Source organism: Semicossyphus pulcher, unplaced genomic scaffold (genome assembly GCF_022749685.1).
Source record: "Semicossyphus pulcher isolate SPU_LCO1_2020_fin unplaced genomic scaffold, fSemPul1.0.p SCAF_11, whole genome shotgun sequence".
NCBI classification, from domain to species: Eukaryota; Metazoa; Chordata; class Actinopteri; order Labriformes; family Labridae; genus Semicossyphus; species Semicossyphus pulcher.
In genome coordinates, this window is record NW_027211615.1 from 5,443,768 (window position 1) to 5,583,551 (window position 139,784).

The window sequence follows — 139,784 nt, forward strand, 5'->3', positions numbered from 1 at the left end:
ATTACTCTTTCAAGCCCCAATCCAAAATGGCATCCCTGTTAGCTTAATCAGTAGTTGAAGCTAATATTAGGCTAGCTACTGTTCCACTAGCTAGTACTCTCTCATTAAGGAGTACAGTGTTTAAGAGAAACGTTTCCCCATTGACAAATGAGTATCTACTGCAGTAAACTTGCCATTGAAAATACAAAACCTTAGTGATTTACAAAAATGCGACAGCATCCTGAAGTTTCACAAACCAAAAAAACGAATTGCTCCATGTTCCGTGAAGCTAAACCAAAACACGTTGTAGCTGTTGGTTTCTCTCCTGTAGATGATACATACCAACACTTTTCTTTAACGTGTAATATTTAATCCGTAATCTCTCTCGTCTAAAAAATATTGTTTAGCATTTTCATCCTTGACACATGCTACCCTGCTAGCTAGAAACAACAAAGCTAACGTTTGACAAAGATCTTCCTTTGTTGAAGCTTTTGGCCACAGAGACCTTTAGTCTGTAACATCACACAGCTTTTTTGAGCAAAACTGATGAATTCATTCTTTTCTATAGAGGTTTCTGCTATCATAAACCACTTCAAGTTTTCATAAAAGAGAAAAAGCCATGAGGAAGTAAAGATAAAGTAGTCACTGTTTGGTGTTACAAATGAAGCATTAGCTACCGTTGTAACACGGCTAAAAAACAGCACCAGACAAGTAGTTTAATATAATAATAATATACTTATATTTCCATCAAGCATGTTTTTTATGTTAAATTCATACAAATGATAGGATCAGATAATGTAATAACTATATGAAAACAATTGCCGCATCTGACCCTAACCAGCTAACTAGCATGAATGACGTGGAAACAACGCTAACGGAAGATGAACTCACAATTAAAGATAATCATGTGGATTTAAGTTCCCCGATATACAAACACAACTTAGTTTATGATAAATCTGCTAAACTGGTTTCCTGTTTATATTTCTCAGGGATGTTCAGAACTTAATCGACTTCAATCAACCCCACACACACACACACTTATAGAGTAGCCTACTGTGTGGTTAATTAACACGACTTATTTAAAGTAGTAATCTGGAAGATTTTCATTGAAATAAATGTCTGTTAAGTTATTATCTTTCACCGAATTAGATAACACAAAGGAAATTGAGCCTATGGCCCACTGATGAAAGCCTTTGCATTTGCAGTATTACAGACTGGGTGTCTGTGGCGACTTTCACAGAAAAAATCACAAGCGTCGCCCAGTTAGTGATGCGTTTTCCATCAGCCAGCAGTGGTTGGTCTGCCAGAGAGGGTAGGCGGAGCTAAGCGGCTGCTTTTCCGGTCTCTGCAAGTGTTGCGAGTAAACAGTAATCTACTATGGCTGAACAAACAAAGAAAAGATGGATGACTACAGATACAACTTGAGTGAGAATCTAAAGAAAAAGAAACAAATTGGAAGCTCAGATGAAGCAAACAGTCTGAAAAGGAAAGCGACCGTCAGCCAGGAAAAATCAAGAGTTACAACCGGAGCCAACCGTGGACGTCTGGTTAAATTGGGAAGTGTCCTCCCGCAATTACTTTATATCGCCATAAGGTGGCGCCCAAGAGAACAAAACTGAAATCTTCGAGATTGTCGGTTTAAAATCACAAAAGGTTTTGAAATTTAATAGGAAGTGCTGTAGTGAATACTTAATATGCTTAATAATGGATAATTAACCCTCTTCTAGCAATATACAGAAAATCAAACTGTGGTCCGAGTAAGCTAGTCAATTTGTCACTCCCCATAACAAAACTTATTTCTACCCGGTCATTTCTTAATGCGGTCAGCCTCACACATAGCCTTTCTCCTTCAAGATTATTTTGAAGTAACAAAAATGTATTTCCTAAAAAAATATTTTGAGTATTTTTTGCCAAATAAATCAGGGATTGGGGCTTTAAAGTTTCGATGAAATGTTTTGAAGTCCTCCCCCCCGGACTTTAACTGATGTAAATTTTAGATGTAGTTAAAAATAAGATCTCCATGTGAGACTGTTTCTGTTTTACAGCCAAACAGAATTAAGTGTATTTTATAAATCTGTCTTTAAATTGTTAAAAGACTTGTCCCTACTTTGTAGAGAACATAGACCCCGCACACGCACAAACACATGCACATGCACACATACACAAACAGCACACACACAGCACACATGTGGTGGCACAGCCTGAGTGCAGAGCAGTAATGATGGTTCAGCCCTATTTTCTATTTGTGCTCTTTTCATGCTTGTATGCATACTTACTGAAGCTAAACAGTATTTACTCATGTGGAGATTCTACCAAGCCACAAAACTCAAGTAGAAGCATCTCTAGTACAGAAGCTTCATTTCTGCAAACATTATGCAACTCATTTTTTGTTAATGTACTTTTTCATTTGCTTGATCTTAAATGGAGGAAGCCTGGTGTTACATCAGAGAGCACCAACTCTGATTGATGTTTGGTTTTTTTTGTCTGGAGAAAATGAATTCATGAAGTTTGTGTTGTAGCAGCACTATTGTAACAACGGCTCCTGGGTGTCTCCTCTGATGTCCTCACAATTTGAAATGATCACACTCTTTTTTTTTGCGTAGATTCGTTTCTGTTAGACCAATTTAATTTTAATATTTCAATTTATTGAAGCCAACCCTCCAGTCAGAAAGCTTTTTGTCCAGACCTCTAAGCTCTTTGAGTCTCGCTGCATGCAAGTTCATTAAAGGCTTCATTAGCTTCAATGAAGAGATGTAATGTCAGCCTCTATTTCCACCGCTGGCAAAGAGGTCACTTCACTCAAAATACAAAAAATAATGAAATAACTATTTAATTGTCACTGATCTTTAGAGTACAGGAGAGTAGTAGGGTCTAAAATTCAACTCAGAATGTTCTAAGAAAAGTTGGAATTCCAAAGTTACAGTTGGAGTTCTGATATGAACGTCAGAATAAAGACGGATTTCTAATCTCGAATAAAGTCCAAATTCGAGTTCAGAAAATGAAGTTTCAAATCAAAATTCTTGGAATAAAGTCGGAATTCTGTGTTTAGAGTTTGATGCTTAGTTTGAACTCAGATACATTTTCCACATGTGTATCTTCTTGAGGCGTCTAATCATGCAGATAGTTTTGGATTTATTTGTCCAAATACTTTGGGATATTTTGTCTCATGAGATTTCCCTGTTACTCTGGATAATCACATTTTCATTGACAGTATTTTTTTGTGGTTTCCAATGAAAACCTAAATTAAATCAAATGTCCTTTGACCTCTGGCCTATTGGGATGGTGGCAGAAACATAAGACCAAAACTATTTGCATGTCTTGATACCTGTGGAGATCAAATATATGTTTTGACATTTGAGTGAAGCGAACCTTTAGTGTCTCAGGTTGCCAAGCATTTAAACTTGCTCTCTATCTCACTCTGAAGCAAACTCTTTTCTTTTCTTTATTTTTTGACTTGCTTTTCTTAAGAGTCACATAAAACATCCCTTAAAATATCTTTAATAAAACCTTAAAGCTGCAGTAATTGATCTGTTTTGGCCACTTGGGGGCAGCAGAGTCAGCTGTAAACACAGAATTGACATATTACCAACTTTTAACGTTTATAATGGCTAACAAATCCACACAGTTGCCTCCTTGTACATCGAGTAAAGAGCAACATTAGCATTTATTTAGTGTTGTGTTAATGATGAATGTACGTCCATTATTCACTTTTCTTTTAGCTCCGTTTTTGGACTTAAACACCTCCAGTATTTTCACCAGCAAGTAGCTAACTTTGTATCTCTGCTGTTTGGTGCTGGTTAGGTAGCATGCCATTACTGCAAAATATGTTGGTTGTAAAAGCAAAACCAACATATTTTTCTGCTGGTCACTACAGGCGACACACACGCAGTCATCTGGTCCATGTTCATGGATAAATCCATTAGTGCAGCTTTAAAATGATGTGGCTAATAATTCTATGCAGACACCTAAAATGAATTTAATAATTTGATGCTTAGATTTGAGGAATCCTCCAGGTCACTCTGTGCAGGCCAAACACATCTTTGGTTGATTCCATCACAGCAGATTGAAGTGAACCCTTTGCTGTAACCCTGTAACTGAAAGCTTGTACCTTTTTGCTGTGGATTTGTCTTGTTTAGTTTTTTTTTTTTTGTTGCTGCTTCTCTGAAACAAACACTGGCTTTTTCAAGGTTGTTCTATAGAAGAGTATGAACAAAAACATGCCTTTCTCACAGATTGAAACTTTATTGAAAAAAAAAATTTCTGGTATCCTGGTTGAACGCGCAGGCTGAGATCATTAAGTAAACTGAAAATGGAAAATGTTTACAAATAGGTGTCATGTCATGTTTGATAAATGTTTGCCATGTAAAATCGATGGTCGTTCAATCGGACTGGTTCTTGGTGTTGTGTAAAGAGACAAAGAATGAGTTTCCTCACCTTGTCTTTAATCCAACTTTTGGGATGGGTCAGCATGGATACAAGTGCACCTCCGATATTTGCCTTAGAACTTGCAGAGGCCATAGTTCACATTCAAATGAAGTGAGTGTATGCAGGGGCCCCGGCCCCCATCCCTGAGTCACCAGTGCGGACTTTCTCACACTTATCTACCTGTGAAATCCTTCATACCTCTCATAACTGGTCAATGACTGTATCAGCAAACTGCATCAGGTGTTTTTTCTACATGCTTTTTACACAGATTATATGGATTATTGTATTCGTAGATTTTGGTGCATCATTTTTAATGTAATAGCTCTTAAGCTTGTAGTTCAAGTTGTTGTTTTTTTCTTTCATTTTTCTAGATGACTGTTTTGTGTTAATATTGTCAATTTGAAATAGTTGTCATTTGCTTATTCTCTACTAAGAGTTCTTACCTTTATAATTTTTAAATGCTACATGACCCTAATTAATTAAAATGACTTAATAACCATTGTAAATACGGTATTGTGCAAACCCCATTTTCATTCATTTCAATTGCTAGTGTTCTATAAATGACTTTTTTTGTCTAGACACCATTTCTCTTTATGAAATAAAGAAACATGCATATCATATTTTGCATTTTGTGATCTTTTGTGCAAAAACATGAAGAACTGTTTGTCAAATTTAAAGCTGCATGTATTGATCTTTTTGACCACTTAGGGGCAGCACTGAAAAAAAAACAATGCATTTCTTTTTAGTAGATTTTGAGTCCAAAAACTGTTGCCTAACCCACCAAACAGACGGCAGAATCAGCAGCTTTCATTTGGAGTTGTGTTACTGGTAAATATACATGCTCTGTTAAGCTCTTTGGTCTCCACCACCCCTGAGAGAAATATCTTGCTTTTTAGTTGCTAAATGCTTCACGAAGTTTTAGGAGATTTAGGAGATTTAGTTGAAAAACATGGGACTAAACCAAAACCATAAAGCTTTCACATTTCACAGTCATTAAAGCCCTAAACAAATAAAAATATAATTCAAATAAAGGACAGTTCTGGTGCTTTTTAAACATGTCAGAATATTTTAGAGTCAAAAAGTACTACAAGTGTTGGAATTGCTCCAGTAAATGTCATCAGGCCACCAGCAGTGAAACAGGCTGTAATGGCTGCAACGTAAAAGAAGATGATTTTTTAACCAGAAACAGACGTTGCATCGCTCTCTTCAAAGACACCAGACTCCATTGACAATAACTTAATTTTTCTTTGTAGAACTTGGGAGTTGCTTGACCCCTAATGCCTCTATCATTGAGGTTTTAGTTATTTTTTATGTTACACAAATATTGTATTCAGTGCAATCTAAGCATTTGATACACCAAAGTCACACTATATAAATATTCAGTCAACGTACTTCTCATTTTCCCTCAAAGATAAAATTGCAGCCATAACAGCCTGTTTCACAGCTGCAGGCTTAACAAATTTACTGGAGCAATTCCAAACGTTTTAGTAACTATGAGTGATATAGTTAAAAAATAGCACACACTCAGTGGGGTATAAATCCAACAGTGATTTCTTCCCTTTTTATGCCTCTGCGCTGTCGACAGCCGTGGCCGGAGGCATTATGTTTTCAGGTTGTCCGTCCTTCCTCCGTCCCATTCTTGTGAACACAATATCTCATAAGTGCCTTTTAGGGAATGTGCAGTGGTAAGCGCTGTTGCCTCACAGCTAGAAGGTCACTGGTTCAAACCCTGGTTTGGGTAAGGTGGGCCTTTCTGTGTGGAGTTTGCATGTTTTCCTCGTGCATGCGTGGGTTCCCTCCGGGTCTCCGGCTTCCTCCCACAGTCCAAAGACTCAAGGTTCATAGGTGACTCTAAATTGCCCATAGGTGTGGGTGTGACCGCGAAAGGTTGTCTGTCTCTGTGACAGCGCTGTGATTGACAGCCGACCAGTCCAGGGTGTACCCCGCCCTTCGCCCAATGGCAGCTGGGATAGGCTCCAGCCCCCAGCAACCCTGAACGGGATAAGCATTATAGATAATGGATGGATGGATGTCCCCTTGGACTCATGGATGAACTGATTAGATCTTGGTGGTCAAAGGTCAAAGGTCAAGGTCACTGTGATCTCATGTCCATCCTATTCTTGTAAATGCAATATTTTCAGAAACTCCTGGAGGGAATTTCAACAAATTTTGGCACAAACTTCTATTTGGACTCAAGGATGAACTGAGTAGATTGATGTGGTCAAAGGTCAAAGTTACCTCACAAAACACATTTGTGGCCAAAACTCAAGAATTCATAACTAATTAATGCGCTAATTATGACAAAATTTCACACAAATTTCTAATAATTTAAAATGATGAAGTGATGACATTTTATACCCAAAAGATGAAAGGTCAACTTCACTGTGACAGCGTCATGCTTCATGTTGTCACTCCAATCCAATTCTTATTGCTTTAGACCCCAAGGTACATGTATGAATCATCACTTCCTCAACTTGACTAGTTGGCGGAGGCATACAACCACAAGGCGGTAATTCTAGATTCCCCATATGTAATTTATATATGAAGTAAAGATTTGAACAAAGATGAACATGACTGTTAGGTTTGTGTTTTTGTTGGACTCTGTTTTTGGTTTTTGTCTGCTCTGCTCTCCCTCCCCCCTTTTCTCTTCTCCTCTCCTGCAGTGCTGGTGTGTGACAGGGGGCGTGGCTGGCTTCACCTGCAGCAGGCAGATTAGGCACACCTGATCCCTAGCAACTCATCAGACCTCCCTCTACTTAAGCTTGGCTTCAACTTCTCTTTGACGCCAGATAATTCCAGTTCCTTTGGTAGAGCTGACAATTTTGGTGTAGTATATTCTCTTTCTATTTTTGATTGTGCTTTCCGTACCCGTGTTTTTCTGTGTTCGCAGGTCTGGTGAGTTGCCTGCCTGCCTGCCTGCCTGCCTGCCTGCCTGCCTGCCTGCCTGCCTTTTTTGCATGCTTCTGTGCCTGAGCATTTCCATGTGTATGGTCCTCGTGGTGTTTCCTCTGACGGGGGGTCACTGCAAGCCAGCCAACCTCCTGTCGCCACAGCTTGTTCTGAACATTCTCTTGTGTTAATCCGTAATAAAGCTTTTTGTACTTTTTATCGGAGTCTCGTCTCTGCTTTGGGGTCCAAACGATACCCGGCCGTAACAACGACACAAGGTCATGTTTTGACCAAAATTGAAGCAGAAACCTTTTAACTTATGTGCATATTAATGTCTTAAAAATGTTAATGTATTAGTAGACTTTTTTACCCGGGGTACAGGCTACAACGTTTAAACAATCAGACAGGTTTATGCTCAGTGGACCAGAAATATCCACAGAAAATCAATAGCTGCTGAGTGGACAAAGTTTTGGACAGAGGCCGGCCTGCTGGCTGACATTACCATCCTCTAGCTGCAGCTTTAGCACACTGTTAGCTCCATTAGAGAGATTTTAGATTTGAAAAACAAACAGCCAGACAAACAGTTCAGTCCTGCTGAAGAGGGGGAAGAGTTTAATAGAAAAAAACAAGGACAACAAAGCATTCAAAATAAAAGTTTTCATTTGTCGGATATATTCATAAACAATATCAGGCTTTACTCTCAGTCAAATATTAAAACTTCAGAGCCCTTTTTTTCTCCAGCTCGATCTGTTTGATAAATCACACAGAGTTTTTTTGTGGTTTCCAAATCCACAATATTTAATAACAATCTTTAGTCAAATATCATTGAAACTGGCTTTTTGTTATCTCATTTTATGAGCAATCACATGTGCTTTCAGCCAAACATCATTTTGATTTATATCTGATTTGCAGTAAAAAATACCCTCAAATCTAATAAGCAAGAAGCTATCAGTATAATGCAATATCAAAGTTATGAAAGCTGGAGATATAATCTTTTTTTCTATGTAAATTCATGTTAACATTGCAACTGAAGTTATTGTTCATGCACAATACATACTGTATAAACATAAATACAGTATGTATAAAAACATAAAGTTAAAGTTGAGAGACAGAATGAGAACCGCTTTGTGATCAGGATCCAAAAGTAACTTTACTTTTTCATGATGGAAGACAGCTCCAGAATCATGCTCTGAAAGAAAAACAAGTTGGACAATACATGGTTATTCAAATAAAAATATTATAATATAAAAATATTGATTTCTAAAACAATATTATGGTTCGTGTAGACTTTAAGCTAACATGGTACAACCAAACATCTACACAGCTTTAGTATCAACTCGGGCTGGGCAATATGACAATATGTATCGTTAAAACAATATGAAAATGTGTTTTTCTATATCGTCTCTATCGTGATGTCACAAAACCAGCAGCTGAACCGCTTTACCGCAATAACGTCATTTTGATAACGCTTTACGTTCTAATCCTTGCATGTGGAAGTGAGCCCGGAGCATTTATTAACATGGACGTGTTAATGTGCAGAAAAGGACTCAGGCTCAGGCCAAGTGAAAATGGAAACTCTGTACTTTTTCTAGTAGTATTTAATTCACACAGGATTATCCAAAAATAGGCTTTACCATGTGGTTATTTCATATAGACTAATTATTTTTTGAATTACCAGAAAACATGATATTTTGTGATATATATTGTTATCAAGAATCTGATATAGGATTTTGGCCATATCACCCAGCCCTAGTATCAACCTGGTTTTAACTTCTGGTTTAATGTGAACATTAAGAAAATGTTGGTGGCAGACAATGACAAACATGCTGCTGAGGCCCAAAAGACATAAGGAGAACTGGTTATTATGCAATATGGGTAATATGCAATACATGTGATTGTGATTTGTATGTGCCTCTCTGTTTACATGTTGACTGTTGTTTGTTCTTACAGTTTTTTTTCCATTAAAGCTACTGTTTAAATCTATAAAGCTACTGTTTAAATCTATTAAAGCTACTGTGCAGGCAGCTAAATATATGCAGTATATTTTTTACCATTTTAATGGTAATGGTAATTTTTAGGCTGCAGAGGGTGATCTTTTAATTTTGTTGCAGTGATGGTGAAGTGTACCCTAGGGTGTTTCAGTACCATGTGACATCACGGGTGGATGTGGTCACAACTTTTTTGCGAGGAATTTTTCAGGTGTTTCTTTGTGTCCACATTTATTTTGTTATTCTTTTCAGCCTTATTTTAAGTCACATCTGAAATGGACTGTACTGCTTCAATTGTATATTCATTTATACTCTTCTGATGACTTAGTAATGACATCTGTTTCTTTAGAGGCTACAAATAAAAAATGATGATTTTCTGTTCTTACCATGGACATCCTCCTCCCGCTGGCAGGCGGTGGTGTCACCATCGGACTCTCTCCCTGGTTGAGGTGCTGGGCCTCGACATCTGTCCCACTCTGGGAATCTGTGCTGTCGGATGGAGAAGCCAGCTTGCCCTCCGACAGTCCCCTGGACATGAAGCTGCACTTCCTGGCTGTGGGGTAGTGGTCGCTCTCTGGAGAATCACTCAGATCACTGAACTCCTTACAACCACTCACTCTGCTCTGCTTCCTCTGAGGGATCCTCAGGGAGGCCGGGATCTCCATGTGGCCCCCCATGAGTGTGGGTCGAGGTCCTGCGTACTGCAGCTGCACTGATCTGTGAGGTCCGTTTGAGTCGTCGCTGCTGCAGGAAGGCTTCCTGTTGTCCAGCGTTAAGCGCCGCTCCACAGACCCAAGCTGCTGGAGACCCTGGATGTCACCTTGGCTCTGCTGCTGGTTGAAGCTGCTGGACCCCTCCTGATTCTGAGGAGCCAAATGAGACATATCGGGCACAACAGAGAAGGTCCTCTGAGTGAGCTGCATCAACCTCTGGGGTGAGGAGTTAGTGAGCACACAGACCGGCTGCACCGATGAGTTTTTCTTTGACCTGTACACGCTTTCATCATCTCCATATTTATATCCGTACAAGCTTTGTTTGATCTTCTTCACCCCCAGGTGGAAAATCTCCAGGAGATTGAGGAATAGAGAAACTCCAGCAATAACCAGCATGAAAACCATGAAAATGTTCTTCTCTGTTGGCCGGGACACAAAACAATCAACACTGTTGGGACAAGGCAACCGCTCACATTTGTACAGAGGAGACAGTCCAATCCCATACAGAGCACACTGACCTATGATGAAGCCCACCTCCACCACTGATCTCGTTAGGATATGGAAAACATATGTGCGCAGTAAGGAGCCTCTTAGGGGAGCTTTCCTTACTTTCTTTTGTTCATCTAGTTTCCTGAGTTCTCGCTCGATTCTCTTATGGTCCTCCTGGACGGGGTCTGTCCCCTCCAGCTCAGCTTTCAGACAGGCTTTCTTTCTGTGCCTCTCCTTCTCGAGGGTCCTCAAACGGTACAACGCGTGCCCCATGTAGACCAGAGACGGAGAGGATACGAAGATGATCTGCAGGACCCAGTAGCGGATGAGGGAGATGGGGAACGCCTGGTCGTAGCAGACGTTCTTGCAGCCGGGTTGCTCAGTGTTGCAAACAAACTCGCTCTGCTCATCGTCCCAGACATCCTCCGCTGCAACACCGAGGACAAGCATCCGGAAAATGAAGAGGATGGTGAGCCAGATCTTCCCCACTATGGTGGAATGAATGTGGACCTCTTCTAGTATGCTGCCTAATAAGTTCCAGTCACCCATCTTCTTTCACATTGTTATCATCTGTCAACGAATAAAATAAGTAGTTTTCAGAAGTTTCATCAAATGGAAAGTCAAGAAAGCAATACAATGGTCTTACTTACATGTTTTCCAGTGTCCTTGTCTCATGTGCTTCAGTAATATAAAAGAGCAGATTAATTCGTGGAGGCATCGGAGCTCATTAGTCTCTCTGTGGAGACTGATAAACCCTACTGTGCCGTGTAGCTGACACTATTTTGATGCTGTTGCAAACTAGGACTCCAGTTTGAAGCCATTGATCCACCACAGTCCCTATAGTGCCCTGAGGTCACTTTCATCCTGCCACTTTTAAGAGGACAGTACACTGGAAATAGCACCAACTGAGATGTCAATACACAGACACGTACAATGTGTTCAACCTTCTTCCTTATGGTAGACTAGTTTCCAATAGTGAGCCCTCAACTTTGTGTCAAATGTTTGTCCGTTTCCTGTTTCACCATGCAAAAGAAAATGCCCATTAAGAAATGTTTTCCCAGTTTGATTTGGAAGCTGGCTGGCCTGCATGGAGCCCTGACCTCAATCCCATCAACACATTTGTGATGAACTTGAACGTCAACTGTGAGTCAGACCTTATCATCGCACATTATTCCTGGACCACGATTGATGCTCTAGTGCAGGCCTATTCAACTGGCGGCCTGCAAGGAGCTACCTATACATCCAGCTGGTGTCTGCAATATGATACATATTTCAAAGGTGATCCATCCAGTGTTTACAACGCAGTCTTTACCTAGATAGTCTACCCAGGTATATTAACAGCTGCCAAGTATTTTTGATTGTTGGACCTGATGTCATTTGGTAACACTACCACCTTGGTTCCGCTCGTTTCAATATGTCAGGTAATTATCAACAAGCAACTTCATGAAACGTAGATCTGAAAGAAACAGAGAGAGGCGGGGCAAGCCGATGTGTGTGTATGAAGATAGGAGAGGTGTGTGTGGTGGTGGTGGTGTTGGGGTGTATTGAAATAACATGATCACATTCAACTATCAAACATGGGTAAATTCAGTGGTGGAATTTAATCGACGTGCATTAACTCTAAGTAATAATATAGGAAACATTCAATGAATGTTGACTGTTATGCAGATGATACTCAATTATCCTTATCAATGAAGCAAGATGAAACCAATCAGTATACTAAACTTAAAGCATTCCTTAAGGCACATGAAGACCTGGATGGCCAGCAGCTCTGTACTGCTTAACCCAGACAAAAGTAAAGTTATTGTGCTTTGCCTCAAACACCTAAGAGATAGTTTCTAATAACTGCCCTTGATGGAATCTGCCTGGCATCCAGCACCACTGTTAGGCCCTTAGTCATGCTGCTTTTAGACTGCTAGGGGAACCAGACACACATGTATGTTATGTGTATGCATGTATGTTACATTATTGCTTGTTACTAACGTTATATCTTCCTGGGAGTTTTTGAGCTCCAGTGTCTCGAGGGTTGCTGTGGATCTTTATTGTGGATCACCTTCTGCCGGGGACCTGCTCGACTTCCACTCCATACTTCTTTTATTATCATAGTTAATACGATTACTAGGAAGATTTTCCTTGCCATGGTGGCTAATTGCTTATTAATGCTGGAATTTAGTTGGGTCTATAAATGTATAGACTATGGTCGTACAGAGCATAGAGTACGCTCTATTTGTCAAATCTCATGAGATAGCACTTGCTGTGGCATCACATTTCTAAAAATTGATTGGTAGAAGAATATATGGGGCTACACGGGGGTGCAGTGGTCAGTGCTGTTGTCTTGCAACTAGAGGGTCCCTTGTATGAATCATGGTTCGGACGTCTGGGGCATTACTGAGTGGAATTTGCATATTTTTCCGCATGCATGCGTGGTTCCCTTCAGGTACTCCGGCTTTCTCCCACAATCCAAAGAGTGGGTGTGAATGTGAGCGTGACTGATGTGTGTCTCTATTTGTCAGCCCTGTGATTGACCGGCGACCGGTACAGGTGTACCCCGCTTCTCGCCCAATGACAGCTTGAATAGGCTCCAGCCTGGAGCAAATAAATAAAAAACAAGGTGATGACAGCGAATGCCAAGTTAGAGGCTTCCAAACAGTATTAGTAGTTTTACTGCAGAACCAATACTTGGACTAATGATGCCCTAGGTAAATTTTGGCAGGAGGAATTTGAATGTTGAGCTTTTACTTTAGTTGCATACTTTAACTGAACATAAAAGTATACTTAAGTAAAGGAACCAATAGGAAAATGTTTAGCTTACCATATATTACTATTAAAAACAGGTTTTTCAACAATATACACCGATCTGCCTAATATTGTCTAGGTCCTCTTTTTGCCGCCAAAACACCCCTGACCTGTCGAGGCATGGACTCCACTAGACCTCTGAAGGTGTGCTGAGGTATCTGGCAACAAGACGTGAGCAGCAGATCCTTTAGGTCCTGTACGATGCAAGTTGGGGCCTCCACGGATCCGACTTTGTCGAGCACATCCCACAGATGCTCGATTGAGATCTGGGGATTCTGGAGGCCAAGTCAACACCTTGAACTCGTCGTGTTCCTTAAACCATTCCTGAACCATATCTGCAGTGTGGCAGGGCGCATTATGCTGCTGAGAGAGACCAATGCCATTAGGGAATACTGTTCCCAAGAAGGGGGGTACTTGGTCTGCAACAATGTTTAGGTAGGTGGTACGTGTCAAAGTAACATCCACATGAATGGCAGCACCTAAGGTTTCCCAGCAGAACATTGCCCCAAGCATCACACTGCCTGTGCCGGCTCGCCCTTTTCCCATAGTGCAATCTGGTGCCATGTCTTCCCCAGACCATCCACATGATGTAAAAGAAAATGTGTTTCATCAGACCAGGCTACCTTCTTCTTTCTTTCTTTGCTCCGTGGTCCAGTTCTGATGCTCTCGTGACCATTGTAGGCACTTTCGTTGGTGGACAGGGGTCAGCATGAGCACCCTGACCGGTCTGCCACACAACCCCGTACACAACAAACTGTGGTGCTCTGTGTGTTCTGACACCTGTCTATCAGAACCAGCTTTAAGTTTTTTAGCAGTTTGAGCTACAGTAGGCTGGTCCAGTTGGATTGGACCACACGGACCAGCCTTTGCAACCCAGGCCCATCAATGAGCCTTGGCTGCCCATGACCCTGTCGCCTGATCACTTCTGGTCGCTCCTGACCACTGCAGACCGGGAACACCCCACAAGAGCTGCAGTTCTGGAGATGCTCTGACCCAGTCGTCTAGCCATCACAATTTGGCCCTTGTCAAAGTCGCTCACATCCTTACACTTGCCCATTTTTCTGCTTCCAACACATCAACTTCGAGGACAAAATGTTCACTTGCTGCCTAGCATATCCCACCCACTGACAGCGGCCAGTGTAATGAGATAATCAATGTTATTCACTTTGGTGTATATTTCAAGTTAGTTCATTGTCTATCAGTAACTGCTTTACATTAAAACGTGTTATATGTATGTACTCAGTGTGACTGAAAAACAAGAAATGTAAGGTAAAATAAATTATAGCATCAGATTAGCTTCTGTCCTCTACTTCATGTCACTATCTGCTCTGCTGAGTTACAAACGGCCCCGGGGCACTGGCCTGGATTTCAATACTTTGTGTCCCGCTTCATGAATATTTGTGTCATGGTGATACACTATCTGGTGCTACCTTAGACATTATCCTCCACTGGTACAGATCTTTTATTCCTCCAATTAGCAAATATTTTTTAACACAGATGGCAGGATTTTGTTAATATTCTTGTAAAAAAACAAAGAATAAAAAAAGAACCCAGAATAAATAAATAAAACTTTATTTGCACAATATTCACATTATTTGTGTTCCATGCTATTTTTAAGCAATGGGAAGAGTCACACAAAAGGCCATGCTGGCCAACAGATAAAATGCTTCATTTGTATTAACAGAGATAAAGATACCGTCTTGTACATGAATTTGACATGTAAACATTATAACCTTCAAACTTATTAAGCAGCACTGCCCCCAAACACCAATACATCCATTAAAATAATATCCAAAATAGTCATAGAAATTTACACTAAAATCACCCAATTTATCAGACACATAGCTTAACCGTTGCGATGTCTGAAGTAGTTTCCTCTGAGCATCCAATTATTTTTGAAGGTAACATTTTGAAAACATTTGCACTTGAACCTGGATTTATCCTAGTCTGAAGGCAGTTTCCCCCAACGGTTTAGGACCAAAATGATCTTGAGGGTTTGATAAGAAATGTTTTATAATGAATCAAGGCTGCAAAGGCAAAGAAAGGAAGCTGTACAAGTTGTATGTGCTGCATGAAGACAATGCTTTAGTGAGGACCAGACATCAGCAAGTATCCTGCCCCGATATTGAAGTAGTGAGTGCAGTATGGATTGTAAAAAACTAAAAGTGCGTCAAAAACAATCACACTGATGTGTTTTACTGTGCAGATGATCCATATTGTCAGTTTTGTTGAGGAGTTGTCGTCGTTGTTAAATCTTATTTTTCACACTTTAAATTATTTTCAAACAGTGTATTATCCAAACAGTGACTGGCTTTATGACATTCTTTTGAATAACATAGCTCTGCCAAAACTGCAGTCTATTTCTACTCAGCTGATAGTGGGAGTTTGCAGGCCTCCAGATCTTAAAAGGAAGAGTAGTCTTTATCGGATCAATTCTTCGACCCTGTGTTCACGTCTTCCAGCACCACAAAAACAGCATATCCATACCTGTGTTGGTGCCCCTGTATGTGGGGAAATGTTCTAACACAAGAACTATTTTCATTAAACACAGCAGAACAGTCTGAGCGATCAAGTGTCCATCTTCTCCTGCTTCTTGAAAAGCTTCATGAGCTGGTGAAATCTATGCGCAATCTGAGGAAAGAAAAGTAGGTAACAGTTATTGTATGCAGTTTTATTAAAGCCTCTACAGTCATACAACAAAAGTACAAACAAAAAGAAAAGAGAGGAACTTACATGCTCTGATGGTTTATTCAGTTTCTCTGACAAAGCAGAGAACGTCTCTCGTGAAGCTCCTTTTGTCTTCAGCTCGACCAGGATAGCTCGATCCTCATCCCTGGAAAAAGCAGAACACAGGTAAAAAACATGAAATTTAAAATGTTATCAAGGACTATCAGTGGGGATATGTGTGGAATAAACTGGGATATTTCTATAACAATATGCCTACACAGCTAATTACAGCTGGGTTGAGTGGTTATCTGGGGACAACTTTAAAGACAATGAGCTTTAATACTTTGGTTAGAAGTTGTATTTTAATTTTGGACAGGGGCAGGCTAACTGTTTCATCCTGCTGCAGGACTTAATGCTAAGCTAGGCTAACCATTTCCTGAATCCAGTTCCCTACTTAACACACAAACATGAGATTCAAGATCCTTTCATGTCAGTCTTGGAAAGAGTACAAACATACACATTACACAAAAAGTTACTTTTGAGACTTTTGAGATTTTGAAAATTGTTACATTTGATTAAAAGTCCATTTTAACTTGTTAATGACTAGAAAATACAGGTAAGGCACTTGGATATGACTTTGCTTTGGATTTTGAATTGATGAATTGTCCACAAAAATGCACCAAAAAGGAGCATAAGTGAGTGTACTTGTTCTGCAGAATCTCTTCTCAAAGCTGCTTTTACACTGTATGTCACATTCACCCATTTACACACTGATGGCAGAGGCTGCTCCCTAAAGTGCCCAACTGTCAATCAGTCATCACATTCATACACTGATGGCTATGCCACCGGGAACAATTTGGGGGTTTTTCTCCTCTAATGTTATTATCCTATCTGTTCCATATCAATGAGCTTAACAGCATTGCACTTAAATACAACAGATTTACTTAGTTCCTTTATATGACAATATACTTATGATTAGGCTAATACTACAAATTTGCCATTTGATATTGCAAGAACTGGACAAAATAGCGAGGCTATACCAATTATGAGGATGCTTAAAATGTATTTAATCGCCATAACTCTTGAAGGGGAAGTGGAAAAAATACAGAACCAACTACTGACCTGGTCCAAGACATCACCACCTCGCCCTTCTTCCTGATGACGTTCTTGGCATACAGACTGTTGGGGGACAAGGATCCTTGGGAGGATCTAGATTCACCATCGTCCATCTTGCAGTTGGAGGCCAACTCATCCGTACTCTCCTCTTCCTCCCTTCTGGCCCGCTTGGCTTTTGATTTCTCTTGGTGTTTCTTCCGTTTTGCAGCTTTATCACAATCCCTTTTGCGTTTCTCCGGTGTGCTGCTCGAGTCCTCTGCAACTGTGAGACTCCTCTCTGACTCTGACACCTCAATTTCACCTCTTTCTGAGTCAGAAACATGTGACGCCAATGAGTTATTGCTTTGCTTTGTTTCAGAGTCTTTAGCCAGATGATGGGGACTGTTATCTGATAAAGAAGCTTTTGAGGGACTTCGTTGAGTTGCCACAACTTCCTCTCTGTGGCATGTTTGACTTGCACTTTGATCAGCAGTGACTGTGATACCCTTTTTGCTGATCTGCCCAAAGACTTGATCAGAGCTTTCATCAACATTGTGCAAACTGTTGTCTGAGGGAGGCTGGGTTTTTAGAGGTTCAGTCAGTTTTTGTGAATCCTCAGAAGGACAGACTTTTGAGGTATTTTGTTGAATTGATGCATCGTCTTTTTTGGGGGATGGTTCTTTTGTCGGTGTTAAGCTCTCTTGACTTAGACTGACATCTTCTCCAGTGGCTGCCTGAGAAATCCCAGAGCTTTCAGGAAGGTTAGCAGGGTTGATATCTGATGGTTCAGCATTCAAAGGAGTACCTTTCTGAGATTTGTCTGGCAACCCATCTTCAGTCGCCATGCCATCTTCTCTATGTTGCTGATCTTCTTCTGTTAGTGTTTGACTTAAGGTGTCATCAGCAGTGAGCATGACATCGGCCACTGCTGCTGCCTGACGTATCTTCAAAATGAAATGATCATTGGACCTCTCCATCACTAGCGCCTGCACTGGGAGGTCGGGCTTGAACACAAAAGGTGTGGCGAGGGGCTCTGAGGCCATGCTGCTGCTGGAGCATATGCTGGAGTTGTCACTGTCGAGGGCCAGGTGTATCTCCTGTTCGCTAGCATCTTCCCCGTCCATCAGAGCATCCTCGCTTATGTGAGCGCTGATGACACTGTCTGGAGTGGACATGAGGTGCATTCTCGGCGGCTGAAGGAAGCTCAGATGGCTGTCGGACTTAAGAGGTGACGGGATGGTGAGGGAGACTGCCAGATCTTCAGTGAAAATGGAATATGACCTTGAGGAATGCTGAATTGCTCTATTTGCTGATGGCACTTCTAACAAGCAGCTCTCATCAAATAAAGCTGGATTCAGCTGGATCTGATCTTTGGATCGCGGAGACAGTACCTTGCGAGGTGAAATGCCAGACCATGTTGAGATAAGTTTGGAGGGGGAATCAAACTTGAGCGGGGAAAGCAGTTTGGATGGAGACTCAAATTTAGTTGGAGTGGCGATGCTGATGAGTCTCTCTCCGTCCTTCCTCGGTGTACTCAGAGACCAGGTTGTGTTGTCTCCAGTAATGCCACTGTTTTCTAGTAAGTCAGATCCCTGCAGGAGACACTTAAAGATTTCTCCCATTTGAGAGTCTCTCACCAGGTTGAATGTTAAACTGGAGGCTTGCTGTTCTGTGAGTAGCTCAAAGTCAGTTTTGTCCAGCAACGAGCCATTTTGAGAGACAACCAAAGACGAGATGTTAGTTTTCTGTGGAGTTGAAGGGACATTTTTAGGAGGAAGGAAGTTAACCACAGTTTGTGTGCTTGGGCAGTTTATTGAATGCGAGTCTGCATTCTTGTCTTTTTCCTCATGTGTGATTCTGATATCTTTGCCTCTGCTTCCAAGGCCTGTTTTATAAGGCGCCAAAGCACAAGGCTTGATTTGATTCAGGCTGGTCGGAGGACCCTGTGCTTCCTTTTCCAAGTGTTGCTTCTTCACAGGGTGTTTTATAGATACTTTCTCATTTCCACTAGGCTTTTTCTCCTCATCCTGAGCTCTAGTTTGTTTGCAAAGGCTCTTCATTGTTGTGCAAATTTCCTTGAACAAGTAGTCCACTTGACCATCTACAAAGTCCCACAACTTCTGCTTCAGATTAACCGCTTGCTGTTCAAAGATGCGTTTCACAATACCATTATCTGATACCTTGCTAAACACAGATTTGATCTGTTTCTTTAGTTCAGATTTTAATTCCCTTTCCTGGCTGCATACCTTACTGAAATTAGCACCATCCACAAATTCTAAAAAAGACTCCTGGAAATTGTCCATCACGCCATAGAAGCTCTTCTTGGGAAACGTTTTATGAAGCTTCATGTACTTTTTTCGGATCTCGAAACGGACGAGCTTGAATGTCCCCATAACTTCCTCAATCGTGGAAAAAGAAGTTTTGGATGCTGCAGGACAGACCGTTTTAAATCGACTCTTTGGACTTCTTGTTGATACACCAGCTGTTTCATGGATTTCTTTTGACAGCCTTTCTTCAGACGTCCTCTTAAAGACAGCTTTAGGACTTGGTTTATTTCTGAATGGTCGAGCCAACTTCACCCTCTTGTTTGCAGGAGCGGTAGATCCTGTAGATGTCTCATCACTTTCACTTAAAATTTCCCCTTCCTCCAGTTCAGTGTCAGAGAGGCTTGAAGGCAGGTCAGACCCCCCCTTGTCCACCGAGTTTTGCGTGTCATGGTTTGCAGGAGAACCTGGATATTTGTTTTCTTTGTTGACATCCAACTTCTTTGAGTCGGCATCAACAGGTGTGCTGGAGAACTCTGCACAGGAGAGAGCAAGAAAAAGTATAATGAGACGCTGTCATTGTTCCTAGAAAACAGCTACATTTAATGATTATAATACCTCATTATTACCAGGTCCCTATTTCCTAAATGAGCTGTAACTTACATTAGAATTACATAATCAACATCTTTGGTTTGAGCCAATGGGATGTACTGATGGCTAGGGCTGCACCCTACTCAGAGTTTTGTCAGTCGAAATGGAATTGGCTGTCTAATACAAGGATTTCACTATTTCCTTTTTTTTTTAGGCCCACACCAAACTTCACCAAACTATATCAGCCTAAATGAGTCTCATCTTTAACCTGCAAGACGCACATTCAACAGGGTTTCCCCACAAGCACTTAGTGTTTCAACTCACAACATTGTTTTCAACTGTAGAAGTTAACATTTTAAGCTGTCAGCTTGCGACATCCGACTCTAGAAGCTCCACCAGAAAGAGGCAGGGAAAAACATCTTTAATGTGAAACTGCTACTCTCAGTGTATTTTTACTACTTTCAATCGGGTCCGTTTGTTTTCAAGAGGAGAAGACCGCTGGGACAATCCGGCTTGATCAATGAAAGTTTAATTCTGAAGGGTCATTTTAAGAATAACAGCCTTGCTCTGTGTACAATGAAGCAGCTAAAAGGGCAAAGATTTGAATGCCAATATGGGAGTTGACTTGTGGTCTTCTGGGTGTAGTGATTCTAATAGTGATCTTTGACCTCCTCCTCCTTTTGAATTTTGTTCTGAGGGCTGGATCGGCAGGTAAAGATTTAATTAAGCTATTATCATGTAAGAAACATCTTGGAAATAAATATAAGCCCTACAAGACCAAACATTTCTGCCTAACAAATAACGAGTCACTTAAATCTTCAGAATGCATGTGTGAAAACTAGTAACAGGACTTTATTATCTTTACCTTTCTGGAGGCTCTTGACATGACCTGGCTTGCCATGAACATGGAGAAGACTTCTCTTGGTTATCCGTATGGGGCTCCTCAGAGGGCTGATGGCATCAGGGATCCTCTTCAGATTACTCAGTGTGCGCATCATGGAGTCCTCATCATGGAGTAATGGCATAGAGCTGGAAGGCTCTACGTTATTCTCACGACTCTTTGCGGGACTGAAGCTCTTTTTAGGTGTGAAAGTGAGGTCCCTGTACTTCTCTGGCTGAGCCACCTCCTCCGTAGTACTGCTGACTTTGGAGACAGCGATACAGCCAGTGGATGAACTTGGCTCGGCTGGAATGTTACTCTTGTCAGTGGCGTCTTCATTTGTCTGTGTTAACATGTAAATAGCCTCACGGAGACTCAGCCCCTCTTGTGGAAGAGATTCCAGGCTTATTGAACTGGATACAGCATCTGAATCTTTAGGACCATCTTTTGTGTTACAAGCATCTTTCTCAGGTGTGGAACTGGAGGTCTGGAGAGGCGCCTCTTGCTGACAACCCTGAGGTAGGATAGTGGGTGAAATTGTCGGACTTTTAGGATTAGCTTTGTGAGGAACATCCTTGGTTACAGGACCTTCCTTTGAGGGTGCAGCAGATTCTTCGACTGAATCCACAGGAGGAGGTTTCTGTTCTACAGTTTTAGGAGTGGTACAGTTCACTTCTACGCTTGAATCAAGCACAGTGCATTCAGTAACAACAGCAGATTGATCCGTACTATTTCTTTGTTTTAGTTTGTGTAAAGACTTGCTTCCAGACACGTCACTATCATCTATTGATTCCAAACGTCCACGTTCAGCTCTTGTGCTGTCTGAAGTAAACTTGGGTTTGTCCTCTTTTGAAATGTCCCCATGCGTTTCTTTTAGAGAACTACTCTCTGGTGATTTTGCTTTTAGATGCACGGTCATCTGATTCTCTGCAGTATCTAGGGGTTGGCTAGCAACTGAGGTAGTTTTGACTGAATTGTCTTCGAGTTGCTCGTCAGTTTCACTTCTGTCTTTGTCCTTTTCTTGGGCGTCTCTGACATCATCACACCTCTTATGTGTCTTTTCAGAACCCTGGGGTGTGTTAGGGCTATTTATAGATTGCTCTGCTTCTAACTCACTGTTGTTAACTTCATCAATCACACACATGTCCTCAACGTTAGGCTGTGAATTCTCATCATCTGATGAGCTTACAACTACTTTGTCCACTGTTGGGAGGTCTTCAATGGGCAACACTGGCTTCTTAATCGGTGACAGGGTTAGATTCAATATTTCCATGAAACACAGTTTCCTGTTTGGACTATTTTCCTCCACAGAGCTTTTCACATTCATATTAGTTTCCTCGCATGCTGAGGGCTCTTGTGTCCTCTCTTTTCTTTCCTTACTACAGACAGTAGCTTTCTCTTGCTCTGATTCTTTTGATTTCTCACGTTCTCTGCTTCTCTTGTGCTTTTTGCTGCTTTCATCTTCACGCCGTCGATCCTCCTTTCTTTGACAATCCTTTGGCAGTCTACGCCCCTCCCTCTCTTTGGAGGGATCTCTGCAGTGCTTAGAGTGTTGATTTGAAGAGGACTTTTTCCGATCCTTTGAGTCTGAACTCCGGATATGTCTGTCATTACCCTCGATTTTTCTACGGTCTCTGCTGTAACCCTCTTTGGAGCTATGTTCAGAGTCTGACATGGACATTTTGGCTTTGTCTTGTTTCTTCTCACGAGTTTTGGACTTCTCACTGTGTGAAACATCTGGAGGAGGGCTTTTAGCCCTCTCTGATTTGTGGTGCCCCTCAGTATTTAGGTAGTTCCTGCCTTTACCCGACCTGGAGTCATATCTCCGTTCTGGGTCTTTGTGTTCTTTGTGAGATCTGTTTTTCTCGTGACAGTCCTTGTTTGGATCTGAACCAGTTTTATGTCTTCTACTTGCCGATTCAGATTTTTCTTCTCTATGCTTGGATTTGTGTTTGTCTGACTCTCCATGTCGGGTTGATGTAGAGGGGCTGGACTTGTCAGGTGCATCACTATCTCCTCTTGCGGACCCTTTTGAATGATGGTGAGAAGATGCCTTTGAAGCTCTTGTCTCAATGTTAGACGCACTGAGAGGTGGCTGAGCGGTGGAACCTTCCTTCCTTGATGGTTGAGGAGGATCCCTTGCAGGACTGTTCTCCCGTGGAGGTGGGGCCGGTACAGGTGGAGGAGGTGGAGGAGGAGTGGGTGGTGGAGGAGGTTTGGAAGGTGGTGGAGAAGCTGGTCTACTCTTGAAACCGCCTGTGGATGACCGACTGGACGAATTTTGGTCCCGCAGATTATTAACGTGAGTCTGATGATAGTGATGATGATGACTGCAACCTTTTCCTGACCTGCAGAAAACACAGTTTTAACAACTGATTTATCATTCAAAATTAATCCTATTAGTAGAGGAAACTGTTTGTGCTTAGGTTAGGTATGCATAAAAAGCTTTTTATCCGAATTCACCTGCCAACATTACCTTTTATAACACTTATTTGGAGTTGTCATAATTACCCATTATGGAGTAGTTTCATACATTAAAGTCTGTGATGGTTCTCAATCATCCAGCATCCATCAAAGTGCAATTACATAATTTTTTTCAAAGTCAAACCAGGACCCTATTTTGGAATTGCTTCAGTACATTGCTTTAGCCGGCAGACCCCAGAACAGGCTGTAATGACCACAAAGGAACCCGTGGGGGTAGAACATTCACTAAAGTTCTTGTTTTTCCACTGACAGGCTCAGATTGTTATTTTAAGTGTTTGACAACATTACAGAAAGGATCCCTGCAGAGACAGACCTTTTTGTTGTAGAGAAGATGCTTTTATCAGAACCAGAAACGGCACTTTCTCAGAAGCAACCAGACTCCATTAACAAATACACTATATTTCACATAATAATACAAAACAATGAACCAATAGTTGTAACAACTCTTTAAATTTTTGTACTTATTGGTCACTTGGAACCCAAAATGTGTAATAAAAGGGCACTGGATCTCCCCTTTGACCTGCAGCTCTGTAGATTAATGTAAAACAAGTAATAGTCATGAGTCACCACTTCATTTAAAAAGTAAAAAGAACACACTTACTGTTGATTCAATCTCTGAATCTCAGCATCTTTTCTTGTCACCTCTTGCTTTGCTGTTCGTAACAGTGCAGAGATGTTCTTTTTAAGACGGTAGTTCTCAGTGTTCAACCCTGTATTCTGTTTAAAGAGAACAGACCATGTTAGAGCCGTTTATGTTACATAGAATTAAGGATAATATCGGGGATTGAAACCTACTCTTTTGAGACCTGATCAGTCAAAATACATAGAATATTTTTTGACTTGTGTAAAATAATGATCTCATTCAACAGCTAAAAAATAAAGAAATAAAACAGACCTGCGTTTCCATCTGCTCCAACCTCCTGCGCAGCTCTTGAATTTGATTCTGAGCTGCTTGGAATCTGGACTTTAACTGCAAACAAACAAACCAAAGGAAAGGATTGTGAGATAGTTGGCCAGCTGACAGCCCTTCTGGGTTCCTTTGATGACCAAATGTTGTGTAAAACACCGAATAATAAACAAAAGGTTTAATTCCTACTTGTCACTTCACACCTGGTGGGTGGAGAAAAATCTATTGCAGCCAGTTTTCACCCCAGATTTTAACTACAATTTCTCACAGACCTAGCACAACATTTGCAAAATACAGCCTCCTGATGCTAAGCGGGGGACATCACACAGTTGATTCTGCCAAAGAAAGTCAAGCTAACCTTTGCTTATCTTTTACCTTTACACAATATGATGTCATCAAGTAAGGTGTGCAGGTGTTGGCCATTTCTACTGTTTATTCGCATAAGCAGACTTTAAACACATTGGCTATCGCCTGATGACGATATATGCCTCTGGGAACGATGGCCAACTTCTCGGTATTTCCGGTGTAGCCAGAGTTTAGCGATAAAAGACTTCCAGTCAAGACTTTTTGTCTTCTCCGTGCGCTGCATTGTTTACAGTCCAGTTAGCAGCTCGAGAAGCGACTGTGTGTTCAGATCAAAGTGAAGGTAAAGTCTGCCCTCCACATCTGTCTGCAAATAAACGCTGTCACTTCTTAGTTCATTCCATCTCCCAGAGGAGCGCCCGTTCATCTGTTTGTGCTGAGTCTCAGTTTCACTGTAAACAGTAAGTTACACAGAGGCTGCACTCTGGCTTACTTCAGCGGGATGAAGCCGAAAATGAAACAGATTTTCTTGTGATCGACTTTAATAACCGGCTCTTCAGTTTGCTGAAATAACAACATCATGATGATGATAAAAATTAAAGGGGTTATATTTTAGCTTCAAAAGAATCAGCACGTTCACGTTTTATTTGCTCCCACAGATGCATCTTGTCCCCTGTGACCTGGTTCAGGCCATTTAAAACTGTTTACTTAGTATCAGGCAGGCTTAAGTAACATTGAGGCATTTTTGTTAACAAAAAACATGGCTGTCAATGATCGCTAATTCTGTTTGCAATTATCACACTGACAGCATTCATTACTCTATAATGAAAGGTGTATATATGGTATATTATTTTAATTTTCTTTTTACACTTCACTGTTTTTCTCTGTAGTCCAAATCTAGAGCTGCTGTATTAAATACATTCTCCCCAGTGTGTGTTCAATAAAGATGACCTAATGCCTCACCTTCACAAGGCAAGGCCTGTTCGGGACAACAGAGAGAAAGGAAGCATGGTGCTCACCTCAGCGAAATTTGACTCTCTGGTCTGCTGCTCCTCCGTCACAATTTCTTCATAAAGATCCATCGACTCTTTCATTTGTGAAGCACTCTGAGGGGAACTCTCTGTAATAAACCAAAACAAGACAATAACTGAGATACATCCAACTTTTAAGCAATAGTGTTGGACAAAGGAAATACGCTGAACTATTTTCCAGCATAAAATGACAACAATATTATTACTAGTAATGACATGAAGCTGTAGCAGACCAGTGTGATTTCACAAAGGATCTTTACCTGCATTGAGGTCCAGGCCATCGTAGATATCCACAGAATCTTCATTGACATCAGGGACAAAAGCTGTGGATATTGTACATGTATTATAAATGTGTCATCAGTAATTACAACTATGCAACTATAATGTACCTTTTTTTCCAGAAAGATGTAAAAATAACTGATTTATTATCTCAGTAAACATTTTCTTAATCATTTTATACTGTCAAATGCTAGTTTCAAGCCTTCTCTGAACCAGTGTGATGTTCATTTTGTAACTTATAGTCCCATTTGGAGGAAAACAGATGATAAAGCAGGGTATGATTAGGAGTGTGGCAAACTAGTGATTGACAAGCTGCTCTTATGTTGACTAGAAACATTTATGTTTAGGGTTTGGTGATAATAAAAGACACTCTTGAAGAGTCTGCTGCTCATGCCCCGAATTTCGCCCCGGGGATTAATAATGTATTTCTGATTCTGATGTTTTCTATAGTAAATTTTGTTTAAAGAATGTTTTTCCTTAAAATTAGTATCCCAATTATTATCACAGTAACAATGAATTACAGGTGCACCTTGCTAACCAAGCTAGCACTAGCATTAACTTGTATATAAGCGTTTGCCAACCCCTTGCTCCTCTTCAGCCTCTTGTCGACACACTATAGACACACTAAAAAAGATGGGGACAGCCAAAGTGCCGACACACAAGGCTTCAAAATTGTAGTACACCGACTAATAGGTGACTTGATGGTGGCTACGTCCCCTTCTCTATACAGTCTATGCTCACAACTGAGTTGTACCACTAATTCAAACAATGTATGTAAATGTAACAGCCTTATACTTACTCCCAGAAGCATTGTTGAGGTCAATGGTCTCCATTATTATTACCAAGTATAGCTGTGACTCAGTTTCTTTTGGTGTTCCTGAAAGGAAAAACAAATGTTAATAATGAATATCAGCCAGAGATTGCCTGTATCACCTGGCAGACACATTGAAAGCAGCAAGGACACAAATTATAAGAAAACCACAATTAATTCTAGAGTGAATAAACTAATTAAAGTTGTAATAATCATAATAATGTGTGTGGCTCTGAAGAAATTTGAGGATAGGAGTGTTTGTGGAGCCTAAGAGTCTGCAAAATCAATTCTGACCACTCTTTAAAAATCTCTAAAAAATAAAAAAGTATCTTCTTTGTGATACAACTTAATGGGATTGTAGTATTACGTCAGCAGAGTACAGCTCCTTGTTAATTTGTTAAAATACATTCTCAGTCCAGATCACAGCCAATCAGAGTTGGGCAATATGACAAAATATACGGACATATAATTAAAATTTTTCAACTGTAATAATTTAATACCCTGTTAGCTAGCTTATCTCTTTATTATTTCCGATTTTCAGATTGTCTTGCAGGTTCCTGTGGATCAATGTGGCTAAGTGCTGTTGTTATTTAATTACTAAACAATTCTTCAATTGATTTATCCAGAAATTTTACAAAATAACAAGTAACCGGGCAACAGAAACCAGAATAAACTGTAACAGATGATTTAAACACTCCAACTGATACTATACAACTCCTATCATTGTTAGGGGTGTAAGAAACACAGACACACTTCAGTATTGTGATATAACATTTAGGGATGCTGAATCCATTTTCAAAAACTATGTAGCAATTTTTAATTATTTGTTTTAATGTAACAAGTTTTAATTGATACAGGCAAATGTTTATTATTTTCTCAGATGGCACAAAAAGTAGTGCTATCATGTTATATATATATATATATATATATGTATATAATATTACAGGGATAAATACAAAAGCTGATCCTGCATTTCTGACTCAATAATAAATAATTTTTGTCAGATTTTAATGCACATGGTGTGTTGTTCTTTGTATCATTAGTTTTCCTACAATTAAATTAGTAAAAAAGCAATGTATTGAATTGTAACTGCTGCATTATGATCCGTATTGTATAAACAGATTCTTGCCAACAGACAGCCTAAACCTTACTGTAGGTGTTGGTGTCTGTAGACGACAAACTGAGGCTTATCACTCTGTTGTTAGCATGGTTAAGGCAGAGGGCTAGCTTGACCTCTTTTGTTCACTTCTGGCCAAACAAAGAAGCCAGCAGAGATCAAAGCAGTTACCAACAGCGCTAAGACACTTAGAGTAACAGGTAGTATACTGTTGAGTTGTATTTCGATGATTTCTGTTTTGACTGTATTTTGTTTTAATGTTTAAATGTTTAACATTTGATAATCTGGGCTCGGGCTTGAGCTAACATTAACATTTCTTTAGCTACTAACCATCTTACTGTCCCAAACTCTAAAACACCAAATGGGTTATAGTTCTCCTAAAAGTTACACTTGAATCAGGTTATAAAAAAGTCAGACTGGAGAGAAAACCCAGCTAACATGTTCACCAACTTTTATCTTATCTCTTATCTTGATTCAACAAATCCACATTCGCTCATCAGACATGCATGCTTATTTGTGCTTATTTGTGCTTTTTATGATTACAACAGACTATTTATTTCAAAGTGTCGTATTGATTCCTTTACCGCATGTTTAGTATGTTTAAAAACAAGATGGGCCAGTTAGTTGGATTCAACGTAACGCTAGCTGCAATCACTGTATAATCTATGACTAACGGTAACGTAAGCGTTGACCTAAACAGGAGAAAAGTGCCCAGTCGGTAAATTAGGGGTATTAATGAACTAAAATACCTTTGCATCGGACATAAATTCATAAAGAGGTTAGCTACAGTAAGTATATATTAATAAGTTGACCTACTTTTTTGCGTATTACTGAGTCCTCCTGTTGTTTACAACTGTAATGTCGCGCCAAGACTTCTTTGCACAGGAAGTAACGACATTTTCCCGCGGTCCGTCACAGCTGAGGGTGGCTCTCGAACCTCCACGGTTTCTAAATTACACTTAAAACAGGGGTAAAATCCCTGAAAGAGACACGCTGTATCTCTACTAACGTCTTCTACAGCCCTTTAGATCCTACCACAGCTAAGTGGCATACGTCAAGGCATCGAATCCCGGCAGTTATTTCAGTTTGCTCGAGAGAAAGTTGTTCACTCGCGAAGAGAGTCGCTCGCGCTGACTGTGCCGGGCGGGCGTCGCTGTGCGTGCGAGTCATCACAGCGCGACGGGGAATCCAACCCGACCCGGAAGGATTTGCGCTTCACTCACATGTGGACAGGATTTTAACAGCAGTGACGGGAACGTGCTGCTTGTGTGTTGTGATACAACCTCACACAGACAAGCGCGTGATGAATATCACAGTTTTTTGTAATAACGTTAAAATCATTACACCTGTTTATTGACCGCGCGAGCTTGTTTTCGCTGTAGATCGCTCCTTCAGAGGCGACCAATGATACGATGGAAAATTTAGAATTGAGCCTGTCATCACTGGGTACCATATCCAGACATGTTGACAAAAGTCACAACCAACTAAGCCAATATCTATCCAAACAGGTAAGAGATTTTAATTTCCGGCTTCTCTGTGACAAAATAATGTTTTTTAAGTGTTTAATTTCCCCACTTTGACTCCTAACGTGTCCTGTGTGCAGCATGCAGTCACCATCCCCTCATATGTCAGCAGTCACTGTACAAATGGTATAATTTAGGTGTCATTAAAACTATTCGGCTGCCTTGTTGAACCGAAAGGTTTAAATACTATGAAATATTGATTTATGTGTGGCTTTAATGTCTACTAATCAATCAGAGGTGTGAAGTTACATCACAATACAATATTGTATCTATTCTTTGGCTAACAATACTCTATATGACAATATCACAAATCTTACTGTATGATGATATGAAAACGAACGTACCATTACACTCCTAAAACCATTATTTAAGTCTCCTGCCATATGTCTGATCTCTCCTCAGATATGGAGCCAGCAGGACAGGCAGTGTATTCTGGAGTGTTTGGCCCAGCTGCTGTTGGAGAAGGACTACACTCTGCTGATCGCTCGACACCTGCGGCCATTGGTTCTGGATCTTCTGGAGAGGAACGCAGAAAGGGTCAAAGCTGGTGGCAGGATTAATCATGACCTCCATGAGCGTCTGTGTGTGGCCCTCAGCAAACTCCTCGGCATCAGTCCCGATGCACAGGCGTAGGTTGACTTTGTTCATCTCCCAGGGAGCTTAGTTCCAAAATTAATTCCAAGAGTGACATAAAAAGATAAGCAACATTATTTTATCTTAAGTATAGAGGTGGAGTTAGGATATGGCCGAGATAGTTTAGCATAAAATGTAAAACACTTTTATCCCCACTCATTTTCTTCTTCTCTCTGTGTTAGGTTTGCTGCAAGGTACTTCAATGATGCGCCTCCAGTATTTCAGAGGCTCTTCTTCACCAGTGAGGAGGCCTCGGCTGTTCAGTACGGTCCCAGGAGGATGAAGCTACGGGACCTGATGGGAGCCACCCTACGTTTCCTCCAGAGTGACTGTGCCAAGTTCAGGATGCTGTGGGACTGGAGTCCCTGTGTTTCACAGCTGCTCACCAGCGACGTCATGGTTCGAGGGTACGTACCTGCTTCTTCCTCAGATTCAGAAAGGCTTCATGGCAGGGTCAGAAATTTAGGATTTTGGTTAGCTGCTACTTCAGCGGATTACTTGGTCATCGAGATGTAACGATACACTCAACTCACGATTCGATACGAATCACGATACTTGGTTCAGGATGCGATTTTCTCACAATACGATTTTCTAAGAAATTTTATAAAGAAATAAGATTGAAGTCAAATTATTTGCTGTGGCGACACTTCACATGCTGCATCATGTTGGTTGTGCTATTTGTGTAGTTCATCAGTCTTTTCCAATCATTGCAGACTGTTTTTGTCCTGACCGTTAAAAAGTACCTTCTCACCTTACTCCAAAACCCCCCGATTTGAAAAAGGCGATGCATTCTCACCCACAAAATCTTCACCTGCTGCCACCATTTTTGTTTGTCTCTATTCAGTGAGCGACGCAAAAGGCTTAATGACGTCAAACAAGAGAAGTCAAAAGCACATAGCGCCCTCTGCTATTTAAAAGGAGTATTGCAATGCATCTAATCTTCTGATTGATTTGAATCGTCCCTGTTACGTATCGATGTTTTATTATATTGCGAGGTATCGTTACATCCCTACTCCGTCTTTTTGTCTGTTTTTTCTGAATCTATGTGGAAAGATCTAGAATTGTAAACACAGAGTCAGAGGTACCTGACGGTAGATGTATGGAATATATCATATAAGCATAATTCTTTAATGTTCTTATCTTAAAAAAATCCTTTTTTAAAAGAATATATATAAATGGAAGAAACACACGCCATGTTAGAGGTGACCTAATTTTTTTTACCTGCCACAGATATGACTTACCTTCCATCAAGCAGGTGCTAATTTCCTCCCCTTATTCATGAGCCATTTATGGGTGGCAACCTTCACCACTGCTGGTTTCTTTGGTGAAATCCAGAAAGAGTATTCTTGATGCCCTGCAGGTCTGTTCGGTAATGTTTAAAGCTAGGCAATTGAGTTTATTTCTACATGTACAGACTGTGTGGGTGTCTTTGCATATTACTGCCACTTTACTGTTAACTCCTAAATGCCCAACAGCCTGTAAAACTAGTGTCAGCGGTAGGTTCAAATGAATTCATGGTATTTGTGTCTGAAATCTCTCTGCATGGCTGGGCCTTAGTACTCTGAAACAACAATCACTTTTTTTCCCATCTCTCCTGGTTTAAACATTTAGCTTTTAAAACACTATTAATATGATACTATAAAACTACACATTTTTCCATTGTCTCTACAGGTACACGGCCCATTGCTTAGCACAGGTCTCTCACATGACTGATAATCAGAAAACCATCTTTCTGAGAAAGGTGCTCTCGAATGATGAGATCCTGCACATGAAAATTAGGTATGTACCTCTATGACTTCTTTGTTTCCTGTCTGATGTTTTCAGAAGCACACTTTCATTATATTTCATTATTAGGTACATCAAGCTGTAGCTAATAAGATGTTTCTTTCTAAGCCACATGTCTTGTTTTCATTGTTGTTCCTCATTCAGAGCTTTGGAAGAAACTCAGCAGCTGCAGGTAGAAAAAGCTCTGGTTTTAGCCAATCAGGGCTCTGTGATGTGGCGTCAGGAGAAGGCTAATAAGTTCACCAGGGGCCAGGTGGTTTCGGAGGACCTGTCCCAGAACGTTGTGGCCGTCTGTGGTGTCGTCCTCCCCAGGACAGTTCCTAGACACGTTGAAGAGGTGCGTACCTTTCTGTTCTCTGTTTGCTGGTCTATGTTGATCATTTAGTCGTAACGTTGATCTCCGTCAGCAGATAAATCAAAAAGATCTGGTTCTGGTGGACTCAACCTGTCGTAATCTGAGGAGACTGGCGCTGGCTGTGGCGTCCCAGAAGCCCGTGCTGCTGGAGGGTCCGATAGGATGCGGTAAAACTGCACTGGTGGAGTTCATGGCTGCTGTCACTGGACACAGGAAGGCTACAGAGATCCTCAAAGTCCAGCTGGGCGATCAAACTGACAGCAAGGTGAGAGAGCATTTTGAACTTTAAGGGGCACTCCAATGATTTTAGACACAGAGTTCAGTTTACAGCCCGGAGGAATACCACTCATTATCAAGGCAGCCCCGATAGTTTAGGGATCTTCCCATTCTCACCATCAGGCAGTCTCTGAAGGTTTTCTCTGATCTGCTCTGCTTTCAAGATTCAACTAATGCTCATGTAGGTTTGTGAGAACTACTGGGTACTGCTACTGTTGCCCTCCGCAGGCTCCTTGAAAGCCAGCCAATCAGAAGAAAGTGGGCTCTGAGATTTTTTAAAACTGTGACTAATGCAAAGATACTCTAGTGGATAAAAATGTATCTAGAAAAGAAGAGCATCACATCTTTAACATTTAAACAGACAATCCACATCACAATCTGCAACTGTGAGGTTGCAATTTATTGTAGTTTGTGGGTCTGTAATAAGTATGTCCAATTGTTTCATCAGAAGTTAATCACATGATTTCACACAATTGTAGTCTGATTTGGTTAGTGACGACAAAGGCTGCTTTCATACTGCAGGCCTTCATGCTCAAGTCCAATTTGGGGCTCATATCAGATTTTTTTGGGGTCACTGTTCATATCTATTTTAGAATGTGACCCAGGTAAGATGTGTGAATAGAAAGCAAGCGGCATCTCCATCAGAGACGGGCAAAACGGACAAGAGCGGCAAATGTCTCTCGAAATACTTTAAAACACACTTTGGTTGCGGTACGAGCCTTCTAGTTTTGATTGGATAGAGGCATCTCCCCAAGCAGCAGTTAAAAAGCAGGAAAAAGGAAGTCTTCTTCTTCTTCTTTAGAATCACTCCTGGAAATGTGCATATTTCTAAGGCAATGCGGACCAATTCTGATTTGAGTGTTCAGCTACACTGCCTGGCCAAAAAGAAGTCACACACTAATGTTTTATTGGACCGCCTTCAGCTTTGATTACGGCACACATTCGCCGTGGCATCGTTTTGATAAGTTTATGCAATGTCACAACATTTATTTCCGTCCAGAGTTGCATAAATTTTTCGCTAAGATGTTGTATTGATGACGGGAGAGTCGGGCCGCTGCGTAAAGTCTCTCTCCAGCACATCCCACAGATGCTCAATGAGGTGAAGGTCTGGACTCTGTGGTGGCCAGTCCATGTGTGGAAATGATGTCTCATGCTCCCTGAACCGCTCTCTCACAATCTGAGCCCAATGAATCGTGGCAACGAGTCACATCTTTTCCATGACCGCAGGAGATGTCCTCATGGTTGTTTAAGGAATGAGAAGCTACTCACTGCATCAGTTAGGGTTCAATAACTTGTTGACACATGACACATATTAATCCCTGCAGTCATTTTCCAATGGAAGGCTCTTACCTGTTTTCTTAGTTAAATCCAGGTGGTGACTTTTTTTTAGGCCAGGCAGTGTACAAGTCGCATGTTTTGGATTCTGATTTAGTACCACACATTCAAGTAGCTCAGTTTAAAAAATGTGACATCATGCACTGATTTGAAAGAATCTGTTGTGTGTCACATAGAAATTGTAATTGGGACACTTTGAGCTGCAGCATGAATGCAGCCACAGATGCACTGTGCTCCTCTCCTGGAAGCTCTTTAATGGTCCTGTCCTACACCAGTTGTCAGCATGTGCACTTTATTCTCTTTCTGGGACATGCTCTTGCCTTTTTCTGGTTAAATACTTTAAAAATCTACGTGTTTTCTCCAGCAAAAGAATATTTGAGTTATGAGAATTATGGTATCAGTTGTTTTTAAGCTTGGTCCATCCTAGGAGCTTTAAGTCAAGCTTTCTTAGACTTTGCTTTGATTGTCCCATGTGAATACTCCAACTTTAAAGGAGTTCAGAACTAAATCCATGGAGTTTCCCTTTAACATCAAGCAGAAGCTGAAATTTCGTGCCTGTGTTTTGTGTCACAGATGCTGCTGGGGATGTACCGCTGTACTGACATACCAGGGAAGTTTGTGTGGCAGCCGGGAACGCTGACACAAGCTGTGACTACAGGACAGTGGATCCTCCTGGAAGACATCGACCACGCTCCTCTGGACGTGGTGAGTCCAAACTCAACCTCATCCTGCAACAATACATATTCTTCAGAGAATCTTAACAAACCGATGACTTTTAGCACTTGACCCTCTGAATGTTAGACATATTTGTTGTGAACAACAAGAGATGTTGTTTTTTTCAGATATCTGTGCTGCTGCCTCTGATGGAGAATAAAAAGCTGATGATTCCAGGACGAGAGGACTGCATCGATGTGGCTCCTGGATTTCAGTTCTTTGCAACACGAAGGTACAAACATCATTATGCATTGTAAATGTCTCTGCAACAGCTGCTTGGCTGGCTTTAGTTTACGTTCAGAGCGATTAAATCCACTGCTCTGATGTATTAACAGATATTGTTTTTGTTGCATCCATTAAGTTAATCTTCAGATCCCACCAGTGTGCACTTCATCAAGTTTGTGTAGTTTAGAGAGGTTTAGGATGGGAATAAAAGGATGCATGGGGTCCATCGAGTCATACACCTATATCGCCTATTTGGACGACTCCACATGCCTAACAAATGTGGCCATGATTGTCCGATTATTGTTATGTAAAGGTAAGTAAGTCAGACACACTCTAATGTGCTTGGTTGTTGCAGGATGTACCACAGCGGAGGCAGCTGGCACAAACCACAGAACTCTCACGCAGCGCTGCTGGACAAATACTGGACCAAACTGCAGATGGGAAACATGACCCGAGAAGAGCTGAAGAAGGTGAGTGTTTGGTTTTAAAGCCCAAAAATTCAAACAGGATATTGATCATATGCGTACTTTGCCGAAAAAGATACCATCTCTGTTTTACACCACAGATATAACTTAGCTTTCTGAAAAGGGAAGATGTTAGATCAATTTAATATGCTGTATAAAACGCAGTTATTAAACAGGAAGATTCTTTTCATTGCTCGACTCAACTTTGTAAACATATTTTATCTCCCAACTCTGTGTGCACAGGTGCTCATCAGCAGGTATCCTCTGCTGACGATGGTGTCAGACCGCCTTCTGGACATCTACTGTCAGCTGACCGGGGAGAGACACTCTGACCTGGACACCAGCAGCCTCCAAACCCCTGAGGACGGCCAGCAGCACAAGTCTGAGGACAAGAGCACACCGCTGGAGGGGAGAGCGCTGTCTCTGAGGTGAGGCCCACATCACTACTCTATTCCTCCCTGTATGTGTTCTCTGTGCAGCTATTCAGATGTTTTAGGTCCTTGTTATTTACATATTATGGACTCTTAATAGGTACAGAAAGTTCTGGAACTGCTGCGGTAGAATCGGCAGCCAAAATATGTCGAACAACATTTCATGTAAAGGAGTAAGTAAGGAGAAACGTCTCTTACATCGCTCTTTTCAAACCCACCAGACTCCATTGACAAAAACGGTCATTTTCAATAGCAGAATATAAGAGATGCTGGTCTGAGGTTTGTTTTTTGGGGAATGGTGTTTTACACAGATATTTCTGTTAAACAATTATTTATTATAGGGCTGCACGTTGGTGCAGTGGTTAGCGCTGTCGCCTCACAGCTAGAAAGTTCCTGGTTTGAATCCCAGTTCAGACGTAGTGGGCCTTTCTGTGTGGAGTTTGCATGTTCATCCCGTGCATGCATGGGTTCCCTCCGGGTACTCTGGCTTCCTCCCACAGTCCGAAGACATGCTCGTTAAGTTCATTGGTGACTCTAAAACTGCCCGTAGGTGTGAGTGTGAAAGGTCGTCTGTCTCTATGTGTCAGCCCTGTGATTAACCCTAACCCAAACACTGGTCACACAATAACAGAAACAAACTAACCGATCAAGGCCGCAGTAGACCAGCGACGCCTGTGTTCTGGTGAGAAGAAATACTGTTTTTGTCAGTGGAGTCTGGTGTCTTTGAAGAGAGCAATGTAACGTCTGTTTCTGGTTAAAATAAATCATCCTACTCTTTCACAAAAAGGTCTAACTCTGCAGGGATCCTTTCTGTAATGTTGTCAGACACTTAGAATAACAATAATAATAATAACAATCTGGGCCTGTCAGTGGAAAAAACAAGCACTTTATTAGACGGACTTTGATAGAGCCTGTTTTCACCCCACGGATTACATTGCAGCCAAACCTAGAAAGCTTCACCTCCCCATCTGTCAGATCCCTGCCTTCAAAGCTACCAGCCCATCTGCAGCGGACGCCTTCATGACTTTAATGAGCTTTCCACTAGCAGCTGCTGTGTTCGATTGAGTATTGATCAGACTGTCCTCTGGATGATGGACTGGGATTACAGAACGTACTGGTCATACTGGGACACTCCCCTCAGGTTACTGGTTTATAACCACCTGCTCACACAGAGACTCGCCTGTACTGCTGCTTTTTTAACCTTTCAGATCAATTCCGTGATCCATAAAAGGTGTGTTATTGATTCAGCTATAAAGTCAATGTGTGGTAGTTTCCATGCTGCTTTTCATGGATCGAAGTCATTAACTTTATAGCTCGGCCTGCGATGCTCGTGTGTAGTGATCTGGTTCATGCTATAGAAAACATACTTTAACTTTAGGCTGACATTCATCCGTATTTCTGTCAACTTTCACATATAATTATTGTACACAACAAAAGTCTGCTCTACGATACTTATGGCACAAAGGTTCTCTTATTGGATCATTAAATGTTCCTTACATCCAGCTCTTCATCTGATTGGACTGTCACCTGTTTGTCTCTACATGCAGAACTTTCTTTGAATTGTCTCCAATCAGTCTTTCTTCTCAATCCCCTGGCAGGCACGTTCAGTTGAATCTCACAGTCTTTTCTTTTTGTGTCTTGGTTATGATTCCACAGGGACCTACTGAAGTGGTGTGAGCGGATCAGTGTTAACTTTGACAGCAGCTCACCAGCCACAGCTCAACACGTCTTCCAAGAGGTAAGTGGGTCTGATTAATCTTAAAGCAAGCAGGTGAATATATGTATTTATCTTTCTCCCACAGGTGTCGGTTGTATTAATCAGTCACATTCAGCTGGATTCCCGCTCCACAATCTAAAAACTCTGGTGTAGAAGTTTTGTTTGTTGATCATGTGTTTTATTAATTGTTGTTTGTCTTTGTCAGGCTCTGGACTGCTTCACAGCCATGTTGTCTCGTCCTGAAAGTCGACTTCGAATGGCCGAGATCATTGGAAGCAAACTCAACATCTCCAAAGAGAAGGTTTATAACCTGCCTTTTTTTATTAATGCAAATCAACCCGACAGCATTGAATGATTAAAAACTTTAAATGTTTTTATTTTGACATTAGGTCTATCTCTGCAGGGATCCTTTCTGTAATGCTGTCAGACACTTAGAAGAACAATCTGAGCCTGTCAGTGGAAACAACAAGAACTTTTAGTAGATGGACTTTGATTTTGACATTTGCCAACAAAAAGTTACATTCCGGCCTGATATGTTGCTGCTGAAACAATCTACTCGAGCAATTTCAAAACTTTTGAACCTTATAGTCATTCAGATATGGATCAATATGTTAAAAATAGACCCATGTTTTAAAATATTTCACCAACACTTGTTTAAAATAATTAAAGCCTTTTGTAGTTTGAAAACTGCTGTAATAAATATGGAGAACAATTTCTTCCTCTACTTTCTTGCTATTCTAGATTTTATGTAAAAAAACATGTTGTGATTTCCATCCCTGGCTCGTGTTTCTCTCCTCAGGCGCAGCACTTCTGTCAGATGTACCAGCCGGGCATCGCGCTGAGCGAGCTGCAGGCCTCGGTGGGCAGAGTGGTCCTGTGTCGAAAGCAGACTGAAGCTGTGCAGCTGAGTGTGTAAGTGGGACATCCCGCCCCTCTTTGACCTCTGTTTACACCATATATCAGCTAGTTGCTGTGCCAATACTCACCTACTGATAACAAACAAATAGACCCCTGCTGGTTGATTGAATAAAGAATTGATTTCAGACCACATCATGGTAAACAAAGTCATCTAATGGTGAATATGTGTGAATGAGTTTTAAATGAGATCCTGATGAGCAGGTCGGCAGCTTGCACGAAGCCTCCATCACCAGCGTGTGAATGTGTGTGTGCGTGAAAGGGTGCATGGCACGCTGAGTTGTCAAAAGACTATAAAAGAAATATATTAGCGCAGTCCATTTGTCGTCTAATGGCTCGACCACCAGCACATACATCCTCATCCAACGATTCTTTCCCAAAGCTCAATATGAGAATGGGTTGACAAAAAGGTGACATTATAGCAGCATGCAGAAACTGAGTCAGAGGATACTGCGTGGTGATAACAGCTTAAAAGTAATTTGATGGAAACAAGGAAAAAGTGTTAAACGTGTTCACACTGGAAATAAACTTTTTAACGTTCCAGCATGTTGAAGTAACACATATTTACTGGTTTAAAGCAAACAATGGAATGTGTAACGATTAAATATGCTTCATGTGCCATGAACAGGGACAACCAGACGTTCGCTGCCACTCGTCCCTCTGCGGTGCTGCTGGAACAGCTGGCGGTGTGTGTGGCCAAAGGGGAGCCGGTTCTTCTGGTGGGAGAGACGGGAACCGGAAAGACGTCCACCGTGCAACACCTGGCCAGAGTCACAGGTGAGCTCAGGAACCCAGTGTGTTTCCGGCTCTGCTCTTGAAACGTGCGTACACTGCTGACCTTAGATTGTGGCTCCTCCTGATTTCATTATTCCCTGTTGTGTGTTAAATCCAGGACACAGGTTGCGAGTTGTGAACATGAACCAGCAGAGTGACACAGCAGACCTGCTCGGAGGGTGAGTGACGCAGAAACTGTACCTTATATGAAATTTAATGTCTGGATAATATCAAATACCAGCTCTAGTCATTTTGCTGGATTAGTCTTAGAAAAGTGCAGAAACCGTTAAATATGAAACAGTTGCTTATTTCACAGCCAACCCACTGACAAAATCATTTTAGTCATGGTCTGTGGTTGAGAAGGAGTGTGTTTAAACTTGTGCCAGCAGCCAGTGATGCAGGAGGAGCATGCAACGCTGTTCCTAATCCTAACTAGAAGGATCAGCACCTCACACTACAAAAAGTACACAAACAGAGCAAAGAGTGTGTGCAATCACATCTGCAGTAAAACCATAGGCTGTATAAATAATGGACCACCGTGACGTCACACATTGGTTTCTTGACTGGGAAAATGAAGCTGAAATGTGGCCGCCGTCATGTTGGTTTACTGGAGCCTGAAGTGACCACATTTGGATGAGAGGATGGCTCTGCAGAAAAGTTTTCAAAGCTAAACAGTCTGTGTCTGTGGCTGATCCATTAGCTCGTGAATGAGCTAGTTTACCTTTGACCCTGAGGGAAACGGGACACCCTATCCTACTCCACATTGCAGCATGCATAATGGAGGTGTAAGGCAAAGGGAGGGAAGTGCGATTTGGCCAAACTACCATGACCTAACCCCAGGTCACATCTGCTTTGTCCGAAAAGTCCCGTAGATTAGTAGTTATGTGCATCCCAATTCTAGCATTTCCCAAATAACACAACAGTTTTGTTTTGGACAGAAACTCTAGTTAAAAAGCTCTGTTATCTTCCGTCTAATGCAGGTACAAGCCAGTCGACCACAAGCAGATCTTGCTCCCTCTGCGTGAGGCGTTCGAGGACCTCTTCTCGCAGACGTACTCGAGGAAGCAGAACCTGACCTTCCTGGGTCATGTGCAGACCTGCTTCAGGGAGAAGCGCTGGCAGAATCTGCTGAAGCTCATGGACCACGTCTGCAAGTCAGCTCTCACGATGGAGCTGCAGGACAAATCAGATGGTAGTGTACCAGAGAGATTAAACAGCGATAACAGTATGTTGGCTGCTGTAGCATAGACTTATATTTATTGTGTTTGTGCAGCTGACGTGCTGCAGGAGAAGTGGGAGGCGTTGGCAGCCAGGCTGAGTCAGACCCAGCAGCAGATCCGAGCCTGTGAGACGGCCATGGTCTTCGCCTTCGTGGAGGTAGGGGACGTCCACGGTTCATATTCATGTATGACTTATGCTTTATCGGTGGATCAGCTCTGACCTCTGTGTGCTCCTCTGTAGGGGACTTTAGCTCAGGCGGTGAAGAAGGGCCAGTGGATCCTGCTGGATGAGATCAACCTCGCTGCAGCAGAGACTCTGGAGTGTTTGAGTGGACTGTTGGAGGGCAGCGCCGGATCGCTGGTGCTGCTGGACCGCGGAGACACAGGTGAGGGCTGCTCACATCCATGCAGTGGGGTTTAATCAAATCTGAATCGAGTACCTGCTCTGGTTTTCAAACACAAACCCATTTCAGTTGTCAACATTTGTTCCAAACATATTGATCCAGTTGAGTTCTCTACTTTTCGTTTGCAGAAAGACCTTTATTGCAATCTTAATGTGGCTAATATTTTGTCATCACAGAGCCGCTGGTGCGACACCCAGATTTCCGACTCTTTGCCTGCATGAACCCAGCTACTGATGTGGGCAAGAGAAACCTGCCTCTGGGCCTCAGGAACAGGTGAGAGTATTACAGTTATTAGCTTCATGCTACACTAAGCTGTTATTTTCATTCTTAAAAATAACAATAATATGCAGAACTAGATACATTACAGAAAAACATTACACAGGTTGTATATGTGAACCTGCTCCGTGTGTAAATGTGCGTGTGTCCCAGGTTCACTGAGCTGTACGTGGAGGAGCTGGAGAATGAGGGCGACCTGCGGATTCTGGTCTCAGACTACCTGAAGTGTTTGAATTCACACAGGAATGTCATCAGTGGCATCATAAAGTGAGTCTTTACATCATGTTGGTGCAGGTGAAGTCAAGTTACCACCGTGCCATGCACAGTGCTGAGAGAAGGGATGTAAGGAAATACTGATACACTTGATGATTGCATTATTGTATTTGGTGATACATTTAATAACAGTTTCTACAGGATTATTTTGTTTACTGACAAAGGCAAATGTTATTCCTTTGCTCAGATTGCAGAGAAAGCCGTGTCATGATGTTGTTAGAAAGTCAAAGAAACTGCAATGTTGTAACTCATGGACAATCGTCTGACGACAATTCAGGGCATTTATCTGCTTTCATATGCAGACATCTGCTTTAGGGTCGTGTCTTATAATGCAGTTTTTTGCTCTCAACGTCAAGACAATTCTCCTGGCGCTTACTGTTGCTAGGTTACGAAAGTTGTCTGGTGGCACTTCCGCTTCTCTCCGTAGTGAGCGTGAAGTTTTTATCATCGCTCTGTATGCTTCATATTTGCTGTTATTCAAGGAAATTTAAAAGAAAGAAAACATAAAAACAATGTAAAGGAATCGTGTCCTGGCGTTAGCAGCAGAACTGCTTTGGTTTAGTACAGAAAGTAGTCGTTGCCAGTGCAAAAACCTGCATTAGTGGACACAGGCCCTTAAGAGATGAATAGAAAGATACTGTATATTGACGTCAGATGATAGCTAGGTTTTCCTGCTTTAAGGCGAAGCCAATTTAAACGTGATTCATCAAAACTGTCTGATCTAACAACATATCTCTTTATAGAGATCACAGGGACCGAGATAAATATCCATTACATTAAAAAGACAACATTATGTACTCAGACTATATGCATAGGTTGTTGTTCTTTATAGTCTGAGAGATTTTCTATAATTTGATTTAAAATATTGCATTAATTTGCCATTCTTAGTGAAACTTTGGTATAATTTCAGTTTGGAGACAGTTGTACTAAACATCCGCATTATTTGTGCAGCTTGTTGGGGTCCTAAGAAGTTATATAAACCTCCTGAATGTCCTTCTAACATTTGTGTTCAGTTTTTACCTGGGGGTACGAAAGGAGGCCAACTCCCACCTGGTGGACGGGACGGGCCACAGACCCCACTACAGCCTGCGTACACTGTGCAGGGCTCTGAAGTACGTGGCTGCAAACCCCTGCATCAGTGTGCAGCGCTCACTCTATGAGGTAGGAGGTTAAAAAGAAACGATGTCTTCACAGGGGCTTCTTGGAATTTTAGATAATTTCAGTGTTTTGCACTTCAAGTTGTTTACCTTGTTATCTCTCAACACAGTTTCTATCATTGTCACCTGCATGTTCCGAGTTAAAAGTCTCTCTGATGTATGTTTGCAGGGTTTCTGCCTGAGCTTCCTGACTCAGCTGGACAGAAGTTCTCACCCTCTGGTCCAGAAGCTGGTGTGTCAGCACATCCTGATGGGGAACACAAAGTGTCTCAAACAAGTAAGAACAAGTTAATTATGTGATAACATATGTGAAAAACTTACTTTAGGATTCATAACTTTGCTTTAATTGTATTCTATCGACTCGAGGATATTTGTGAGTACATAAAATCACCCTCCGTTTCCTCTCCTGCAGCCCATCCCGGCGCCCTCAGGCCGGCCCTGTGTGGAGGTGGAGGGTTACTGGGTGTCCCAGGGAGAGATGGAGCCGGCTCTTGACCCCAGCTATATCCTCACTGCGTCAGTCAAACTCAACCTCCGCGACCTCGCCAGAGTGGTGTCTGCAGGGTAGGAACACAGCCTCACCCCCTGCCCGTTGATTCAAATCAATGGGTTCATACAGACGAGCATTTTGGCAGAGCTCATCGTGGCACTTTAGGAAAGTTGCATCAGAGTGCATCCGGACAAAGTGTAGGCGGACTGAATCCCCTCCAGAGAGCGACCTGCTGGGAATCAATCTGTCAGGCAGAGCATTAGTGAGGTCTGACTCTGATGTTGACTGATCAGGTCTGGCTCTCAGTCAATGCTCCAGTTCATACCAAGGTCGTTGATAGGGTTCCGGTCTTGGCTTTGTGCAAACCAGTTAATTTATTTCGCTCCAAACTGGGAAATATATCACAATATGTACAAAATGTTTTCGAATTGCTCCAATAGATTGCTTCAACTTGGCTGCTGCCAAAGGAGCTGCAGTGGCTGCAATGAAATCCCTGCATCAAAGCTCTCTTCAAAGCCACCAACTTTAGCACTCTAGGATCGCTACTCAACATCATGCGGATGACAAGGGAATAATCTGCTCTCTGTTCTGGCGTCACAGGACTCATCCGGTGCTGATCCAGGGAGAGACGTCAGTGGGGAAGACGAGTCTGATCCGCTGGCTGGCTGCAGCCACGGGGAACCAGTGTGTGAGGATCAACAACCACGAGCACACCGACATCCAGGAGTACATAGGCTGCTACTCATCCGACGACCGGGGCAAGCTGGTCTTCCAAGAGGGTATGAGCGTCATGCTAATCTGTAGTAGCACTTCCCCAGTCAACTCTGACCCCCCCAGGCTAACACGTCTCCTGTTTGTGTGTCTCCAGGCGTTCTGATTGACGCCATGAGGAAAGGCTACTGGATCATCCTGGATGAGCTGAATCTCGCGCCCACTGACGTCCTGGAGGCTCTCAACAGACTGCTGGACGACAACAGGGAGCTCTTTGTGGCTGAGACACAGGAAGTCATCAAGGCTCACCCCAGATTCATGCTCTTCGCTACCCAGAATCCCCCTGGTCTCTACGGTGGCAGAAAGGTATCCCATTGATTCAGTCTGAGAGGGATTTGTATGATGGCATTGCTGCAGTGTCGTCTCCCAAAGATTAAAAGCTTGATGAACTTTTGGGGATGATGTTTAAGACTGTATGTTCCAGTAAAAACAAATACCAGAAACATTCAGACTAATCTTTACTTGCTTGTCTCCAGGTTCTCTCCAGGGCTTTCAGGAACCGCTTCGTGGAGCTGCACTTTGATGAGCTGCCCAGTGCAGAGCTGGAGACCATCCTCCACCAGAGGTGCAGCCTGCCTCCATCCTACTGCGCCAAGCTGGTCAAGGTCATGCAAGACCTGCAGGTAACTGTGCACTTTTATCAGATTGTTACACTGCTCCTTTCTTCGTTTTACCCACCTGTTTGGGATGATCCTTACTGCATGCGTGAAATGTGCTTTCCTCCTTCAGTCCTTGCGCAGGGGATCTTCTGTGTTTGCGGGGAAACACGGCTTCATCACGCTCAGAGATCTGTTCCGCTGGGCAGACCGCTACAGGCTGGAGCAGCAGACGGAGGCCTCTCAGGACTGGCTGCAGCATTTAGCTGATGACGGTGAGGCTTGTCAGATGCTAAAGCCTTCACCTGTGTTCCACAGAAACACGAGATAAAGCTGTTGTCATCTTCATCAGGGTACATGCTGCTGGCGGGACGCGTGAGGAAGCCGGAGGAAGAGGCCATCATCCTGTCCATCCTGGAGAAGCACTTCAAACGCACAGTGAACCCTGAAAACCTGTTCTCTAAGAAGCAGGTCACCAGCCAGTTCAGTGAGTTAAACACCTCACTCTTTGCTCTGTATTACAGTAACAGCTGGATTATATCGACCTGAACACTGTTCAGAGTCTGGCAGAATCATGCAGGAGAGTTTGTTATTAACTTTTTTGAAACACAGAAATACATTTTTATCAGCATAAAATCTTTATCTTATAGTTTTAAATAGTTAAAGTTTCATACTATCCAAAACAAGAACACACTTGAAATCAGCTTTTAATCTCTGTGATGGCTGACTGGAGCATCGTGAGTTGTCTGAGGGGGGTCTGCCTCTTAAACTGCATGTTTCTTCAAGTTTCTTGTGTACTTTTTGGAATATAAAATAAAAGGGTTAAGAGGAAGTCGTTACTATAGACTAACAGTAAATCATTAAGTTGAAAAATCACATGATGGTTTGATTGGCAGGTCCCTTCATCGACAGCATCGCTGGGGTTCCAGAGGAGTTTCGACATGTGGTGTGGACACACGGCATGAGGAGGCTGGCTGTGCTGGTGGGACGGGCGCTTCGATTCGGCGAGTCTGTGCTGCTCGTGGGAGACACGGGGTGAGATTTAAATGTGTCTGCCAGGCTGTGATCAATCTGTCTTTAACAAGATTAGAGTAAGATGGACATGGGAACTGCTTATACCTTGTACTCCTTACACAAACTGTGTGGTTATATTCGTTATGCTAACCTCTAATTTCTGTTCGCTCACCAGATGTGGAAAGACGACAATCTGCCAGCTGTTTGCTGCTTTGGTTGGACAGAAGTTTTTCGCAGTAAATTGTCACCTTCACATGGAGACGTCCGACTTCCTGGGAGGCCTGAGACCTGTCAGACACACTCAACAGGTACTGAGCAGCGCGGTGGATGGAAATGTAAAAGGGAAAGGAGCCTTTCAAATAAAGAAAATCTAAAACTTGAAAAAAAAAAAATTTTGTGTGTGTAGACCAGTGGTGAGGACAGCAGGCTGTTTCAGTGGCATGATGGTCCTCTGGTTCTGGCCATGAAGGAGGGAGGAGTGTTTCTCATGGACGAGATCTCCCTGGCAGACGACTCAGTGCTGGAGAGACTCAACAGGTACACACACACAGAACTTTAACCAAGTTTAAAAGTCGTTTGATATTTGATATTTATATGATATGCATCACTGGCCTTTATACAACTAGCCCTTGACGGTTTGTTTTCAGTGTTTTAGAGACGGAGAAGTCCCTGGTGCTGGCAGAGAAGGGCAGCGGGGACGATGACGACGTGGAGCTGATCAGTGCGGCTGCAGGTTTCCGTCTGGTTGCCACCATGAACCCTGGAGGAGACTTTGGCAAGAAGGAGGTAGATTGAAAAATGATGTTTCCACTGTGTGCTTATTAGTAAAAAACAGACCCATATGTTGGCAGAGTCTGATGTTTGTGCCTGTCTGCTGTGGGACAGCTCTCTCCCGCACTCAGGAACCGTTTCACAGAGATCTGGTGTCCTCAGAGCAACAGCCGCAGCGACCTGGTTCAGATCATCCAACACAACCTGCGCTCAGGCCTCTCCCTCGATGGTAAGCTAACTCAGAGACATGTAGACTCACTATGAAACATGCTGCTTTGTGTTTAATAGATGTTTAAATAGAAAACTGTTGTTCTACTGACCTAAGTGCACACAGTCACATCAACACTTAACCTTTACCAGTTGTGTTGTATAAATAAATCAGCTCTGCCTCTCGCCTGACGTGGTCTCTTTGGTCTCTGACTCAGGTGGAGACGTTGCCGAGCTGATGCTGGACTTCATCGAGTGGCTGACCCGGCAGGACTTCGGCCGGCGCTGCATCCTGAGCGTCAGAGACATCCTGTCCTGGGTGAACTTCATGAACATCGTGTGCGAGCGGGACGAGGACAGCTTCATGACCATGGGAGCTCTGGAGGAGGAAGAAGAAGAGTGGAACCTCAGACTGGACACCGTTACCGCCTTCATCCATGCTGCGTGTTTAGTCTACATAGACGGCCTCGGCTCTGGTGAGCTGATGGATTATTTTCTGTTCCACTGAGGAATTGTCTCTCATAGTAGATTTTCAAGATGTCCTCCTTTTTATTTGCAGGAACCACAGTGTCGTGTGCAGACAGCGCCCTCCTGGCACGCCGGCTGTGTCTGGGCTTCCTGCAGCAGCGGCTCAGTAAGATGACCAAACTGGATCAGGAGATGCTGGACGCCCTGAGAGTCTATGACAGCAGCCTGCCGAGGGATCCCCAGTGGGGGGAAGACTTCTTCGGCATTGACCCCTTCTACATTTCCTTAGGTACAGATTACAGCCCCTCTATGATCTGAAGCTGTCATATGGAGTGTTGTTTGTACACTTAAACCTACCTAACAGTCATTCTCACAATCCATTGCACTCTGTTTGTCCACCAGGGCCTCAGAGTGAGAGCCGTGACCTATCAGACTACGCCATCGCAGCAGGCACCACCGCAGTGAACGCCCAGAGACTGCTGCGAGCGCTGAAGCTGCAGAGGCCGGTGCTGCTGGAGGGCTCACCCGGTGTGGGGAAGACCAGCCTGGTGGCAGCGCTGGCTAAAGCCTCTGGGAACCACCTGGTCAGAATCAACCTGTCGGAGCAGACGGTAAGCCTCGCTGTGAACGCTCTCCACTGTGATCCTGAATGAACTTTAAATACTACAAGGCTCTGGTACTGATGGTGTTCCCTTTCTGGCAGGATGTTACTGATCTGTTCGGGACAGATCTTCCTGTGGAGGGAGGGAAGGGAGGAGAGTTCGCCTGGCGTGATGGCCCCCTGTTAGCTGCATTGAAGGCAGGACACTGGGTTGTCCTGGACGAGGTGAAGACCACTGTACACTTTCATAAAACCAATATCATCTGATGAGGTTTCAATAATCTACAATACTAAACCGACTTGCTCTTCCTGCTGACAGCTGAACCTGGCCTCTCAGTCGGTGTTGGAGGGTCTGAACGCCTGCTTTGATCACCGAGCAGAGATCTACATTCCTGAACTGGGAATGAGCTTCCAGGTCCAGCACGAAAAGACTAAGATCTTCGGCTGCCAGAACCCCTTCACTCAAGGCGGGGGACGTAAGGGGCTTCCCAAATCTTTCCTCAACAGATTCACTCAGGTGAGGAACAGTGGAAGTGTTGAATCAAAGATGTATACACTTTCATGTAAACCTTTCTCTTGTAGATTGGGCTTTTTATAGATTCTGTTGCACTCCAGACTCAATACCTGACCCTAATGTGCCTTTCCTGAAATCCCCTGTGTGTTCAGGTTTTTGTGGACCAGCTCACAAGCAAAGACATGGAGTTCATTGGAGACTCCATTTTCCCGGCCATCGATAAGGAAATCGTCGCTAAAATGGTGTCGTTTAGTAACAGGGTAAGTTTCTCTTCCTTTAACTCTATTTTTATCACTTTGACTGTCTGCTGGATTAGAGTCTGACTTACCTGTATGTCGGTGTAACATCAGGTATTGTTTCCCACTCCATAGAGGACTAAAAGATGTTTAATTCTGCTAACAGCTGGTCCAGGAGGTGGGTGTGGAGCGACGCTGGGGTCAGAGAGGAAGCCCCTGGGAGTTCAACCTGCGCGACATGTTCCGCTGGTGTCAACTGATGCAGGCTGACCAGTCCCCAGGGTTCTTCAACCCGGGCCAGCATGTGGCCCTGGTGTACGCCGACAGGATGAGAACGGAGGCTGACAAGGCTCAGGTACGCTGGTTCACATACTCTACCTGGGAGTCCATGGGTTGCTTGATTTTTCTCTGTAGTCTTAAGGGTGTTTCATGTTTAAAGTCATTAAGCAACAAGCAAATCTCTATTTTGTGGTGTTCCACAGGGGAGTGTACTTGGCCCCTAGATGTTGTTATTATGTGTTAATGACCGTGAACCTCCTCCTGTCCCTGCAGGTGCTGTCCGTGTTCAGGAAGGTGTTTGGGGAGGACTTCGAGCCTTACAGCGGCTCCAGAGAGTTCCACATCACTCCACTCAACCTGCAGGTTTGTGGACACAACACTCAGTGCTGTTTTTTACTTGCAAAAATTGTGTGGAAAAAGTTTATAATTTCTTCTTCTTGGATTGCTCCTGTAGGTGGGTTTCTCCGTCCTGCAGCGCAGCGGTGGCGCCCCCGTGGCACTCGACCCCCCGCTGTCCATCACGCACCAAGCGCTGCGGCCCTTGGAGTCCCTGATGAAGTGTGTGGAGATGGGCTGGATGACCATACTGGTCGGCCCCACGGCCAGTGGGAAGACGAGCCTGGTGAGGCTGCTGGCTCTGCTGACGGGACACCGGCTCAGGGTGATGGCCATGAACAGCGCCATGGACACCACCGAACTGCTGGGGGGCTTCGAACAGGTAACCAGGACCTCTGCTCAGCTTCTTTCATTGTCTGAAAACACCAGACCACGTCACTCAGTGCTCTTTTCCTCATTCCAGTTGGACATCATGCGGCCATGGCAGCAAGTGCTGGAGAGCGTGGACTACATAGTTGCCATGGTGATAAGGCGCGGCTTGATGTCGCTGGATGTTGGTGTTCAGGACACAGAGTTCCTGCTGCAGACATGGGGTCTGTTCTGTCACTGGCTGAAGGAGGAGGGACTGCAGAGGACCGGAGGAGCCGTGAACTCAGAGGCTCTGAACAAGCTGGAGGTCATCATCCTGCTGCTGCAGAAACTCAACACCAAGCTCAAAGTGTTCACCGGTAATGACCTGACGTAAAGTCAGATTCTTTCAAAGTGTTTTTTTAATGTGTTTGTCTTGATGAATGTTTGTGTCCCTCCTGCAGACATGTCCAAACTGCAGATGGACTTCACGCTGTTGAAGGAGCGTCTGGCTCAGCTGGAGGACGGCTGGACTAACGGAGGCTTTGAGTGGCTGGACGGGATGCTGGTCCAGGCTCTGCAGGCCGGGGACTGGCTGCTCATGGACAACGTCAACTTCTGCAGGTCAGAAACAGTGCAGAGTTCCTTCTGTTTGGTTGTTGATCTACATTGATAAAATCATTTTTTACTTCCAAAGAAATCTAAGCAACATATTTACAGAATCAGTGAGTGCACGTCTGAAAGTTAAGAAATCAAATTCTGCTGTAGATAAAAACACATTTTAACGACTAAAGCTTCCAGATGTCAAAACATTGAGCACATTGAACTGATCCTGTCTTTTGTTCTCAGTGCGTCTGTCCTGGATCGCCTGAATGCTCTGCTGGAGCCTGGTGGATCACTCACCATCAACGAACGTGGCGTCATAGACGGGAAAACCCCCCAGATCACCCCTCATCCTAACTTCAGGTAAAATTAGAGCTTCTTCCCTTTGTGTCACAGACTTTAAAAAGTTAGTGCTGAGCTGATGTGTGTGTCTGTGCAGGCTGTTCCTGACCATGGACCCTGTGCATGGGGAGCTCTCCAGAGCTATGAGGAACAGAGGGGTGGAGGTCTACATCCCAGGGGAGCATGAGGGGGTCTGCTGGGACTCACTGGACCTGAAGACCCTGCTTCACACTGTCGGGGTAACCGGGGACTGCGTGTGTGATCTGCTGATTGAGATACACAAAGGGATCAAATCTGCCATCTGGGGTAAGGATTGAATAACAAACAGATCCGCTGTCGCTCCGACAGTCTGCAGATTCATTAAATATCTCCCATCCTTCAGATTCCCCCGCCTCGTCAGTGGCCTCCCTCCTCCACGCTGCCACCCTGCTCTCCTGTCAGCTGCAGCGAGGTGTAGATCTGCCCAGCGCCTTGCAGCACGCCTGTGGAGAGGCCTACTCGCTCTGCCAACGCACAACTGCCAGCCAGAAGGTATCAGCACCCCCTGATCAATGCACGTCTCACTGTCCGTGTCAACGGCTTGGCCTCTTTCCCACCTGCCTACCTGTGGCTCTGTATGCATATATACAATAGAGTCCGATTTCACCGAGATTTGACATGATATTCCTCCTCTATGCTGATGACACACAGCTGTATTTCTGTCCTTTCTTCTAGCAGACAGCGCTGACAAAGCATGAGATCAGACCTTTTACAAATCTGCCTAACGATGTGGTTACTTAAGAATCCTTTCGACCACTTCATTGCAATTAAATAACAGCAAAATCTGCTTATTAACAGAGCTATGTGTGCCATCGGGGATGTTAAGAACCCAGGAAGGACACATCAGCTGTCATGATATTTTGAAAGACAATCCTTGGATGAATAAACATGAGTGCCTTGTTTTCCCCTCAGCAAGCCCAGCAGGTGATCGAGCAGCACATGGCCATCCTGGACACAGAGGACTGGGGCAGCGGGCTGCTGTGTGCTGGAGTTTGGCCTGATGGCTTCCCCTCTGCCCTCCTCTCCACTGAGGACTCCTGCTTCTCGGCCGTCCTCAGAGACGGACAGGTCCTCTCATTCTGCCTGAACACCCTCAGCCTGCAGGGCAAACGGTGAGGACCAAGACTGTAGAAGAAAAATGCAACACATTACAACTGATTGAACTGGAATAACATCAAGTACAGAAAAGATATTAAGAGAGACAAACTTGTGCCTGCAGACTGAAAACAAAAAAACACTGAACGGGAAAAGAAGTTAAAATAAAGTACAAAAAGTGAAAGAAAGAAACTTTATAATTTAACGAAATGATTCCACCCACAGGAGTCGTCCGCTGAGCCTGAGTGACCTGCAGAGGGCGCTGCAGAGCAGTAATGTCCATGAAGGCCTGGTGTTCTCTGGAGGAGTGGTGGATCTGGCAGATGGAGATGCTCTGAGGCTAATCCCCACCGCAGTGAGGCTGCTCACAGAGAGAGCCTCTCATGGAGACTGGATCCTCCGCAGCAGCTGGTTGTCTCACCTGGGGAAGAGCTACAAACACATCCCTGGTCTGTTACTCTGCACCTGCAAACACACTTGAACATTTTAGACCTAGCAGTTAAGGGACTTTAACCCTTTTCAAAACCTGGTGTGCAGAGCCAGGAGTATGTTTCTATCAAAATGCAGATATTTCTAGACTTTAGCATCACATGTTTCCCCCAACTTTTCAGAAATACAAATGTTTTCTTTGTCCAGTGCTTTTGATCCTGAAACAGTGTGACTCTTGGCTCCTCCAGATCCGGCTCTGGTCCAGGTGGAGGCAGGAAACCGAGCTCTGAAGGCTGTTTTTGGTGGCAAACTCGCTGCAAAGGGAAAATCACTGGCGGAGCTGCTGCAGCCTCACAGCATCGGTAAACTCTTTGGTTGTCTTGCTCTTCTGTTAGAAATACTGTATTGGTCAGAATATGAGGCGTCTTTTTCCATTGAAATACATCTGAAAAAGTGGGATTGTCTTATATTCAGTGTCTAGACCGACGTGAAATATACGTTCACTACAGTAGACGGTGCCACTTATCTGTAAAGCGAGTGTACCCTCATGACTGAGGCCAGCCGTCACTCACAGCTACAGAGCCAGGGGGACGAAAGATGGAGAGACACAGGATCGTCCAGGACAAAGTGGCTCAACAGTCGGCCAAGTTAACCAACAACTGAGGCGGAGTTATGATGCTGATTTTAAATAATGGTTATCCATGCAACAGAGTCATTAAACAAGTGTGAAGCAGCCGAGAAATACGGTGTCACGGAGGGTAATGTCCGATGATGGTGAGGCCATAAAGATGGACCTAAATGCTAACAGTCTTAGCTAGCAGATGCTAACAGAGAAAATGGTACTGTGGTCCTCAAAGCAGCCGCTTCCCGGAGACTGACAGGAACGTTTGTGAGTGCGTTACTGACAAACAGAGAAAAGGTCTGCCTGTTTACAGAGCTGTCATCAGCTGTTTCCGGAATGCTCTACAAATAGACTTCACTTCACTTCCATGGTTAATGATTTATTGAAAATTGGAAGGCAATTTTTTAATTTAAATGTGACTCTTAGCATTTACTCTTAAAAATATTGAAATCATTTTTTTATTTTAAAGGAGAAATAAAATAGTTTTCTTAATTAAAAACAAATTTGGTCTTCAAAAAGTTTCATGAACAAATTAGTCTTTAAAAAGGGGGGGGGGGGTTCGTCTTATAATCAGGGTCGTCTTATATTCAGACCAGTACAGTACTACATCTGAAAACCCTGACCACAACATTTCAAGCCCTTTCAGCAAAACGTGTGATATCAAACGTGTAACATTTCAGATAGAAATAGAGTTCTAACGTCATAAGAAAAACTTAAGATCCTGAAGTCAATCATTTAGGGATAAGTCTGTTTTTTAAAAATCTAAAAGTATCGTAAAGCTCTTTTCACACGACTTGTAAGACCTTAGACCCTCTTGTAATGTGTAATAATTGTTGTGTAATAATAGTTGCCATAATCCTGTGCTAATCTGCCATTTCCGCAATTATGTAGAGTAAAAATTCCTCCACTAATTACCTGAAATATTTCAACAAACACACGAGTCGTGTGACACGTTTTTCCTACATACTTTGAAACACACAGTGCAGGTTCATGACTCAGCAATGATGGAAGATAATGATGTTGAATACAACTTAGAACTGTGCAAAATAGTTGACGTGTGACTTGTGTACCTCCTGCTGCCCTGTGTAGCAGGTATTAACCTGTCTGTGATGTTGTCAGATGAATACAGGATTCTGGTGGACATGCGCTGGAACAAGCAGTACCTGGATATCTTAGCTAACAAGTGCAACTTTGAGGACGAGGAGAGATACACCGAGTTTCTGGAGGCGCTGAACGCAGTCGCCAACAGGTACAGTAGGATTGCACATCACACTTTATCATGTTGAGCAGAACTGTAGTGAAAGAACATAGCACAGGAACTACTTTAGGACAAACAAGATCATCACAGTGGTAGAAATGATGTTACGTTGTTTCACCTGTTGGTAATGTGAAAGTGTTATCTTGTTAGGATCGTCCTGATGATGGACAGAGAGGAGCGGTCTGTCATCTGCACCTGCGCCATCAACCTGTCTGCTCAGAACTGTGCCCTGAGAATAGCCACAGCCTTCAGCAAAGGTACGCACCGCACACTTTGGGTTATTACGTCTGTCTTCTGAGCTGCACAGCAGGCAGCATGTGTCATACAGACTGAGGTAATGCAGCATGTGTTTTTCTCCCCCCTCACAGGCTCTGTGGATATCGGTCACCTGCCCCACCCAGTGCTGATGCACCTGCGGACCTTCTTCGACCTGTGGGACTCGTTCACCCTGCAGGCTGTGCAGAGCGGACAGCCCTACATCTCCGACCACATCATGTTCGAGGTCAGATCTCTCTTCATTACTATCTTTTCTTGGTTGTCAGCGAGTGATGCTGCACCTACTGCTGCTCCTACTGCTGATACCAAATACTGCATGACCCCTGCTGTCATTTTTACTGCTACAATAACTGATACCCCAGGTGCTATTTCTGCTGTTACAGCTTAAGTTATTGTGCTACTGTGCTACTAACAGTACTACTTCCACTGTTACTATCGCCACTAATGCTGCTACAAACACCAAAATAATAGCAATACTAATAATACATGCATATTGCTTCTTCAATTGCTGCAATTCAAGTGTTATACTTCCACCTCTACTTTTTCTCCTTCTATATTAAAGCATTAAGACTACATCTATCGTTTAAAAACACATAGAACAGGTTGGTAAGTACAGCTAGAACAGGGGAACTGGAATGAGTTAAGAAAGAAGGAAATGCATCTATTCAGAGGTAAAACAGGTTCATTGAAGCTCACACCTCACATCCTCGTTCTAAGCTTTCTCTTCCTGTCTTGTGTGTTCAGATCCTGCAGCTGCTGCAGTGGCTCGATCGGTTCTGGGACGTCTGCAGCACGTTGCCAGCCGACTCTCAGGGCATCTCTGTGCTGTCTCTGCACTGGCAGTGGGTGCAGAAACACCTGATCCTCCGCCTGCCCCAGCTGCTGCTGGGGGACAACGACTCCTCGATCGAGTAAATGCTTTACTCCATCCTGCATTACACCAAATGCTACATGTCTACAGTTAAAACATTTCCTCTTCCTAACACTTTTGACTGTCCTGTCCAGAGGTCAGCAGGAGCTTCAGGCCGTCTCAGCATCCATCCAGACTGTTCTGTCCACCCCGGTGTCTTTGGCCACCGCTCTGAAAGGAATCCAGAAAACTTTAGGGAAAGCTCTGCCCTTCAAGGTCTGAAGAAGCTTCTTTAGCTTCACTGACAGACCTTTGAAGAGTCTTTGAAATTATTTCTGCACTATCATGTTATTTTGCCTAGTCTTAATAACAAAGTACTTAAATCCAGTATCTGACTCTGTTCACAAACCATGTGTGTCTTCGTCCTCAGCTGGAGTCAGTGGCTGAGTGTGCATCTCGGCTCAGGCTGCTCAGTAAAGCTCTGGATGTGAGTGATTTGAGGCTGGACGGCTCCTCGGGTCCTCTGAGGCAGGAGCTGGTCCGACTTCAGGGTGCCGGACTCGGGCTGGATGTCAAAGAGAGCCTGCTGGAGGCCTGGGGCCTCGTTCTGCTGGCAAACAACCAGCTGGATCCACAGACGTCAGGTGAGCTTGAGTCAGACAAAGACCTTTTTACCTGCAGACTTGTCTTCTTGCTGTGCTGACTACACAGACAGACTATCAGCACAGGACTTGCAGGTCATCACTTGATATTTCTTGAAAGAATATTTAAATGTCTCACTAATTTTGCCGTCAGGAGTGTTGGAGAGGTTGGTGTTGAGCGTGGAGCAGCAGCAGCGTCAGATGACCTCCAGAGGCCTCCTGGAGGTCCGCTCGGTGTCCGAGGAGGAGGAGCCAACAGAAGGAGTTCACCTGGCCCGGGGGGAGCTGCAGCAGCTCAGCCGCAGGGCTCAGCTCTGGCCCCTTATGGAGCAGCTGGCTGTGCTGAACCAGCTGCGGCTCAGCACCGACCTGCTGCACCTCGCTCTCTCTCCTGGGTAACACTCCTTCTAAACTAACAAATATTCACAGGGACTGATCTTTAAACAGTTTATTGAACTCTTCTTTTTTATTTTCAGTGACCCAGAGGCTGAGGAAAGCTTACGTCGAGAACTCTCCAGACATCTGCGCTACTGCCTCCAGTCCACACCGATGAACGTCAGTCAGCTGCAGCCGCTGTGGTTCCTGCTCAGCAGTGACCGGGTCAGTGCAAAGAGGCTTCATTGATTGGCTTAAAGTCAGACATTCCTTTTGCATATTGTTACTTTGGTTGGATGTTTGAGCATCACTGTGCAGACCATTGTATGTACAGCTTATACAAGTGTGATGTGGAAACTAAAAGTCTGCAGGTCATAGACACTGAGGGACATTTCAGTGAAGTAGGAAACAGCTTTGCCTTTTTTAATGAAGCATTGCTCAAATTTCCAACTTGGTGTCAATTAATTTACAATACAATTATAAGAGTGTCCTGTTGGCCTGTGACGTAGTACATACAAAGTGGAGCACACAAATACACGCCAGGCGATGTAAATAACCCAAAAACAAGGACCTCAGGCGTTCGCATGAGTTGACTTTTGTTTTTCAACCTAAATCAGAAATGTGCTCAGACCAATGCAAGTAAGTCAAAGCAAAGAATGTGCTTTCCTTTTTTTTCCAACACAATTTAGGCACTCAACGTGTATTTGAAGCATCCCATGTTTTAATCTGTGGCCTCACCTCTCCATCTTCTTTTCTTGCCTCTGAGCCTGAAAGCCTCCTTTAACGTAACGCTCCTCTTCACTCTTCTCCCTCCAGCCGGCTGAGGAGCTGCAGTTTGTGTGGTGTGAGCTGCTCACAGAGGCTCTGGCTGCCCTGTGGACCAGCAGTGTGACCTCTGACCCTGACCTGTGGCTGAAGTGGGACCCTCTGAGACCTGAGGCCCCTCCAGCTCCAAAGCTGCACCACGGTGCCGACCGCAAAGTACTGACCTTCAACATCCCCTGTTTATTTCACTGTATTTGATCATTCATTGTAGTGCTGCTTTAACACGCGTCCATGTTGCTTTCAGGGACCAGCCTCTCTTAGTAAGGCTGTGTGGTCGCACTGCATCCTGGGAGTTCTCAGCAGCAGTGAGACTAGAGGCCGATGGGAGCCGTCGGCGTCGGCCCTCCTCACTCTCTCCCATGTCAGCCTGGGGGAGTGGAAGGAGCGGATCCAGCAGCTGCAGGACGTTTCTGCTGTGTTGTGGGACAACATGGCCGTCCCGGCTCTGGCTGACTTCAGGTAGATTAAAACATTAGAAAAGTTCTTCACAAACATTTATCATTTCTGGGTTAACTAATCACCCCCACACCTCCACAGGGGCACAGACATCAGGCTCCAGGGGGCCTCCCTGCGTCGGCAGCTGCAGAGCATGGCAGACCTGCTGCCCCCCAGCCTGCAGGAGGGCTACATGGAGAGCTGCGAGAGCCTGGTGGAGGACCCCGACCCTCTGATAGCAGCCCAGGAGATCCAGACCGTCTTCAGAGACTTCCTGCCTCCTAATGTTCTCCCTGTCGGGCTGGTGGAGGCTTGCGTCACCTGCCTGCAGCAGTACGTCCAGAGCAAAGTCCAGGGCTCCAACCCGCCGGCCCGCTCCGGAGTGTTCTGGGTCAACATGGGCCTGCTGCAGATCAAAGTGTGGACCCCTCAGACCATCTTTGACCCGGCTGTGAAGAGGGCCTACAAACTCAACTACGCTCAGCAGGAGGTCCGTTTTTGTTCACATTTTGCTTTCTGAAAAAAAAACAACCCAGTATTTATATAACGTATTGAAGAAGGTTATCACTGTTAAGATGTTTAAGCCAGAAACACTTTAAACAGATCTTTATATTGTCCCCCTCTGTGTGTTCTTCTTGCAGCTGGCTCTCCTGCAGGAGGAGTGGAGAGGACGCAGCCTGTCGTCTCAGCTGATGACAGGAGCAGAGCTGGAGGAGAGCAGCACCACCGACGGCTTCCAGCATCCTCGAATCAGGTCAGAACCAGCTGCATGTTCCAAATCACAATATAAGCGGGATGCACACTATTAATTGTCTGATTAATTCTGATTACAAACGATATCTGAGTCTTATTTTAACCACACATTATGGGAATTGTTTCTGTAGGTACCTGTGGATCCGCATGCAGCAGGTGAAGGAGCAGATCGCCGAGCTCTCCAGGAAGCAGGCCTGTCGCCCTCATGAGCCTCAGTACGGCCGCCTCTTCCAGGAGCTGCAGCACTACCTCTGCAGCATCGGACAGGCGTCTGCCGTGGAAGACCTCCTGTCTCACCTGCTGAAGGCCCTGCAGAGCTCCTCTTCCTCCTCCAAGTCCAGGTCAGCGGTGCAGGGCCTGCTGAAGGAGGAGGCTGTGTGGCAGAACTCCCAGCAGCGCTTCTGCCAGAGGCTGCTGGAGGATTACCCCCTGTACCCTGATGTGGTCGGACCTGTTCGAACTGGAATCCTCCTGCTCCGTCACGGCATGAGGCTGGTGGCCGCACAGGTGGCCTCCTCTCTTACATCTGTACCCGGTCTGCCCAAGCTGGTGTCCTGCCTGCTGGCCTTCCCCTCCTTGTCCCCCAGCCTGCCGTCCTACCTGTCCCGCGCAGACTTCCTCTGCTCCAGGTCCTGTATGGACATTCTGCGCTGCCTGGGGAAGCTTCTGCCCCAGCAGCAGGACCCCGAGCACGTGGTCCCCCAGTCCTCCACGCTGCTCCTGAACGCTCTGCTGTACGTGCAGTGCCACACGCTGTCCACAGGAGAGTTCAGCCATGAGACACACAGCCTCTTCAGACACATCTGTCAGGTCAGAGATGAAGGTTTCACCTAAATCCACTGATTTATATGTTAATGGGGGATTCAAGTATTTGGACATGGGCCATATTGTTTTTTTCTTTGACATATTTTGGGTATAAATAACTAACACGTACAGAAAGTTTTGGGATTACTCCAGCTGACAGCCAAGAAACAGGCTGTAAGACAGCAACGTAATTCTCGAAGATGTGCCCGATCAAAGTGCGTCCACTAAAAGGTCTAGTTTTTTCCATTGACTCAGATTGTTAACAGATTTTTACCCAATTCATCCAGTTACAGGAATGCATTGCTTGTATTTTGACAGACGAGACAGATTAGACGCACAGTGGGGAAAACATCATTCATTTTGAATGTCTGACCACAAACATTTTAGTCTCGTCTCGTTAACAAAAACAAAACATTCGTGTGGTCAGAGTTTTTATTATCAACCATCTATTTTTAGCGAGTCTTCGTCATGGAAAAAAGATGGTTGACAAACATTTATCTTCATAATTTTCATTAAAGAAATGAATACTGTCTGACAACATTACAGAAAGAGATAGACCTTTTTTTTACAGAGGAAGATGGGTTTTTTTACCAGAAACAGACGTTACATCGCTCTCTTCAAAGACACCAGACTCAATTGACAAAAACAGTAATTCTGCCTCACAGAAAACAGGAGTTACTGCTCTACAGCTGCCTAGATCGGTTTATTTGTTTAGTTTTTTTGTGACACTTTGGTGTTTTAAACGGCTTAGATCCAATACAATATTTGTATTAATAATGTATAACACACAATATCACAAAAATGTTTGAAGTCGCAGTAGGCAATCAACTCTTATGGTTTGCAAGGTTAAATGAGTGTTTTTGTCAATGGAGTCTGGTGTCTTTGCAGAGAGCGTTGTAACGTCTGTTTGTGGTTAAATTAAATCAATTCAATTCAATTCAAATAGTTTATTTCAAACCAATCAGACGAAACATATACCAAACATATATATCTTCTTCTGTAACAAAAAGGTCTATCTCTGTAGGGATCCTTTCTGTGATGTTATCACACACTTAGAATAACAATCTGAGCCTTTCAGTGGAAAAAGAAAGAACTTTATTTTTACCTTTACAGCCTGTTTCACAGCCAAAGCATTCAACTGGACCAATCCAATAACTTTTTGTAACTATTCGTCATTTAGTTAAAAACAGGATCCAAGTTTAAACATACAAGAATTCCCCTTAAACATTTGACTCTATTCAATAAGAATTGCAGTTTTTGCCACATTTTATAAATTAAATGCGTGCTGTCCCTGTGCTGACTGTAACATGATCCTCCTCAGGCTCTGGTGAACGAGTGGGACGAGCAGGAGAGAAAGAAGAGAGAGCGAGAGCAGCTGGAGGCGAGTCTGTACCGCAACCGCAGCAGACTGCACGGCTCAGGGCTGACTGAGGACGAGCAGGAGGAGAGAGACTTCAGACAACAGTTCCCCCAGTTCAACAAGGTATTCACACACAACAGAGACCTGACTGAGTCTGATTTGGAACAAAGGTGGATTAAACCGAGCCCTTTGTCAGTCTTCTACATTAGATGCTGAGATTCTGCAGGTCAATTTCATTACAAAAGGTTGCATTCATTTTATTTTACAATCTCGTATATGTCTGCACTCCATCAGGACTTTGCAGACATTGTGTCCCAGCCCACTCTGGAGGGCCCTGCAGACACTGAGCTACAGGAGGAGAACCACGAGGAGACCAGTGACAGCAGCTTCCTGTCTGCAGCTGCCATGAACACAGTGGTCCAGGTCCACCGGCGTCTCTGTCTGGGTCACGCCAGATCACTGTGGTACCAGAGCACAAAGCCAGCCAATCACAGCAAAGAGCACATCACAGCCTTGGTCTCCTCCTATCAGATCGCGTCCCCTCTGATGTCACGCTTTTATCATCTGATTGGTCAGTTCTTTGTCTTAAGGATCTTTTTTGTTTTTCGCTTGCAGAGATCAGAACTTCTGACTCTAATGTCCACTCTCTTTTTCCACCTCAGACTCCGACCTGGACCAGCAGCTGACCGGCAGTGAGCTGCTGCTCTCTGCCCTCCTCCAGAACACGGTGCAGGGCTCGGGGGGTCCTGGTGGTCTGTCTGTCACCTCAGAGGGACCGTATGACTTCTACCAGCAGCCCAACATGAGCGAAGCTCGTCTCTGTCTGCCCGTCCTGGAGCAGCTGTGTGCAGCAGTGAGGCAGAGACTGGACGACTGGCCCGAGCACCCAGCGCTCGTACAGGTCAGATACCTTCAAAGATTAAAGCTGTTAAAACATCAACATTATTCTCCTTTCATCTCCTTTTTGGTCTCAACTAACTCCTGAGAAAGTAATATAAGATGAGGAGTGAAACTTTGTTGCTTTAATGTGTAAACCTGTTGTTTTCCAGCTGACTGTGGTGATAGAGAGGATCATGGCTTTCAGTCTGGCCAGTCCTCTGGCTAAGTTCCTCAATGGTCTGGAGATCCTGCTCAGCAAAGCACAGGTGAGCAAGATACTTTCTATGCATGATAATGTTAGCATCATGTTTAGGGCATTTTGAAATATACAAACCTGTAAGTTACGGTGTGTCAAATGTTAGTGTGTTGCTCAGAGGTGAGTTCTGTTCTCTGCTGTATCTTCAGGACTGGGAGAACAACGCCAGCCGTGCGGTGTCTCTGCGGAAGGAACTGGAACCAGTCACCCAGCTCATTATCCAGTGGCGCAAACTGGAGCTCAAGTAAGACACAAAGGGCTTCAATCACTAGGCAGCTTTTTATGTAACTTTTTAGATAACTTTAAGTTTTACATAGCAGGAACTTACACCAGGGACCAGGAACATTTGGAGGAACTCGGTTTTTTTCCAGGGCATAGACCAGGAGCCTAGTGACCTAAAAAAATAGGTCTTATTTCTTACTACGGACTGAGCTACGACCGACTTCTTTATTCGATGCATCACACATACCTGACACCGGTCGTAGCTGCGCCCGGTCTTAGGATGCACATCCACGTGAACACTTGCAAAGCAGTGACTGTTGCCAAGCAACATGCGTCTCCACTCTCCAACTTCTCCCCTCAAATTTTCTACACAAGATATGCATAACACAAAACAAAATCAAAGAGAAATATTTTTTATGGATGATGAAATTAAATCGTTTGACCCCGACATTACCCCGACCTTTTCCTGCCAGCGACTGAGTATCATGTCGGGAGAAAATCCGGGTCGCCCGGTGTGTGAACACAGCAGGAAATACTCGGGAACATTCACGGCGTGCGAGTGACGGGGGAAGGGAGCAGGGCGGGAGGTATTGCAGCGAACAATACATCACCTGTTCTATCGTAATCAATTACAACTGTGCTTCATTCATCTCCACCGTATGTTAGTGTTTGTTCACAAAACTCCTTTAATCTGCTCACCTTGCTTCTCTTCACTTATTTCTCTTGTTATGCTGTAGCTGAGGGGAGAGCTCTTTAAATAATTCAAACAGAACCTGCCTGCAAAAATGAAACATTTTGATCAGCTCACTTTCCAAGTAGATTTCCAGCGGGTCAGTCTGAGTACGGTTGGTCTCTCTTTTTAATGTCCTTTCAATAATCATCCTGTAAACAAGACGCGCTGCCACTGTGTTTTTCTTTTAAGTTTTGTGAGTTAGTTTTACCATGGATTTAAGTCTGACTTTGTAAACTTACGCCTGCTCCAGCCTAGGCGTAAAAGATGCACCCAGGTGCAACACAAACAGGGCTTAAGTCTAATTGGTGCACAGGGCGTAACTTAAAGTCCGTCGTGACTTTCAGCTCTAGGTCGGACGTTACACCCAGGCATACAACCACTCGGTTCCAGGGTCTTAATTAAATTCTGGGACATAATTCTGTCCCCTATAAAAGTGCCTGCTAGGGAGGTAGTACTTTCCAAAACGACAGGAACTTTTGAGAGAAGGGAGAGCTGAACTCCTCAGGTAAAAGTTTGTGGTACTTCTGATAGAAATGTCCTTAGATAGATAGAAAGAGTCCTTAATTTATCCTGTTTTTCTCAACCGGAGAAAACAAGTTGCAGTTCCTGTGTGTAGATTGTAAAGGTCTCCTGTCCTGTCCTCTTGTGTAGTTGCTGGTCGAGCAGTTTGGACAACGCAATGAAGCGTCACACTGAGAAATCAACCAAACACTGGTTCTCCATCTACCAGCTGGTGGAGCGATATCTGGAGGAGCAGAGGACGGAAGCTGACCCAGGTACAAACATGAAGGCTCCCAGTGTTTATATGACAAGAACAATCAATTATTTTAAAATGTTTCAATTACCTGAGTGAAAACAACCCCTTAACCCCCCCCTTAACTTGTGTATAAAGTGAAGCTAAAACAAGCTAATCTCTTCATTCATGCTTGTCAATCTCTATATGTGCCTGCAAAAAGACAAATGAAGAGCTTTTATGAAATCACTGCTACAACAGAAATAATCAGTATGCATTGGACACAAACTGAAGGACATAGCAGTCAAACTGGCTCACAAAGTGAAACAAATGTCTTCCTGTTTCTGTCCTCTCCAGCTGAGGAGGTGGAGCGTCTCTCCCTTTCCTCAGTGTCCTCCACCCTGCAGGCCTTCATGGAGGGCTCCACCCTGGGAGAGTTTCACACCCGCCTGGCCACGCTGCTCAGCTTCCACTGCCACCTCCTGCTGGTCTCCAACCAGCCGGGACAAGGTCAGTTACCTGGGCTTCTTCCCCATAAATGCTCTATAGAAGTCTACAGTATTTTTCTGTTGAAATGACATTTAAAAAAAGACTATGGCCACGGTTTAAAAGATGTTAAAAACATTTTTTCAACGACTATTTGAAGACGTTGATTAAACGTTTATGTTTCGACCAGATTTCACCTGCTTCTGTCACAAGATTCATCACACAGTCACACACATATTACCAGTGATTTTCAAGTCACATTTCATATATATATATATTTATATATACCTGCTAAAATGATTGCATAAGTGAGCAGTTCATCACAGTCCCCAACAAAAACATTATCGCAAAACTGCAGGTCTCTTCAGACTCGTCTTCCCATCAGGTATTAATGAACTACGTCAGCATCCAGGGCTCGTTCTGCCTTCACAGTCAGAGCTGCAGTGCTCTTCAGAAAATCGGAACTATCCCTTTAAATGTAACTTTAGATACAATAATTGACACGACATTCCACCAGTTGACTTATTGACCCCTACATAATGAAAGCGACCCCTCATGTTTTCATGACAATTGAGCCTGATAAGCAAACTGCACAGTATGGACTCACAGAGCTAGTGCCTTCCACTATCAGACTTTTTGTTACAGAGAGAAACAATTTCTCATTTATTCCCGTCATGATTGGTCGTGTTGATATTGACAAAATGATTGATCAGCTGACCAGACGGGGTCAGCCCTGTGCTCCCCTCTCTGTTGTCCACATGTCATGCATCAAACTATCTCAGACATCACTGATTGGATTCCAATAAACTCAATAGTGTGACGGAAACAACCATCTCATCTCTGAAGTTCAAAATACATTTGACCTCCTGAACTACAGTTAGCGGTCAAACATGTAGTAAACAGACTGTACTACTGATGTGATGACATGTTGACTCTTTGTTTTACAGAGTCTCTGTCCAGTCTTCTGTGGAACCTGCACAAATACTACAGCCAGTTCTCCGACGGCATCCAGACCAGAATCACACAGCTCAGACAGCCCATCGAGAAGGAGCTCAAGGTTTGTATCAGTGTCCCCTTTTTTACATATAAAGTCAAAGCAAAGACGTCTGATGTTCTGACTTTGCATCAGAAGTGATCAAACCAAACTCCATTCAGAAAACAAGCGTTTTAAAAGTAGCTTCCTTGTCGTATTGCAGACAGACCTCACAAAACAGCAATTCAGACATTTCGCAAATCTGCATCATGATGTCGTTATTTCAGCATCCTTTCAACCTGTTTACAGTCATTAAATCACAGAAATTTTTGGGGGGAGGTTCATACGCTGATTCAAAAGGCCAGTTCACTGATTTTCAACCTCAGTCCCATCATGCTATTATGGGGAGCTAATGCCATTATGGTAGGAATAAAATGCAATTTCACTCTGTGCCTTTGGAGGGCGCTATCCGCTTCTCCAATGGGCCCTGGGAGCTTGCTAAACGACACTTCCTCAATCTAGGACGCCGCCTCCGATGTCATGTCTCGTTCAGAATCGTCAGGTTTGAAATGTAGACTGCAGACCTGAAGATTTTTTAGACGATCCACCGGAATATTCTCATTGTATTTCAGATTCTGTCGTTGGGTCGTGCCTTTCAGAGGGAGGGGTGCAATGCATGCTGGGTGTTGTAGGAATGTAGAATTATTATTAGATTAAGCCAGCTGTGTGTGTTTATGGATGATGTTATCGACCCAGAAACAACGGCATTTGGTTTTCTGAGATATCTGGAAGGGGGTATATTCGGGGTTGTGTCTACAAATAACGGAGTGAAGACAAATAATCTCACTGTTGAAAATTAGCTTTGCTTCTGGTCTTAACACAGCGTGTTACAGCACAGGCACCTGCTGAACATACAATGTGATTTGATTTTTTGTCCTCAGGACTTTGTCAAGATCTCGAAGTGGAACGACGTCAGCTTCTGGTCCATCAAACAGTCAGTGGAGAAGACACATCGGTAAGATTTGGTATTGTTATGAGTCATCTTTATGTTTTAGGACACAGTTCAATGACACCAACTTTGTTCTTACTTCGTTCCTTCCTCTCAGGACTCTCTTCAAGTTTGTCAAGAAGTTCCAGGAGGCTCTGAATGGACCCAGCGTTCCTGCTCTGGTGGAGCAGGGTAGCAGTGCCAGCCTGGACAGTGTGGATGACAACCCGGAGGAGACACCCATCCATCGGGTTCACCAGGCACTGAAGAGCGCCCCCCCTGGGAAGGGCAGGGATCTGGAGGTATGAGTCTCAAAAGCACGAAGAGTGGATATATTATCAGGTATTATTATGTCTTTAATGATACTGAGTAATGAATGAATAACCTATGGTTAATGATGTGTTTCAGTGTAATGAGGCCCCAGAAGAAGGAGTAGAAGCTTCGTCTCTGCAGGCTCGTCTGCCCGTTCTGTCCAGGAAGATGAAGAAAATGTGCGTCCAGCTGCTGAAGAGAAACCCGGTGCCCGAGCTGGCTGAAGACCTGGACTGCTTCACTGGTGAGGAAAACACTCACACACAGTAAAAACCAGAGTCTCATGGGCAGACTGACACTATATTTACTCGGAACAGATACACTTTTCTAACATGTTATCCTCTCCTTTAGCGCCCCCTTCAGGATCATTTACATTTACCACGACTGCCCTGCTGGTTTACCGCTTCAGTCCAGACTGAAATAGTGTGTGCAGAACTGTGTCAATATTATAACTCTGAGCATGTTCCTGTGCATCTGTACAACCTCACAGGTCTCTAATTTTATGGCAGGTTTGATGTGGGTCTGTTATGAATGAATGCATACACGACACGAGAGAGACAACTGGCGAGATTAACTACAAAGCTATCTTTGAAATTTGAATTCCTTTAAGCTGTAATTATTACCTGTGCTCTGTTTCTTATATCTGTTAGTTGTTTCTTCCTTGTTTTTGCTGTCAATATAAGAAGAATCGACATTTTTTAAATATGGTTGAGCGCTCATGTTTCTTTCTCCACACTCATTAGAAATAATTTAAATAAACTACTTCAAAGTCACAAAAGTGCAACAAGGGTAAGGATAACATTGAGAAAAAAAGTAAACCAGCATTAAATAGTTAAATGTTTGTCCTTTCCAGGTGAGGTGATCAGTAACCTGCGGGACCTGCAGAGTCTCACCGTCGACACGTCAGCAGAGAAAGAGAAGCAGAAGTCTGAGGTGAAGCACATCCTGCAGCAGAAGCAGAGAGCGCTGTCAGACCTGTTCAAGATGCTCGCTGAAATAGGTCAGTTCTCCTCTCTGATGTAAAGGTACCACATCAGCTGTCAGACAGAAAAACCCACCTCTGTGTATGAACCATGCTCTCTCTCTCAGGTCTGTCGTACCGTAAAGGCCTGACGTGGAACAGGACAGCCGAGCCGGAGAAAACCCTGTGTCTGCAGCCGCTCGAGATGAGCACCGCTCTGTCTGCTGTCAGGAGCCAGGAGCCGGCTGAGAGCATGTAAATACTGTTTTACTACTGCCAATAGACTCCCCTGCTTTCAGGGAAAGTATTTATTTATTAAATTTACAGGAGAACCAGGTTTAATGCAGGGTCAGTCAGAGTCTGTGTTCTCTCTGCTCTCGTAAAGCTGTTCTCTGTGTGTTCTTGATGTTGCAGGTTGTTCACAGAGTTGTTGACAGCGTGGGATGGATGTCAGAAGTATTTCTACCGTTCGTGGGCCAGGAGGACGGCCCTGCAGACGGCTCTGCAACAGGCCGCCAAGGCGAGTCGCACATACTGACACATAGTTAATGAAGACTCTCTGTCTCTATATGTTTTGACCAAAAAGTCCAGGGTTAGTCTGAACTGTGAATGTCTGATTGTGTTTTCAGGAGCTGGGTCTGGGGAACATCGAGCGCTGCCGAGGTTTCTCCGCTCACCTGTTCAAGCTGCTCCTCAGACAGAGGAGACGACTGTCCAAACTCACAGAGCAGTGGGTCCATCTCAGGTCAGACCAACATGTTAACACAGCAGAGGAATGAGTGTGTAGAGCAGTATTTTACTCCAATGTAGAGGATCATTACTGGATGGACAAGGGAAGTCTAGTGTTGTTATTTGCTGTAGTTTAACTTGTTGTCCGTTCTTGTGTCATCAACACTTTCAGGAGGCTCACAGACAGCGTCCAGGGCATCAAGACCGACCTCCAGAGCCGCAGTGAGGACCCGGGCTGCACCCTCCCGCCTCAGGAGTCTCTGAAGGGTTGGGTCAGCAGAGGTCAGGACCTGGCTGCTCAGTGCTCCACCCTCCTGCAGCAGCTGGCCTGGCTGCATCAGTGCTGCCCCGAGGACCTGCAGCAGAAGGAGGAGGCGAGCAGCTGCAGGCAGCACACCCTGAGGTGTCCGTCCCCGCTCGCAGCTCACCGCCAGCCTCCCGGCTGTCTGATGAGGAGGGGAGACGCCGCGTGGTGCCAGCTAAACCAGAACCTGAATGCCATGTTGCAGCAGACGCAGAGCCTGAAGGTGGAGCTGGATGATGTGGCGCAGCAGACGTCAGACAGAGTCCTCCACACGTGGTAAAACATCAGCACTATTAAGAGTTTATTTAAATATAAAGACACAGCTACAGAAGACAGAAACATCCCCATACCTCTGTTACTCTCCACAGGAAACACTTTGTCACCTGCTGCTCAGCCTTCGACCAGCTGGCAGCCGTAGCGGCTCAGATGCCCGGCGTGGAGCAGCTCTTCACACCGGCCGTGTGTGTCGGCACCAAGGAGAGCCAGCCGGTCATCACACAGAGCCTGCAGTACGTCAGAGGACAGGTGGAGGCGAGCATCACCGAGTTCACCACCTGGAAGACTGAGCTGCTCTCCCTGGGACACCATAACTCAGGTGAATGCACTGACCCGTCAGCCTGAGAATAATATCACAGTAAACTTGTTGTCATAAGGGAATTTAGCCTGAACTATAATTACCCTCTAAAGCACACGTGTCAAACTCAAGGCCCGTCGGTACACAGCATGCACACCGCTGATACTGCCGCGGCGAGCGCGCCAATCAAGACCTGCGAGGACCTGCTGTGCGATGTAACAAAGCTTTTCACTGCGCTAAACCTCCAGCATTAGTGATGGACTGTGTGATCACAGATTATGTGTGATGCAGTAAGAGCTTAGCTTGAGCCAAGCTGCGCCTGTGGGAGACTCAGGTGCAGCGAGGAAACTTGGGTAACTTTCATGCTGCCAGACAATGAGAAACAAGGTCTCCATCGCTGTGTTCCCAACCACGCATTTTGCTGATAAACTGAGCGGACCTGGCAGAGTTCACACAGAGATTTTCCGACTTTGGAGCTCGGAAATTTAAATTTGAACTGCTCAGTAATCTGTTCGTAGTTGTCGTGTAAAGAGCACCTGTAAACATCCAAATGGAGCTGATAGAACTCCGAAACGATGCCCCAAGCTCCGCCTACAAGCTGCTCGAATGCTCTGCATGTTTGGGAGCACATACCTGTGTAAGCATACACACCTCCACTCCATCCTGAGAGTGTCCACAGCTCAGACCCTAACCCCAAACATTCATGAACCTGCAGCCAAGAGAAGATACCAAGCATCTGGCTCGGGCATAAGAGCAGAATGCACTTATATGTTTTCTTTTTGCACCTTTACCTGTAATCACAGGTAGACTGCTTATGGATGAAATATTTGCACTTTTTCACCAGATTGATCACATCTCAATTATTATCATTTCCTTGATGGTGTTGTGAATATAAAACAGAATATTTAAGATTTTCTTGAGGAAAAATTATAGTTTTTGATGCCTGTGATAAAACGTTTTTGGAAATGACTCCGTGAAAAACTGCTGATAGAGAGGGAGACATGAACAAATGAATAATGTTGATATGTCTTATTTTAAATATGGTTGTTTTTTGATATCTTTGGTTTCTTCTGAACTCTATAAGACGTATTTGGAGCAGTTAAGTTCATATTTCTGTATGACTCATTTGTTGGTTTATTTAAGTCTGTTGTCCAAATAATGTTGACCCCGTTCGGCCCTCGTCTTAGACCCAGTTCTTAATTTCAGCCCCCTCTCTGATTGAGTTTGACACCCCTGCTCTAAAGCATAATTCAGACTTTATAGTTTGATGAAATACTATTTTAATATTGTACTTCTTCAGCCCCTGTCTTTATTTCATTAACAGATGACCAGCCGCCCTTCTGTGCCGAGTTCTCTGCTGAGCTGGAGACAAACATCAACACTCTGCTGTGTGCTGTTCAGACGCTTGTGAAGAGACGGGAGAGAGAGCAACAGCAAGAGCAGCACGGAGAAGTCAAGAAAGGTGAGAACAATGCATGTTAACAATGCTCTACATTCCTGGCCTTCGGGTCTTTTCTGGCCATCCTGTGATGGATGAAGAAGCTGTAGGCATGCAGAGGGGAAGTGTGTTAGCAACAGTCTTTCGAGGAAACAACAATCAGCCCGGGTTGGTCTTTAAAAGAAACAGACATTAATGGTCTTCATGGTATTATTTGATGTTCCAGAGGGTGCTACGGAGGAGGAGGAGCCCGTGGAGGACCTACTGAAGCCCGGTCACCTGACCCGCCTCCTGGAGGAGGATCTGGAAGCAGAGGTGGAGGCTCTGTGTGTGGGAGACGTGAGCGGCGGGCTGGAGAGGCTGCTGAGCCGCCTCAGGACTCACAGAGACTCGTGTCAGTCGCCACAGCTGCAGGTACGAGAACAGCTGCACATCAGGTGTGCTGCATGGTCTGGATTCTACTCATTAAAAGACTGCTTACCTGACCATGACCCCCATTTATTCTTACCTGTAATGTACCTTCATGCAGTGCTGTTAGCATCTGTCCATGTTAACCGTGTGTGTGTTCAGGAGGTGAGCAGAGCGTGCAGGATGCTGGTGCGTCTGGAGCCTCTGCTGAGTGTGTACTGTGACGTGGTGCGGTACTACGTGTCCGTGTCCGTGGGAGCTCACAGGAGCACGGGGAAGCTGCTGTCTGTGCTCGCCAGCATCTTCACTCAGCTCGCACAGAAGGTACACGGCAACAACAGCAGTTACTTTAAAGTAATACAAGTTAAAAAAGCAGTGACTAATGACTGTTGCTCCCCCCTCAGGGTTTCTGCCTGCCTCAGGAGCTGATGGCCGGAGGAGACGGAGAAGGAGCCACAGAGTTTCACGACTACGAAGGCGGAGGTATCGGAGAGGGCGAGGGCAACAAAGACGTCAGCGACAAGATCGAGAACGAAGATCAGGCGAGGAAATATCTGAGACTTTACTGAATCAGTCTCTTACTAAATAATCTCAACTCATGGTCCTCTTACTAACATTTTCTGAATGGAAGGCTAGTCAGCAGTAATCATGCTGAGATCTTAATAAGAAAAACGCGTTTTACCAAAAACTAAACCTCCTTTGCAACTGGTTTTACATGTGGGTTACATTGTGAGGATGGTGTGTAGCCTGCTGTACGTCTACCTTTGAATGTCTGTACTCTACCATCATTGCAGAGCCTCGTTTACGGCCCATAATCTGTAACTCTGCATAATAACAGGAATGACAGATGCAGTATAACCTTTACAGCTCTTTATTATGCTAACAGTCTGACAGTGAACTGGGCAGAGGCATACAGTATTAGGAACAGCTGTTTCTACGACAACAATACAACACAGGCTCTTAGACCAAACTTTCAGAATAATGTGAATATTTCCACAAAGTAAACGCTGTCCTCTCTGACATCTCGCTAGCTGAGTTAGTTAGCTACACATACACACTGACACAGCTGTGTTTACGTTCTGCTGGTACGCAGCTACCTGCCAAGAAGGAGGTTTTTTTTCATGTGTTTTAACCAGACTGTAAAAAAAACTATGGGCAATAAAGTCCTTTTCTTTTTTTCACCTTTCAAACAGGGAAAAAAGAGCCTCCCCATCTGATAGTTAATTTTTCCAGTGTTTGTTGTTGTAGTACTCATTTCAGCCACCAGAGGCTGAACAGCACCACCACCCTATATTTTAAAAAGAAGAGGATTTTTTTTCTTTCAACCTGTTCACTTTTCACCCGTTCCTCATCATAATTATAAACACACAAGAGAAAACAATTAAAATCAGACTGAAAAAAATTACCTGAATTTCTTTTTACCTCTCCAGGCTTCCATAGAGACATGTTGTGACTATGCCATAAGAAATCCAGACTTTGCTTCAATAGTGCTGACGTTGATTAACATCGTTCGTGTGAATTTGAACTCTTTGATTTCCTGCAGCTGAGTAACAATCCTTTAATTTGTATTCTGAGGATCTTTTGACCAACATTTCTCATGAGTCTGCGTTCGTCCTCTCGATCAGGTGGAGGACTCATTCCAGGAGGGTCAGGAGAAGGAGGAGCAGCAGGATAAAGAAAACATCAAGGCCGAGGACAACGCCATCGAGATGTCAGAGGACTTTGACGGACAGATGCACGACGGGGACGAGAAGGAACCAGGTTACAATAACTATCAATATATACGGTCTCCACCAAATACACTTTAGGCCATACAGTATAAATACACCTGGGCATCTCGTGTTAAGTCAACAGGGTAATTACTTTAATAGATAATTTCAAAATAAAAGCCAAGTAAGAAAGTTATGAACATCAGGTGGTCTTTGATTAGGACATTATTAATGATAAATAATGTGAATATGTGAGAAATGAGTGATTTAACTTCTCTGAATGTTTTGCAGGTGAAGACGATGAGTCCTCCAAAGAGGACGAGGAGGAGCTGGATAAGAAGATGGGCGACCTGGGTGAAGGACAGACTGACACTCTGGATGAGAGAATGTGGGGCGACAATGAAGACGACGATGAGGAGGAAGGAAGTGACAAGGAGGAGGAGTCTGGACAGGGCATGGACCAGGTACAGACCTGAATCATTCTTTAATCCAGGTAGATGTTGCTTTAGTCGGTGTGTGCTCCAACAACCTGTCCACACGGTTCTCTCAGGGGGAATCAGAGCTCGTGGCGAAAGATGACAACTTGGACGCCGCAGATCCGAACAAAGACAAGAAGAACCAGGACAAAGACGAGCAGATGGAGGAGGAGGAGAAAGAGAAAATCCACGAACAAGGAGACGAGGTAACCTTTTAAGAAATCCAGATACACAATCACTGAACAGTAGCAGTCTGTGGTACTTTAATCATCATTCAGGACTAATATCAGATACTTACAACACCTTGACCATGGCTTCTGATGTGTTTCCACCTGTTGTTCCTCAGAGGGAGTTTGATGAGAATGAGGTGGACCCTTACCACGGTCAGCAGGATAAAAGACCCGAGACTGAGGCCATGGATCTGCCCGAGGATCTGAACCTGGACCAGGAGGAGGAGGAGGCGGGAGAGGACGGGGAGGGAGAAGGCGAGGGGGACGGTGAGAGCTGCTGATGAATAACGAGTCCGATTTGTGCTGCCTGTAACAGCAGGGGGTCAATAGAAAATAATGGAAAACAGAAACTTAATTTTCGATTTGTTTTTTAATTAATCTGCTGTATTCTTATTTCAGTTATTGTCTTAATTGTGTGAGAAAAAAATAAACATTTAAGTTTTTATTCAACTAACTACAGCAGTGTGTTAGGACCATTGTAAAACAAAACAGAGCCAGAGGAGAAGACTAATATTCCAAGAAAGACCTTGAAAATAAAAAAGGCAAATTTGGGAGCAAATAAATTTAGAAAGTCACAAATTTAAAACAAAAACTAGTAAAATTGTGTTTATAGGAACCTTTTTGAGCTGCGACACCCCCCAAAAAGTAGAGTGTGGTTCACTGCCCCCTCCCTCTGATTCAGCTGTTTCTCTTTTCTGTCTCTTCTCAAAATGTTTTGGCTTCACTGTTAGGGAGCTGTCATGTCGTCCATCTTTTTATACAGTCTATGGTTTAAACATGTAAAAAGTCCTGTTAGAGAGGTTAGAAGCATCACTGTTTATGTCACGTCAGTCATTTTGCAAGGAACGTCGCCTCGTTAGTGACGCCTCACAAAGGAGATAACGGCGCACAGCCTGACATCACGAGCCACAAACGCCGTTTACCCCGTCTACACGTCTCCGTGTAGAGTTTCTAAAAGTCTTCACCCTGACTGCAGTTTTATAAAAGATCCATTTTCAGTGACGTAAAACGCCGTCTGTGTGTGGAGGAAAGGTCAAAACAGAGAGAAAACGCTACGTCACCAGTGAGTGTTTGGGATATATTTTCTCACAAAACAGCTCAAATAAAAAACATGATTATCTTTAAGTTGCAGGTTAATTTCAATTAGCCTTCAGGTCAATCAATTATTTAGTTATTTCAGCTCTAGAAGCAACACATACTGTGTTAAATGTGTCACTATAAGAAGCAGTAACCAGTAACAGACAGAGGAGATGCTGGGTTTGTTTGACATTAAAACACAGCTCTGCTCTGTTTTCTTCTTTAGAGGAGAACCCATTCGACATCGACGATAAAACCACGTCTCTGGATGAGAAGGAGGAGGGACAGAAAGATGGAGACGAGGAGGAAGACGGAGCAGAGCAGATGGAGGAAGATCAGACCGACCAACCAGGAGAAGAGAACGCTCAGGAGCCAAAGACTGAAGAGGAGGAGGGAGGAGGAGAGAGAGCAGACGGAGACGAGGAGTCTGCTGAGAAAGACGAAGAGGAGGAGAAAGAGGAGAGAGGACAGGAGGCAGGAAGAGACGAAGATCTGACTATTCCTAATGATGAAGGACACAAACCAAAGGTGAGTATGTCACATGGCTGCTGTGTGATCACAAACATAGTTTTGTCATGTGTCACTGACTTGTGATTTTTACAGGAGGAGGAGGAAGGGGCCGGTGAGGACGAGGAGCAGCCAGAGTCAGCGGAGAGGAAGGAGCACAACACAGACGGTCAGACCGGAGAAGAGAACGTTCAGAGTGAAACAGCTGTGGAGCTCGCAGGAGAGGCCTCGGAGAGAGACCAGGCCAAGGAGGTGAACATGCACACCTCACTGCATGATGATGTTACACCTGCAGACACACAAAGGGAGGGGCGTGAGTAATACTGACAGGGCCCTCTGGTGTGTAAATATAGTGTACAGTCCAGCAGAGCCCTGCACAGGGCCAGCAAGCCATCATACCACACAAGGTCTTTGTTCCTACACTCTGATATTTATTTATTATTTATATATTTATTTTCCACTGGACAAATACCTGAAGCGTAGAAATAAAGATAGAGTTTGAGTTTTTAAATAAGTGCGCTACAAGTACGCTTCACTTTTGCCCTGGATAATGTAAACAAAGGCAGGGTGCAGTTAATCGCTTCGTCTGACACCTACCCCCCACCAGCAGTTTCAGGCATTAAAAATAACTATATAGAAATAATCAATGTTGTCGCTGATGGTCTGGTTTGCTTTTGTAGCTCATATAGAGCCATCAGAATTACTTCCAGTCTGTTTCATAACCAGACAAAAACTCCTCACAGGGGCTTTAAAGTAATAATCTTAAAGATCTCAGTTTTGTTCTCTTTGGCGATAAACGGTAATTGCGGGAGCACACTTCCCAGATATCCAGACAGTGCTGCATGTGTGACGTCCACGGTTGGCTCCGGTTGTAACTCTTGATTTTCCTGGCTGACGGTCGCTTTCCTTTTTAGACTGTTTGCTTCATCTGAGCGTCGAGTTTGTTTCTTTTTCTTTGGATTTTCACTTCTTGTTGAAGTTGTATCTGTAGTCATCCATCTTTTCTTTGTTTGTTCAGCCATAGTAGATTACTGTTTACTCACAACACTTGCAGAGACCGGAAAAGCAGCCGCTTAGCTCCGCCTACCCTCTCTGGCAGACCAACCACTGCTGGCTGATGGAAAACGTGTCACTAACTGGGCGCCGCTTTGGATTTTTTTCTGTTAAAGTCGCCACAGACACCCAGTCTGTAATACTGCAAATGCAAAGGCTTTCATCAGTGGGCCATAGGCTCAATCACCATTGTGTTACCTCATTCAGCGATAGATAGAGACTTAACAGACATTTATTTACATGAAAATCTTCCAGATTTTCACTTTAAAGCTCCTGTAAGTAACTTTCATGTTGTGTGGATTTTGGCGCCCCCTGTGGACAAAGCTGTACGTCTCCTCTCTTTGCTGATCTTGTACTGAGCTGAATATGTAAGTCGTGTTTTCAAACGTATCACTCACTTTAAATCTTAATGTAGAAAATGTAAACAAAGTCAGTTTCTGCAGCGTGCTGTTAATCTCCTTGTCTGACAAGAACCGGGTAGCAGCGCTTACACACATTAATTTACCTAAAAAGAAATACAGTAAAATCCGGAATATAATTCACAGTCCGTTTTTGGGGGTATCCCAGAGTGAAAAAAGGTTTTCTATTGCTACATATTAATGAAAACATGTATACAAGTTATTTCAACACATTAGAAACACACACAGATTACAGCCTACCATCTGTTTTCACCATGCTTTGAGTTTGTAATCCTGTTAACCGTTGCTGTCGTTGAGCTCAGCCTACGGTAACGTTGATAGTTGTGAGGATGGCGGCTGCACTGGCGATCATAGCGGCTTATGTCCAAGACGAAGCTTTAGCTAGATTTTAGCGCCATCGTCTGGGTAATTTACTGTAACACAATAAAATACCTATTTTTGCATTTTATACTGGGATATTGGTCGCACCGGTTTACAAGACGCAGCCCACTTTTTAGATGAAAAGAAATGTATTAAAAATGCATCTTATACACCAAATTTAACGCTAACAGAAATAACTTGTCGCTGATGGTCTGTGTGCTTTTGTAGCTCATACAGAGCCATCAGGATTAACTTCAGTCTGTTTTATAACCTGTTAAAAACTCCTTACAGGAGCTTTAAGGTGTTTCAATAACATACATGACATTACACGTTACAGTCAATGTCAACATGGGACTCAAACTCTGGTCTCCTGGGTGTAGGTCCTGTGTTTATGCATCTCCCCCAACAGTCACAACAGATGGACCTTTTTGCTCTTAATATTGCATCACCTTACTTCTGCCTTCTCTCCCATAAAAACAACAAAGGCCACTAGAGGTCACTGTCTGTCTGTGATTGTCAATATGGGTCTAAAGAAGCCGCTGCACAGATGGCTTATACATATTTCCATTGCTGTGGTGTGTCAGGAGCACGGGAGCGGAGCTGCTGATGCCAGCCAATCAGAGGGCCACCAGTCCAAGCTGACAGCGAGAATGGCCTCACAGACGCAGACTCAGAACAAGACTCAGGTATGAGAATCTGATCAGTCTGCACTCCTCCAGTACCTGTCTCTGGATTTTAATTCTTATCACAGATTTTATATTTACTTTTTCAGAGCTTCAAGAGAAAACCCGGTCAGGCAGACAACGAGCGATCCACTGGTGACTACAACGAGAGAGTTAATAAGCGTCTGCGTACGGTGGAGAAGAGTACGGAGCGCTCTGAGGACAGCAGGCAGAGTGACGCCAAGCAGGAGTCTGACCTCTACGAACACATCAAGCAGGGAGAGACGGCGTACGACACGCAGACATACGGTCAGTTATCCTGTTCATACACAGCCAACACTTCTATGGAAGCTCACTGCCGCCAATTACAATAATAATAAAACATATCCACGTAGTTAAACTGTCGGATTACATGACTGAAACTTTTCACTCATAAAGTCACGTTTTATCTAATATTTATAATTTTTCAATATCATAATTATGACCACATTATTATGATTTTATCTCTTCATTATGTTTATCTCAAACTTTTCAATCACACAATTGTGAATGTTGTCTTTGTATTTTAACTTTTAATATTTACAACTGTCTACGTTTAGTATGTTTAATCTCATTATAATGTATTTTATCTCATAACGGTGGCTGTTATACCTCAGTTGTGACTTTTTTTCATAGTTATGTCTTTTTCTAATAAATATGACAATTTATCTCATAATTATGACTTTTATGTCATAATCGTTGCTTTTTATTGTGTAATTGTGACTTTTTATTTTATATTTATGACTTTATTTCATAATTAGGACTTTTTCTCATAATTACAAGGTTTTATCTCAAAATCTCAATTGTGACTTTTTAGCTCATAATTATGTTTCATAGATAACGATGACTTTTTAACTCTAGTTATGTCTTTTTAATCAAATAATTATGTATGATCTCATAAATGACTTTATCTCAGGATTTATCTCATGATAATGACTTTGTATCACAAAATTATACATTTTAAACACATATTAATCATGTTTTCTCTCACTATTCCCACAATCATGAATTTTCTTTGTTTATTATGAGCTTCTGTCATTTTTTTTGTTTAACGTAATTTTTTAAATATCTTTTATCTCATGCATTTAAATTTTTAACCTCACAATTATTATTTTTTATTTAACATTTATGTTTTTTTATTTTTAACTATGACTTTTTATGGCCTATCATTTGTACATTTTTGTAAACAAGGCAAAGTTTTCATCTTTTTGTTTGTTTTGGCAGCAGTGAGCTTCCATACAGTTCTGTGATGTTTTCAGGTCAGTTTTAAAGTTAATATATGGATAATGTTTTTTCTGTTTCTTCCAGATGTTGCCAGTGCAGACCAGCAGAAAGCAGCAGGACCTCAGCAGGACCAGGATGAAGATCAGAACGATGAGGATGTCGCCATGGAAACAGAGAACCAGGAAGAGGACCTTCAGGCTGCTGAGGTGGAGGAGCTGAAGCCGGAGCAGCTCGACTCCAGCAAGGCCTCCAAGAAAGGTGACGAGTTTCTTCTTCTCCTGCTCATTTAGGCTTTTCTAACTGTGATCAAATAGGCTTTGGTAACATGATGTGTTTGTGTGTGCAGGTGCAGACAGTGGAGAGATGGAGGTGCAGACGCAGGCAGAAGGGGAGGAAGAGGAGAGGTGGAAGGACCGACTTAACACCACAGAAGAAGAGAGAGAGGAGAGAAGCACAGAATCGACCATCCACACTGTTCCTGAGCTGCTGATGGACACCATGCAGGTACAGAACCACTGTAACCTAAACACCTCCTTTCTTTGGGCTTCTCTCTGTAACTCTCTCTAACTTTTGTTTTCATGTTGGTGTAATGCCACACTTAAAGCTGTGTTTATGGGTTTTTAGAAAGAAGAGAGAGACCCAGAGGAGATCAGGAGGGAGATGGAGCTGCAGCTGGAGGCCTGGCACAAACTGGCTCCTGGAACTCAGGAGGAGGTGAGGCTGACTGAACAAGCTTGTTCCCCTGTTTACAAAAAGGAGATGTCATCATTTATAAAGAGCAAAACAAAAACAAATAAGGGCAGGACCCAACTCAGAATTTTGTCAGTCGTCAGATTTGGCTGCTCAATACAAAGCTTAGACTATCCGTTTCTCTATCTCCTCTATCAGCCTACATGATTCCAATGTTTTAACTGTAAGACGCTTGTTCATCAGAGTTGTTAAATAAAATGTGTGTTTTCCAGGAGAGTGCAGCAGCCTCCATGTGGCACCAGTACCAGAGTCTGACCTCGGCTCTGTCCCAGCAGCTCTGTGAACAGCTCCGCCTCATCCTGGAGCCCACGCAGGCCGCCAAACTCAAGTCAGGACCACAAACTCACTGCCTCTAATATTTATAATGGATGTTTCAAATTGTTAATCTCATATTAACACACACATCTTGTTAAATGGTCCACAGAGGAGATTACCGCACAGGGAAGCGTCTGAACATGAGGAAGGTGATCCCCTACATCGCCAGTCAGTTCCGTAAAGACAAGATCTGGATGAGGAGGACCAAACCCAGCAAGAGGGAGTACCAGATCTGTTTGGCTGTGGACGACTCCTCCAGCATGGTGGACAACCACTCCAAACAGGTACCAGAGCCCCTTTGTTTGATGCTGCTTTTAAAGCTCTTTCTATGACATGTTCACAGTTAGAATGCCAACTGGCGGAATTAAGAGGAAATTCTGGTATGTTTATACCTGGGTCATAGTTTTGAGGCAGCCGTGACACAGGCTGTAATGGCTGCACTGTAATCCTTTCCACTGACAGGCTCATATTGTTATTCTAAGTGTCTGACAACATTACAGAAAGGATCCGTACAGAGACAGACCTTTTTGTTAAAGAGGATGATGATTTTTGAAACCACAAACGGACGTTACGTCCCTCTCTGCAAAGCCACCAAACTCCATTGACAAAAAGAGTAATTTTACCAAGAAGATTGGAACATTGCCTGCAACTACAGCTGCTTCAATATGTTAGTTTTTTTCTATTTTTTATGTTACACAGATATTGAGTTGGATCTGAATTAACTATTTAGTCACCCAAACAAACTAATCACTCAGTAGTCTGGTGTCTTTGAAAAGAGCAATGTAATGACTGTTTCTGGTTTAACAACAAGAACTTTTTAGTGGACGCACTTTGGTCTGGCACATTTGCCCCCAAAGGCCATTGCAGCCATTACAGCCTGTTTCAAGGCTGCCGGCTGAAGCAATCTACAGGAGTTATTGCCTATTTGGACCATATTAGTTATTTAGTCACCAAAATAGAACCCAGGTATAAACATACCAGAATTTCCTTTAAATAAAAGAAAATTGTACCTTTGTACACCAAACAGGTAGACATAGGGCCCAGGATTAAAAATACATGAATTTCTTTCAAAGTACAGAAAGAGTTCAGTGTCTAAATAAACCACCTCTGTGTTCTGTGTGTTTTCTGCAGCTGGCGTTTGAATCCCTCTCAGTGATCGTCAACGCTCTCACTCTGCTGGAGGTGGGACAGGTGTCTGTGTGCAGGTAAGCCTCTCATGGTTTGATACTATGTAACATTGAGATCTCCAAACAAAGGCTTTAACAGATGGCGATTGGGAACATAAATACACTGTAACCTACAGTTTTATCTTTCCTTCTGTGTATGCATGTAGTTATTATGAATCTAACTTTGAACGTGTGCTTGTGCAGTTTCGGCGAGCAGGTTCAGCTGCTGCACCCCTTCCAGCAGCAGTTCAACGACGAGTCGGGGGCTCGGATCCTCCGACTGTGTCAGTTCCAACAGAAGAAGACAAGGATAGCTCAGGTGGGAATTTTCAAACTTTTGTGGGTTTAAATTAATTGGAGAAATTCCCTGTATGTTCCCTTGTTTGTTCCCATGGGGGAAAAGTAAAGGATTTCCTCCTGTGAGCAGTCTGGCCTCCAAAGTAGAAATGCTTCAGTTCTTCGAGTGGAATTTGTTGACTTCTGTTTACTTTAACTTTAATGCAACAAAATTGTGACATGAATGAAGATCTAAACCAGACAAGTGTTTCTGTCAGTTACTAACAATCCAGTTTATTTCAGAGCAGCAATAAAAAGTGCTTTACAAAAGAGATTTGATGCTACAGATGAAGACCAGAAGACTTCAGTTAAAACATCATCTTATTAAATTCAATTCAATTTTTGTTCCCTTTTCCTTTTTCAGTTATTTGTTTGATGATATTTGAGGAGAGTTTATTGACCTTGTACCTTAAGTTAAACAAATGTATGTGACTGATCCTATAAGTGCCGCTCCTCCTCTCACACTGACTCTCTCTTCATCTCTCTCCTCTGCAGTTTTTGGAGACGTCGACTAAAATGTTTGTAGCAGCTCGACAGCAGGTTCCTGGATCTATAAACTCAGGTAATGACTCACCTGCATGTTTATGTATCAACACAGAGAGGGGACAGCTTAGTAATGGTGTGCTGTTCATTTTACTGACAGTCAAATTATTATCTTCTTACTGCTCTTCTGTTTGCATATGCAGTATGAGTAGGTACCAAAACTAGGAGCCATATGTGACATGAATATGTATTAGATTTTACTCATCTATCCCCATTCTTAACCCTGCCTACAAAGCAGATTGTTTTCAACCAAACAACCAACTAGAAAAACAACACCTGGCTTTGAATCTCTGAACAGATTTGAGATGTCTGATTCGATTCAGAAGTCTGACACAGGTTTCAATGAACTCTAGTTCAGTTATTTAAATCATCACCGTGCTACAGTGATGGAAAAGTGTACTCCAGGGTGTGTCAGTACACTATGATGTCAGATAATTAAACTGCCTGACTTGCCACATTGTATTTTTCCTCTCTGACCTCTGACATCCTCCACAGAGACGGCCCAGCTGCTGCTCGTCGTGTCCGACGGCAGGGGTTTGTTCCTGGAGGGGAAGGAGCGGGTGATGGCGGCTGTCCGGGCCGCACGCAGCGCTAATGTGTTCGTCATCTTCGTGGTGCTCGACAACCCAAACTCTCGGGTAAGTGAAGAACAGTTTAATCCTTTTATTTAAAGATTTTCAGCCATGACGTGTGACTGAACCCCGGTGCTGTGCTGCAGGACTCCATCCTGGACATCAAGGTCCCCATATTCAAAGGGCCGGGAGAACTGCCAGAGATCCGCTCCTACATGGACGAGTTCCCCTTCCCCTTCTACGTCATCCTGCGAGACGTCAACGCGCTGCCGGAGACGCTGAGCGATGCGCTCAGACAGTGGTTCGAACTCGTCACAGCAGCTGACCAATGAGAAGAATGAGAAGCCATCGTACACAGGCAGCAAATAACTGCACAATAACTCCTGCTGCTCGCCTCTCAGACACAACTCATGAAAAAAAGACTTGGATAAAAAAAAAAGGCAGATCTGCCGATGTACATGTGCCTTTATTTTCTGATTTTTACTGTAGATTTTAGTAGATTTGATAGCAATCTTTGCTGTTCTTGTCCTTGTAATCAGGGAATTCTCAGTTTGTTTGGAGGATTGCTTTAAATTGCACGTCTGAGATGAAATGATAGAAACAGAAATGTGATTCCCTCGTGTGTGAACGCCTCAGTGAACAGTCAGTAAATACCTCTGTACCTGTATTATAGCCCTGAATCATGTGTTTGTGTGGATGTTTTAGTCAGTGTTACAGAGATCATGGAGTCATTCATCCTCAGTGTGAACAAGGTAACAGATATGACCAACAGTAGCATGTCCGTGTGGTCATGGAGACATTGAAGGAACTCAAAAATGTGCCTTGGGAGAGGAGAACAGTATTTTATCTCACTTCACTCCTGACGAGCTCACAGCTCCGTCAGGATCTCTCTGCACTTTGAAGCACAGGGACTGCAGATTCCAGTTTTGATAATAAACGCCCCGAACAGTAGAAGCCATGTCAGTGGTTTAAAGACATATCGACGGTGTTCATCCTTCCTCCATACTGTGTGACTTGTGAGAGCTCAGAGCTCCTCACTATGTCGGTTAAGAGTCGGTGTAAATGTTTATCACCTCAGTGTTTTGTAATGTGCTCCTACGTGTAAGCTGACATATTTAAGAGGTTGTTTCTTCATTAAATCCATGAACCATCCTGACAATAAACAGTTTACAAGGTTGGTCTGTGTTTGTGTGTGTGGTTGCAGGACAATCACTCTTCTTCTAATCTCTATTTACAGATTCTTCCTATATATAATATATATATATATATATATATATTGCAGAAAGTATTTTATATAAAATGCAGAAAGTATTTTCTGCACATGTCTGCTTCCTTTAGGAAAACAAAAGGCTATCTATTTGTAAAAAATAATCCTCGCGACTTAAACAATAACAGTCACAATGATAATTATTACTATTAAGCCATACCTCAGTAAATACAAGACTTATGACTGGTGTGTTGTACAAAAAAAGGGGAGAGTTAATTTATTAAATACATGCTTTCTTCCCTGCAAAGAGGGAAAAACCAGATATTCCCAAAGTTTGTGACGAATGACAAGTTGTTTCTTCATTTAAAAGAGATTTTGGTTTAAAATTCAATTAGGCTGCTTTATTTCAGGGGTTTAGCCAAGACGGGTCATTTTTGACCCAAAGAACAAGGGGTGTAAACAGAAAATAAGGACAACACGAGGGTTAAATGATTGATCTTTTATCAATTATAAAATTAGTATCTATCTACTTTCTTTCCACTGAGGTAAACATGACTCCTCAGTCAGAAACATCTTTCTCAGGACATTGATTAAACTAAGATCTATTTTAAATAAAGTTTTCATCATTCTTGTTAGTTTAGTGTTGCGATGATTGCTGAAACCAGAGGGACTCATTAATGTGAAGCTCTACCAACCCAAGGTCTCAGGTCTCATCAACTATCAGGTTATCAAGGTTCAAGGTTCTTTATTGTCATGTACTCCGTAACAATGTAACATAATGACCAGTAATGAAATTCTTGGTACTCAGTGCCAACTCAGCTCAACTTCACAGGAGCAGCATAATACAAAATAAAATGTATATAAAAAATAGAATCAAATAGAAATAGACTAAAAAACTACAATTAAGATAGAATAAAATCTCTAGGTGCAAGGGTGCATTGTGGTGGCTGTGTGCAAGAAAGTCATTCACATTCTAAATTAGGGGGGTTTTGTGTCCTACTTTTTTTTATTCTTATTTTCTATTTCTTTTTAATCTAATTCTATTAAAGTTCCCTGACAGTAGGAGTACTACTGTTTAATAGCTTTTACTTATTTTTATTCTGTTTTTGTGTCATTGTTCTTGCACCAAAACACCAAGAGAAATTCCTTGCACGTGTAAACTAACTTGGCAACAAACCCGATTCTGATTCTGATCTTCTTGTTACTGAACCACAACATGTCATGTTTTGTACTCTATGTTTATCCCTTAACTTGCTTTCTCTGAAACTCCTTACTCAACCTGACAATCTGCAGTGAAGATTCTGTTTTTTTTTTACTTTTCCTTTATCTGGTACTTTACGTCCATTCAGGTTTAAACCCCTTTACATGCTTACCCGTCTTTCCTGCAATGTTTTTTCATGTTGGAAAAATCATTTCATCAATCACATGTATCCTGACATGATGTTTGCTGAGAACTTGAGAACTTTGAGATCTCCACTAGAATTAAATCTAAAATTCTGCATGTTTGCATGTTTGGCTGGAGAGCATGAGTTTATAAATGTTGAGAGTTTAAATGCACACATTAGCTGATGAAACTCCAAAGATCAATAGGTGCAGTACTGAGTCTTAAACCTAAAATACATTTCTGTGTAAGTCTACATTTACAGTATTTCAACTGAGCTATCTAACAATGAAGCTAGCTATGATAATTAAAAGTAATACGTATTTTAAGCAGATCTGAGTCCATTTTCATTCACCTGAAATGGAGCACTGAAGTTCAATTTACCTCTGTTTCACAATGACAAGAAATTGGTAACCATTTGAATTTTTTTTAACTTTTGAAACGTTGACCTCACTTATCTTAGACAGAGATATAGATATACAGCTGTTATTCCTTCACCAAAAAGTATCAGCCTTTTATTCAAAATTTTATACCAATTCTTTGGTTTGTTAATAACTTTCAAAATAACTTTGTCTTAGGAGTTCCTCAGTCACATGGCTAGAGTTGGAGGTGTGGGAGGCAGGTGTCCTTGCACAGGTGGAGGATCCTTATGGTTTCAGCTGCTGGTTGCTGGCAGAGGCTTGGTTGTCCCAGATCGAGGCTGTAGGGACGATGACGGCCGTTCTTGTAGCTGTGAGGAGCAGAAGAGAGAGAATTAAAGTCATGATGGTATGTGAGGTGAAAAAGCATGATTGATTGGTTCAGACAGTGATTGATTATTGATTTTCTACACAATCTTATACCTGAGCATCACGTCGGAGGCTCCTGGTTACTGGCGGCGGCAGCTGATATGTGGCAGAGGCTTGAGTTGACGATTAGGGAGGAAACTGTCTTTGTCAATTTGCAGCTGAGGATGGAGGCTGATGATTTCTTGCAGGGGCTGCAGGTGGAGGTGGCTGCAGATTGTTGGCAGAGGCTTCACTGAGAGGCGCAGATGGCTCATCCCAGATCGAGGCTGTAGGGACGATGACGGCCGTTCTTGTATGGGAGGCAACTGTCTTTTTCATTGTGCAGGTGGAGGTGCCTTATGGTTTCTGGCAGAGGCTGTAGTAGGATGCTTTGGCTGCAGGTTGTTAGCACAGGTTGCAGGTGGAGTCAGCAACCTTGCTTGAGGACAGACACTTGTTTAAAGCATGGGAGGCAGCTGTCTTTCTTATTGTGCAGGTAGAGGCTGATGGTTTCCTTCATAGTTTGCAGGTGGAGGAAGTAGCTTCAGGTTGTTGGCAGAGGCTTTAGTCAGAGGTTGCTGCTTGTGGTGTTTGGCAGAGGCTTGAGTTTAGTTGGAGGCATGGGCTGCAGCACTCAGCCAGATTCTGCAGGTGAGGCTTGGTTGTCCCAGATCGAGGCCGTAGGGACGATGACGGCCGTTCTTGTATGGGAGGCAACTGTCTGTTTCATTGTGCAGGTGGAGGAGCCTTATGGTTTCTGGCAGAGGCTCTACTTTGGCTGCTGGTGTTTGGCAGAGGTTTGGTTGGTGGAATCGGAGGCAGCTGTCTTCTTCATTGTGCAGACAGAGGCTGGTGGCTTCTGGCAGTGGCTGCAGGTGGAGGCCGTGGCTGCAGGTTTTTGTCAGAGGTTGGAGGCCGGGGCACGGACTGCAGCTGTCAGCAACAATCCGCAGGTAGAGGCGGCTGCAGACTGCTGGCAGAGGTTGGATTTAAAGGCATGCGCTGCAGCAGTCAGCCACACTCTGCAGATTGTTGGCAGAGTCTTCACTTAGAGGCGGAGATGGCTCGTCCCAGATCGAGGCTGTAGGGACGATGACGGCCGTTCTTGTATGGGAGGCAACTGTCTTCTTCATTGTGCAGGTGGAGAAGCCTTTTGGATTCTGGCAGAGGCTGTCGTAGGATGCTTTGGCTGCAGGTTGTTAGCACAGGTTGCAGGTGGAGTCAGCAACCTTGCTTGCAGGCAGAGGCTTTAGTTTAAAGCATGGGAGGCAGCTGTCTTTCTTATTGTGCAGGTAGAGGCTGATGGTTTCCTTCATAGTTTGCAGGTGGAGGAAGTAGCTTCAGGTTGTTGGCAGAGGCTTTAGTCAGAGGTTGCTGCTTGTGGTGTTTGGCAGAGGCTTGAGTTTAGTTGGAGGCATGGGCTGCAGCACTCAGCCAGATTCTGCAGGTGAGGCTTGGTTGTCCCAGATCGAGGCTGTAGGGACGATGACGGCCGTTCTTGTATGGGAGGCAACTGTCTGTTTCATTGTGCACGTGGAGGAGCCTTATGGTTTCTGGCAGAGGCTCTACTTTGGCTGCTGGTGTTTGGCAGAGGTTTGGTTGGTGGAATCGGAGGCAGCTGTCTTCTTCATTGTGCAGACAGAGGCTGGTGGCTTCTGGCAGTGGCTGCAGGTGGAGGCAGCGGCTGCAGGTTTTTGCCAGAGGTTGCAGTTAGAGGTGAGGGGGGCTGGTTTTTCTCAGAGGTAGGAGGAAGAGGCACGGACTGCAGCTGTCAGCAACAATCCGCAGGTAGAGGTGGCTGCAGATTGTTGGCAGAGTCTTCACTTAGAGGCGGAGATGGCTCGTCCCAGATCGAGGCTGTAGGGACGATGACGGCAGTTCTTGTATGGGAGGCAACTTTCTTATTGTGCAGGTAGAGGCTGATGGTTTCCTTCATAGTTTGCAGGTGGAGGAAGTAGCTTCAGGTTGTTGGCAGAGGCTTTAGTCAGAGGTTGCTGCTTGTGGTGTTTGGCAGAGGCTTGAGCTTAGTTGGAGGCATGGGCTGCAGCACTCAGCCAGATTCTGCAGGTGAGGCTTGGTTGTCCCAGATCGAGGCTGTAGGGACGCTGCAGCAGTCAGCCACACTCTGCAGGTGGAGGCGGCTGCAGATTGTTGGCAGAGTCTTCACTTAGAGGCGGAGATGGCTCGTCCCAGATCGAGGCTGTAGGGACGATGACGGCCGTTCTTGTATGGGAGGCAACTGTCTTCTTCATTGTGCAGGTGGAGGAGCCTTGTGGATTCTGGCAGAGGCTGTCGTAGGATGCTTTGGCTGCAGGTTGTTAGCACAGGTTGCAGGTGGAGTCAGCAACCTTGCTTGCAGGCAGAGGCTTGAGTTTAAAGCATGGGAGGCAGCTGTCTTTCTTATTGTGCAGGTAGAGGCTGATGGTTTCCTTCATAGTTTGCAGGTGGAGGAAGTAGCTTCAGGTGTTTGGCAGAGGCTTGAGTTTAGTTGGAGGCATGGGCTGCAGCACTCAGCCAGATTCTGCAGGTGAGGCTTGGTTGTCCCAGATCGAGGCTGTAGGGACGATGACGGCCGTTCTTGTATGGGAGGCAACTGTCTTCTTCATTGTGCAGGTAGAGGCTGATGGTTTCCTTCATAGTTTGCAGGTGGAGGAAGTAGCTTCAGGTTGTTGGCAGAGGCTTTAGTCAGAGGTTGCTGCTTGTGGTGTTTGGCAGAGGCTTGAGTTTAGTTGGAGGCATTGGCTGCAGCACTCAGCCAGATTCTGGAGGTGAGGCTTGGTTGTCCCAGATCGAGGCCGTAGGGACGATGACGGCCGCTGTTGTAGCTTTGAGGAGCAGAAGAGACAGTATTAAAATCATGATGGTTCGTGAGATGAAAAAACATGATTGATTGGTTTAGACAGTGATTGATTACTGATTTTTGACGCAAACATATACCTAAACATGACGCCGACCACGTTGTGGTAGGTCCTCTGGGACTTGTCCACTGAAGAGTTGTACATCTTCAATGGGCCGTCATCTGTCAGGGGAGCAGTGGAGGGCTCGGGACTGAGGACCACACTGGAGCCTGTAAACAACTCTTCAGGAGAGATGGTGGCTGCCTGAGGACCAGAACCCGGATCGGCTCTGCTGGGGGATTCCACAGAAGGATTTGAAGGACGGGCCGGGGAGGTCCGCTTCCTCTTCTGGGACAGTGCGGCGGACTGAGCAGAGTTATGTAGCTTTGGGTGTGAGTCCTGGGAAAGAATACCAACAAACGAGGGGATGTCAGGCTCCAGTAAACTTCTCAGCCACATACTTTTACAAACTCACAACAAAACTAGAATTAGCGATCTTAACGATCTGGTTGGAAGCAGATGAAAGAATTTGGATCATCTGTTGAGGTTCATCAAGCGGCTTTCAGAAACATTTAAATATTGATTTGCTTGTATAATCAAACAGCTTGAAGTATCAGCACGTCTTTAACAACTTTAAACAAGTCTGAAGATGAGCTCAGGCTCCATGACACCATGTTAAAAATATAATTTTTTATAAAATTTCATAAAATAAAATTTATGAAAAATGCACATGAAACATTTTTAGAGCAGAAGATTGGTTCAAATGACTTGAGAGATTAAAACAATTAAAGACTGTAGGCTAAATGTGATGATGTAAAATGCAGAAACATTTAAATATTGATTTGCTTGTATAATCAGCTATATAACAGCTATATATAACAGCATGAAGTATCAACACTTCTTTAAATGTAGATAAGGCAGCAGTTTCCATTTTAGTTACGCCATGTCCCTTTTAATGAATCTACCAAATGTTATGCATCAAATGAGTTAGGACTCTGGATATAAAATATATTAAAATTCATGTAGCTGCTTTTGAGCTATGAAATATATTACATTTGTGACACCTCTAAGTAGTCAAAGCCGCGTACCGAATGTGGTTACAATAGTTTAAGCTAATTTTGATTGATGATAATTTATGTCAAATTAAACTCAAAGACACATTTTCCCCCCAAAATATGAAAATCAAATGTGTTACCTGGTTCATACAGCAGCGACCCTGGCTATGGGCTCGAGGCTTTCCCTCAGCACAGCGTGCAGACATCCGCCTCATCCAACAACAGATGTAGTCGAGGAGAGGGAAAGTCACATCACACTGCAACAAAACACACAGAACAAGGCTTAAGGATCTTTTCATGGCTCACCGTGAGAAAGGCAGGTAGAATTAGGCACATTTTAATCTATACTAATAGTTGCTATTTAAAATGTCTTTAAAGTAAAGATGAGGTGTTACATTACTTCGGTGTATTAAAGTATTACATTTACTGTTTTTAAAAAGAGTTTCCATTCATTCTGACTGTTCTGATCTGCTTTTCTAATCTTTAGTTATAATACAATGCATTCCATTGTTTATGTACAAGAATGTTCATATCATTTCAAAAAGATGTTTTTCTTTGCCACTGTTCTTAAGTGCATGCTAACACTTACTGTTAGCATGAGATGCTAATTGAAAATACATATTTAATGTGTTATATAATATAACCATATTTTGTCAGGTAATAAAGCAGGTTCAAGTAGTTTCATTCATGGCTACACTAATTCACAGTTTGACCAGCAGGGAGTTTGATACATTTTAACACATTGTGTGCATTTATAGTACAAAAACAACATCATGATTGTGTGTTTGAACCACGATAGGTTTCTATGGGGTTAAAGCTATATTTTGTCAGGAACTAAAGCAAGTTCAAGTAGTTTCATTCATGGCTACACTAACATTCACAGTATATTATTATGTTTATAAATGAGAGTTTATAAGTGTTTCTCATTATTAAACAAATGGTTAAGTATTTCCGGTACAGTACAGTCTATGCAGTAAACACGTAAGTTCGTCAAAAAAGTTCAAATCTCACATTTTCCATGACGAAACTGTTGTTTTGTTGTAGTCGGTCTCTGAAGTCCGTAGTTGATGTTGGGATGAAGAAAATCCTCAGCTGAAGAGTACATTTCCGAAAATATCTTGCTTTAAAACTTTAGAAATATTTCTCGTGGCTGTCTGACCGCTTGAGTTTGTTATAATGATGATTTGGTGTAAATGATGCACCTGGAGACAAACCATGGCAACCATGGAACGCTGCACGGCCTTTCTGTACGCTCGCGAGTTTTTACATTGTCACCATAGTTTTATCCAGGCAGCCTGTTGTCAGTGTTACTAAGTGACTTACTGAAATCATAACTTTAATATATAGGTCATTTTCTATTTTTTATTTTAGGACTTTATTTTCTACTTCTGCCTAATTTTTAGAAGGAAATAGTTTACTGCACTACTTTTATTTTGATAGATTTAATAGTGTATTCTGCAAGTTAAGACTTTACATATGATAACTTTTTAAGTGTTGGAGATATTCATAATGTTTATTAATATTTGATTATTTAGTCTTTTATTTGTTATTTTGTTTGAGGAAGATATTCTATTATAAAGAATATAGAAGAGTATTTATTTATGCTTTTGTTTTGAAAGAACTTGATAGTTTGTGCACCGGGTGACGGTTTGATTTTGAGTTTTTATTTATGTTGATAAATGATGTTGATAACAGGACAAATCGCCACTAGGCAAAAGTGAGAGAGCTCCCTTTAAAGTGGACCAGTTGATGGGCTTTATGGACGTTTCAGCATCAGTATGTAAAAGTAATTATTCGTAAGGCTGTAGGCCTATTTGAAAACGGCATAACTGTTGGAGTGTTTGAGTTATTGTTACTCTGCATAATGATGATTATTGGGAGAATGAAAGATGTGTCGGACTTGAGATGATCTACAGCTGTGATTGCGCACTATCCCACCTTGCCGGAGAGGCGTGTTCATTAATTCATACAACCTCTGATACCTGCACGTGTTTAGGAAAAAAGGAGAAAATGAGGAAAATGTCGGACATTGCATCGAAAACAAAGAGTGACATGACGTCTGTGCACTCAGTTAAAAGGAGCATAAAGTTTACGACCAAGGGTTTGGTATTTTATGCAGAAACGTGCATAAAAGCGTAGGGATTAGAGACTTAGGAGAAGACCGAACTGAACACCCACACTGTGGTGCAGTAGGTGGCGGTAATGCGCCTAAAAGCCATTTGCCAACCGCCAATAGACAACGGGGGAAGAAGAAGCCATCACAACATCCGTTTAGTTGCCACAAGTTGTTATATCAAGCTGTCAGAGATGACAATTTCAAGGTTACCGGTCGCAGCGCTTACTCTAAAACAGGTAAATACTACCAAGAGTTGGAAAAGGTAGACTGGTTTATTAACTGTAGCATTAATAATCCATATACGGTAATGCTAATGATATTAGCACGTTAGCTATCTCGCTGCCTGTAGTATTCAGGCTCAACGTTTAGTTTTGTCAGCGTCTTTTCTTTATCAAACAGATCTTCGGGAATAAAGCTCGAAGGATATGAGATTATTTAAATACAGCCCTGTTTAGATTTGAGAGAGGAAATATTCATATAATATTGATTTTGATATTATTGATTGATGTACATTGTCTCTATAGGCTACAGTAAACTGCCTTGGCAAAACCTTGCACATTCCTGTACACCCTTCACAGCTCTTTTCATACACCAAGTATATAGGCCTATATTGTACATATTTTTAAAAATTATTGATATTTATATTGTTTATTGTTTATATTTTTAAGTTCTCGACAGTAGGAGTACAGCTGTTTCCTGACTTTTATTACGTTTATCATATTTGTTCATTTATATTTATTATGTTTACTGTAATGCATTAACAACACTAAGTACCTTGAATGTGTAAACAATTTAGGCAATAAAGCCTGATTCTGATAGGATGTCCTTTGTAGTCTATTTTTGAGCTAAAATTTAAGATTTGTTTTTGGAGCTGCATCCTAAAATGATTCCTATAAATGGACAGAGAAGCATGATTTTAATGAAAAAAAAAGAAATAAATGTATTAAACAATATGTAAAATAATATATAACATTATAAATTGTTAACCAATTCTATTTGGGACCACTGTCTACTCAGCTGTGCTGCTCTGCTACATGAGCTGCAGACAGTGCTGAGAGGATAAACAATGGAGTTAGAAAATATAAATTAGAAAATATATATGCCTATATTTACCGGCCGACATATCGGTTGGCCTTAACTCAGGAGTTCTGGTTTTATCACATGAAACACTCCTCTGTCAAGAAATGCAGTCTTTTCCGAGGATACCAGTAAATGGCGTGTCATTCCATTTAAGTAAAACAGGATGAAACTCTGTAGGATGAGGAAGCATTAAGTATCTGTTTATAGCTTTTGATGTGGTAAAGATGGAGTTGTATTTCAAGTACACTTATTTCAGATCATTAAAGAAGAAAATGAGTTTGTAGCTGTCTGATTGAGTCTAAAGTTTAGATTCTTTGTCAGTTCTTACAGAGACAGAAGATTTTAGGGATTTATAGAAACATGCTGAGGACCATCCGGCATGTTCCAGACGAGGCAGACAGGAAGTACCTCAGAGACTGGGCCAGAGACGAGTTCAAGAGGAACAAGAACGCTACAAACCAGGTAAAGAGAGAGTGTGACTGTGTTTGCCTTTCTGTTACATGTCACATAGAATTGTGACATGATGCTCTTTTAAACTAGCTGTTACTTCCTTTGTTTAAGCCACCAGACTTCATTGACAAAAACAGTAATTCTATCTTCCAGAATAAGTGAGTTGCTTGTGTACTGCTGCCTCAATCAGTTAATTAGTTTGTTATATTGTGTGTTAAAAAATACCAAGTTGGATCTAGGCTAACATCATAAGGCAAAGCTTTGGATTTACCAGTCGATCTACATTCCAACCCTCACCTATAGTCACAAACTTTGGGTAGAATGAGATCACGGATACAAGCAGCCGAAATTAGTTTCCTTCGGAGGGTGTCTGGGCTCAGCCTTAGAGAGAGGGTAAGGAGCTCGGAGATCCAGGGGGAACTCGGAGTAGAGCCGCTTCTCCTTCGCATCGCATGGAGCCAGTTGAGGTGGTTCGGGCATCTGGTTAGGATGCCTCCTGGGCGCCTCCCTTTGGAGGTTTTCCAGGCACATCCAACTGGGAGGAGACCCCGCGGCAGACCCAGAGCACACTGGAGGGATTATATATCCTGTCTGGCCTGGGAACGCCTCGGAATCCCCCAGGAGGAACTGGAAAATGTTGCTGGGGAGAGGGACGCTTGGGTCACCTTGCTGAGCCTGCTGCCACTTTGACCTGGCCCTGAATAAGCGGAAGACAATGCATGGATGGATAACAATATAAAACACAAAAAAGTAACCAATCAAGCAGGTGTAGAGCAGCAACTCCCATCTCTTGTAAGGAAGAACAACTGAGTGTGGTGCCTTTGAAGAGAGTGATGTCACATCTGTTTCTGGTTAAAAAAAAATCATATTACTTTATAACAAAAAGGTGCATCTCTGTAGGGATCCTTTCTGTAATGTTGTCAGACATTTTTAACTCAAGGTCTGCTTTCAAGCATTTCTTTCAGTCCTAAATCACAATCCTCATCAGCAGACAGTTTGCTCGGAACTAATCAAGACTGTGAGATATTATGGAACGCTCCAGAAAAAGCTAGAAAATTAATCTTAATTCCCATGAACTTTACATATGGAGTTTATGTACAAAAGATATGTTTATTTTCCCAGCATCCTCTGCTCTGTTTATCACTGCTGTATTCCTCTCATTATTCATGCAGGACGCGATCCGTATGATGGTCACACAGGCTAACAACCACCTGGAGGAGCTGCAGAAATCTTTGGCGTTGGCCAAGAGTTAAAAAACTGTTGGATGATGTGGACTTAAGACTGATCTGGATCTCTGGAGGCGGCTCTCAGTGAAGACCAACATGTGATTGATGGAGACTCTGGGAAACCTGTTATGGACACCTTTTCTAGGATGGATTAAAGGAACTGACTTGAAGGCATCGTTCTGAAAGCCTGCTGTGACGCCGTCCATCATGGGAACACATGAACCTGTGAGGCTGACTGAGTCTGGCCTTTGAAAGTGTTGTATGTAATATATGTATTAAACAGGAACTCTTGAAACCACAGACAGACGTAAAAAGATCATGTTTTAATACAAAATGTTTTCAGAGTGCATTACTCACATCCACAGTGTTATTCATGTAAAACTAACCAACTAACATCACACTGCAGAGCCACAGACACACCATTTTAGACGTGAGCATGTGTGAGTTCCAGATCACTGTGCAGTTTTATCAAAAAGTAAATATTAAAACTAAAATCAGCTGACGCTTTTTTAGGTAGTATTAGTTACAATAACATAATTTAAGAGAGCTACAATAATGCTGTATGTGTATTAAACATAAACACACCAATCGTGCGTCTAAAGTCGTGTGTCTGGAGCACTACGGCTCTGCAGTTCAATGATATTTAGCTTAACAGACAGTCACAACAGCAAACAGACAGCAGACAGTAATACTGCAACACAACTCTGAGCTTTCTTCATGCAACATGTTCAACACAATCCACCTTTAACGTTAGGACCATCCTGTACAGGTAGACCAAGACTGGCAGGCTGCTTTCTGGGAGACGAGATAACTGGTAGTCAGCTGTTCAGGATCGGGAGGGGGGGGGGGTGTTTAGTGTTGACAGAAGCTGTAACTCATTATTTTCATTACTGAGTTACTATTTTTTTAACTGAATGAAAATGAAGACACTGAAAATTCACAAATCCCCCTTAAGAGAAACCGCTGTTGTTTCTGCAAAAGGACAATTATAACAATAGTTGATTTTTTGTCTGCAGACTTTTTGGCCCGTCTGCAGAGGGTTGCATCAGCTCTTATTTATCCTTTCAGGCGATCGTAAACAACAACTAAGACACCAGACTTACCTTACAGCTAACATCTACTGCTAAACTCACAAAACCACCGATAGCTTCCAGGAAGCTGACGAGGAAGGATGTGTGAGAACAGATTAGTTCTTCCTTTATTAGGTGGCAGTACATTTGTATCTTGAAGCTGTCTGACAGTTACCCATGGGGCTCGTTATTCCAAATCTACGGAGGATGGAGTGTGCCAAAGGAATAATTAAACACTTACATTGTTTAATTCTCTTCTAGAGTTAAGGCTTTGTGCAGTCAAAATGGTGTCAAAGGTATTTATTCTTTTATAAAATGTTAATATTAACAAATAGGAAAGAAAAAGGTGATATATCTGAAATGCTTCTTGAGTCTTCAAGCCTTTGAGGGGCGTCAATGTTGTTGAAGTGTGAAAAAATGACACTTCAGTGTACCTGTGTATATTTTTAGTTGGCATATTCCTTTAGCCTTTTAATCAATTAATAAAGAAATGGAAACACGTCCACGATGGAGACAAATAAAATTTGACATGGACAAATGATAAAATGGGATCTTAGAAAGAAGTTTGAATTTGACAATTATTTGTTATTTAACTATGAGATCTTTTTAAAATGTCTGTATTTAAATTTATCTTGAATCTAATAAATCTTTTTGTGTATTACTGTTTCAAATCAATTCTTAAATTAAATTATTGAATGGGCACACTCCAGCCTCCATGCAGCAAAATCAACTATTGCCAGTCTAAAAAAAAACCTTCAGTGTGGTTGTAAACAGTCTGATTTTCATAAAGAAGCAGTAGGTTCTTCCTCTTTAATCACAGGTCTGATCCCAGCATGCAGACACCAACACAAAGCTTATTACACTGTAAATCCTCCATTCAGTCCACCCTCAATGTTCTGCAGATCATTTCTGCCTGTTAAACTTTACATTTACACAACATGTGATGCAGTGAATCTAACATTTCGATGGCACATTAGATCAATCTAGCTTTATATCTACTGGTATATTTACAACACGCAGTCACAAGAGCGGCCCTTATTACTACACAACTGTCAGCACACATCAACTCTAGGCTTCTGTTGACTGTTTAAGAAGTGGACGTAGCCTCCATCATTTAAGTGTCTTAAACCTGCATTCTTTGTTATGGCCAGCAGGGGGCGACTCTACTGGCGGTAAAAAGAAGTCTAATTGTACTTAAGTCTATGAGAAAATGGCCCTACTTCTCTCTTGGTTTATTCCCTCAGTAAACATTTTTGTCATTAGTTTATGGTCTCAATCTCTAGTTTAAAGTCTTCTTCAATACAGCTTTATAATTATTAAGGCAATTGAGCACTGCCCACTGATGAGAATTGGTAATTACTTAAGCACACGTATTTTTTGCTGACTGCCGGGGTCAGCCCTACACACAGGTCTGTATGTGACTGACTGACTGACTAACTGAATGAGTGAGTGATGGTACTTTCACAGCCGTAGAGAGAGAGGGAGTTGCGACATCGCAATGGCGGATCAGGGATGTTGGGCCTCCACTGACATGACTCTCTCTCTATACGGCTGTGGATACTTTGTTTGGGGAGTAGTGGGGCCTTCTCCTCCGCTGTCCTCACCCACGTCCGCAGTGCGCACCTGCTTTCAAACACGTTGTCATCGGCCTCATAGGGACAGTCCTTGTAACACTTTGCCCACAAAAGCGCACATTGACCTGATGCGGTCAGCCACATGCTAGATTTTGACCGAGTCTTGTTGAAGTTGTATCTATAGTCATCGATCTTTTCTTTGTTTGTTCAGTCATACTAGATTGCCGTTTCCTCGCAAGGCTTTCAGAAACTGGAAGTGCAGCCGCTTAGCTCCGCCTGCCCTCTCTGGCAGACCAACCACTGCTGGCTGATGGAAACGCATCACTAACTGGGCACCGCTTGTGATTTTTTCCGTGAATGTCGCCACAGACACCCAGTCTGTAATTCTGCAAATGCAAAGGCTTTCATCAGTGGGCCATAGGCTCAATCACCATTGTGTTACCTCATTCGGTGATTGATAGAGACTTAACAGACATTCATTTACATGAAAAAGTTTGAGACTTTCAGTAAAAGCCTGTTTTTTTTTCTAGCTAAGATTTGCATCCCAATTAATATCACAGTTGCAATGCATTGTGGATGCACCTTGCTAAAGGACTGCTAGCATTAGCTGATAATGATAATGATGATAGTGTTTGCTAACCCCTCCCTCCTCGCCAGCTCCAATCTCTTGTCCAAATATTGTCACTTGTGGCTTCAAAAAACCAAGACAGCAACGGCATGAAGATGCTGCAAACAGTGGTCCACAAACCAATGGCTACGTCCATTTCTTACATACAGTCTATGGTCATGATTCTGTGGTCTAGGCCCTACAGCAGTTATCTCCTCAGTATTCATCGTATTCATATGGCGGCTATTTTTCTCTGAAGCTGAGTTGAGGTTGGGAAGCTTGAATGCTGTTAAAATGTTACACCGCTGTATTTCAGGTTATAATTTCAACAGTTGATCAGCAACTTAAAAGACAAATTATAGCTATTCATAACTCATTCCTTACTGACAGCAATGTCGCAACAACTAATGTTAGCATTCAGCCACTAACATGCTATTTGATGATGTCACAACTACAAGTTAGGAGAAGCTAATAGATTCCATGCTAGCTGGAGTTACCTTTAGCTAGGAATTATGCCTTTTCCTATTGTGTGACAGTATCAGAAGAAACAAGTAGCTGAATGCTAACCTTAGCGGACGTTCAGCTGTAGTGGATATAAAATATGTTGTTTTATCTTAAAATATGGCCCAATGTCCCTCCAGATATTCACTATCTATACTCTTTCAGTTGCTGATAACTTCACGTTACGATGTTTCCAGCATTTAAACCCCCCAACCTGAGTGTGAAGTCAGAAGGCGATGGCTGCTGTGTGAAAATGGGGAATGGGTACATTTGGCTGTCGTTTTGTGTCAGCATGCGTCACATGGACCTTGTTGGTCATCACTGGTAGAAACATGTGATCTGTGTGTTAGCAGTCATCATGTCTGTTAGTCCTCAGCATGCGCAGCTCGTCCTCCAGGTAGGTGATCCTCTCGATCAGAGCGGCTCTGTCGGCCTCGGCCCTCTGACTGGCCTGCCAGCGAGCCTCCTGCACCTTCCTCTCGTACCAGCGCTCCATCTGCGTCGACACCGCCTCGAAGAAGTACTGCGTCACCTCCAGAGCGTGCATGTTGTCCTTCTCCTGAGCAAACGAGGGTTCACTGGGCGGGTCTCCAAAGACCTCCAGAGTCTTGACCCCTGCAGCCCCTTTTGACTTAGTCCTGCCCTGGGAGTGCTTCCTGTGGTGCTTCCCTCTGTCCCGCCCTCGCTCCCGCTCTCTGGGAGCTTCAGTCCTGCTGCTGCAGCGCCGCTCTGTGGCCGGAGACAGGCTGCTGGCTCTGTGAGTCCTGCCTCCCCTCGTCCTGCACTCCGTCATGTCCACGTCCTGCAGGTCCTGGTTCTTCCTCTGGGCCTCAGCACAGATCACCGATCGCTCTTTGGGCCGGACCACCTGGACAGATGACAGCGGGGTCTTTGCTGCTGCAGGAGAGGCGGCGTCTGTATTATGAGCTTTATTTCCATCTGTTAAATTTCAAGAGAGATTTAATGAGCACATGTTTCCTTTGCAGCTCAAATAATAAAATATAGGGCCCAGTTCTAAAAATACCTGAATGACTACATCCTGCTCATTATTATTCAATATAAGCCTTTAAAGCCAAACTTATCTCAGCATTTAGTTAAAAACTGTTGCAGCACTGGGAAAAGGTCTGGCTGAATCCATCATAATTCTGCACTGAGGGACAAAATACACTCCTAGTTGACTATATTTCTTTAACTGTCTTGGACAGCACTAAGCCGAGGATGCAGCACCTTGTTTTTGTGCACGTGAGGAGATGAGACCTGGCGTTGAAATGGCTAAATCATAGAAAGAAGTGTTGCAGTACTCAAGTCCTGGACTTGCATTCGAGCACTGCTGACTCGGACTTGGATTTGGACTCTGACTCGCGCATTGACTGCATTCGGATTCGAAAGATGGAGAGGAGGACTCAGACTTTTAATAATTTATTGAGTTTGGAACGAGGGCTGTCACGTGGGTTCGCCTGCATGCACGTTCGCTCGCCGTCTTTTCAGCAGCTGTTCTGGCTCCACGAATCGTGCGGTTTGCTTTCAAAGATTTTACACCAAATGTTAGAGAGCTACCTGGAAGTGCACAAAAAGAATATCCACATACGATGATGTGTGATGTTAATTTAAACAAAGTTTAATGTACAGCTACGTTACTGTCACTGTAAATTTGTAGATATGTGTATGCAGCATTAGGTGTGTCATAGTGATGTGAAGATTACAGTCATCATCACTGTAGATTAGGCTATCAGGGTCTTAAAAAATTAAGTGGGTGGGTTGCAGGTATTTTTAAGTTTATTAGACACCTGCAGTGATCGCACCGCAGCAGAAACGATGATTGGTCTCCCTTTACGCTCGTCTCACAGTCCTCTTATTATAAATCCTGAGCTCCATCAGAGCTGTCTTCAGATTGTTATCTAAGATGCTAAAAGTTGATTCAGTTCTGCCTGGAGTCTCTTCTGTCCTGTCAAATTATAACAGTTTAAATCAGTTTTTAGTTTCGCTGCTTAAATGTCCCATGATCCTTTGCTGCTGTGACATCACTGCACACATTTACAATCGCTGCAAACAGCTTCTCTAATCTTTTAAAGTAAATGTTTGATTCCTACATCAATACAACACAATAAAGCAATCACCTGAAAGCTGCTCAACATAATTCATAATAATGTATTGATCATCTGGCTCCGTGTTTTAGAAATATCTTAGCCTCTAAAAAACATGAGGACTCACAGATGATGAGTTAAAGCTCAGCTTAGTTTTAGCATAAATAAACCTCGAGGACCCGGACTCAGGTAATGGGGACTCGACTCGGACTCGAATTAGATTCTTTTTGGTGACTCGGACTCAACTCGGACTCAGGTAATTGGGACTTGACTCGGATTCTTCTTTGGTGAGTCGGACTTGGACTTGGACTTGAACACCAGGGACTCGAGACTCGACTCTGACTGGAGGTTTGGTGACTCGACTACAACACTGGAAAGAATTATTATCATCATAACTGAACTTATTGAACGATCCAAAACGCAATATTTTCTGGGGGAAGGATGCAGGCTCAAAGGTTGTAGTTGTTTCCCGTAGCAACCTTGGATTTTGAAAAAGGTCGCACGCAGATGGCAGGTGGGAGGGGAAATAGGAAACCAGTGGCATGCTTATAACCACCCTCTACATCCTGTGAGTCCGACTACATGCAGGGTAACTCTGCGACTCAATCTGCCAGGCACGCTATTTATGCAGTGATTTCGTGATTTTCTCCTGCAGCTCAAAGTCATTCTTTCCCAAACCGTCCCAAAAAGGAAACTTGAACTCATTAAATGTTAATCACATCCGCCTGCAGAACAAACCAGCCTCTCAGGGTTTCACTTGAAGCTTCCTCTTTCTCCACAAGACAAACCCTGATGACTGCACTCAGCAGTTTACACTTGTGTCTGTACTATATTCACTGTTTACTAAATCCACCATAAAATCCACGTCCCATATGTTCATTATTTCCTGTTTTACTCTAATAAAGTTTTTTTGGTCTTTATGTCCATGAAAGCTGATGACAGTGTAGTGAGCCTAAAAACCTGAACCCCTGTACCCGTTTGGAGGTCCAAGGCTCTGTTGCCAGACCAACAGGGATTTAAACATAATGTCCAGTATGTTGGGCACCCTGGTGGTCTCTGAGGATGGAGGGCACTGGGATTTAAGTACAACTAAATATCAATAAAGGGCGCCGGTTTAACTTAGTGGTTGAATCAGCAGCCCTGTATGAAGGCTGCAGTCCTCGATGCGGCGGCCCCAGGTTCAGCTCCCGCCCTTTGCCGCGTGTCACCCCCATTTTCTCTTTCCCTGTTTTCGACACTATCCTCTGTCCTCTCTATGAATAAAGGCATAAAAGGCTAAAAAAAATCTTTAAATATCAGTAAAGAACTCCCTGGGAGATACTGTTTGAGCAGCTGTTACCTGGAGAGCTCTCCACGTGAACCACAAAGTAGTGGTTGCTCGTGCCGCTCTCAGTCACGCTGGCTTCCCCCCAGCTGGAGTCCTGAGGGGCGGGGCTGTTGTGGAGCTCCAGGCACTGGGAGCCGGAGGGCAGCACGGTGAGTCCGGCTCCATTGGCTTCGTTCAGGCCCTCTGACACAGAGGAGCAGCGCTGCAGCTTGTTGGGGTCTCCTGTGAAGCGGACCTCCATGTTCTGCAGTTTGGACAGACACCAGCTCTTCAGCTCGCTGACCAGGGATGCCTGCTTAAAGAGCACATACACACACAGGAGTCTTTATTACTTCAGGTCACATTATGTTGCCAGTCCACTGCTGCTTTGATCGTTTATTCAGGTCCAATTCCAACACTTTTTGTTAACCTTTTAGTCATCTATATTATGTAACGGTTTGGCCTAGGTTGAAAAATACCCCTTTTAAAATCGTATGTGTCGTATTTGGTGTTATACAAAACACAGCAGGTAAAGAGTTCAAACTAGATTCATTTTAAACCTTCATTACAAATGCAGAGTTACACAGCTGGTGAGTGTTACCTGTCTCTTCTCTGCCTCCTCTCTCTCCTGCAGAGCTCGCTGCTCGATCCTCTGCACACACTCGCTCCTCTCCGCAGACACCCTCTCCACCGTCATCTTATCCAGAGCTCGGATCTGACGGTGAAACCACGAGTCACACAAAGTCACATATAGTCACACGGGCAGGAGAGCAGGCAGGAACTCGACAGCAAAGATAACATCTGCTTAATACAACTGGTTTAGACATCAGTGATCTGAGAAAATCCCTGCAGCCGGGTAATTACAGCACTCAGTGTTCGTCAGTCAGCTGTAGAGTAAACATCACATTGTCTTGTTTAACTTCCCATGATCCTCTCCTGTGTTTGACTCTGGGCCTACAAACCTGATTGTGTTGATACGCATTCCTGCATTCATCCAAGTACAACACTGTGACGACATGTGTCGTGCACCTTATGGTGCACTGTAATTTTCTGATCTGTATCTGATTAAATACGTCTAAGGAAGAGTGAATGTTGTTGTGCAGAGCAGGAAGTAAAACATCTCTTAAAATGTAAACAATATTTAGACATTATCACAGTTATTCTTCTGAACTCGTTTTTTAAGCAGTAAAAGAACCACAGCTCTGTCCTGGAAAAGGTTCCTGTGCACCTGCAGTATTATTTAGACAGCTCATATAAAAGCAAATACAAACACAAAAGATTAGAAATATGAATTTAAGAGAATTGTGATGCACCCATTAGAATCTGAAACAGCTTTGATTTGACCCCTGACCTCTCAGGATCACAATATACCATCACCCAGCTAATAAATGCAGCATGTGAGCTTTAATAAAGGTCAGCTCTCCAGCTGTGCTCGTGTGCGTGTGCTACCTGGTGTTTGTTCTTGCGGTCCAGCTGGCCCATCTTGCTGTTCATCAGGTCCTGCACCGTGTGGATCTCGGTCTTCATCTCCTCCTTTGTGGCCTCCAGCTGGTTCTCCAGCTTATTGATGAGAGGTTCACAGCGACAGCCGTTCAGAGGAGCCTGCAGTACAGAACACATCAACAACAAAGCACACACAGAGGACCAGCAAACTACCAGGTACAGGGCTTTTATTCACTAGCATTATATTATATATTTATTATGTGTCCACACAGTGAGGCTCTCAAGCTAGCTTCCTCCAACGTGTATTTTAGTAGGTTTATTTGTAGGACTGTTTTCCCTCATATGGGAGGGAAGAATTGAGAGCCTCCTACAAGAGTAACATTGCAGAAACTAAGTGCAGTGTACTGTGCCACTTTAAGGTTTGTGGACTACTGTTTGGAGCCTCAAGGTTTGCATTTTGCATTAACAGCTTGTGTTCTTTTCTGGAGCAAGAAGTGACCATAGTTTGGAAGAGAAGTTGGAGCAGGACAGGAGCAAAGGGGTAGCAAATGCTAAATATCAGCTAACACAAGCAGTAGCTAGGTAAGCAAGGTGTATCTGTAATTCATAGTAACTGTGATATTAACTGGGATGCTAATTAAGCTAGTGAAAATTCAAGACCAGGTCTTTTAGTACAACTGAATGCTGAAGACATTTTTCAGGTCGCTGTAGTAGTAACTTGTCAATCACAGGTAGCCCCGCCCCAAAGCATCTCCTGCTTTATGGTCTCTGTGACTCTGAATGGGACCATAACTGACTAAATGAACATCATGCTGTATGGAAGAAGACTTGAAACTATAGATTGAGACCATAAACTCATCAGGTTTAGGGATTAAATCAAGAGAGAATCAGGATCATGTCCAGTGATGAAGCATAATGTTCCCTCTGACTGAGCTCACCTGCATGATCTTTCCGTCCTTGCTGCGATACAGTGTGTACAGCTGATAGGCTTTGTAGTTGTGAGGAGGGACGCACGCAGCTCCTCTCAGTTTCTCCTTCCTCTTGTGGAGGGGCTCGCTGTGCCGGGTCTCTCTGCGGCGGAGGGGGTCCGACAAGGACGGCTGAAACATCAACAGCACCTAGAGGTTAGCATCTATTCCATCTGGTCTTCCTCAGTACAGACCTTCAACAAGGAACCGTTTGCTTATCTATAATTCAAAAACATCAATATAGATCAGAGGATGTTTTTTTTAAGATGACCTCAGGGAAATACCTTTTCTTTCTGCTTCCTGTTCTTCCCCCGCCTGGTGTTTGACTCGGTCACCTCCATGTGTTTACAGGCGGCTCGGTCGCTGCTTTGTGTGTCCTCTGCAGCAGACGCACTGTCCTGCAGGGAACAGGAAGAGGGAAAGGTTAGGTAGAGCAGGAAATGCTTTGGTACTCAGGTATTTAAAAAATCTTAAAAATGTTAAAGAGCAACATCTGAGGTGGGTTTCACTATCACTATAAAATGTGTTTTCTAATAGCCAACTATATTTTTTTTAATTTACCTCATAAACCATCGATCATCATTCAGGTAAGTCATGTTTGTTCATCTCTTAAATTCTAGTGAAAATTGGAAAAGTTTCCAAAGAAATCAAATACAACTTTTGTGTTTCAGTGCTGCCCGCGACATCCAGATTAATTCCACTGAATGGAAGCTTAAAGGTTAAATAAAATCATGAGTTGTCCCTGGCCGTTAAATTTCTCTCTTCAAAGCCACCAGACTCCATTCAAAAAACTAACAGTAATTTTACCTCACAGAACAAACTTTGAGTCAGAGTCAAGATTTGCTGATGCCTCAAGTGGTTAGTTTAAACAAATATTGTATTTGATCCTAATAACTATAACTATTTAAAACACCAAAGTCACACAATAACACAAACAAGCTAACAAATTGAGGCAGCGGTAGACCAGAAACTCAGATGTTCCGTACAGTAAAATTAGTGTTTTTATCAATGGAGTCTGGTGTCTTTGAAGAGAGCAATGCAACGTCTGTTTCTGGTTAAAAACACCATCTTCCTCTGGAACAAAAAGGTCTATCTCTGTAGGGATCATTTCTGTAATGTTGTCAGAATAACAATCTGAGCCTGTCAGTGGAAAAAAAGAACTTTAGTGGACGCACTATGATAGGATGTGTTTGTATGCTGCAGCTATTACAACCCAAAAAAAACTCAGGTTTTGAAGTAGCAGAATAACGCATTAAATGACCAACCCAATTATTACTTTGACACAATTATGTTTTCACCTTGCAGGGCAGCATCTCGTCTCTGGGCACCGACTGAGCTCGGCCCTCCGCCTTTAGTTTGTCTCTCCTCTTCCTCACACTCCTGCCACGCAGAAAACTCTGCACCTGAACACACACACAGGAAACACAACGACTGGAGTCACAACTGGAATCATAATGAAAGACCAGTGAGGAAAATAGGACAGATTATTGATCCCTTAGTATACGCACAGGAAAGAGTCTTGTACGAATCACAGGTTAATTTGTAGAATAAGGATCTAAAATGTTACTGGAGTTACTGGTTTTACCTGGGGGGCTTTGGTCAGCAGAAGAGCCACATCTGGATTGTTGTGCTCCCTGGCCTGGTCCAAAGCCGTCTGACCTGCCTGCAGGAACACACAAAGATACACACAGGGACAGTAAGAAAGACTCAAAGACAAAGGAATTACCGTAAATATTCAAATAGAGTGCTCAAATAGTAGTTATAGTAATAGTAATAGAGTCTTTTTTTCTAAATCCAATTAAAGCAAACTCAAAACTTTCTTCATGTTCACCTGCTGATCCAACAAATTCACTTCACAGTTTCAAGACACTGAGCAGCTCAATGAACTTACAATACTTAATTTCTTTACTGATAAAAATCTGCAGGGTCCAGTTGGTCAGTAGGTTTCAGATATCATATTGGATCAAATCTGGAAAAGGGATTGGTAGTAGTAGCTAGTAGTAGCTAAAGCAGATATAAAGAAGATATAAGGCTAGCATTTTAGCCTTTCAGTTCAACAAAGTAATGGGGCGGGGCAGGACACTCAAGCTGCATTGATTTCACACTTGACATGCGTCATTCTCCACAATCACCGCTGCCCTGCACCAGTACTGCGCTCATACTTTCAGCCCCACCATCACCCCAGCCTGCAGGCTCCGGCTAGTGGGGTTTAAGATGTTATCTCACCACTCCTCAAGTTTCTGCCCATAAAATAAATCTGTGAGGAGTGATGAGGTTGGAGCCTAGACGCCAGACACAAGCTATGTTCTGCTGCTGCAATAAACGTTTCAAACTATCACTGCGTGTGCTGTCTGACTGAAATTAAATAATTAAAAGATCCCCCCAAGATTTCTAGGTTCAAGCTGTTTTCCAACAGCCACATAAAATACTGTATAACCAGTGTGTAATGTTGCCTTTGCACCTTTAAGTAGATGTCAGGAGGCAGGGATGGCTTAAGATTGCTTACACAACAGACTGTGTTTGACTTGAACATGAATAAAGGCAACACTTCTTCTAATGATGTAGAAAGAGGCTGCAGGCGCTCACATTGTTGCAGATGCGGCTGTCCGCTCCGGCCTCCAGCAGCAGACGTACTGACTTCTTATGATTCAGAGCAGCTGCAACGTGGAGCGGTGTGTCCCCGGCCTGAAAAAACACACACACACACACACACGTTGTTGTTGTTTATCATGATGTCATTTTTAAAATGTTTCATGTTCCTAAAATCAAGGTCTGCTATTTCTTGATAACAGATCGTTGCTATGACGAACAGATTATTGCTAGGGATGCGGCTCTAATCACATAATCTGGAGGAATAACTGTAATCATATCAATCTCAAGTCCGGTGAATGTGCTGTCGGAAACAGCTAGCTTAGCTCATTTTAATGTGAGTAAAAACAGCTAGGTTAGCTCATTTTAATGTGAGTAAAAACAGCTAGCTTAGCTCACTTTAATGTGAGTAAAAACTGCTAGCTTAGCTAATTTTAATGTGAGTAAAAACAGCTAGCTAAGCTAATTTTAATGTGAGTAAAAACAGCTAGCTTAGCTCATTTTAATGTGAGTAAAAACAGCTAGCTTAGCTCATTTTTACAATTCTACAATTTTAAAACCTAAAACGGAAAGATAATCACTTTTAAATTTAATAAAATAATTTACAAATCAATATATATATATATATATATATATATATATATATATATATATATATATGTATGTATATGTACTGATATATGTATATATATATATATACACACACTACCAGTCAAAAGTTTGGACACATTTTCTCATACAAGTGAATGAGAAAGTGTGTCCAAACTTTTGACTGGTAGTGTATATATATTATTGATAAACTATTGATTTCGTAAGTAGGTATCCAGGTAATAAGCGGCAAGAGACCTGTCAGGGTTAAATTCCGCGATAACAACCGACTCCCTATATAGGAACCCTTACTTATTCAAACAACAGCTGAATCACGTCCACCACTCATCACCATGTTTCATACCAAAGAAGTTAATGTAATGACATCATCAACAAACCAAGCATGATGACAGAGAAAAATAAGTCTCAACTTTCTGCTCTAACTGGAAGGTTTTTTATACATGTGATTAAATTAAACAAGATCATGCAAACAGCAGTTTCTGTTTATATTTCGTGCTTGTATGAACATTTAAATCTTCTACATAAACCACTGAAGAGAGACCAACATGAAGCCAAAACAAATATATTACACATTTTACATTTATAATCCCAATTCCAATGTAACAGACAAGACGTGTTCTTCTTTGGGTATTTGTAAATCACGTCCTGCTCACTCAGTCACTCACCAGGTTCTTCTCTGACACGGAGCAAAAGGCTCCCAGTAGGATGCGGATCATCGGCACGTGGTTATAGCGAGCAGCCACATGGAGACAGGTGTCCCCCACCTGGAAAAAAAGATGTAAACATTAGACAACATTTTTTAATTGTAAAATGAAGACTTGAACTACGCTTAAAAGATTTCACACAACAGATTCAAGGGATTCAAGACACTTTTGCATATTTCTGAATAAGTGATTAAAGAATGAGAAATTAATCAGCTTTTAAAATGTCAGGATGTTGGTTTCAATCCTCTAGATGAATGCATCAATAATCAAACACTCAAAGTGAGCTGTGTTTATTTCTACTGTCATCTTTAACCCAACTGAAGAATGTCAGTATTCTTTCTTCCTGTGACATTAAGTGACTTTTGCTCCTCAAACATCTGATTTAAACATTAAAGACTCCTCAGTGAGCTTCCAACGATCAGCACTCAGGCTGCAGCTCAGACCGATGACAACAACCAGCTCCTCCTGTGTGTGTTTGCTGAGTAACTACAGCTTCCCCGTGAGGCTGCGTGTTGCGTTTGAAGTGCAAATGTACCGTGCACTGTTTCATTATTAAAAGACGACTGTGGCATGTAAACAGCACTGTGGGACTGAAGTGCAGACAGCCGGAAGACATCCTGGATGATATAACGGAAATGTGAGTGAGAGAGGAAGAAGTCGAGACAGTCGAGTTTGTTTCTGCTCAAGTTTTCTGTTCTTTCAGGTAAAACGAAATCAGAGAGAAAGGTCGTTAAAAATACAGCAACAGGTGAAGTATAAATGTACTTAGATTCAGCTGTGAAGGAGTCAACTTGACACTGCAGCCATCACAGCCTGTTTCACTGCTGCTGGCTGAAGAAACTTACAGGACAGGGGGGTAGGTGTCAGACGAAGCGATTAACTGCACGCTGCCTTTGTTTACATTTTCCAGCACAAAAATTTAAAGTGAGTGATACATGTGACTGTTAAAGAAAGCAGGGCGAGATTTTTTGTTAAAAACCACCACTTAAGTATGAACAGGACAAAATCAGCAAACAGATAAGCGGTATGGTTTTGTCCACAGGGAGCGCAAAAATGAACACAACCAAAAGCTCCTCACAGGAGCGTTAAATATTTTTTGGACATTTTGGGGCGGAGCAGCAAGCTGTAAAATCCACATCTGCCATGTTGTAATCTACATTTGTATGCAGGATCTGTAGGCGCTGGACTGGATTTTGGTATCAGAAGTGTTCTGGTTTCTGTTTGTAGTATTGACCAATCAAATATCAGCAGGCTTTGGTTGCATGCAGATAAAACAGTCCGTGTGAAGAGCAAAAGAGGAGAAACGCAATCCTCTACAACACTGTCCTAGATCTCATGGACATTTTAGCTTCTGTTAATCTCTACTAGGGCTGCACGATGTGGACAAAACAGACATTGTGATAACTCTTTCTTCTGCGATATTTATTTATATATAAAAACATACAGGAAATCATACCAGATAAACAAAAAAAGATGTGTTTTCATAAACATAACAAACAATTAACAATCATTCTTTTCATTAGTTGGGACTTTTAGGTCTACTTTCTTCTAACACAACAAAACCCTCCTACTTTTGTCACTCTTGGTTCAGTAACTCTGACAGCCTTATGAAAAAGCAAAGAGAGAGTTCAGGTGGGGCGACACGTTTCTTTATAAAACAAATACAAACACATTTGTGGGCTACATTAGTTATATTTTATGTCATCAATAATGTCTAACGGGGACCAGCCCGGTGACGGTAATTTTTATAAACGAATGCTCACTTTGTCCCACTTACTATCGACACACACAACCGCACGCCGTGTGTGTGCGCTGCAGGTGTAGCCTCTAAAAGTAAACGCTCCATGGCAAGTCCGCACTGTTAAGAGTCCATATACACCCACCAGCCTCTTCATTAGGTACACCTGAAAAATCTAATGTAATCCAATACAACAGCTCAGCCGTAAGATTTGCTTTTATGTTGCCTGTAATGTACAGGCGTTTTTTCTAAGCTGTCATAGAGGTGTTCAATGATACTTCAGCATCAAGGTCATAATTAGTGGTGGGGCTGTACTGAGCTGCACGATATTTAGAGGTGTTCCTACTACTCTGGCCCCCTCATGTATGTAAACAGGGAGACACATCTCAATATAATGTAGTTCAGTACAACACCACCTTTAACTACGGCCTCAGTAATAAACATCATTGAATTTACACTCTTCAGACTTTCAACAAACAAAAACTAAACTTCATAAAAGCAGAATCCATGGCAGTGCTGTTGTATTGGATTACATTAGATTGCACAGGTGTACCTAATGAAGTGGCCGGGGAGTGTATGTGGCCACAGTGTTAACCAGCACTGATAACAAGAATGAAAATAGTCACTAAGCTGCCTCACGTAACAGTGCGTCTGCCTTGATCACCCTGTTGACACAACTGTGTATGCATGTTTACAGTTTACAAGCAGATGACACACAGACTCTGCAGCTCAGCGGTCATTCCACTCTGCGCTCTGGTGAAGAGCTGCACTAATGTGATATCAGACGGACTTTTCCTGTAGAAAAGTCATGGAAACAAGAAACTGGCAAGTTTTTTTGAGCTAAGCAACAATAAAGAAGCAGCTTGATATGTTTCAGTCAATTTGCTTCACTATCGCACGTCCTGCGATGCGACTACTGCACATGTGCGCATCGTTCAGCTCTACTATAAACAGACATCTGAAGGCAAGTGCAGCTAACAATCCGCTCTTAGACATTCAATCTATCTCTCTTCTCAAGTTTCAAGTTGGACTATAAACAAAGACGCGCACAGAAAAGGAAGTCTTGACTAGAAGTCCTTTGTCTCTAACCGCTGGCTCAAGTGGAAGCCCCGAAAAGTTGTCCATTGCTCTCAGAGGATATATCATCATCAGACGACAGCCGATGGGTTCAGAGATTGAGTTTGCAGTCGTTGTGGTGAATACAGTACCACCTTAAAGAATCATTATTAATCAAGTTCTGTCTCTGTCCATCTGTTTAAGTCTAATGTACGCTTGCTTTTATCATGCACTCGGGAGAAAATATCTGCAGTCCAATAAAACATGTATTTTGCATCATATCTCACAAACTGAACAAGATCGCACAGGACAGGTGATGTTTTGTCCTGGGAAAGATATCTGCTAAAAGTTTTCCACAGAAAAAAAGCTGCTGCTGGAAACAAGGTTATACCGTGAGAGTAAAAAAGATAGAACATTTTTGGCCCAGCAAAACAAAAACAATGAACTTTAAAGAAGCAAAAAAAAACCCCTCCAAAGAGTCAGGTGAAACATCCAAATGTTAATGAGTCACAGCGGGAACGTCTTTCCAAATTCAAACAAGTCATGTTTTTAACTGTTAATAAATAAAATACTGAATAATGCAGCGTTAATGGAGGCTGAGTCAACCCAGAATACAACAGGGAGCTCCTGGTTACATTATTTACACACTGATCCTCGTGTTAGTCAATAATTAAGAGCAAACCCACTGAGGAGGATGCACTTTAGATGTCAAACAAAATATTAAGTGGAAGATGCATAACCTAAAATGACACTGTGTCAATGATGATAGCAGAGGAGCTGAAATGTTAACCTGCCTACAACAACAGATCTACAGGAGACACACTGGGCCAATATCAATATGTTACACACTTTCTGTTCCATTACCCAACTGGTGCCAAGGGTAAAAAACAACATGAACTTCACACGTAAAACAACAAAACCATTTTTAAAGCAGGGGGACTGATGGGAAATGTGGTCCAACTTATAGAAAAACACCAGGACCAAGAGAAGCACAGGAACAGAAGCTTCCACTTGTCTTAAAGGACTTAGGTAGTTAGATGGGCAGTGAGAGCCAACACATCCACAGGGTCATCAAGAGGGCACCTTCACACCGGTGTTTCATCAGGTTACGCCCACAACACCTCGAGGAGGCTCCACAGTTAGCACTGGCGTCCCAGAACCAGCCCCCTCCATGCTAGCTCTCACCACCCACCAAAACCTTGTGCTATCACATCCTTCAGTAAAAACTGCAACTTTTCCTGGTGCCATCGTTATATATATGAAAAAGAAATGGCATGGAACAAAGGATTACTGTTACATTTATTTTGGCCCCCAACTGACATTATTTCTCCTCATCCAAATCCACTGACTTGTTCTAACTGCTTCGTCTGACATCTCCTTTACTGCCTTTCACAGACTCTGTCCACGCACTCCCAGTTCTCCCAGTAGTTGATCATGCTATGAACCCTCTACATCCCACTTCTACCAGATAAACCCTAACCTTTCATCCTTGCTGTTCAGCTTCTGCCGAAAAATCTGAGCTGAACTGTTACTGGACGCACTTTGATTGATCAAGGTTTATGTTGCAGCCATTAAAGCCTGTTTCACTGCTGTAGGCTGAAGAAATCTACTCAATTCCACAACTTTTTATGTCATTTAAACTCAAAATATAAAAAGTCTCACACTACAACAGAGTGGATCAGGACTGGTCAATATTTGCTGCCCTTTAAATGTAGATGTGACAGATGCTTGTGTGTCTGCATCCACCTCATTATCCACCTGACTCCAGCAGCAGCAGCAGCCAGTGGAGCGCTCCTGCAGACTTACATGGTTCTTGCTGTCGGGCCTGGAGCCTCCCAGGAGGAGAACCTTGGAGCTCTGAGCATGACCGTTCTGACACGCGAGGTGGAGGGCGGTGTTTCCTGCCTGGAGACAGGTGGAGGAGAGAGTCAGAGTCTCATGTAGCTTTGACCTTCAGTGGAGGTCATTTGTAAGAGTGAGAATGTGATATGACTTCTGGAAAGGTTTTATTGCCCTTAAAGATGTAGCGTGGATAGATTGAATGATTATAGGACTAAACTGTGGTCTAAAGTGGAGTAACTTTGGACTGACCTTGTTCTTGGCGTGAACGTTGGCTCCGGCCTTCACCAGCAGTTTGACCGACTGGCTGAAGCCGTGCCAGGAGACCTCATGGAGAGCCGTGTTTCCATCCTGACAGGAGGAAAGATACAAATCAACCACAGTCAGACAGATTAATCCAACTTAATGTGAATGATGGCTGTATTCCATTTAGCTGCTTCCATTTCATGGTCCTGCTTGTGTGCATGCTGACTGCCTCAGATGGCTTTCTCAGACACCTGAATAGAACAGAACTGTTGTTAAAGTTATTATTAACACCTGTGCTTTTCCTCCTGTTGGATGTAAGAATGTCTGCTGTGAAAAAAAGCCCATTGTGCCCTCATCTTGTATTATTGTGATGTCATTTCATCAATTGCATGATTATGCACACAGAGGTCGCCTGAGGCCGTCTGCAGGAGGTTCGTTTCCAGGGTTAGAGATAAAGAGATACAAAATATGGATTTTCTCAATGACAAAACAAAAACAAAAACAAAATAGGTTTCAAATGTGGCTTTTTGTAACTAAATAAAGACACGAGTCTCTGTGAAGCTTCATGTAGCATACTTTAAAACCAAACAAGCACACATCCCTCATGAAATGAATAGTCTGAAAGTCCTACATTCATTCTCACCATGCTCCAAAACACACATCTGGACATTTCTGTTTTAGCATGTCGTTGTATTTTGCCTCATAAAGTTATTTACAGTATCATCAAGTGTCACACACTCCCAGAATCAGCACAACCTCAGCTAACTGTACATGTCACTCAATAGAGAGTTCACTACACTACAATAGAGGATATCAGCCTATAAAACAAAAAACAAAAAACTGAACTTTTTTTTGCATATTTTATTGCAAACCAAACTGCAAACCATACGATGGAAAAATAAACTTGACGCTGCAAGTTGCACACGTGTGTTAGGATTGTTCTAGAAGTGATGTGAAGCTTCGAGCTCCTACTGTTCATGAGTTATGCCTTTTCTTTTGGCCAGAGTCTTTTTTGACAGGAAGTGTCTTGTTTTTTTTGCCAGGGCATTTCCTCATCAGACGCAGAGTCGTCGGATTTTTCTTCCACATCTCCTCCATCAAAGATCAACTGCAAAGCCTCGGCTGTATTGTACCTCTTTTTTGCCATTTTTGCCATCTTTTTATATAAAAACTAAACTTTGGAAAACTTATCTCTTCCCTCTCTTCTCTCGACTCTCTCTGTCGTCTCGCTTTGACCTGGTACTCTGTTTTCGCCTCCGCATCGTTGAATAACACACAGGCTGATGGCAGCTACTGGAGCCAATCAAGTTGTCCGATTTGGAAACGTGACTGTCTACATCAGCAACAAAGATGGCTGATGAGCACTGATCTATACACATACATAAGATGATGAGCAACGCGCCAGGCAAAGAGAGGAGACTATCCATGTATTTTTTACACCTTTACGCTTTAGTTTACTGACGGAACGAAAATTCACACAAGCAAGCTTGGGCTTGTTGGAAAGCTCTATTTCTTTAGTTTATGTGAAACAAACCGTCAAAGAGTTATGACGCTCTAAAGACGACATGGAATTTGGGCCCGTATACGGGCCCGTGGGTCTCAGTGGGCAGACTTTCTGTATATAAGACTCTCTGATTTAGTGTTCTACCACTAATAACAGGATGTGTGGCTGAGTGATTATTCATAATGAGCCAACTGTAAGGGAGTTATGTAGAAAAGGGCTTTATTAAATAATGCCTGGTATTACTGGCTGGATTATTGCTGTGAACCACTAAGTCTGAACTAAAATACACGTTTAATGCACTTTATTCAGCACGTTCAGACTTTTTGAAGCAAATGCAAGTAAAAACCGTGTTCATGGTTATAATCTCTGCTCTGCAGGTCATTACTCTTTTCCCTGAGACTACTCTAAGCAGATTACAGGCACGCGTTTCACTACCATTATCAGATGCTTTAATGCACTTATTTGAAGCTTTGAAATTCTGCCTCTCTCTCTGACAGTTAGCCGTTCGCCTCTGTGTGTATATACAGTATGTGTGTATGTGTGTGTTTCTGAGATCTGCACCTTGTCCTGTCTGTCCAGTGCACACCCTTCCTGGATGAGAGCGCTGATGATGTCACCATTTCCCACCACAGCAGCCCGGTGCAGCGCCGTCTGCTCGCCCTGCCAACACACACACAGACACACAAAACTCTGAGCGACCACATGTGACAAGAAACACTCAGGACTCCCTAAAAACACAGTGTTTCACCTGGCCAGGGTTTGCAGAATGTAGCAGTGCCCCGTGCAACCATAAACGAACCCGTCTGAGTATACTTTTGTTGTTGGACATAATTCAGTCCCTCTAAATGTCGATATATTTTGGTAGTAGATTGTTTCCAGTGTAATATCATAAAGGTCAAAGGGGAATATTCACAGTGAGGTCAAATCAATTTGAAAAGAAGTAGAGCTGCAGTTTCAGCCGCAGCTGAAGTAACTAGGGCTGGGTATCGATAAGGATTTCTCAATTCAATTCGAATCCAATTCACAAGGTCCGGATTCGATTCGATATCGATTTGTTTAGGGGTATTTCAGTTACAATATAAATGCACCTCTAACATGGTGCATTATCATAATTTTTTAATGTTTACAATAAGAATTGACCCTGAAGAAGTTACATCATGCATTTTTATTTAACAACACACAGCAGTCAACACAATATTTACAATTTTAAGAACCAGACAGATTATTAACGTTTTGTCCAGTTTCAGATTTTTAGTCTGAACATCTGGCTCATGGTTTTGATTAAATAAACTGGGCTTCAACTTGCAAAGAAGAAAACCACACGAGACTAAGAGTAATGGGGTGAGGCATATTGTGTAACAACATGCAGAAAATACACGTGCGGCCAAAGCCGATGCTAACGGAGTGTAACATAAACATCAGTGCAAAACTAACTTACATATTCATGGACGCACAAAAGATAAAAAGAGTCCGTCGGAGATCACTGATGTCTCTGTAATAGCTGCAGTAAACAAGTCCGGGCATGTCTCCCTCACTGCCATGTTTAAGGGGCTGCGCTGAGTCGTGCTGCGTTTGGAAGCGCTCAGAAACGTGAGTGATCATACACGTTTTTACACATATTTTTAAGGATCGATCCCCGGATTTATAAATCGATATTGGGTCATTCAAATGAGAATTGATTCGAATCGGAAAATCTGAAAAATTTAAAAGATTTTAAACCCAGCCCTAGAAGTTACACTCAGGCTGAGCTCTCCTGCAGGTTTAATCTTGAGCATAAGGCAAAAATTTGCTTCCTAGAATACTTTTAAGGTTACAGTTTTGATAACTTATCTGAGAAGTGACCAGATGACCCAACCTGAGCCGATAAAATTGCACACAGGGCACCGCAAGGTGAGACACTGTGTTTTAGAGAGTCCCTGAAGCACTCAGCAACAGGAGAAGAAACATGAAGAACAACACCCAAAATTTGGTATCTTATTTATCATATTGTAACTTGACAGTATTCTTTCTGTGTGACTTTAGTACCACACATATTCATAAATCTAATCAACAAACAGCATTATTACAACTAGAAAATTACTAAAAACAAAGATTTTCATCCATCAAAGTGACACAGCCTGGAAGGTAAAGGAGGGTTTGGTGGGATTTTCTTTCCTGCTTACTTGAATTGAACAAACACATGAATGGATGTCTTATGTCAGTGCATGGAGTTTGAACTAAGCTGAATTACTGCATATAAATGAGATCAATGCTAGACCAGGCAAATGTAATAGATAAAGGTAATTTTTTTCCGCTGACAGAGAGACACCTTTTTGTTCAAGAGGAAGATGATTTTTTTAACCAGAAACAGGCGTTACATCTCTCCCTCAAAGACAACAGACTCCATCGATAAAAACACTTATTTTACCGTACAGAACACAGTTGCTGGCCTTGGTCAGCTACTTTGTGTGTGTGTTATTGTGTTTTTTCACAAATATTGTGTTGGATATAAACTAACCTTTTAAAATACCAAAGTTACACAAATTCACAAAAAACAGGGGTAGACCTGCATCTCCTGTGTTCTTTGAGGTAAAATTACCTTTTTTGTCAATGGAGTCTGGTGGCTTTGAAGAAAGCGATGTAATGGTTTAAAAAGAAAGCATCTCATAATAACAATCTGAGCCTGTAAGTGGAAAGAATTATAGGATTACATTAAAGCCTGTTTTCACTAGCTAAACAAAATGAAAAGGGGATTAAACATAAAAAAACAACCTTTAAATAAATCCCTTTATTAAAAGCAATTTATCCCTGAGATCACTGTCCCAAGCAGTAAGGATGTAAATATGGTCCCCATGCAGCAGTTCCACAAACCACAGCTCTTGTAGCTCTTTAGAGAGCTCAGCGGTTTGTGTAAAGAAAGAGTGGTTTGTGTGAGGAAATGAAAGCAGTGAGTGAAGAGTCCCAAGAAAAGCTCCTGCTCACATTTACGCTCAGCCATGAATGGAATCCTGCACACAGAGCAGATTAGTGATGAGTGACAGCAGGTCAGGTTTGACATGAGAGCAATGAAGGAGGAGGAAGAGGAGGAAGAGGGGAAGCCAGATAAAAGCCAGTGGAGGGTGGGAAGGAAGGACGAGGGGAAAATTTTCAGCTGGCACTGTAGGAGCAGGTTTGGCTAACCTCCTTCTCTCTCCCTGATCCTCCAGGCTCTTTCCCATCCCTCTTCCTCTGTCTTCTCCCCTCCTCCTCTTCCTCTTCCTGCTTCAGTCTGCACTTCCTGCCCCCTGCAGTCCTGGAGGATGTACTGCAGCCTTCTGCGGAGCTCATTGACCACAGAGAAGGAATTTGGCACTGCTGGTTATCACTGTCTGTGGGGGGTTTGCATCCTGTGGGCAAACCCACAAGGGGGCAGTCGAAAGAGTCCCATTCCAGCCCACTGGAGGTCATTAGACCACAGTTGTCTTTGTGTTAAGGAAAAAAAGTAATGTTGTAGATCTAACAAAGCAAAAAGATGTGCACTCCACTGGAAACCACCAGTCGGGCTGATGTGGGAGAGCTGGAAGTGGATGGGAAGTGCAAGTAGCAGCTGACAGTCGGATGGATTTACTCACGTCGTCTTGGATGTCCAGGTCGCAGCCGGCTTTGAGCAGGATACGCACAACCTCAGTGTGGCCTTTGTAGGCAGCCAAGTGCAGGGGGCTTCTGCCATACTGTGGACACAAAACACACACACACACACAACTCAGTCATCAAAACACCAGAGTGCACACAAGCATCCCATCAATATGCCAGCCCAGTATAACAAAAAGACCTCGTTCAGGAGGATGGAAAGGACATGAGGTCACTGTCCTCCAGTTGTTCCTGAGAGAACGCATTCAAAGACGGACAGACGGACGTACAGACACCCTGCAAACATTGAGCTTTGCAGAGTCATAAAAACAAAAGTCTCTGATCAGAATACAGTTCACACATAAGATACAAAAATTCAACAGATGTATCCAGCAACACAGTAAATTATCTGTAAAGCACAGAAACCCACCGCTGTCGTCCTGCACGCAGAGTCACAGCCTGCCGAGTCGGATTTCTGCAGGATAAGTAACAGCGCTGAAGACAATCTGCTGCAGAGTACGATCCATCTCATTAATGAGTCGAGAGAAAACAAACATATCCTTAATCCTCAGTTTAAGAGACGAGTGCACAATGTGCACAGCTGCTGATGTTAGCTGAGCAGAGGATAAACTCTGCATCCTGCCAATATAAGGATCTGCAGGCCCCAGAGCAGAAAGGTTACTTAACCTTCAGGAGGTTTAAAGGATAAGATCAGCAGAATCCACCACTTGCCTCAGGAGGTATTTAGACGTGCAGAGGGAGTCAGCTATCCCTGCAGAGAGCTCTGCTTCATCACAATACCACTATTGGAATTATATTTGTGATAATTATTTTTTGGGCCTTTTATGCCTTTATTAAGTGAGAGGACAGGAGTGGATAGTGTTGGATACGGGGGAAGAGAGAGTTGGGATGACACGCAGGGTGGGGCCGAGGGCGGAGCCGAACACCGGGTCGAATACGGGGCCGCAGCATCGGAGACTGTAGCCTCTGCACCGCTGATCCTACCCTACCTGTGCCCAGAATGAGCTGTATTTTTAGCTTGTGCTCTTTACACAAGCAATTCAAATACGGTGCCTTCTTCCCCGCTACACAAACGAGAGCAGGCTAGATGTTGAATGGAAGGAGTGAGCATTCTTATGTGAGAAAAAATATTCTGTGAATTAGAGAAATAAACTATTATTTTAAGACTATTTAAGAGCGGTCATATTCTAAAGCACAAATTAAAACAACCCAAGCTTGATTTAGTTTGAATCTAGCTGAGGCCATGCTCCACTTTTCCTGCTCTGGTTTCTCTAAGAGTAAGTACGGTGGCCGACAAGGCCAATCATGCTGCAACGGCCAAATTCAGAAACTATGCAACTTCAAAATAACTTGATGTTATCGCATGATTTTGCACGCGCGACACTGTAGTTCTCCCGCAATCTTGTTCTTCCAGAACCGCGGGGCAGACGGAACACACCGGACACAGATCCTGTGGGATCGAGGGGTTAGTCATTGCATCAAACATTAGTTCCCTTTGAATGCAAAGATCCTCTCTGACACCGACATTAAAAATCAACACAAAACATTCACACAGCACACTAATTCACTCAGTAAATGTCATATGTAACAAATGTGACAGCTGTTCGGGGTGTACTGCTACCCAATACATGTATGATGTATCAGTATCCAGGTGGTTTATTATCATGGCTAAACTCCTGAAGGACACCCTGATGGTGCGAATAAATCCAAAACTATCTGCATAGAAAGATGACGTTAGAATTAAGCAATGAAATATGTTTTTGTTCTGTGTTTATGGATAACATAATTGAAATGCACAGATGCTCTGCACCACAGCTCAGAGGGTGACGTGACAAAAATGAACGTCAGCAGCAGGAAGTTCATTGTTTCAGCTGCCAGCAGATGTTACAATAATATTATCTGAGAGGATTCAGTTAAACACATCCTGAACACCTGACATGATGAAGAGTGACAGAGCAGGATGTCAGCAGGCAGGGAAGTATTCAAACATCAAACAGCAGATCCAGGTGAGTCCTGTTATTCTAAGTTTAATTACAGATGCAGTGTTTATTCCCACACAGCAGCACAAGCCGTATTACACCCCGGGTATTATGTCGTCTGGGGAGGTTCATGCTTTGTTTGGGTGCGGCTCGGTCTGCATTCATGTGGTGCTCAGATTGAGTTTCACCGGGCTGGAGTTGGAGGGGAGCCACGAGCCGGGCTCAGGTAAACAGCAGACCTCAGACCGACTGTCAGACTGTGTTCTCCAGACTAATACAGGTTTATGTGAGCTGGTTTTTCAGTGCCAGTAGGTTAAGGATTAAGTCAGGGATACATTTTCCATGTGTGCATGATGGCTGCCACGTCTTCCCTGCATCTGTTTGAGCGTCGGCTATGCACATAGGATGCAGTATGCACATGAGCAGTAGGGGCAGTGCAGAGGCAGAGGGGATGAGACAGGGTCAACACAGCAGCAGGGACAACAATGACAGAAAGTTCTGAAGACAAGAACTTTGTGTGTCCACTGAAAGGCTGTCGCTTTTTCTGCTGTGATCTCAGAACATAACAGTAACCTCCTCGATGTCACCATGTCTGCTGCTTACATCCCGATCATACGGTAGGTGCATATGGCCTGAGCTCTCTGGTGGTCCCTCTAGAGGTATCCTCCTAATGGCCAAGTGTGTGAATAATTACGTTCATGACACAGCCGGTTGTGTACGCGAACGCAAGGTTAAAAATATTAGTATATCTCCAGGCTTAGCCCCACCAGTGTTGTGGAGCTGTGTTTAGCTGCAGATGCTTCTTCACATTTGAAGTCGAGCTCTTCACAGCTGACGAGCACTTATTCTCCAGACACAGCTTACATTTCACCGTCCTGTTGTTCTCGTCCCTTTCACCCAAACATTCAGAATAATGTGAATATTTCCACAAAGTAAACGCTGTCCTCTCTGCCATCTCACTCGCTGAGTTAGCTAGCTACACATGCGCACTGACACGGCTGTGTTTACCTTCTGCTGGTACGCAGCTACCTGCCAAGAAGGAGGAGAAACAGAGCCTCATTAAGATTCTGTTTGTGTGGCAACAAAAGGAAAAGAGAAATACGGTGATTTGTTTTTATTAACAGATCATTTTTAATGAAAAAGTAACAAAATAATGCATAACTTGAATTGCAGAACTAATGTCTTACGTTACTTGTTACAACAGGGGTCTCCAACCTTTTCTCATCTGAGAGCTACTTTGAAAAAATTAAGTGGCCAAGAGCTGCATCACATCCCTGTAACTGCTGGTGTCGCCCCGTGTTGCTTCTTTTGTCGACTGATTGTTGGTACCACAGATGAGGCACACACACTTGTCCTTCATATTCGTGAATAAAAACTCGCTTTCCCACTCCCTGTGTAGTACTAAATAGTATGTTTAAGCTTTTTTTCTTCATTGTCCATCATAAATCTGGCTAAACAGGCTAATAGCACAGAAGTCTTCACTGTAGCTCAACTAGCGTACAGCAAAACTGACCCAACCTGCCAATGGAGGTTGCTGCAACATTGCTGTGATTGGTTAGGTTCAGACGTGGACAAACTTGCCAGAAGCATCACCTCTTTTTATTGACAGCTGATAGGCCTAACCTATTATATTGTACTGGAGGGGGCGGGACATCTGTGTGTTTGACTGAAAGGTGTATTGATTTATTTATTTAGTTATTGTATTTATTTTCAGATTTTGTGTACAGAGTCTGTGAACCTCTCGGCGAGCTACTAAAATCCAGTAGCTCACGAGCTACCTGTTGGAGACCCCTGCATTACAACAACAACGTAATCTGAGTACTTTAACAGATTACTTTGTAATGTGTTAGCGCCAACACTGATGATAAATGGATGGAAGAGATATCACAGTTACCTTTGATCTTTGGTCTTTGACCACTAAAATCTAATCACATCATCTTTGAGTCAGAGTGGATGTTTGTCCTAAATGTAAAGATTTTCCCTCCATGTGTTCATTTCATCACAAAAAGAGAAGGAAGTCATGACTGTGTTTTTTCTCAGGATGCAAGTTGACCTTTGACCGTTCACTTCATACTTTTATTGACACTTTTAAAGACATTTTTGTGCCAAACTTTCTTGCAGGCTTTTCGGAGCTTTCCTGTTGTTGTTCGTGAGAATGGGACGGAGGTACGGACTGAAGGAAGGCAGATCGGTTCAGTTACAGAGCATACACTGTAATGATTTTAATAACTTCCTTTTAGTTAGAATTATCTAAGGAAATACAAGTATCAGATCAGGACTCTGTATCAACGGATATTCCTATGAAATTAGTGGAACCAGTTGACCTCTGACCTCTCCAGATTGTGAACCAACAGGTGATCAGGTCCTGAACTTGAAACCATCCTCTCCTCGTTTCTTCTTTGTTCCCAGCCTTAATCTAACCCCTGTACACCATCCTTCCCGCCTCCTTTCTTTACATCTGTTTAGGCTCTCAGTCTCAATTCATTCATCATTTCAGCCTTCAAACAAATACTCCTACATTCCTCTTCATGAGCAGAGGAATGTTTCATATGAAACTCTGCCCCCTTTCATCCCAGATTAAGCTTTCATACTGGCACTCTGCCAAAACAGCCAATGCAGCTGGTCCACACTGAACCATCAGAGCGAGCTGCAAACACGTCATGTTGTTGTAGCTGTAACAATACGATGCCATGTGCTCATGTTCCCGTGGAAAACTGGTTTTCAGTGCCAGAACAGAAAACACAAAACACAGAAAGCAAACACATCCAGAGTAAGTGTTCTCACATCAGTGGTGCTCAGCAAGGCTCTGTATGTGGACCCTGCACTTTGGGTGTCTAACATACAGAATACACCAATAACATTTAACCAAAGACACCATGAAGACGCCTACAATATCAGCTAAAAGCTAGTTTATACTTGAGTATTGAATCTGTCATGGAAATTTCCACTGGGACCTTAACCGTGAGAAATGGCCTCAGTTTTAGATGTACTATGTGGTTTCACAGGGTCATACAAGGCTTTGATTACGGCACACATTCGCCGTGGAATCGTTTTGAAGTTTATGCAGGTGGTAATTTTTCGGCACATAACGTTGCTGAACCTCGACCTGACCAACTGAAGCAACCCCAGATCATAACCCTGCCCCCACAGGCGTGTACGGTAGACACAAGGCATGATGGCTGATGGGTGCGTCACTTCATCTGCCTCTCTTCTTACCCTGATCACCCATCACTCTGGAACAGGGTCAATCTGTCCTCATCAGACCACATGACCTTTTCCCATTCCTCCAGAGTCCAATCTTTATGCTCCCTAGCAAATTGAAGCCTTTTCTTCCGATTAGCGTCACTGATGAGTGGTTTTCTTAAGGCCTCACAGCTGTTTAGTCCCAATCCCTTCAATTCTCTTCGCATGGTATGTGTGGAAATGCTCTTACTGTCACTATTTAACACAGCCATAAAAAATCAACAGTAGAACTACTGTTGATTTTCTACCATCTGATTTCACCAAAGTGATTTCCGATCACAATCATTCAAGATTTTTTTCCAACCACATTTTTCCTTGTGACCAAAGGCCTATAGTTGATGAATGACTGAACCCTGAAAACAGCTCTTAAAGCTGCAGTAGGTAAGATGGAGACGAGCGCGGACTTTGCTTCAAAATTTGAAAGATCACCTCCAGGTCCCTCCCCCTCTCTCTCCGCGGCTCTCAGTCCTGCCTCCAAAGCCCTCCCCACAGAGGAGGCTGTCATGTGCGCGCAGGCTCGTAACCACGGCAACTGAAGGATCCAGATATACACTATGTAAAAACGTGAAATGACAACAACCGCAGCCGTTGTATTACACCACCAACACTATCGAAGCTGATACACATCAAACCAGCAGCACTTAGTTTGCTAACAGAGACTGTGGAAAAAACAGAGCCCATTACGCAGTAACTCACTGATGTTGAGAACATTTAGCCGTGAGAGCACAGGCACACAGAACTATCAGGAGGAAGTCTGAAACGGTAACACTGCCTTGACACTTCACAGAGATATTTTCAGCCACACTGCCATGAAACAACTCTGAACAGCAGCCACATTGAGAACAAGCTAACGTTAGCCCGACTGCTACACCAACGTAACACAGCGTCACAGTAACCGCAGACATCTTAGCAATGTGAAACAAATACAGCAGAATGGAGCTGGGGTAATTACCTGTCGAGCAGAACTGTGTAACTCAGTTTTTAATCCTTTCAGGTCCCGTAGCTCTCTCCACCTCGGACATGCCGCTCCAATGTTTACTCTCATTTTGTTTCTGTCTCAATCCAACTCTTTCTTTTTAGTTTAACAGTAGTGTAAGTGTTGGCTTGTTCCTGGTGGTTGTTTTTAAGCCTTCGTGGACATAAACCGGCTGACGCTGCGCACACTGAAGAAATTGAGCTTGACCGTGTGAGCATGCGCAGAGGAGTGGCGCTGCGGAGCGTACAGCCTGAGAGACTGCTCGGCTCTGATTGGTTGTTGTGTTTCGGGAGCGTTGGATTCTTACAAATGCCATTAGGAGCAGTAGGAGGAGCCAGAGGAACATGATTCTTTTCACAGATTATCTCTCATTGTCATCATGTACTACTGCATGTTTAAAGTGACAGTTTGAGCAAATAGGACAAAGTTAGTTTTAATAATGTTACCTACCGAACCTTTAAGTTGACCTTTAGTTAGTTAGTAACTACTATCTCCAAAGTCAAGAATAAAACTCAGAAATACAGTTTTTACTTTCCAAATTGTTTTTACTTTTAACAAATGAAGAAAATCTTGTTTGACAGTGATTCAATCCGACACTCAGTCCCTTCAGACTGCCACATATGAGTAAAGTTGTGTCCTGCCTATAATTACCTCTGCACATCTTTCATCCAGGCCATTGTTCTACATGAGCACTGGCCCAAACTGGCACACAGCAGTGTTACATCATATCCTGTGTACTGGTTAACGACCTTTAAACCTCCGTGTGTTTCAGGAGATGTGAGAGCGGAGATGAAAGAAAAAAAAAGCCTCAGGGGAGTGTGTGTGTGCGTGTGTGTGTGTGTGTGTGTGTGTGTGTGTGTGTGTGTCTCCATGATCCATCTGGCCACGCAGCAGCTCAGCTGTGATGTTGTTTTTGTTTTGTTTTGTGAGGTTTATTTTGACATGTTTCCTTTATTAGACAGGCAGGAGAGATAGAAGGGATGACATTCAGCACAGGGCCCAGACAGGAAACTAACCTGGGGACGCTCGGGGGGGGGTCTCAGTCAAGGTGTTAGTAAATGGTACGTGTTTCAGGGGAGTCTGTATTTTCTAACCCGGGTCCTATTTTTACACGTTAGGGTCTAAATGACACCTTGGTAGAGCCTGCAGGAGGAGGGGTCTTCAGGAACAGTGACTGCTTCCGGGTTAATATCACTACAACATGGGTCAGGGTGTTTCCACAATAGGGACAGTGCAATATGTTACATAGGGACAGTGCAATATGTTATGGTAGGACAGTGCAATATGCGACATGAGGACAGTGCAACATGTTGGGACAGTGCAATATGTGACATAGCGTGTGTGCGTGCATGTGCCATCTGTGAATGTGGACGGATCTATGTGCTGGATTATCAATTTCTGTGAAATTGTTTCCGTGTTTCGTGCGACTGTGCTGAAATGTGAATTGTACCTTTTTGTGTAATTTAACTTGTAAACTGCAGCTGGATGGAGTCCAGGTAAAATGTCCCCAATCGAATCTAATCTAATGTAATCTACAAACACAACAGTAGTAAACATACAGACAGGCGAGCAGTAAAGAAATAAAGCAGAGACACTCTGCTCAACGTGATCGATGCCATCACCCCGTCGTCAGCGCCAGACTATATGCTGCACTCGCGCTGACTGCACAGAGACTTTTTACCAGGAGGCTGCAGGAAAAAGTCAGCTCAAAGTCCAGATGAATGGATTCGGACATCTGCTTTTACGCAAAGCCTCCAATATTGAAAAAGGAACCCAATGCGGTAGTGCAAAAAACTGCAGTTCCTCGAGTGGCCACTTGAGGTTCCAGAAAACAACATTACAGCAGGTGGGCAAATGCCAATTTTTCCACAGAAATGAACATGTTTACAGCCTGGTTTGTTATAAATAGCTAATTTTATTGTTCAAGATAACTGAGCGGGGTGTGAATTTTTTTATAACACACTCGTTTTAATCATATTAAGCCTTAAATTATAGGGTCGGGGTCACTTGATTGACAGGTGGATCCTGAAATAATGATGGATCGCAACATTATTGATTCAGGTATGAGCATCAAAACACACACAGGTCTGCGTCATATCTGCTCTTCTCCTCACGTTGTGCTCACTGCTGGATCACATTATAAATTTAGATAAACTGCTAGGATCGCACTCTGGATCATCTGTCTCTGACCCACGCCGTCCCTCTCGTCGGCATGTCCCGTATTAAAAACTTAGATGCAGTCTCCTCACTGAATAAATACAGACACGATCTGTCTGAATTTCCGTGCGTGTGACTGTGATTTATGGGCATGCGTGTCAATGCCCCCCCCGGTCCGTCAAAAATATTATTGCTCCTGTCTGGTCCGTGTAATCAAAAAGCATGGCAACCCCTGGTTTAAAGCCGCCAGACTCCATTGACAAAAACAGTGATTTTACCTCAAAGAACATAGGACTTTCTTGTCTACTGCTGTATTGATTGGTTTGTTTGTTTTTGTTATTGTGTGTTGAAGCAATCTGTTTAAAACTTTTAGTCATTTAGACCCTGAAATCTGTGAGACGACGGCTTTGGTCTGAAAATACTGGAATTCTCCTTTAACTGCAAAATCATGAGCTGCAAACAAAGTCGTGTTTATCGTGTTCTGTTGTTTGTGCGTCGGACATCAGATGTGTTCAGTCATTGTGACGTAAACTCATTCACCCTGTAACTCTCTGAGCTCATCTGCAGCTCTTAAATCAATTAGACGCAAACAGAGCATGAAAGTGTTAGCAGCACTGGAGCCGCACATGAACATACGAACCTCATCACGTGTCCAAACTGTACTAATGAGAATAAAATCCAGCTGCTCTGCATTCAGTCAAGGGAATAATTTACAAACAGGGGAATATCACGATACATTCAAGTGTTTTAGGAGACACTCGAGTAGCTCCGGGCGGCCGCAGAGCTGTTGTGTGGGTGTGTACCACATGTACCAAAGTCTCCACCAGCATGCTGTCTTACTATCACACTCAGGACGGCTCACTCACCTTGGTGACGGCTACTTTTGCTCCCTTGTTAATGAGCTGGACCACATTGTCGGCCTGTCCCTTGTGTGAAGCTATGAGGAGGCGCTCGGAGAGTGCGAGGACCTCAGCCGCATCCTGCTGGATCATGAAGCGGGGCGAGTGATGCTGCTGTCAGTCAGACACGGAGCTCAGGATCGGGGGGAAGGCCGCGGTGTGACAGTGTCGGATGTCTCCTAACTCATGGTGAGCTCTGCTGCACACAGAGGAGCTGGAGAGGCTGCCAGTGATGGTGTTTCTTCTACAAACTCCACAAACCGCCAGGATTCCTGCCCCTCATCCTCTCAGCTGCTGGAACAGAACAGGAAACACACGGAGTGAAAACAAGGCAGCAACAGGAAAACAGGGAGGAATGGGCCTGACATGCCGACTGTCCAGGTTGTTACACCCACGTTCAGTCCTCGTGGGATCATGTGAGCAGCACAGGAATAATCCGCAATGAGAGCCAAAAAGAGGGGTCAGATTTGGTCAGAGTGCCGACTGTACTGCTGCAGGTTCACACACTATGAGACAGAGAGACACTGTAACAGCTCAGTCAGACAGGAGACACACTGCTGTGGTTTGCGTCTAACCACAGGGAGGGGAGAGCTGCCATGCCTGAAATATATCACGATTTCTTATCATTAAAACACATCGACATACAAAACCTCAGACTCTACAAGCTCACTGGAATGCAATCCTGCCTGATAAGACCTTTAACACCTCTTCCAGAGAAAAAGGTGCTTCATTTTACTGTAAATGACTGAAAATATCTGTAACCTTCAGAAAAGGCCCGGGGCCTGAAGCTGAGCTGTGAAGAAGTGTTGAAACATTTTGACTGTCAAGCTACTTTTTCTTCTCTGAGGAAAGAGATGACGCAGATTACCTGTAAGACGCACGTTAGTCAGAGTTCTCTGACTAACGTAAATGATACAGTACTAAGAGCGCCTGTAGTTCCACCTCAGGGCTAGCAGAGAATTTAAGAATGAAAGTCTGTTTGTTTTTGGAGAGGAAGAGACCTCTGATGAAGTGATGAACAACAAATTACTTTTATGCTGAGACATAAAAAGACGGACGACATGACAGCTCCCAAAAAGAGAAGCCAAACCCTCTCTATCGCCCCCTGCTGACTGGCTGCAGTATAGGTCATAAAGCCCGCCTCCTCCATGTTAACAGATGGGACATGAGTCAAACTCGAGCAGCAACCTCTGGTGTTGAAAAATGAAGCCAATGCGGAAGTGCAAAAAACTGCAGTTCCTCGACTGGCCACTCGAGGCTCCAGAAAACAAGAAATAACATTACAGCAGGTGGGAACATTTTTACAGCAGAAATAAACATGTTTACAGCCTGGTACAAAAAACGGTTTATAAATAGCTAATTTTATTGTTCAAGATAACTGTACGGGGTGATTTTTTTTATAACCCACCTGATTTATTTATATTAAGCCTTAAATCATAGGGGCGGGGTCACTTGATTGACAGGTGGATCCTGCTGGCTGTCTTCTAGACGTCAACACAGACACACAGACACTGAACTTAACTTCACCTGTTTGTGTTGTTGGAGACTTTTGGTGATTTTTTCATTCAAAGTTTGGACAAATAATCTGTCTCTCTCTCTCTGTGGGATTTAAGGAACTTTCTGGCCGTGCAAGAAGTCTGAGCTCCAGCTTTACGGTGAGTTAAAAGTTTATGTGTGTTATTGTATTGATATATTTTTAGCACTAAGTATCAGGAGTCTGGAGTTGTTGGCTTTTCCCCGGAGAGATTACAGCGGACCGTAGTGATGAGCAGACCGGTTATTTTACGTTTCCTGCTACGTGTCGGCTCGCTTCTTCTTTAGTCTGATAACTAAACACCTGCAGTCAGTCACCGTCACAAACAGAATCTCCTCCTCTATGGCTAACTGCTAGCTACGCTGAGAAGCATAAAGTCGAGCTTCATAGCCGTAGCTGGCTGATTCATGCGGCCCGCCTATAGTCCTCAGCCATAGGTTTCAGCTCGCTCGCGCTCCGCCTTTGCCTGCCTCTGGCATTTCCAATATGGCGACCGCCAACACCGACGCAATTTGGGCTTCATACCGCTTCTTCAGAAACCAATGGGTGACGTCACTGAGACTACGTCCATTATTTATACTATGGTCAAACTATAAAATCTAAATACACGTCAAATACATTTTTCTCAGACATGGTTTCTGTCATTATAGTTAGTTCTTATCATGCTGATTTATGTCCAAGTGTTCATTTTTCTGACAAGTTTATTTTTAATTAGTTACTTGATGCTGTAAAAAGGGTGTGTGAGGAGGAACGGTGAGAGGAGACGAAACTAACACTAACACTACAGTCATTGAACTTTCCATAAGAATGAAAATCTGCTTCAGACCAACACAAGAAGCTGTTCTGCTGCAGACTGAGCCCAGCTGAGGGCTCCAACACGTCAAGCCCACAAGGTAAATGTGTGTTTTGGGTAGATGAAGGGACGGGACGTCAATATCTCTACTGCACACACTCTGGATACAGATGAGCAGGATGGCAGCACACACAGTTCAAATCTGCTCCACTTTGTCCGAACACAACAGCAAAATGCATCGATGCATCAGTCACAGTTAGCCAATGACATAATGATAACCATATAATCACCAGTTATAAGACATTTTTCTTACCTTTAAATGCCAGTGACTCCTTTCCTGTTTGAGTGGCATATGCTTAAACGTTTTCCATCCATGCTGTCTCTGAATACGTCTCTAAACACTCTGAGAGATGACAACTCTGACGGGCAGATGGAAACGTCTGTCAGCTTAGAGCATCATAAATATTTTCAGAGAGGGTAAGGGGGCTTCTTTCATGTCAAATACTTTTATCGCCAGTTTTTCAACGCAGAGTCGTAGAATGAGCAGGTCTGAGTGAAAGCAGACGCCGTGAGCACGTCCTGACACGAGCAGCCTCCATTACATGTTATTGCTGCTGTCAGGACTCTAGTTATAAGAGCTCGTACTGCAGGGTCTTTATAAACTTTGTATTCAGGTATAAAAGTACATTTTATGATCCATGAGGTGTTAAACTGTAGATGTAGTCAGGATAATCCACGCTCAATAAAGTCCACATGGGCACAGAGCTACAGCAGACCACAGGGTTTATGTGAGAGTCTCTGTTCTTTGAGGAGTCAGACAAACAGAACAACCATCCATATCCTGCAGCCTCACATCAAAGCTCTGCTAACAGGACCTCAACATGTTTCATCAAGAACCTTCACTACAGATCCTCGAAGAGGAGCAGGAACCCTTTTCATGCTTAATCCTTAAAAACACTGTTTCACAGGGATGATGCTATTAGAACTGTTTCAAGTCAGACAGACTTTATTTTGAATTCAGATAATCATCATTATTATCACAGATTAGTTTATTCTTAAGTGTAAAAGACATTCTAATGACAATATTATTATTTCAAGTGATTGCATTTCACAAACATGGTTTTGCAGGAGCAGCCTGACAATCCTGTCTGTGTCATGTTTGTTGGTCCAGTAGTTGCCCTCAACTGTCTGGATAATGTTCTGATTCTGATTAATGTCTGCTAAGAGGGCTGTCCAAGAAGGAAACGTATCTGTGTGTTGAATTTTTAAGGGCACTTACAAACAACAACATTGTTTAATCGAAGGAGTTGTCCCTATTTTTTGGTTTGCCTTTAAGAAAAGTAATATCACACAAACCAAAGAATACAGTTAGCTGCACAATTAATGGAATATTAACCTTTGTTTACGATTAACTAAACATGATTGACGGTGATATTGATGTTTAAAATGCTCCGCCTGTAGAAATCAAATCAAACGTTCCCTAAACGACCACACCCCGAGGGGGCGATAGAGAGGTTTGGGCTTCACTTTTGGGGGAGCTGGCATGTCACGTCATGAGCGCCTATCTTGCAGCTGCAACAGAGACGGTGGGGAGAAACAAAAGTTAAGTGTGTGGAACAGAGCTGGTCCCCTGAAACAGCTCGTCATCGCAGGTTTAGAAAAAGTGATGTTAAAGGGCCAGTTTGCTGATTTTCAACCTCAGTCCTTTAATTTTATTATGGGGAGCTAATGCCATTATGGAATGCAATTTCGCTCTGTGTCTTTGGAGGACGCTATCCACTTCATCAATGGGCCCTGGGAAACCTCTGCCAGATGACGCATTTTACATAGTCTGGCAGAGGGAGCAAGGGAGCTTGCCAAACTACACTTCCTCAATCTAGGACGCCCACCTCCGATCGTCAGGTTTGAAATGTAGACTGCAGACCTGAAGATTTTTTAGACGATCCACCGGTATATTCTCGTCCTATTTCTGGTTCTGTACCGCTCTGAGCCTGCAGAGAAACGGTAGTATTTCACTCCAGTGTCTCTCGCTGGGCCGTTCCTTTCAGAGGGAGGGACGCAATGCACGCTGGGTGTTGTAGGAATGTAGAATGGGTGAAACCTCGAGCTGCTTGTACAACTTTCTCCACAGCTATGGCGCCAATTTCAAATATTATTGCTTCTATTGATTACAGAGAACACCAGCTTTGACTGACAGCGGCTTTTTCCAGGGTCGAACTGCTCCTTTAAGAAAGGAAAAATAATCAGCAAAGAGGTCATGAAACCTGTGTATGCGCCGCAAAGCAACACAACTAACTTGTTCAAGCAGCATGATGAGTGTATGAAGTCCGAGAGGAAGAACGAGCTACTCCCCGTGAGACATCCAGAACAGAGACGCTGTGCAGCTTGACATAATACGCACCAAACTCCTAAAGACACACTGAAAGAAGCCTGAATGCAGCACAAAGTTTGATCCACACACTGCTGCATGGGAAAAATTCATGGAAGGTGGTTGTGTCATCAGGGTTGTGGCTCGTATTCCTCGAGGTTTTGACTCAATATTAGGTAAAAACTCAACACAGAATAATGCGATAATGCTAACACTATATAAGCAGTATAAGCCGTTCATCACTCTTATCCACAGGGCATGACAGAGCCCAACTCTCAGACAGGTAACCTGAGATGAAGACAGGAAGTGAGAGACAGCGAACAGCATTTTCTACTCATCACTGATTGTTCATCTCCGCTGTGCAGAGGAAGAGGCATGTCCCATCGGATCCCTGGAGTCTAATCTGTGATGACAGTCGCTCTAATGACTGTTTCATTTGTGGAAACACAGCAGAGGCTGAGATAACACGGTACAGATGACATCACTCACACTGATTCACAGCCTGCAGGCTGACACGGCTTAACCCAGAGGGAGAAATGAATTACTTCCAAGTCATCAGAAATTCATCTCAAATCAAGCATAAAACATGGCTGTGGAAGACAGATCATCTGCCTTATTATTATCACAAGATATCAAACACCAGATCTTTGATGAAAACTACAAGCAGCCTTTTCTGTGCACGAGCCCCAAAAAACAAACCAAAGATGAAAAGAGAAGCAGCTCTGTCAGTGTAGGAAGCGGTTTAGCCCCGCCCACAGTGAAAAGAGGACAGTGTTTACTTTGTGGAAATATTCAGTATAACAGACATGTGTAATGATTCATAAAGAGGGTTTAATTTCTGGTAAAATTAATATAATGCGTTACCTTTCTCAGGAGGTAACGCAGTAACGTAACTGAGGTACGTGAGTTACTTTTAAAAAGTAACGTAACACTGCTTACTGTTTCACCTTAGCTCAGTGTGAGATTGTGGTTGCTAAAGTTGCTACTGCCAAAAAACATGCAGATCGACTCCTGAAAGTGATAATCACAACCCTCCTGCTGTTATAGCTGAAATCAAAACAAAGACATATCTTGGTAAATGGTACAGTAAGTCGATATTCACAGAATTAGCAAAAAGAAACTGATTGGACTAGAAGTGCACATCCCACCTGTAACTTCTCTGTGTAGTTCCTCATATCTGTGTAAGTGCACCGATATGACTGACTGACAGGCTCGTTAAGTCCATTAGTTGCAGGTGGTATCATGAGGGAGTTTGGGATAATTATAAGGATGGCCTGATGGACTTCAACAGGTATCTGCCCCGCAGACACTGAAAATGGTTAAACAGCCACTACACTCCATTAATGCTCTATGATTGTTAAGGTTATGTAAAAACTTCTGGCCTAATTATAAATTCTCAAACTGTTTTAATTGCACTTAAAATATGTAGTCAATAACACAAACAGAGAAAAGTAACAGTCTTAAACATCAGCACAAACGTATACAGAACGAGATGTGAAATAAAAAGGTGTTTCTGTAGTTTACAGGCTGGAGTGTGAGTGACCTACAGTTTGTATTCGACAAATATCCTTGAAACGTTGCCAAAACTGTTAAATAAGACCACACAAAGTGAAATAAAGAATGCATGAAAACGCTGTGAGGTCAATTCACTTCAGCTGAAAGGAGCTAACTCACTATGGAAACACTGAATGACTCCCTCCTGCCAGCTGAACACTGAATACCATCAAGCACAGGGGGAATTCTCTCCTCGGCAGCATTCTGCAGAGGATCCCGTTCAGACACACACACACACACACACACACACACACACACACACACACACACAAAGCAGGCCTGGCAGCAGCACTGAGCCTCATGCAGCTAGGCAACCAGGCTTTTATGCAAACTTCTGGAACTCAGGACTCATTTCAACAAGAAGAAATGCCATGCCCTGCTTTCACACGGCTCAGGGAGGAGGTGAGAGAATTATTAACCTGCTCGCTTCTGAAAAACTGCTGCCTTCTACTGTAGACACACCGCTTCATATCTGTGTGTTTATTACAAATATTGTTACAGTGTAATCACACAGAAGAGGAAGAGTAGATGCGGCTATACTAAAAACTAAATTGTTTGGAGTCCTTTGTCTGAGCCAAGAAGCTGCACTTCTACACACCAGAAAGAAAACAAAAAACTCTTTATACCAGCAGCAGGTGGTCTGTTAAAAAAAGCAGAAGATAGCAGAGACAAGCAACTTGTTTTAAAGACTGTACAGTTGTTTCTAATGGAGAATACGTCTGATATAAGGTTACCTAGGAAAGGACAAGTCACTGGCTTACTTTCCTCACTTTGGTTAACCTTTTCCATGTGTTAACCAACAGTAAGATAACAAAGTCCTCGCTTACTTCTTAATATCAAAGCAACAGAGAATGGCATTTCCTCTAACGTGGAGTGCACACTACAAGATAATGAAGCTGATTTTAGGGCCTGATTCCCCCCTTCAGACTAAAGTAAGCAAAGTTCTGGTGTTTTAAAGGTTCTAAAGATGATCTCTTCAGATGTTCCTGTGGTGTGAGGGATGTTAAGAGTAATTTTACTTCCCCCAATCTGCTTGGAAAAAGGTCATGGCTGCACCGATTTCAGATCCTAAATATTAAACATGTTCAATATCTACGATCTGATATTCTGTTGTGTGTGGGGAACCCAGAGGACAGCCGAGCACGCACTGTGTGGATCTTCACGTGGAACCAAATGCCAATCAGGATGCAAGCTGACTAGAGAAGGAAGCAGAACAACCGCAGCCATGGCAACAGAAGCGAACGTGAAGCATAAAGTAGCATGGGCCATGTTCACGCCGTCTCCACCACTTCATCCCCAGTTTCATTCTGAATTTTCAGTAAAAAGTCCAAAAACTATCATCGCTGATTCTTCCTGCCAGTTGTCCGCCATGTTTGTTTACTCTAAAGTCTAAAGATTTCCAGCTGTGAGAGTCAGACTCTGGTTGTTGGTGAATGAATCTGTCAGTGTGGTGTGCTGTTTGGGTCATATGGTTGCTCTCCTCACACTACAGGAGCCAAACTGTTCAATCTATCATTATCTGTCGCCATGTGTGGCTCTCTCACATTTTGATCTGTTAATCATCTTTTAGAGTGGAGACACCAATTTCCCAGGATTTGTAGTTTGTAGTTTTGCTGATTCACCAACTAAAAGTCTATAAAAATGAGTACTGTACATGACTTTATGAGTAAATAGCTGTCAGAGGTTGTAGTTGTGAGATATTTTATTTTGGGTTATTGTCGTTGTCTAAATGATGCACGCTCAAACCCTGATTATTGGTTCATATGCCGTCTGGAAATAACATAGCTGTACCTTTCTCTCAGTGTGAAATCCTGGAATTAAAACTAATTTCATTTGAACAATATTTTACTTTTTTCTTTAAATATTTAACACAAATTAAGTATTTTTCTGTGTAGCTGAATTGAAGCTTCAGTTGACCCTTGAACCCTGATTACATCCTGCAGGGATCACAGGTGTTACACCGGGTTTCTACACAGGTAAGACAATGTGACCTGTCCACACCCACGGCATTCATGTCTGTTTATCACTGTGCCCTGGAACGAGCGCTCAGGGTCAGTCTGGGGTCAACAGCCTGGTTACTCTGGTGTGACCTCATTGGAATGCATCCTACCTGCTGCTGCTGTGTATTTTTTTACATCACTACAGGTATTTATCACAATCTCACCTGAAAGACCTGAACTGTAGCCAACAAATAGGAAAGATCACAACCTGTAAGACACTGATACAGTGTGCATGTACGCCTCTTTTTTGGTTCAGACAATAGTTTGTTAGCGGATGTTGAATCAGCAGAATGTCTTCCTGTTTGGGTCGGAGCTTCTTCTCTGATAACATGTTGAGTCTCGCTCTTCAGCCTGCTGGATGTGTGACGGCTTCATTCAGAGAAACAGCTGTGATGGGAGGAGCCCACCTGATAACCTCAGAGATAAACCAGCTCTGACCTTTCTGACTCATCAAGCAATAAAGAGCCTTAAACCTGCGTTCTTCCTAATGTCCAGCAGGGGGCGACTCCACTGTTTGCAAATAGAAGTCCTGTTGTTTAAAAGTTAAGGCTGCTTTCACACCTAAAGTCTGTTTGTTTGGTCCGAATCAAAGACCAAATTGTTGCATTTTGCCTCCAGTTTGGTTTGTGCTCACACGGCAGCTTTTACCAGCGGACCAACAGATTTGATGTGTGACGAAACTGCTCTCTGATTGGTCAGAATTTCCATGTGGGAAAACTCCCAAGAAGAGAGAGAATCGCAGACTTTTTCGCAGTTTTTTTTTTAAACTTTTAACCAACATTGTTCACAGTTCGATCAGATCCATTCTCCTTATTTTTTCACAGTTTGAATTTAAACAAATTGGTCGTGTGTTTGTTGCTGCTCCTCGTCAGACTCTCTGAAACCAAAGTGTTTCCAAACAACGGATCTACTTTTACCTTTCTTGTTGACTAAAGGCTCTCTCCGTCATCTTGGCTCGGATTGAACTACATGCCACTACAGCCTGGCGAGTGAGTGTGGACGGGGAAAAGGCCACTGCTGAGGGAAAGGCGTGCGCTGGATTTATATTTTTTTAAATAATCTCTGGAAGCCAAAATCGTAATTGAGATATAAATTAGTTTAATTGAGCAGCCCTACATATGACTGTTAAAGAAAGGAGGATGAGATTTTCTGTTAAAAACCACCACTTAAGCACGCACAGGACGAAATCAGCAAAGAGATAAGAGGTACGGCTTTGTCCACAGGGGGCGCCAAAATCAACACAAACTGAGAGTTCCTCACAGCAGCTTTAATAAGTACATTTTGTAAAGCTTTATTTTTTAGCTAGCCAAAATTAGCATCCTAATTAATTGTAGAATTATCATTTACTGACACACTTCGCTAACTAAGCTAGTGCAAGCTGATAACTTCCTCCTCCAAAGCTCCACGCTCTCATCCAAGTGTGGTCACTATTAAGAAAAAAAACAAGATGGTGACAGCTAAAATGGTAAACTTGAGGCTTCAAAACAGACATAAACTAACCAGCGGATGATGGATGGATTTCAAGATGGCTATGTGAAGTTATTATATACAGTCTATGGTGAAGCATGGAGGCTGTAAAGATAAATATATCAACGACTCTGCACTTTGTGTATAAAACCTGTCTGTTGACATTAATACACACACCTGAGACAGCGCCACAGACTCAGCAGGGAGATCAAGTTTCAGCACTTTTCAACACAAAGTGTGCCAACTAAATCAAATTACCACAACACTCTGACAGCCCTGAATTACACCTTTCAAAACAGTGTTTATCTGACGAGACGCTGAGTGAATGACACGCACGGCTGGTTTTCCTCTACATGCTCACAATGTCAACACTGTCACTGCGGCTGATAAGTGAGAGGGAAACCGTGCATCCTTTAAGAGCCTCACAGCAGTTCAGATCAAAGTATGTGAGGAATGTAGCTGCCAGTGCCCGCCCGTCCACGTATCCCACAGCAGCTCATTCAAAACCCCAGCCGGCGAAATTTCATTAAAGTTTAAGTGAGTGTGAGAATTTAAGATCTGACCAACAACAAAGTGATGTGACCCGCCCGCTGACCCCAGACATGCTTTAAAGAGTGCACCAACGTTTCTTTAACCTGCATGTCAGGAGAGGAATGTGGTCCCGCTTTTTTTCTGATTTCCATTAGCTAGTCTCACAAAAACATTCAGCTGGTCATAATTAAAGGTTTTGGATTACAGGCTACAAATGATTAGCCGGAGGGAGGGGTGGGGGGGGGGGGGGGGGGGGGGTTGTCTTCTTTACCACCCACTTTGACTGGTCAACCACAAAAACTTACAGGGGGTAGTTCCAGTAGATTTCTTCACAAGCAGCTCAAAACAGGCTGTAATAGAAGCCGAGTTATCCTTGATGGATCAAAGTGCGTCTTCTAAAAGTTCTTGTTTTTCCACAGACAGGCTCAGATTGTTATTCTAAGTTACAGAAAGGATCCCTACAGAGATAGACCCTTCTGTTAAAGAGGAAGATGATTTTTTTTAAACAGGAAACAGTCGTTACATCCTTCTCTTCAAGACACCTATGGCAGAACGTGGGAGTTGCTGTCTACCTCGTTCTGCTACTGATATGTTTTTAGTGCTATTGTGTGCTGCCCTGAAGGGCTGCATGATATTGGAAAAAATCTACATTGCAATAACTCTGCTCTGCGATATTTATAGCGATTTTTTAAAAAACACAGAAAATTTTACCAGATAAGCGAACTGTGTTTTCATATGAACAATGTACACTCATATTTTCTTTTATTTGGGAGTTTTAAGTCTATCTTCTTCTGACAAGACAGATGTCCTCTCCTACCTTTACCACACTTGGTTCAGTGACTCAGACACCTGCATGAAAAAGTAGAAATAGTAGCTACATGTGAAGCGGCACGTTTCTTTATAAAATATATTTATTGTTATTTATTCGGTATGTCATCTACCATTTCAATCAAATCAAATGTATGTTAAAGCGTGATCAGCCCAATGACAGTAACTTTTAGAAACAAAAGCTTGCTGTATCCTTCTTCCTGTCCGCACACACAACCTCACACCGTGTGTGCGCTGCAGGTGTAGCCACTAAAAGTAAACACTCCGCAGCATGTCTGCTCTATTACCAGCCTGTATCTACAGTGTTAACGAGCACCGAGACGAGGTGCCATTGATAACAGGAATACTCTCACATATAAGCTGCCTCGCGAAACAGAGTGTTTGCCTCTATCATCCATGATCTGTGGCGGCAGCAGTGACGCATGCTTGTTTACAGTTTGCAGGCAGGTGACACACAGACTCTGCTGCACAGCGGTCACTTCACTCTGTGCTCTGGTGAAGAGCTGCACCACTGTGATATCAGACTTTCCGGAATATCAGTGATGGAAAATGAGAAACTGGCAAGTTTTGGTTTTGCACCAAGCAACACAAAAAGTAGCAGCTTGACGTGTTCACTTAATTTGCTTCACTATTGCACGTCCTGCGATGTGACTATTGCACATGCACAGATCACAATTGCGATTGTTAAATGATCATTCAGCCCTTATCTGAACCAACCATTTACAGTCCCTGAATTACTTAAACAAACAAACAAATGTGAGGTAGCAGCAGATCAGCGACCTCCATCTTCAGTCTAGTAAAATAACAGACACTTAGAATAACAAAGCCTGTCAGCAGGATCTTTTAGTGGACTTTGATCAGGTGCAATTGCCCCCAGAGATTATGTTGCAGACATAACAGCCTGTTTCACTGCTGCTGGCTGAAGTAATGTACTTGAGCTTTTTGAAAACTTTTTCCTGTCCCCAAAACTTTAACTTTAGACGTAACATAACTGAAAATACTCCACAGGTAGCAGGAAAATAAACCTGAAATCAATCTTTCAGGCTTGTATCACCTCCCCTTTGCAGAGGCAAGCCTGAGCGTCTCACATTACCTCATCCTGACTTAACATGAAAAATGAAACCCTGTTCACGCTTCAAACAGCAGCGTTGAAACGTTTCCACGTTTATAGAAATGTAAACATGTCTCTCAGGGAGGTTATTACACGCTGTCAGACACACAGCAACAAGAAGTCTACAAGAGGTCTCAGCTGACAGATCCAGCTTACATGTGTGACTCCATGTGAAGATGACAACATAAAACATGGATGTGTTTTACCTTTGTGGAATGAAGCAGGTCATGAATGCACTAAAATTAACTCCAGCGCTCTGAGCTACAACACTGCCTGCTGTACGTTCCCTGTTATGTGGGTCATCTTTTCCCTGTTTGTATGAACACGCACAGACCCATAAAGAAGCAACATCATGGCTGCGTGTGCAAGATGTTGTACTGCAGGCTGTAAACTATGTGGTTGGATTGGGATGATGATGGATCACTTCACTCAGCTGAGACTCTACATTTATTTATAACTTTGCCAATGGTAAATGAATGGTGTATGTGGGTTTCAATTCATTTCATATACATATGCATGTATATATAATTAGTCTATCTACATATATGCATATACAAAAGGAAATTGATTGATTTACACTTTAGTCAAATTATGATACTACTGTGACAACATAGGCTATACTGTGAGATATATTGAGTAATTAACTAACAGCCAAAGAAAAACCAAATAAGATAAAACTATCTGTCAACTTTAAACCATTTCTAGTGATTTAAAATGGGATGTCAAGCCTGACAACAGTGTAATAAATGTTCCATGTTGCTGACAAACTGAACTTGTGTTGTAGTCTATACTAGGGCTTCACAATTAACTCAATCTTAATCCCGGCTTCTCTCGATTACATAATTGATTGACGGTGCTATTGACATTTAAAATGCTCCGCCCGTAGAAAAGTCTGCTGCATATCAAATCAAGCGCTCCCTAAACTAACAGCCGCTCCCCCGGGGGCGATGGAGAGGTTTGGGCTTCACTTTTGGGGAGCTGGCATGTCATGTGATGAGCGCCGACCTTGCAGCGGCAGTTTAGAGTGGAAGAGTAAACAACAGAGTTGAAACAGTAGCTGTGTCCCAATCCACGGGCTGCAGCCTTCGAAGGAGGCGGTCCATGGAGGATGCTCCATTCATAGCCTGCGAAGACCGTTAAAGCCGAACTGAAATTGAGGAAGCATTTGTCGGCCACATCTGAAGGAGCCTTCGAATTGGGACAGCCTTCGACGCGCTTCTGTGACGCAATCAGCCTTCAAATACGGCCTTCGAAGGCTGAGGCCGCTGGATTAGGACACAGCTAGTGTTTCAGTTCATGTGACCATGTTAACTGGCAACTTTCAGCCGAAATGTGTCTGTGGTTGTCGTGGTTACAACAGTTGAAAGCAGGAAGAGAATACGTAGCTGTCCTCGTGAATGCCTCTTTGTTGTTTTTCATTACAATCTCAACATATACTTCTCTGCTACGTCTTTGAAGTGTTGTTTGTGCAAATGTGTCATGTAGGCGACTAAAGCTCAGTCGCCTTTTGAACGCTGCTTGTTGTTACGCTAAAACAGGAAGAGAGCGGGTCAAACCGAAACACCGGTCCCCTGAAACGGCTCGTCATCGGTTGTTTGGAGGTAGTTTGAGTTTAAGGCAAGTAATGTTAAGCAAGAAAAAAATAATCAGCAAAGAGGTCATGAAACCTGCGTCTGCACCGCAAAGCTTCTACTCCCCGTCCTCGTCCAGTGTCAAGTCAGACATCCAGAACAGAGACACCCTATCTACCCGACTCCCAAAGACACACTGAAAATTACCCATGACGCACAACATTCAGGTAAAGTAATTTTAAGTCTTAGT

General features: G+C 43.1%; 5 protein-coding genes across 5 annotated transcripts; 2 read left to right on the forward strand and 3 right to left on the reverse strand.

Moving 5' to 3' along the window:
- Positions 1-8,443: 8,443 nt before the first annotated feature.
- gja10b (gap junction protein alpha 10 b) lies at positions 8,444-11,032 on the reverse strand. Its single transcript, XM_069685600.1, has 2 exons — positions 9,668-11,032; positions 8,444-8,482 (listed from the first exon to the last, which is right to left on the reverse strand). Exons 1-2 carry the CDS (start codon positions 11,030-11,032, stop codon positions 8,444-8,446), a joined length of 1,404 nt encoding a protein of 467 aa, XP_069541701.1.
- Positions 11,033-14,835: 3,803 nt separating this feature from the next.
- On the reverse strand, positions 14,836-28,813 carry casp8ap2 (caspase 8 associated protein 2). The gene is made up of 10 exons (XM_069657770.1): positions 28,525-28,813; positions 26,580-26,657; positions 25,762-25,824; positions 25,490-25,590; positions 24,156-24,230; positions 23,862-23,977; positions 20,762-23,124; positions 17,069-19,841; positions 16,013-16,112; positions 14,836-15,910 (listed from the first exon to the last, which is right to left on the reverse strand). Exons 2-10 carry the CDS (start codon positions 26,611-26,613, stop codon positions 15,848-15,850), a joined length of 5,688 nt encoding a protein of 1,895 aa, XP_069513871.1. The 5' UTR covers positions 26,614-26,657; positions 28,525-28,813; the 3' UTR covers positions 14,836-15,847.
- A 210-nt stretch (positions 28,814-29,023) lies between these two features.
- Positions 29,024-82,134, forward strand: mdn1 (midasin AAA ATPase 1). The gene is made up of 102 exons (XM_069686280.1): positions 29,024-29,216; positions 29,634-29,860; positions 30,047-30,271; positions 31,536-31,643; positions 31,794-31,986; positions 32,060-32,269; positions 34,189-34,320; positions 34,458-34,561; positions 34,910-35,024; positions 35,262-35,446; positions 37,106-37,187; positions 37,372-37,467; positions 37,966-38,078; positions 38,710-38,858; positions 38,974-39,034; positions 39,836-40,047; positions 40,129-40,232; positions 40,317-40,461; positions 40,656-40,752; positions 40,909-41,022; positions 42,042-42,189; positions 42,355-42,462; positions 42,598-42,749; positions 43,276-43,454; positions 43,544-43,752; positions 43,923-44,069; positions 44,176-44,317; positions 44,395-44,529; positions 44,939-45,077; positions 45,232-45,364; positions 45,463-45,593; positions 45,704-45,842; positions 45,942-46,056; positions 46,253-46,510; positions 46,594-46,791; positions 46,905-47,113; positions 47,206-47,328; positions 47,423-47,620; positions 47,770-47,877; positions 48,020-48,208; positions 48,406-48,495; positions 48,587-48,850; positions 48,932-49,196; positions 49,281-49,440; positions 49,666-49,782; positions 49,859-50,067; positions 50,144-50,292; positions 50,713-50,912; positions 51,121-51,344; positions 51,573-51,686; positions 53,066-53,195; positions 53,355-53,461; positions 53,573-53,706; positions 54,225-54,391; positions 54,486-54,606; positions 54,761-54,974; positions 55,126-55,366; positions 55,448-55,571; positions 56,163-56,327; positions 56,416-56,630; positions 56,709-57,096; positions 57,248-57,360; positions 57,491-58,169; positions 59,485-59,646; positions 59,818-60,094; positions 60,186-60,424; positions 60,573-60,668; positions 60,808-60,902; positions 62,265-62,389; positions 62,704-62,856; positions 63,780-63,889; positions 64,747-64,820; positions 64,912-65,095; positions 65,202-65,349; positions 65,959-66,105; positions 66,195-66,321; positions 66,481-66,586; positions 66,696-66,811; positions 66,968-67,375; positions 67,468-67,694; positions 68,998-69,135; positions 69,338-69,525; positions 69,682-69,843; positions 69,924-70,061; positions 71,145-71,280; positions 71,520-71,692; positions 71,779-71,910; positions 72,051-72,201; positions 73,238-73,539; positions 73,615-73,770; positions 75,935-76,036; positions 76,123-76,321; positions 77,360-77,533; positions 77,622-77,779; positions 77,900-77,989; positions 78,238-78,353; positions 78,450-78,624; positions 79,472-79,545; positions 79,711-79,825; positions 80,338-80,404; positions 80,881-81,023; positions 81,104-82,134. Exons 1-102 carry the CDS (start codon positions 29,121-29,123, stop codon positions 81,287-81,289), a joined length of 16,587 nt encoding a protein of 5,528 aa, XP_069542381.1. The 5' UTR covers positions 29,024-29,120; the 3' UTR covers positions 81,290-82,134.
- An 8,326-nt stretch (positions 82,135-90,460) lies between these two features.
- Positions 90,461-93,907, forward strand: lyrm2 (LYR motif containing 2). The gene is made up of 3 exons (XM_069657795.1): positions 90,461-90,556; positions 91,722-91,862; positions 93,023-93,907. Exons 1-3 carry the CDS (start codon positions 90,512-90,514, stop codon positions 93,101-93,103), a joined length of 267 nt encoding a protein of 88 aa, XP_069513896.1. The 5' UTR covers positions 90,461-90,511; the 3' UTR covers positions 93,104-93,907.
- Positions 93,908-96,929: 3,022 nt separating this feature from the next.
- ankrd6b (ankyrin repeat domain 6b) lies at positions 96,930-126,046 on the reverse strand. The gene is made up of 15 exons (XM_069657293.1): positions 125,745-126,046; positions 116,505-116,603; positions 113,476-113,574; positions 111,417-111,515; positions 111,132-111,230; positions 106,493-106,591; positions 105,216-105,314; positions 104,215-104,292; positions 103,928-104,032; positions 102,914-103,027; positions 102,600-102,761; positions 101,668-101,820; positions 100,820-100,933; positions 100,252-100,531; positions 96,930-97,767 (listed from the first exon to the last, which is right to left on the reverse strand). The coding sequence occupies exons 1-15, from the start codon at positions 125,868-125,870 to the stop codon at positions 97,175-97,177; spliced, it is 2,319 nt and encodes a 772-aa protein (XP_069513394.1). The 5' UTR covers positions 125,871-126,046; the 3' UTR covers positions 96,930-97,174.
- Positions 126,047-139,784: the final 13,738 nt, after the last annotated feature.

Excerpts from the sequence above, each read along its gene's own strand:
- gja10b (XM_069685600.1), bottom strand. The coding sequence starts at position 11,032 with ATGGGTGACTGGAACTTATTAGGCAGCATACTAGAAGAGGTCCACATT. Across the intron at positions 8,483-9,667 it reads GCGGGAGGAGGATGTCCATG|AGCATGATTCTGGAGCTGTC; the intron begins GTAAGAACAGAA and ends TTTTTCTTTCAG.
- casp8ap2 (XM_069657770.1), bottom strand. The coding sequence starts at position 26,613 with ATGGAGACCATTGACCTCAACAATGCTTCTGGGA. Across the intron at positions 25,825-26,579 it reads CCTCAACAATGCTTCTGGGA|CTTTTGTCCCTGATGTCAAT; the intron begins GTAAGTATAAGG and ends CAATATCCACAG. Across the intron at positions 16,113-17,068 it reads GTGGTGATGTCTTGGACCAG|GGATGAGGATCGAGCTATCC; the intron begins GTCAGTAGTTGG and ends TGCTTTTTCCAG.
- mdn1 (XM_069686280.1), top strand. The coding sequence starts at position 29,121 with ATGGAAAATTTAGAATTGAGCCTGTCATCACTGGGTACCATATCCAGA. Across the intron at positions 40,462-40,655 it reads GCTGGACCGCGGAGACACAG|AGCCGCTGGTGCGACACCCA; the intron begins GTGAGGGCTGCT and ends TTGTCATCACAG. Across the intron at positions 45,365-45,462 it reads CTGTCAGACACACTCAACAG|ACCAGTGGTGAGGACAGCAG; the intron begins GTACTGAGCAGC and ends TTGTGTGTGTAG.
- lyrm2 (XM_069657795.1), top strand. The coding sequence starts at position 90,512 with ATGACAATTTCAAGGTTACCGGTCGCAGCGCTTACTCTAAAACAG. Across the intron at positions 90,557-91,721 it reads CAGCGCTTACTCTAAAACAG|TTCTTACAGAGACAGAAGAT; the intron begins GTAAATACTACC and ends ATTCTTTGTCAG. Across the intron at positions 91,863-93,022 it reads ACAAGAACGCTACAAACCAG|GACGCGATCCGTATGATGGT; the intron begins GTAAAGAGAGAG and ends TTATTCATGCAG.
- ankrd6b (XM_069657293.1), bottom strand. The coding sequence starts at position 125,870 with ATGATCCAGCAGGATGCGGCTGAGGTCCTCGCACTCTCCGAGCGCCTC. Across the intron at positions 111,231-111,416 it reads ACGTTCACGCCAAGAACAAG|GCAGGAAACACCGCCCTCCA; the intron begins GTCAGTCCAAAG and ends ACCTGTCTCCAG. Across the intron at positions 101,821-102,599 it reads AGGACGGAAAGATCATGCAG|GCTCCTCTGAACGGCTGTCG; the intron begins GTGAGCTCAGTC and ends TCTGTACTGCAG.